This window comes from Gymnogyps californianus, chromosome 2 (assembly GCF_018139145.2).
Source record: "Gymnogyps californianus isolate 813 chromosome 2, ASM1813914v2, whole genome shotgun sequence".
Lineage (NCBI taxonomy): Eukaryota > Metazoa > Chordata > Aves > Accipitriformes > Cathartidae > Gymnogyps > Gymnogyps californianus.
In genome coordinates this window covers 111,889,863-112,011,758 of record NC_059472.1, presented here as the reverse complement: position 1 = coordinate 112,011,758, position 121,896 = coordinate 111,889,863, and the positions used below count along the sequence as shown (strand labels likewise).

The following is a 121,896-nucleotide window of genomic DNA, read 5'->3' as shown; positions in this document are numbered from 1 at the left end:
GGATCAGTGAAAAAACAGTATTTCCCTTGTTAAATTTACCTTAGTTAAAAGCACAAGCACTTTGATAAATAGATTGACATCTTAAATAAGCTCTGGTGAAACTGGCTAAGTGCTATTCTGTACTTTTCTGAAGGGTTATGCAACTTCAAGGCTCCTTCTTAGGCAGAACTGTTCTCCAGAAGAAAAGCTCTTGGGTAGCTGAATATTTTAGGCTCTAACCTCAGACATCTTCTATGATGTGAAGGTTTCTTAGGAAGAAAAGTGAATCAAAGTCAGGACTGTACATTTCTTGCTGAATCTCAATGAGCAAATTTAGAATTCAGGAACATGAAAAGGGTAGCCCCTGAAGCCCAAATGAAAGAAGCTTTGGATTTAGAGAAGATTTTGATTAGATTTTCATGCAGTGATTTAAAATTACTTGCATAATGCAAAGAATATGCCAGGGTATAATGCAATATGATTGCCAGTGATGGCAGGCTAGCAAACTGAGTCACTGAACGCTCAAATGCTTTAGGGAATTTAAGGCCAAGTTGAAGTAAACAATATACCTGCTTTAAATTATCATATAACTCTGAGCTACAGAACACTTTGTGGCATAACTGTATAGGAGTAATTTGACTTTTTCCTCCTGCAAGCTGACAGCTTATGGTATTGCACAGTGCATTTTTAGGGTATAATACAGAAAAGCTGCTTAGAGCTACTGAGGAAGAGGTTTTTTAAAAAGTTTCTGAACTTGTCTACAGGCATGCAATAGCTCAAATATCATGGTGAAACAACCCTTGAGCTCACTGGAGCATTTCGTTTACTAGGCATCAAAGCAGCTTTCCTGATCAGTGTAGTAAAGAATGGATAAATGAACAATATACCTGAGAATGTGTACTAGCCACTGAAAATGAACTGCTACAGAGCCAGGCAGTAATTCTTACGGGTGAAGCTTGACATATGCGGACTATGCTCTGCACTACAAAGCTCCTATGCTTCTGTTGTTTCATCTACTGCATGTCCACAAATAATCTGCATCATTTTTTATTTTTTCCTCAGCTCTCTGTAATATCACAATAGAATATGATTGCTATGTTTTTGAGCGATCTATCCTTTTAATGATAATTTTGTCTCTGTAACCATACAGAGTAAGTCCTAGCATTTCTAATACACTTAAAATTTTATTCCAGTATTATACAGATCTACAGAGTGGACAAGAAAAATCACTCTTCAGATTGCTAGACCAGCTCAGCCAACTGCCCAGAGGATATAAAAAGAGTATAATGAATTTACATAAACTAGAAATCCAGGTTTCTACAATATAAATTATTTTAAGGTGTACCTACATGGGAGTAAGGTACAGAAGAACTTAGAGGTGTTAAATTTTCCAGTTTTACAGATACACTGCAGTATCACAATACTGTTGTTTCAGAACTTATGATGTTAACTACTTGTTTAAACCTCACAATTTGATGGTAAAACAATGTATTTTTACTTTCAAACTCCAGTTATTAAAAAGAGGAAAAATATCTTGAAAATGACTGAAAAATGACTTTCTTAGGGAAAAGATGCTTATATTTAATTTAATCAGAGAACATTATAAAGAGATTACATTACTGTGAAGACATTCTGAAAGATTATCTCCTTTGCATCAACAAAACAGAACACTGTTGAAATTAAAAATAAGTATGTTTTTTGTTAACATCCAAATAGACTTATTTAACTTATCTATTAAATTGCTAAGGCCAATAGAAACTCCTAGAGATCTTACCTTTGAAAGGTTAGATGTTTTTTTTTCCCCCTGTACTTAAATGAAATCATACACTACAACCACACTTATAAAATAAGTGTAAAGACCTACTGCTAACATTTAAAAATAAAGTTTCTGGATGAGTTTAACATGAGAAAAGCCCACCTTAAACTACTGCATTGTGAAGAGCAATTGAGAAAATAACCAGTTTATAACGAACTAGGAATGTGTAACCATACAACCAAGGTAAATTGCCAATGTGTGGAATTAACAGTTAACGAGTTTGTTAATTTAATGTATGAGTCAGCACACAGCCAGCTTCAAGTCCTGAAGCAGTTCCACTGAAAGCAGTCAGACTCATATGGGTCTCAAGTTAAACAGTTCACTAATAGACTAAATCAGGACTAAAGTAGTTTGGTGAGCTGAATTCACAGCAATTCACCTTTCTTTACAATATCTAACCATGAGCCTGATAGGGCTCCAAACTGTAAAGTACATTAACTGATAGCAAGCACAAATCTCCAGACTGCTTTTTTTTTTTCCTCCCATTTTATTTCTCTTTTCTGTTCCAGAGTTAAGTAACAAGCTGAGCAAAGGAACAGTGACATACGAATTGCATAACAAAGACTTACTAGGGAAAGCTTTTCACATTTTCTCTTTCCCGAAAACGTTCAATAAGCTGGATAACTTATAGAAACCAGTTTTAAGTCACAATCAGAATTATATACAGAAATGATGACTAACAGAAACTACAGTGGCTCTTCATGGTCCTAACAGATCTGGTGTCACAGACTAGCATGGAGAACTAGGGGACTGCTATTTCTTCATCTCCAGGATCGCGCCTCCTGGCCCTCGGTGTTTGGCACTGCATATGTTGCAGAACTGGACAGGAGATACCTAGAAATTAAAAAGAAAACAAGAACCTCTTAGAGAAATGTAGTAACATTAGAATGTGGGAAGATGAATGAAAAGTGCTAATGCTTTCTCAACATCACTGTTCACAGTCAGGCTGTTCCCTATCAACGTGTTGATGGATAGGTGTAGGAAGGCAATATAGAAGAACATAATAAAGCAGGCTGTTCTGGAGTCAGAGGGCAGTACACCTCACCACTCACTCCAAGTGCATTACCACCACCCTCCAGGAGAGTAAGGCCAAATTTCCTCCACAACAAAAATGAAAAATACAGAGTCAAAAGTATCACTGATTATCTCCACAGATAAAGAAGAGATATCCAGATATGTCTGGATGTCTTAGTCACAGCTCTGTCTTTGGATAGCGCTCCACAGATTTCCAACAGCTGAGAATATGGCCTGAATACTGTCCATCTGACATCAAATATGTGTTTATTGTTACTCCTGTGTTTAGCTCTGTGCGATGCTTTATGCATGCATTACTTTCCTTTCAGTATGTCACCAGTAAACAAGTATCAGTAACACAACTGATTACCTAAGGCCAGCAAATACTATAGCAGTGGAGAATTTCGCTCAGATATATGCAGATACCCATGTATTCATACGTACTATAGAATATATATCATGTAATATCCATGTCACGTTTAAAAATCCCATCTGACAAGTTACCTGTCCCAGAAAATTGAGAAGGCTAAACAAATTTTAGATTATTTCTCAAATAATAAATAAAATTTGTGGTAAATATTGTTTGAATAAATATTTACTAGTTGTTGGGCTTTCTCGTGCAAATGGTCTAATTCATTAAGATTTTCGTAACATATTTAAGTATACATGCTGTACCATATGGTTACAAGCACTTTGCTTGGTTACTTGCAGATTAAGTGATTCACCAAAGCTGTTTTTTCACTAGATGTTCATTTTCAGAGACAGATACAGAATCAGAAAAGCTTAAATTGCATTTTCTTTGTGATTTTGTTACCAGTCTGACACTTTCATTCCTAAATTCAAAACTGGTTATATCTAGAAGTTACTTTTTTTTGGTTTGGTTTTTTTTGGGGGGGGGGCATGGGGGGGGGGTGGTGGGGGTGGTGGTGCAGGGAGGAATTTCCCTGATGACGAAAAACATGTTCTGAGCATAAAGATGATTACAAAGATATTTAAATATTCACTCTGAAATTAGTGATTTTTTTTTTCTTCCAGGTCAGAATCATTTAATATGGTTCACTTGAGAAAATATCTTTATTCTTGTCTTTAATGAAACATACTTAAAGTGAGAGCTGCAACAGAAAAGAATTAATAAAAAAATCAAACAGGTCGTATTCCCTGTATCTCAAAGCTGCATTGCATATTCAGATTGCAGAAAGTGATAAAATACTTCTCAAACAGCATCAATTTCTTTCTAAATTGTATGAACTTCAGTTGCAGGGGCCCTAAACTCCCTTTCCTTAGTCACATACTACTATGGGGTATCATCACAAATAATTACTGTAATCATATTATAATTCCTGATAGACCCATGCCCTTCTCCACAGTTGACAAAAGGAAATAATTTGTCCTTTTATCTTTGGCAAAGGTGTCAGAGAGATTAAGGTAGTTCCTTACTGTGTTAGATACCGGGAGGCACTCTTTGTGAAACATATGTCTGCAGTGGAACACTACCACGTTGAAGGACTTGGATGCATCTGGGAAAGAGAAGAGTAAATTCATTACAACAGGGCAATGAAACAAATGATTCAGTGGCTACAGCAGTATATGCCTGCATTCTATTATACACATAGAAACATCAAGTAACATCTCTCAAATTAATTTCCAAATTATTCTGGCTCATTTATAGAAACCATGGAGAGTGATGGTTTCAGGTAACGCATCCCAGCGATGGAGTTACAAGACAATTTTATTCTGTGGCTTAAATGCTGTATACCTTTTCACCAGAAATTTTTCATGTCAATATATGCTACATGCTAAATTTGGGGAGGGAGAAGAGTAAACTACCACCAAATAATTCAGCCATTTTAAAGAAAAGTTAGCAAAAAAATTCTTGCACTAGTGTGGGGAGAACCAGAACATTAAGCAGTTCTAGTGCGTACACTGCCCGCCATGATCCTGAAATTTGGCAAGAAGCTGCCTAAGTGCATGATGTGCCTTTTGATTCCCACATGAATATTTAGCCTAATTAGAAGCCTACATACAACATCCACATATCCAAAGAATAACCATCTCGCTCACTGGCATCATCCACATTCGATTCCTTGGCTCCCATTCCCTCAACACACATACCTCAAGGCACTAGCACATTCAGCTCTGCCAGGTTTTCTATCACCACGTGACTGCTGTGGTCTGTACACTGGTGCATGTGATCATAGTATAGTTGTTTTTATTTAAGTGAAAAATGGTAGAAACCAGATTAAAAAACAGTAAGTGATTCTGTTGGGCTACACACACTCGGCAAACAAACAAAAAAAATAGGTCCATACATATACTTTGTCTTACCTATTCTTTTTTGAAGGTGCCATGACAGATATTCTCCTAGTAAAACTATTTCTTCTTGAGATGCCCAACAACTATATTGGTATTTCTGAACTATAGTTGCCTTGCAGAATGTACATCTTCAAAATAATATCCTGAATTTCTAGTTTCAAAACTAACTTTAGAAGATGTTTTAAAACTACAGTCTGTTATAAGTTGTTTCAAATATGACAGCAGTGACTGAAGACAAGAGTTTTCCACCACTTGGGCAAAAAGTATATTCCATAAAACTTTATAATCTAACAAATTCAGTCTAAATTGTTCAACAGAGTTGGACAAGATTTGGTGGCAACAGCTTAGTTTTGTGGTTCTAATAATCTTTGAGAATATATATGTTGATGGAATTAAAAGTTGCCTTGCATTCCATGTATTTCAAAACAGAAAATAAGGAAGTCAAAGATGAATAGGAAAGAAAATCTAGAATTCATAAGCAAGCTTTGCACAGGAGACTGAAATTTATACAGTGATTACCAAGGGAGACTACTACACATTTCTATGAATAAAAGCAAACAGTAGTTCCTTTAAAAATAAAAAAAAAATAGGCAACCTCTTTCTCTTCTAGAAAAGCATCCTACCTGATGGAAGTATTGGAGACAGGCATGATTCGCAGATATTCTCCTCTGGAAAAACAAAACAAAACAAACTTGTAACAGCTTTGTTAGCAAACTCCATGTTTACTTTTTTATAAAGCAGGCATGAACATACTGCTATTACAGAAATGGAGCTTCGTCTTAAAGTATTTACTTAAGATGCCTAACAGACTGTATTAAAAATTGAAGAGCAACACTGAAGCAGCATTTCTATTAGCAGCATGAGAAATGTTTAGATCTTCTGATTCTGATGATGGCAGACCTGCAGGAGTGAGACTGTTTAGAATCAGCGCTGTAGAGGCACAAGGCAAACTGAAAAAAAGGAGCAGAGGATGGGTGCCCAATATCTCTGCAGCATTTTGTAGCAGAAGCTCTGATCCTCTGTCCTTCTATCAGCTATTCCCTCTTGGTATTAACACTCAGCTGGTGTGAATTACAGCACTGCTCACATGCATCATTAGCACCTTGCAAAATATTTTCAACTATTTCTGAAAACTATCTTGTAGCTTTTGCTTTGGTTGCAGGTTATTATCATCCGACTATCCGTGTTGGCACTGAACAGCATTTTTCACCTTTGTAGACAAACTGCAGGACACAACACATTACTGGCTATGCAGAGACTGAGGAAGAGAAAAAGCTGCATGCTGGATCTTGTTGTTTTTGAGATATGAGTATTTCCTTTGCAAAGCGGAAAGCAGCTCCTACTACACACTACAAATAAGGTACGATACTCAGGCTTTTGGGCAGCTTCCAAAGCAGACAGTCATGTGGCTTGGGTCTATAAACCAAGTAAAAGACTTCAAAACCTTGAAAGCCACCTCGCCATGTTTCCTCTGTACCCACCGTCTACTAGAACACCCTTCATCTGAGTTCGATGCATTTTCTTCAATAAAGAAAGAGAATCAGCAACAAGTATCTTTTTGCAACCTTCCCGCAGCAAGATCTGTTGGTGCAAAGAACACAAAATACAGCGGTTGTTGAATAGATGGGCATATCAACTATCTTGGCAAGTCTCCACTGGGTTTCTGCTGCCAAAGAGAGCGCAAGGAATGTTTAAGACTTTTCAAGCTATTATAAAGGAGGGAAAGGAGGAACCTCCTGTTACCACCATCTCTACCTAAATGAAAAACCCACATTATTTAAAAAAAACCAAACAAACCCAACCTCAAAAAAATCAAATCCTTCACAAATATACTATTGTCATGAATTATGATCTTCTTCCTATGAGCTTAACAAAATACAATGGGGAGGGAATTTTTACAGTGCCCCTCACAATTGGTTTCCAAACTATTTCAAAACTTCTTCTACCCATATCTTTCCTGTCTTCTTTAGGAAAGGCATTTGATAATCGTAAAATCTTCGTAAACACAGCAATTCAAAATTTATTTTGTTCAAACATATTTCCTGCTGAGGTGTCATTTAGTAAGCAGTATTAAATGTCCACACAACTAACTAAAGGTCCAGAGTTTGTTCCTCTTTAGCAAAAGTCTCAGCCCCCTTTCTACTTATTTAATATTTCTCATTAGATTGACATGTCATTGCCTGACAATGTTGTGAAACAAAAGAAGGAATCAAGGCGTCAAAATTATAGAGCCTTATTTCACAATACTTAATGAAGCAAGTATGAAAATATGACAAACCCAAATAAGTCTTGTGGAATTTTTCTTCCTCCTCCCGAATTGATGTGTGGAAATTTGTTTTCCAAGACAACAATTCCTCTGAAAAGTGCTTTCAAAAGAGGCTCACAGTCAATTCTAAGCTGAACAACCCTACCAAAAAAGTGGTATAAAGAGGCAAGGTCCATTCCTTTCTCCTGATTATTTGCATTACAGAAGACATTGAGCGTTCTAAAATAGTCCAAGATACAGCTAACGCAAATACCTAAAAAGAAGTATAATAATAGATTTTACAGCCAGGTGAACACTGTCCAAAACCCTATCTTCTCACACATTGTGAAGTAATAAGAACACACTGCCAAGAATGATATGCAGTTAAGACTGCAAATCTGAAATACATTAAAAAAATTAAAATTGAGTAACACTTTAAGCATTTCAAACTGGGTATGTCAGTCGGTAAATTATGTTCTCCAGTATTAAACACATTGAGCTATAAAACATTTCAGAGCACCAGAAACTGAATGCAGCTCTACAAGACAAACACCTAGAAAATTAATCATTTTTATCTGTGATAATCTCAGGAACTATCTGAGTAGGTCTTTCCCCTTCCAACTTTATCCAAGGGCAACAAAGAATATTAAATTTTGTTTTAAATATAAAAAAATGTCACTGGCTTTGAAAAAAATACTAGAGACTTTTTGCAAGGACAATTGAATGAGACTATCTTTCAGAACGTGTGCTTGCCTGATTCAAAATATTCTCAATCAACAAATTATATCACAAAGATTGGTAAATAACTTAGACAGGATGAGGTCTTGGCTATATACTAAGAGTCTTTGCTAGCTGCACTCAGCATAAGCAGATGAAAAATCCCATGTTTAAGTAAAAGGAGCAAAGCAAGCTTGTTAAATGAGAGGGGCGGAACAGAGATACAATGGGAAGAAGGGAGCATGACTTACTATTTTCTACTTAAAATACAGCGTGCCAATAGGAAAACTTCATTTAAAAAAAGAAAAATAGAGGGAAACAGTAGACATCATTAGGTCACTGGAAAACCTCAATACTGTTTGATGCCTTAAAAAATAGAAGTAACAGAAATATAAGACATATCTTATACGACACATCTTATAAGACACATGTACTATCTTTCCCCCATTATTTAAACTCCACTAAGATTTTTCTATACCACATTCAATGACTGTTTGTCAGACATTATTTGCTAGAAATGGGATACAACAGGCAGCTATTGTTATATAAAAGGAAAAGTCACAACGAAGAATGTAAAATGTCAAATCTCAAAGTAATAAATCTCAACACTTCTGCAGAAACGGATTTGAAGAACTCAAAGATGAGATGGGTAATTTAAGAACTACAGAAAGAGAAGCAGGAGAGGGAATTTGGAGGTGAGACAGAGGGAGAAAGAATGTTTGAATTAACTTCTTTACATTAAAAGGAGGGAGAAGTATATAACTGTGCACCCTAAGGTTAGGCTAAACTAGTTAAAACTGACATCAGGCATAAATCTGTAATGAACCACTTTCCGTGGAGAAGAAACAGGACTTGGAGAGGATGAAACTGAAATTTTTTTACCCTTTAAAAGCACATCATTGTAAGCACAAGCAGGACAGCGTGGTACACCTACAGAAAGTTTTAGGCAGATATAATGCTTTCTACCAAATTAATGAAAACTGCTGAAACCAAAACATTTATTGCAAAAAAAAAATCCTAGTTCATTTTCTGACTATATCAGGGAAGATGCTACTGCATAATTGAAATCAGAAGCGATAAAAACTTCTATTTAATGAAAAAAGTCCTGATTTACAAATGCCTAACATTATCTTTAAAGGAAAATACTGCAGTATGCAGTTAATTTGAAAGGGTATACTCAAAGCTCTGGGAATAAATTCAGGCCTTGATTCAGCTTAGCAGTCAAACAAGTCCAAGTTTCTCAAGGCCTATTAACCAAATTCTTCCAAACGGCATCACGACCACAATTAAAATCACATTATTTTTAGTCTCTACAACCAAAAGGCAGATGTCCCTCTGTGCAAGCTGCCACCTGCCCCCTAGTGCCTTCAAGGTATCTGAACAGCAGCTTATTCATATTCAGCAGCAAAATCCAACAATTTTTGCAGGTGCTGTTTCAAGCAGCATTCATCAGATTATCGTCTGGGTCTATTAGTTCATAAACTCTGTTATGAATGGATAGATGTGAATTCTATGAATGGATGAATCTCTGTTATCCATCAGTTACTGCAGGTTCAATCGAAGTGCAAACTAGTAAGTCAACATCTGAGTAAAATGGCTAATCCACAAAATTAGAGCTACTGCAGCTAAACAAATTGCATTTGTATTTTAAAACTAGGGGAAAAAATGTCTTAGAATACCAACACCTTTTGAAGTTTTCTTCTAACAACTGTCATACAAAGGGTGAGAAATTAGGCATTTCTTTCTGAAACGAGGGAGGTATTTAAATCTCTTCCAACACCACAAACATTTCCTAAATTTCACTCAGGTATAGACCGAAGCTGAAAAGACACCTATTTTATACATTTGGAAAGTGTAACAGGCTTCTAACTAACTCACAAGTGCACAAATAAGGGGATATTTCTATCAGCCTTCTCTGTGAGACATAATACAATGCTTTAGAAACCTGGAGCATGATTATATGACTTATTTTAAGAAAGGCTCCTGCATTCCTCATTCATAAGTTAAGACCACTGTGTAATCAGATAGAACAGACCTAAACACATGTGAACCATTTCTTTTTCGATTTAATTTCCAGGGAACTGAATATAAAAGGCAAATACAAAGTTCAACGGTACATTCGAGAAAGAAGGTCTTTGTTAAGATCAAACTGTGGTACAACTGATGAGTTTCAGTCCAAAGAAGCTGTATAAAAACAACATCAGTAGCACTGGTTTCACTGAAAAAAACCAATAGTTTGAATTTATATTTTGCATAGCAATACTAGTAAATGCTGATTTTGCTACAATTTTCAAATAAGACCATCACTGCCCTAACTGTGTTGGCTAAGGGAGTTTTTAAAAATAATTGCACTGGTAAATTCCTAATGGGAACAGAGGTTCTGTATGAGTCTCAGAGAAGAAATGTCTATGAGTGGAAACCAAATTAAAGTTACATTGACAGCAACTTTTCAATTGTATGGAGATAAAGTTGAGTTTTGATTCTGTGTCTTTGAAAACACTTTTAAATGCAAGCAGTAAAGATGCAAATTATTAAACTTTTGTCAGAGTATCAATATGACTTGACTCAATTTGGTTAGCTTGCCATAGATTTGAATGGTATTTAGTTATGTTGAAAATGTTGACAGAAGAATGGTGATTTATTTGCCATTAAATAAAAAAAATGTGCTAGGAATGTGTCATTTTAAAAAATAAGCAGGTTTTTCCTTAAGACAACATATCTTCAGGAGTTTATAAATTCAAAGGAAGTAGCCTGTGGTCTATTTTATCTATAAATTTATGGCACCAAAGACCTAGATTTCAGGAGTTAGATATAAAATAAAATAAAAAAGTTTTAGATTACACTTTACTTGATAAATACTCCTGTTAAAATTCAGACAACTATAACTTTGTCTTTGTTGCCTATGACTTCATAACTTTGTTGTCTATGAATGTCACTGTACATAAACACTAAAACCAGTATTATTTCAGTAGTAAATAAACTTTTATCACTGCAATAAATCAGTGTCACTCGATTATGTACTATGGTTTTAATACATTAACTCAGATGAAATACATTAACAAAGAGAAAACATTATAATAAATGATACTCAGGAGGGAAAAAACAAACAAACAAAAATAATCACTTGGAGTTTTAATCCTAATTCAGAAAACCACTTAAACGAGTATTTAAACCTTTTCCTGCTTAGGATAATGTGAGTGACTGTGCTCAGTTTTAAGTTCATGGCAGAATTGCATTTCCGAACTTGGAAAATAAAAATGGGTATTCTTGAAGAATAATAAGGCAGCTTAATAGATCCCTACTTGTAAAGCAGAGCTGTAACACCAGAGCAAAAGCAAATTAGTAGTACTTAATTGAAGCTGTAGCCTAAGAACAAAGTCTCATGTGATCTACATTTTATTTTTACCCAATAGAATACCTAATTCTATCTTAGTGCCATGCTTGGTTGGTTGGTAGTGAACAGATATTAACTCCTTTTCAAACATACAAGTTAACCACATTAATTTAGAGCTGAGGTGAGCTCAGAGTAGCACATAGAACAGTTGCAGTGGTTCATCTAATGGGTGGTAATTTGTTAAAGTGAAGCAATCAGTCTGTAACATGCCAACATTAATAAAAACTTAAATTATTCAGGGAAGACCCCAGATTAAAAAAAAATTACAACAAATTTTGTTGCATTAGTAGACTTCCTTACTGGATTCTCTAATGCACACTGTAAGCCACATATGGCATGCTTCGGCAGCCACTCAATTTGATTCACTTGGTTTTGCTGGGATGTAAAGAATTGTTTTGAAAAAGACAAAGTCTGTCAAAGGCACTGCTTTTAGCTCCTACCCATATTTCAAATCACATCTAACGTAAAGTTTACTGCTATGCAAATTTAGGAGCATAATAGGAAATTTGCATCTGCATTACTTACATAAGAATAAAACAATCTTATCAGGGCTTGCAAAAGGAGGCCACAATTAAATAATATAACGGCACAGCTGTAATACCTTTTGGGGAGCCAACATTACAAAAAGATCAGCATAGTTTTCGTGTTAGGCAGTGACTTGCAAACCAAGCAACAGGTTCTAACTTCACCTGCACACTTCCTTTGTGGATCTTGGCACAAGATTTTCTTTTTTGCCTTTGAAAATGGGAACAATAAAACTTATGTGCATACAGAGCTCGAGATCCAAAGAGATGAAATTACAGAAAGTCCTAGCCAATGAAATTTGGATTTCTGTATAAGTTCAAAATGTCTGGTACATTAGGTGATACAAATCTGGAAGTTTTTACCAAAATCCAAAGAGTCGTGCCAGGCCAGAATAGAGGACATGGACTTCTCACCATGAACCTACACAACATGATGCGAAGGTGTGACCAGGCATCATGCAAACACACCAAAGGCTAGCTTTAAAACAGCTAATGAGGCAGCAGTAATGATGAAGCGAGGGCAGAATTGCACTCAGCAATGAGAGGCTGCTTAGACATTTACTTGAAGTCTCAACCATGTCCTGAAGCACACACTGAATGCAGAAACAGTCCCGCTACAAAATTTGAGCTTGCCAATCTAAGACTACTTAGGTGAGTGTGCAAGAGCTGCGATCACATGTCTAAATTCCACTGTAGACACACCATCTGTTCATAAATGGTGCACTTTACGTTGCCGGTAACACTTCAGAAACAGTCTTATTTTAAGCTATAGCTTACATTTCTCTAAAGAAAAAGTCCCCCTTTTTTTTGGCTATATTGTTTTGCTATTGTACAAGCAAGCCAAGCACAAATTACATTAAGCTCTCCTAATTTCTATTATTCCTAAGAGATCTAAATTTTAGCTCTAGAGCTATCCACATCTACTTCAAAATGAATTAATCTGAAATCCATGAAGTGTTTCAATGCTAACAGCAAATAATTTTAGATATCACTCTGAAGGTTAAATACATCCTTTTAATCCCAAAGTAATTTTGTTAAAAGGTATTTGAAGACAAAATGATTCTTCCCTCCCCAAAACGTGACCGAACGATGTCATCAGCTTTGTCTGAAGCCACGCAATATACTTTGCATACGTGTAAAGCTGCAGCTATGCACACAGCACTTTCTCAGTCTGCCTGCAGACACACCAAAAATTACATTTTGATTTCAAGAGAATGCAGGAACAGGAGGATCAGCAGTGCAAGCAGCAGGGTACCGACAGCACCAAGATTAACATGCAACTGTTTAAATGCAGCATGCTATTTAGCTAGTATAATTTTGAAAGGATATTACTATCTCATGAAGTCAATTAAAAACTGGAAGTAACGTTACAACATGCATTATATACAAACATGTATCTGTTTATCTGGGGTAGCTTCTTGCACATAATGAGTGTCAGGAGAACAAGACACGTAAAATGCTTCTTTGAAATAGTGAAAGTCATAATCTAAAGCCCATATGATAATAAAATAATGGAAAAGCCTTGGAAAGGCTTAAACTCTGCCTTTTTAAAAGGCCTTCTGACATCATTGAAGGCTCTAGCAGATACAGGCTTTATCTGGCCTAGTCAGAGACCAACCGTGACCTTACTGAAAACCATTAAGCCCATCTATTTGCTAGAGATGTCCGAAGACTAATAGCAGATGGGAAACAAATGCTTATGAGGTTCAGAAAATTGGAGTTTCAGCTGCTTACTGTGCTATGTTTTCTTGGACCCCGCATAGTCACACTGGAGGCATTCGAACTGCTCTATATCTTTACATCTCTCAGTAGAAAGGTGCAGAGCAGCCTCACAGAGAACTCAAGGTTGGGCCTCCTTTGGTAGCAGGGAGATATAAAGTATGCAATGCGACGCTCGCTGTTGTTACTTTCGGGAATGTTGAAGGGTACGCTTCTTGTAAGTTCTTGCAAACACATATCAGAACCAGTCATGTAGGGAACTGCACATATCTGTATAATTATGCTGGGATAAGAACTCCCATAATCCAATGAGCAGTCCTTTTTTTTTAAAATGCATAGACGTCAACACATTCTGCACAACAGACATGAATTTGATTTTAAAAGTTCATCTTCCTTTAGTTAGTATGACACTTAACATACGGCTCTAATACCCAGTGAATGTTTTAGTGAGTGCATGTTGTGTTCTGCCTCCTCATATACAAAACAGAATGAAAAGTAGTGGTCATCAGACTTTCCAATGTTGGACAGTCAGGCAGTATAAAATAGTCTGAATCACCCAAGATCCTTCCAGTTCTACTTACCCACCAGGCTTATGACAGCATGGCAGAGATTTAGAAGTGCTAGAAGCCATCAAGAGAAGAGACTATTCGTCTTGACAAATTTCTACCCTTTTTGTCATAGTTTTGTACCAACCCACAGTGTCAATGACAGATGTCTGAACAAAATGAACAAACCTTCATGACAGCCATTTCTCGTGCTGTTCAGTGGTAAAGTGGTTTTGCTGACTCTCTGAAAATGAGTATCACAGGAAGAATGCAACATTTACCTGCAAGTTGTAGTCCTGAAGAATTTTCACTAGTGAGTCTCTCAAATTAGGAATCTCCATGCCTTCCTTAATGCGGTGGATCAAAAGAATGGGATCAACATGGGTTCCAATATTGTTCAACAAACCAGTAATAAAAGCTGTGAAAACCAAGAGGCAAAGAAATTAAGAAAAAAATCCAGCAAAATACCAGATTAAAGGATGCTCTGGTAACAAGCTACAGCCTTTGGCTGGTTCTATGACAGTTCTCTACTAAGAGATAACACTAAGTCTCTTTTACATAGCCTTCATGTTTCTTGCAGCTGTATTTACTTGAATACAGGCCTTTGGGGAAGAGAGGAAGATACAGTTCGGCAATTCACAGAACTTCTAGGGTATTAAGAAAAGGGGTAACAGAGTATCCAGCACAAACCCACAGGTAAATGATGCATTTCAACTCAATAAAAAGGCCACTCAAGCAAATAGAGTCAGAAAATTAACTACATTATGTGACTACTCCATTCCCAGTGCCAGGGTTTAAAAACAAATTTTCAAGCACTTAACCTAACTCCAATGTGTTTCTAAACATTGGTGAGAGTGACACAAAAGAAGTCTTTTGCTTTTTGAAGTGTACCTGGCTAAACGAAACACTAGAAGGATGAACCTCAAGGCTGTGTTTTTTCTTCAACCCCCAAAACTGAGGAATATCACTGGAATTGCTCTGCATATGGGCAGATGGAACTGAGAGAATTCTATATGCTTTGAATCCCTTTTGCTCTAAAGATGTCACTAACTGTAGCATCACTTTTAGTGATGGACTGCATTTAAGTATGGGTAACTTGGGAATGCCATTCTTCTAAAGGAGTAACAGATTTTGGTTGCTTCTTCCTGTCAGAATTAGCGGCCAAGGGATGAAAAGATATGTACTCTGACACTAAATCTACAAGACATTCAATCCTTTGGAAAAGAGATGCCAGGAGAGACTTTAAAGCCTTGATTTAAAGCTCCAGAAGAGGTTGCAAAACTAATGGAGTAGATAGTTAAAATAATTCTCTATTTTCTCAGTCCTATGAACTCCTCTAAATCTGCCTCCTGAACAAAACTGATGTTGCTTATGAGATTCTGACAGTTTCTGATTCCATCTAAACTTTAAACTTGAGTAGCTATTCATATAATGGATGAAAGGCAAAATGCTCTCATTATTACAGATCCTACCTTTGTGCCACAGAAACAAAACAAATTAGTTATTCTACTGAGGGGCAGAAAGGTGTAGGTTCTTAATTTTCAGAATTTCAAAGAGAAGCAGCTGCAATAAACACACTACATGACATCTTCATCAGCCTGCAGACTGTGTTTTGGGGCTGTCTAAAAATAAAGCCTCATTCTGCCAAATTAAAAGCACCGTTCTCCCCTTGATTTGTCATTAAGGACATAACTATGCAGAGCTTAGTCAAATGTTAAATCCCTAAGTACTCATTCTGTAGCATGCCCACATGCTGCCTTACTGGAAGTTTTTGTGCACAGCAGGACAGCTATGTTGTGCTCCACAAACCAGAACACCTCCCTGGCCGTCCATAAACACCTTCTCTAACATGCATATGGATAATTCAATCCTTTAATTGCAATAGCATTCCACAAAAAAATACACATGCAAGGCTTCTGAGAAACTATCCCGCTTACGTGGTTTGTCAATAGAATATAAAATGAGGTCTTCCCAAAGTTCTCCGTCATCTTGTTCCTTGGCAAATTCAATAGCTTTATCTACATCTTGCAATTCTTCCATTATCATCTTCAAGGCACTGCGGCTATTACCCATTCTGCCTAGAAGGAAAAAATAAGTAAACAGATTATAAATCCGAAATGCTTATCAATGCTCAGTGCTTTAAGAAGCTCTTTCAATATGAATTTTATAAGTGTGAAGTTGCCCCAGACTAATTCAACCAAGACCTAATCTAATCTGATGTAGGAATGCAAAACCCAGAGCAATCAGTACAATCTGAACAAGCACTTGGAGCACTTCGCTGGACTGGGACCTGAAGCCTTTCTTGAGCATGTGTTGGGTTATATTAGGGGTTCTGAATTGCAGTAACATCTAACGTAAGGGGGAGTGTGTGTATGTGTATGGATGTAAACTATGACATAAAATACCACCTTTAAGAGCCTGCATGGGCACTCTTAATTTGCAGTTAAGTATAGTGCAGCTTACACCCATGGAAAATGGGAGGAGGGAAGAGGAACAAGTAGTAGAAACGCTAAACTATTCTTTAAATAAATCCATGAGTAAATCCTACTCTGTTCTCAAATGGTCCACAAAACATTCTTCTTAGTAAAACAAAGATTCATTAAAAAAATGCTTTCCATTCTGTTCATGACTAATACATAAACATACATAAAAATCTTAGTCTTACAATGCCTCCCATTCAGAGATAGATTCCTTGGCCTGCTGGAGGAGTTAATTTACAATTAGTTTTATTAAAAAAAGAAAAAAGGCAACATAAGCAAATATTCTACCTCAGCAAAAGATAATACTAAGCTTCCGAGATGTGTTCAGAATAAAACATTTATTTCTCCCCTCTCTTCAAACTGACAGTATTACTCTTCTCTTGGAGATTGTCTCAAAAATACCTTCCCCCCCAGCCTGTTCCCCATAGCCCCCCCAACACCTCCAAAACTCCAGAAAAATACCAAATCAGAAACACAGTAACACAATATATGGAGTTAAGACATCATATGAATAATCCAGTGCTTTGTTTTATTTTCTAAATCATGTTATTTGGTTGTACTGACTGCATACCAACTTTGTCTCTGGGAAAGCGTCTTAAGTGATATTAGACAATACATCATACATTTTCGCAGCATAAACTTTATGACAAGATTAAAAGCATGTTGTAATTTATCACACTGAGTGTTACTTACTCAGAAGATAGACTGTCTCTTCTACAAAGTTCCTCTGTTGGCAGATCTCAAGAGCCTTGAATTTAAGGGAAGGAAGGAGGGAAAGAGAATACAGGGAACCATGTAACATGATATTTTATTGATCACAAATGCTGCAAGAGGCTTAAAGATATTTTTCCATGAAGTTGCATTACTCATTTTGACAGGAATACAGCTCCCTTAATATGCACTGTCAGATCCTCTGGCATTAATTAAGAGGAGAAACTCCACGGCATTTTTTTTTATTTTTGTCTAAGATTAAATAAATCTGGGGACAGGACAGGTATTTCTGTCTGGATTATGCCAATCTCTACCTTTAAATCTACTGACAACTTCTTTCTTCTGCTTCCAAAAGTTGGTTAATCCAAAAGCATTAAGGTTATCTGCTGTCAAGGCTTGCTTCCTGTGAGTGGACTTACGAGGTCTCTAGTGATGGAGGTCTGCTTGATATTCATTCATAACACAAGACTGTAGATCTCCTCAGGGTAACCAGAATGGTTTTGGGAGGTAGAGTGCCCTCCAAATTATGTACCAGTGACCTCCAAGAAGACAATACAAAAATAATCTAGCGCAAACATGAAAGAATAAGGAGGAAGCATTTCTTGTAAATTTGGTTTAAAGACTTGAGGGCTAAATACCATGAGCAGTTACAGAATCTGTGTGTAGTTGAAAAACACTCAGCACAATTACCAAAACTACCAAACTGATTACCAACAAGTTCTTAGTAACAGAAAATTGGCAGGGCTGGTATGCCATAGAAGATGCCACGTCTGTTTCCAATTCGGAAGCAGAAAGCAAACTCAAGATTCACAGCATTCCTGTGGAGACAACTGTTCACCAATAAAGACTTCCATACTTGGAAATCAAAACTATAAATGCATAAGATACAGCTACAGCTAAAGATGTAGGTAGGAATTAACTTTTCCTTCCATTTTCAAATTATTTCAGATGGGTTACTATGAAGATTAGAGACATGGACAATAAATTTCGGGGTAGGGGGTAAGTGAATTACCAAGCAGATACTTCAGGGGAATGAAGGTATGAATAATACTAATAAGTTATAAACACAGCTGACAGCCTTTTTTCTCTCCACTTAGAAGTTAAACTACAAAGTACCAGGTATTCAGTAGTTCTGGATGCTGCATGTTTCTTGACTGGCATGCTCCCTCTAGAGGAAAACAGGGAACATTCATACTTCTCTTTCAGTTCATTTTATAAAACATTTGCTAAACTGCACTTGAATAAAAGTGGCTTACTTTTAAAGAACAAGAATTATTTCTTCCTGATGGGTTTATAATTTCTTTAAAGCAATAATAAGCGTGAATTTGTTCAAGTGTCATGGCTCTTTGCAATTTATACACTCCACTGGAATCTGCTTAACAGGAACTGAAAATATTGGTAACTGGGAAATTCTTGGTCCCCTTATCTCCTCAGAACAAAGATTTGTATGTGGCAAAGTGTTACTATATGATACGTATGGTAAGAAGGATCATTACAAAATTAGCAGTGACAGTAAATTCAACTAAGTTTTATATAGTGTTGGTATCTTTCCTCTCTTCCACAGCTTCTTACTGAAACACATTAACATTTTAACGTGAGATTAGAATGACATTTTTTCTAACATCCTTTTCTCTCACTTTGGTGATTATTGCACCACACCTTCCAAAGGTTCACGGGTCTCTGACATAGTCTTGCTCACAGCCCATAACTTCAGCAAAGCAGTGCCAGCAGTGTGCTTGCATCATTTACACACAGCACTTTTCTGCACCACCCGTCACTGAAGATATGTGGCTGGATCTGCAGTAACTAAAACTAATTTGCTCCAAAAGGAAAAAAAAAGTGCAGGTAAGGTTTTATACATAAAAACCATGACCACGTAAAAAATACATAAGGCAAAAACGAAGAGAGAATCAGAGAGTTAAAAACAAATAAGCCAACACTGTAGACAAGTCTCTGGCTGGAAACCTCTCAGGCTCATTCCCTAAAAAGATCACTGAGACAACCCAGTTTCGTGCAACAGTTTCAACAAAGACCAAGCCTGCAATCCTAACAAAGTATTTTCCAGTGTTTCCTGCTGTTGCACAGTAAAGTTGACAAAAGCATGCAAAACAAGAGACGTGCCAGGAACAGCACTAGTTCTCTTTGCAATGTCAACCACGTAAAATGCAATATTCAATATTACATTTAAAACTACTCCACTGGTGTCATCATTATAGCCGCATACAGAGAGGCATCTTTTCACAAAGCCTGCTCTGCTCGGCCATTAACAGCAACAAATACAAATAATAAAATACTGACCCAACTAAAGAGGAAACTTAAATTTCCATTCAATTCACTTTAATTTAAGCAGGATTAAAAAACAAAGACTGCCCTTAACTTCACTTATTTTTTAATTTGACAAGAAGGAGCAAGGAAGGAAAATGTAAAAAGGTTAAAGACGGTGGAAACATGGTACTCTATAAAACCCCGAGTCTACTAGCAGAAGTACAAAGACAAAATCCTTTTAGCTCTGCTAGTTCAGTGACTGTTATATTGTGTATATTATTTGAAAGCAACTTAGGACCTTACAATACAAAACTAGAAAAACTCCATTTTTCAAGATCTAACACTGACCAGCCCTAGATTTGGCAAAATGATTGTTGATCTCTTGCAACCACAACCTGCTGTTCAGTCAGGCCAGGTACTGATGAGTAGATACGCTGCAGGTACGCATCAAGTGTGAATTCAGAACTTCTGCTTTAAAAATCCCCACCAATTCCACCCCCGTGAGCTCAGAGAGGAAGGCCTCAGCTGCCAGCCAGCTCTGCAAACCAAACTTCTGCAGGTGATGGTCACAAACTCAAAGGATCCCTCCTTTTGCCAGTAGAGGGCACTACCAGACACAGTTACAAATTCACACCACAAGCTACAGACATAAAAATCGAGGACCTGTGTTTAGATTTTGTGGGCTTACCTTCTCTAGCGGACAGTGTGTGCTGTCTCTGAGAAACGGTAGTAAGTTTGGACGATCGTATTCAGCATAAAGGCTGATCTGTTTCTCATGATATCGTTGGCCTTTATGGTGATCTCTTTTGAAAAGCTTGTGCAAATACTAGGAATCAAAAAAGAGAATCAGAACTCAAAACCACTTATGCAATATTATTCATTCTCAACTAATAAAAAATGCCTCCTAATTTCGTCAGGAATGTGCTAACACATACTAAAAGGCACAGAGATTAAATCCTGATACAAAAGACTAACTTTATATTTTTCTGAAGTACTCTCATCACTCCAATCTCCAAAGCCAGCTCTGTAAAACAGGTTTTCAGCACCACTTAAGTAACTGTCCTTTAACCTTCAAGGAAACTAATGAACCTTGAATTTTATGGAAAATCTTTGAGAAAGATGTCAAATGAAACACTTCGGTTATCTAGATATGCTTGACCATTACAGATAGATACTGTGGCAAAGCTCCTTCCTCCCTAACTGAGCACAGAAAAGCCTTGAGAATAATCATGAGGATCACTTTTGTTCAAAGGGAAGTAGGCTTCACACTTTGAAACTGATGCATCCCTTCCATAAACTGACAGTCAGTCGTCTTTGCAAAGCTCTTGGGCTGCGGGCTGCACACTTCATAGAGCTGCTTCCTATAATCAGATCTCTAACACATAAATCCGCTCTCCACTAGATCAATGCCCTGAGCCCCACCTGTACACAGCAGCAAGTTAAACTTCCCTCCCTAATACAGCCCAAGCCCATGGTTACACGTTACGTATTCCACTGACAGCATGTTCAAACCGAAGAGGTGCTTTTGGAATAGCAATGTGGAGCCACAGCCTTACAGTGATATTGTAATTCTGCACAAACAAGAACAATCCTGCAGTGTATGAAAGTTACAGCTCTAGAAAGACAAGCAGTTCACTGTCTCTATGGATCAGCAAAATGTGCTTCAGAGTTGCATCCACCATCCAACTCCATTTTTGTGTTGGAAAGAGGAGGGATACAAGCAAGAAGTAATTGACCAGACAAGCAAGTGTCTGCAATGCCATAAGGAGTACCTCACCATATGTTAACAAGTAAGCAGTATGTTATCAAGTTCTCACAGGTACACATTCTAAAATTATTTTACTATTGTAAAAATACTATGGCCATGTTAAAAAATGGATTAGCAAAAGTAGCCACTTTGGCTCTGATGATTTATGACATTTCAATGTCATGCACTTTGAGAGGATAACAAAGACATGCCCAGTTAAGAGTTTATTCAGCTCAACTTGAAACCAACAAAATATAGAAATATTTACCACATGCTGTAGTTCAGGCCTGTTTTCTAATTCTTCAACGACTCTGTCAATCTGAAAGAAAACAAATAAAACCCAACAGATTAGCAAACCTGTAATGAACATCACATTTACAGGACTGAAAGAAGGATGGGAAATACAAGTAAGCATTGGACTGCCATGCCATGAACTTGTTATACTCACGGAAATTTTATCTTCGTTATCCAAAAGCATGTCTACTGCTTTCTAAAGTAAAGAAAGAAAACCCAGTTAAGAAACAGGTACACACATTTTCTCACACTCTATATAGTATTATGCTTGTTCACTGATGAGTATTAGATGGGTATTGCAGGCCTACTCTTCTCAGCAACAGTAATTCAGAGAGCAGTTTGCATAACATCAGCATTCCCTGACAGCACAGCATTACAGGAGAACACATCGTGTATTTTATCAGAATACTTCTCCTAAGTTTCCACACTAATAGCCATCAATACTGTGCACTTATATTGCAGGTGAAGTATGCCCATCGAATCATGGGTCACAGAAGGCCACTGCCAAATGATGTAGAAATACTATTTGTCCCATTGCAAAAGGGAACTGCAGGGTAATGGTGGTATAAGAAACACATGACTCAACTTGCCTTACCACTGGATTCCTCCAAACTATCTGTACACCGATACCATAACACAAGCAGACAAGACCATGTAAGCAGAGCGGCCACCAGGATTCCAGCTCTGCTTCCTCTTAGAAAAGCAAACATTGCTTCACATTCAAAAAATACAAAACCAGAGATTTCTGATATGATTTACTCTATTTAATAAAAAAAAATTATACTCTTTTTTTTTTCCCATGTAGTTTAGAACGGGCATACCGAAGATGATCGTCTTTGATACAGGTGGCTGCATATTTTAGCTCCAGTGCTTAAACAACCACTGCACTGAAAAAAGAGCAGATCTACTTGGTTTCCCCCCAAGGATCATACCAAAACTCATTTGCTGAGGTTTTATAGCCAGCTGGGAAGAAAGAAGATTGAATTCAGCAAAAAATGCACACTTCTTGATTTTTGGAATTCAGGTTAATAACCTTGCAAACTTTCAGAAGCAGATTAATTGACTGCAGTGAAAGAAAAGTGGCAAGTACATTTAACATGCCTCAATAAATTCACTGCCTCCTTTCTTTGGCTTATTAATAGCATTATTTGATTATAAATGCAGAAATAATATCATGGTGAAAGTCTACTTGAGAATCCCAACAATGATCTCAGATCTGGCACTGTTCTCACTGTGAGTAATACTCAAATGGAAATACCAAGGAAAAAAAATCATCTTTGGGTCAATTATTTTGCAGTCTAGGCAAACATCATCTTCCTTACCTCAGAATGTATCCAGACACAGCAAACACACTCTCTGCCTCAACAGTATCTTTAGCTCATTTATTTTTAATCTGTTAAATTAGCTCTAGTGAAAAGTGAGTGTAAAATCATTAAGATCACCATACCTCTGAATCAAAATCCATGAGCAGAACAATTTTGTCTCTGATAGAACTGAAAAGATTGTGCTTGTGGATCAACTGGAAGACATCTTTGTGCCTCAGAGTTAGGTAAATTTCTAGGGCTCTGCCATAGCGCTGGTCATAAGTATACCTGATTGAAAAAACAATGTTAGATATGTAACATCACATGTATTATAAGTGGAGGAAAATCACCTATGAGGGAAAATATAAATATACTCTAGGATGTAAAGCTTGTTAGGATGCTACTTGATTTGATAAATATCTAAATAGTTGCTATGATTCATTTTTGTTAAAGGAAAATAAAACACTGGGCAACATTAATTTCAACTCTGTTTATATCAGTCACCGCATTTGTGTTCTGACCTGTGGTTCTTTGTATTTTCATTTTCCCATTTTCAAACCACAGGGGAAGCCACACAAAACGCTAGCTTTTCTGGTTTTGGAAACTAATTGGCAATCTCTTCAGAGCTAAAAAACATTGTTCTCTTAAAACTTTTGGACAGACTGTAACATAGCAATGGACAGTAGCTCTGCTTTCTTCAAAGAAGCACTGTGAAAAGAACTTAACATGGGAATCAGGCTGAGAAAACCAAAGAGCTTTATCCCTGTGTGAAGTAGCCTAGAACCAGATCAGTTTGGGCACATTTTCCAGTCACATATTTCCAGCTACACAGTAAACCTAAATATACTACTTCTGAAATAGTGGGGAAAAAACACCATTTTATTTTCCTGTGGGCAATTCTGAAATGCACACTTCACAAAAGAGGCTTCCTCTGACAGCATAAAGAGGAATGCTAGCTATTTGCTTTGGAAAAAGGAGTAGCAAATCCAATCTTATACTAAACTCTTTGCTTTCACACTCAGCACACACTTTATAAGTAAGGGAAAAGAATTGCTAAGCTGTGCAATCAGCACAGTGGAGAGGAGAGAAAGCCAATACTCTGTAGACTGCAGCAAAGCAGATATTTCTGTTAAGAGAATTAGGCAAATATTTATAAACTATGGTACATTATTCCAAGCTTACTTTTTGTAACAGGAGTTTAAAACTGTACTCACAATTCTGCAAGCGTTTGTAGCAAAGTCCTGTTCTGTGGATCTTTCTTCAGGTGATCCACTACAGCTTGAACTATGATTGTGGTGTTGTAGAGATCTCCAGGCCACTCTTTTATCAGGGTTGCAAACCCCTAAAAGTATAAGAGATTGTAACAGAAATAGAAAGAACTGCCTAAGGAACATTTCAAAACATCAAAGCTTCAGCTAACCCTCTGAGATGATACCTGCTGTGCTTCACCTCTAAGCCACTTTTACATGCCCACAGACGTGCACAGTGCAGAACACAGATTTTCCTTCTTAGGGCAATGTTATTAAGGTTCGTGAAGCTGAGTCTCTTTCAGGTGCTGTAGGCTTTGTGCAGCACCTCAACCACTTATGCTACATTAAACAAACTAAAAATAACAGTATTTGTAATAAATAATCTATCTCACAGTATTTGCATGCTCTGAAGAACATTCTACTTATTCTCTTAAAAACAAAACCAAAATTCATCTTTTTAATCTTTTCATTATTGTGGAACTGTCCATTGATAATCTGTTTGAATACAACAGAGAATTTGCTGTCAGAATTCTACATTGCTGAGGGTGTTTGGCTGGCCATAACTATTACAGGTGGACACGTCAGGCTGCAGTACCTCATAGTCACTCTCCAAAAACTCATGCAGGACCATTTCATAGATTAGAGGTTTCAAAACTGGATCCTGTCTGGGCAAGTAACGACTAATTGCCTATAGGAACAAAGAGAACAAAGTGTCAGAAGGGGAACGACACGTAACATCCTGGTACACTGATGATAGGAAAAAAGAACTGTTTTGAAACAAAAAACCAAAGCTACGTGCAAAACATGGCTCTTGGTAAACACTTGAAGCACTTTATATTCATATTTGTAAGCAGTATCCTGAAGTTATTTACTTTAGGATCGCACACATCGGAATTGTATTACTTATCTGAAAGAATTTTCATTAGAAAGATAGGTGGTAAGATACTAGTTAGAATGGGAGAACCAGCCATTGCACTTAGAGAAGTCTGAATATTTACTGCTAGTCATTTAGAAAATAAAACCCATAAAAGACCCCTCAAAAGAAGAAAGTTTTCAAAATCCATTTTGTCCAGTCTTGGTCTTACATCTTGTAAAAAGGTATAAGCATTCATTAACTGAAAAATGTGTACTTTTGATTTATGACTTACTGTGAGGTCACTACATTTTATGAAGAATTCTGTTTTGCCAGCTATTTTTACATACCCAAATGAAAATTAATTTGAGAATACATCTCTCCATGGAAAGGGTGAAGGTGTGTGATCTGTTGCTCTATAGGAGGTGTTAAGGAACTGCATTCTGGCAGGCAGGAGACGAGAACCTGCCAGAATGAATCAGCTCATACACCCTGGAATTTCAGCACAGCATCTTATTAGCACTATTATTCCATGCAACTAGAGGCCAAGGTTATTACCGCCTACCAAAATAAAACCTACTGCTACCAGCTGTGCTGGGACTTTGGGGTTTGTAGCTGAAGGCCCAACACTGATGAAATTCCTCCAAACACTCAGAGATGTTGCCTCTTGCCCACTAATGGCACATGGTGCAGCAGCATTCTGTTACTGAAGCTGCTTGAACAAAGCAGGAGAAATAACATCTCACTACATTTTTTTTGCAGTTTTACAGACAGCAATGACTATTCACAACAAATTTTCCTAGTATTTAAATCGAAACAATTACCTAAGTTACATATTTCATTAAAGTCTTCCATGCGTAGGTGAAAAAGGAGGTAAAAATAAAAGACCAATAAAAAAAGCATTATAAATGACTTTGCAAAAATTAAAAGTTCATTGCTCACAGGAGACCTCTTCTCTCCCCATGCTGTTCGAGCTTGGCCAGTCTTTGAAACGTAGCATGCTGCCAACATCAGCCCCCACCGTCTGTCACAGAATTTAATAGCTAACTCAGGGCACGGTCTTGCCAGCTGCCCCGGGGAATCATATTCCTGACCCCCTCATAAAAAAGCCTCTTCCGACCATAAAGCAAGCAAGCTGGACATCAGCTGGAGACTCGAAGCCAGAGGACATTCTCCAACGGCTGCTTTCATTCCCACTTTCTACCTTCCTGCCACCTCCTCAATGAACAGCCTCGCCTGACAGGCTTTGCTGCAACTCTTGGCTGCGGTTCGGCCGCGCAGTGAGCTGCGGAGCAGTGCAGCTGCCTCGTTGCATGGGGGCCAGGCTGCCTCAGGAAGGAAACCTCTCCTGCCCCAAGTCCCACTGCTTTGAAGGAAAAGCACAACCACCTCCTGCCGTTTGGCCCCTGTGCTCAGCAAAGACTGAGAAGCATGCAAGTTATTTTTAAGCCTAGGCACAAAGGTGAACTAAGATCCATGCTGGAGGTTACAAACTCTTCCTATTTTATTTTTAAGCAGTAGTTAAGGGAGAAGGTCAGACAAAAAAGCTCCAGAATCTGGATGCCTTTGTATCAATTCCTGAATCATGTGGTAAAAGTGACTTTAAATTAAAAAAGAATACTATACAGAGAAATATTTTCTTCCTTTGTTTCTACTTAAGACCTGCTTTCAGACTTTTGATCAATAGGTATAAGGATGGGGTATACACAAGAAAGCCCATATAAAAGTTGACATGGGATTGCCTAAAACATCTCACCAATAAGCCCAAACCACAATTATTTATTCCTCGGAGGATACCTATGAGATGAAAGAGACTGTCTGGATAATGCTGCTCTATGCTATGCCCACAACAGTCAGGTGAAGTCTTTCATGTGTCCTCTAGCCAACGTTTTGGTCATTAAAGCATTGCTGCCACTAACTGATCATCCTGCACCCCTGCTGAAAGTCACTGCTGTCACAGCAGCGTCAACAGAATGGAGCATATCCCTCATGCCACAACGGCCAGCACTCGCAGAGTTTGGTATCCTCCTTCAAATCCACCTTCCTCAGCTGTTTGAGCTGAGACATTGGATTTTACACTGAAGTGACTTGAGCACAAGCATGTAACTCCACAAGCCACTACTGCTGGAGGAGGAGAGGAACAGATCATTGCAAGGCTCTAAAATCTTGAAACTGCCATAACAAGGTTTGCTAGAGGACATTCACCGAAGACACGAGAGACGTCAAGATACCAAAATGCAGCCTCTGGTAGCCAAACAGGACCTTTTAGTACAGAACACTCAAAAAAACCCTAAACCCACAAACAAGACACTCACCCCACAGGCTTTGACATTGAGGTATCACTAATTAGTCCCTCTGCAGGAAGGAAAGTTTAAACCTTCAGTTTTACTGCCACCTTAGTTATCGGCAAATCACATTAGATTGGAAACGTCTGATTTCAGGCAACCACTTATATGCAGTGCAAAAATTCCCTTTCGAAATACACTTTGTCTCCAAATCTCAAATAGAGTCTCCTCATCAGGGCTTAAAGCCATTACAGCCCAGTTACACTACCGTGTTTAATACCCGCTGGTTGGGTAAACGGATAAAAATTCCAAATAGCATACAAGTGACCCCAAGCATTACCAGAACCACTTCATTTAGATCTGGCTTAACTTAGTTCATCCTTTATGATATTCAGGTATCTTTAGGAACTTGGGAAAAGTTACATGCGATTGAAATAGTAAAATAAGAAAGGCATCTTCTAGAATGGCAGCTTGAAGCTGAATAATGTAATGGACTGCATCTTATGTTTTTCTAAGTCCACTTTCAAGGGGCTGAAAACAACTAACTGTTTAGAAAGGCAGTAATTTAGCAGAGATGTTTTTTGCTGCAAACCTGCAAATATTTTTATATTTTACAGTCTGCTGGATGACATAAGTGGAGACAAGAAAAACATCCATTCCAGGCACTTGTACCTAAAAACCAAAATAAACCCAAAAGCACTAAGAAGCAGTGTATCAAAATTTCACCTGTACCTGCACTCAGGTCCTTTACTGGATTGAAATAAAGAGACACAAACATGAGATTTCATCTTCCAAGGTGGCAAAGAGTGCACCGAACCACTAAGAACTCATACAAAAGGCAAGGCTGTTCTTGCACTGGAGTGGCTCTAAAACAAAAGCCAGACATTTTTGAAAACCGTAATGCTGAAACACTTTCGCTCTTTGAACAGAATTAAACAGCTCAAAACCAGCAAGGGACTGCATGCTGTGAGATCTTAATAATATGTCCTTTTTGGCTCATTGAGTTTGAATAGGAAGACATAAAATTCAGAAATAAACGTACATGTGTTACCAAAGGGAGTGTGCATAATGTTTTCTACTGGTTTGGCAGTGACAGCACTATAGCCTTATGTCCTGGGCAATTTATTAACTGAGAATCTCACATTAAACATGTACTGTTATGGTAGCTGGCTTGCAACCAGGGAAAACACAAGACAGGGCAGACTGCTCCTCTTTCTTGCCACCATTTCTAGCACACAGCATAGGCTTCCCCTGTTGCTTTGCAATTTAACTATTCTTTGAGACTTAAAGCTGTCGTTCTGTTGCAAGGGACTTGGATTTTCAGGAAAGGCTGGCACCCACAGAGGCTATTTTCCTTAAGAGTTGAGGTAGGATTTTTCAGGACATACTGGAAGGGAGTGAAAAGTAAATGGGAAAGATGTATTTAACTGTGAGCATCTTTGCAAGTAAAAGCCTTGGGGGTGGGTCTTTTACTTGGGGGCTGTCAACAAGTTAAAAATAGGTAGCTGAGTACCTGGATGTGCTATGCCTCCCACTCTGTTTTAAGGCATATTAACATATACACACCAATCTGAAAGACAACTGTACGACTAGAGATCTGGGGCACGAATTTCAAGGGCAGCATTGTATCCTGCTACCACACTAGGGCCATTAAATGCGATCCTTTAGATACTTGGTGAAAATATGCGGGAAATACAGCATGCCAATTACTTGAGTGCAGAGACAGAAATTAACTTACCTTAAGCTGACCTATTTCTTTAAACTTGTAAACTTCAAATTCCCAGAGTTCTGTGTTTTTGCCAAGAATTTTCTGGCACTTTCTGGAAGGAAGATGAAAGGGGAGAGAACATAAGTAGGTACATAGAATAATACAAAAGTGAGAGTACTACTGCAAGGATTCCTTTCTTCTTTCTTCTCCCTATCAAGACACTTTCAAAGGTGACGTATTTTGGCAACCACTGCCTCAAGCAGAGTATGCCAGGTACTCCTCCTTTCAGATCTTACAATTCTGTTGCATCCAAGAGGACTTAACTGCTTACTATGCATTCAGCCTTATTGATTAGGGCCATATTAGCTTTATGAGTGAAGTTTTTAGATCTCAGCTGAGAAAAATTGACCACTTAAAAAGATATGCTTATGCTTACACATACATGAAAACACAAATCTTAGGTAATTTCTGATCCTTACTTTAGATACCCGTATTTGACATTTTTGTTTACACCCACGTAACCACAAATTATTTTCTGATGGTCTTACATGTAATGACACACTGATAAACTTAGATTATCAACATCCAAAGAAAACCTCAGTTTTGAAAATCTAGTGTGACTTAGAAAAATCAAGGCTGACTGTCAAAAATATGCATGTCTCAATTCTAGTTAAACTTTAGAAAGTTTACAGTAACTTTTGGGTCACTACAGGCAAGAAAATATAGGGCACAGTAATACATCTGTATGTTTTGAAACTTCGGAAACTCCAGAACACATAGAAAATCAACATCACAAAATACTTCAGAATCAATAATTTGCTTTTGCTTTTTCCCCACACACATAGCCAGCAATGAAAATCTTTAATAATAAGTTACCGAGCAGCCAGGTCATACTCTCCTTTCTCCACTAGGTGATTTATATAGGCTAAGCCAATGTCCTAAAGGGAATAAAAATAAAGAATTAGTTATAAAAATTTGGAAGTCAACTCCTTGACTGCCACAATAACTATCATTCCAGCTGTATGCACTGCTTTTAAATCAAGCACCAGGCCGTAACTGGATACCCTGAGTTCTCCTCTAGATGTAGGGCCCACGGAACAGTCAACACAAAATACTTGCATAGACCGCTCATGGGTTCAAATTAAGATGCTCTTTTAAATAATTCTCATAACCTCATTGATGCTGAGAAGACTGTGCCACCTCTACATATTAAGGATTGTTCAAAACACATAGCTGATCATTCAGTGCTTGCATTAGTTATCTCAAGAAGAAAACCACCAGCCATTGTATGAGACACTTTCTTTGTCAACACAAAGTTTGCAGGGGGGAAAAACGGTGGCTGAGAATATAAATCCTAGCGCTGCTCCATAAAGTAAAGGAATTACCGAGAATTTAGCAAGATTATTACGTATTATTACATACTAAATTCCCCTTCTCAAGAGTTTATCACACAGGTCAGCTGTAAAATTTTTCTGGTAGGTGTTTAATATATTAAAATTTTGGCGAAACAGCCATGCCTTCTGCTGCAATCTCAACACTGGTGTCAAGGTCAACTCAGCTCAGTGTACCCACTGCGTAACTTAAGAATCACATTACTAAAAGCACATTTCCCCCAGCCCCCCAGGAAACAATGAGCACTGAACAAGGAAAAAAAAGTCCTTGTTTCCTACAAAAACAAACATTTGGGTCTTCTGAGGCACAACATAAATTTTTTGATCAGTATCAAGGACAGTACTGAGCAAAGCAGAATATGAACAGAGGTATTCAACAACTTCAATTGGTCAATCTACTACAAAGTTGAAAAAAAAAAAAATCATGCACATACACCAGATTTTAGGATTTCATTCCACTGTAGGAACCACCTTTGTATTTTCAACTTCACCATTCTCAAGAATGAAGATTTCTGGCAGCCTCTTTCTCCTGCGGGCCAGCTCCCCAGTGAGCCGAGAAGACAGTATAAGGAAAGGAGCTGTAGATCTGTGGTTGTTTAGGACCTTTGCATTCTGCTCAAGAGGTGCAGAGGGGCAGTGATCATTACTGCAACCTACAAAATCCCCAAGACCACCAGATTTGTCAGGTGGTGTGAGTGTGGTGGTGGCTGGGCAGTGAGAGCATGAGTTATTTTAAATCCCTGTACCACTAATCCTTCACTTAGGGCTTGATGTCAACATTTTTTCCCTCAACACATTCCGTGGGTTTTGCATTAGAGATCAAACACTCAACAACTCTGCTTGTATATACCCACACTGAATTTCATCCTAGCAGAGCAAAGTTCTGCAAACCAAGAGAAAAGCTTTTTTTTTTTTTTTTTCTCCTCATGTACTGCCAGGACCTCCTTTAAGAATTCTTTACATCTTTTGCAAGGGTCACAGAGCAGCTAAATTATACAAACTCTGTGATAGGTGATGGCATGCCATTAGGTCTTGATTCAACTTCTGGACTACACAACAAGAAAAGAATTTTTAAGACATATTGATATACAGTGTGGATATTATAGCAGTAATCTGGCTAAAAATTAAACACATTTTCTAACACTTTGTACTTAAATACAAACTTCCATTTAAAGAAGCAGCAGTATTAATTAATACCAATGTGTTCACACTGAGGTCAATTTAAACAAAAACAAAAACAAAAAGAGCTAAAATTAGCAATGCTTTTGTGGCTATCACATTATCCCCCTCCCCCCGCTTCTGTCTTAAACATCAATACCCTTTGTTGCTCTGTGAAGGGACTATAAACATGGGAAATAACTATACAGGAGAAAAGGAGCTTAACTATGTAAAATAATGAGAATTGCAAAGCAACATGAGAGCGCTAGATGCGAAACTGCAACTGAATTTCAATAGTATTTAAAAGGTCTTCCAATTGCACCTTTTAAACTCCTGCCAAAACCCTGTCACATGTACAGGGTAAAAGTTAAAGACAAATGTGTCACCCCCCACGCAATCTCTAATATTCCAATACTGTGTGTTACTTGAAACAACAGCAAATTTAATATAAAAGTAAAAGCAAACAAAAACCCCATCAGCAATCAGAGAAGTGGAATTCTCTTCTTTTTAATGTCAATAGCACCTTCATAAAATCCAGATCCTTTCATGTTTCACATACTAACATTCCTGTTCTGCAGCTGAAACCAAGAAATCGAATGCTAGTTGGAGTATGCCTAACAGCTATTGTCTGGTGCGATACAGAACAGGGAATGTATTTGTAGCATCTCACAACATTCTAAAAGAAATCAGATATTTTGTTCTGAATAGAAGTTTTGAGACTTACCAAAATCTTGTGCTTTTTTATGGTTTTCTGACTGATCTCAGCTGCCATCAAAGCTTCCTATATTCAAAAAGTAGAAAACAGAAATACTAGCCAAATACACAAACTTTCAATACAGAAAGCTCTAGAACTGCATAAATCAACTGTTTTTCAGAGCAGGGTGTTTGAAGCACTAGAATTTTTAATGCCATGGTTGGATGAACAGCTTTGAATTCATACTCAAACAAAAGCAGTCAACCAAAGAGAAAAATACTTTTGTTTCCATCTGGGTTCACTCCACATTACTATATTAGGATCAAATGACAAGATTACAATGAAACAGACAATGCAATCGCATTGGATCATTTTCAAAAGAGAACCCTTCACTACCAAAACGTGTGAAAAAAACCATCAGGAAAGGGGGGTGTGGGAAGGCTACCTTTCACTTCCCCAGCCCAAAAGTCTTCTCCAGTCAGACTGATTTATAAAGTGTCATTTGCTGTTATTCTGCTTCTTTCAAATGTACAGAAAGAAAGCTGGCACTTTTACAAACAAAATGAAACCTTTAACATACATCATAACACACAAGCTATCTACTACCTTGAATGGCTTTCATAAAGGCTCATGCACAGCTGTCACTTGCAAATTACTGGAGTCTTCAGGGACCAAATGCTGTGATTTACATAAACTGCAAAACTGCACTCATCATATGAGTTTGCTATTCAGATGCAAAAGCATCCACAAGGATTTAAGCAAATCTGCATGAGGAATATCATGATTGCATTAGCAAAAGGAATACGTGCTGAATGGCTTTCCCACATTTTTTTTTTCCCTTATAATGGGTGTCCAATAAATAACACATAAATAAGAATTTGCAAGTTACTTTATGCATCGTAACAAGTGTTCTAAGTCATTAACTGCAGGATATCAGAATCCAGAACACTGGCTGCATGTTGATATTGTCTGTAAGAATGTATTATTATTGTTTTAGGTGTTTAGATATACATGTTTAAACACACCAATATTTACACAACCAAATATTGAGCTGCTTTTTTCCAAGGGAGCTGTATACTCTTGGTTTTTAATAGTGGTTCTGCTTTTTTGTGAGTAACACTAGTTTCAGCACCAATACCTACAGTTTGAGCCCATATTATTTTACTTTTAAAAGCTTCAACACTGAAGGTAAGTAATGTGGAGCAATGCACAGTACCCTAACACAACCTTTTCGTTCTATAGTGGAAGCAATACAGAATGGGAAAAATCTAATACCATCCACCATGTCCATTTCCCTTCCCTCTTTAGTTGGGATAGATCTAGAAAAATATCCACGTAGCTCCTTAGTTAACTGTTCTGCTGCTTTAAAGCCAAAAAACAGCTTTAATAATTTTCAGTGACAGCTAATACATTTCATATCTGATGCTGAGAGAAGTATTCACAGCATCTAATTCAGCTACCTCACTTGGGCGCAATTCAGATGAGTTGTTTCAGTAGGAAGACTAACTCTCCAGAGAGTTGGAGAGATGTATAGTCAACTCCTACCCTTTACAAGCATTTAGTCAATGACTGTAGGAATAGAAACTATCCAATCCAAATGGCCTAGCAAAGTTCATCATCCCACTCCAATTTCCAAACCAGGAAAGCCTGAAAGAAAGAATGTTGTAAAAATTACTTCGTATTTCTTCTTTTCAAGAAGCCAGTCAATGTGGTCATCTTGGTCCCGCTCTTTAGCCACAACCACATCTCTTGGGCTGATGATATAAAAAAGTGATTCACCTTCCGAATACTCTGCAAATGCATACACAGTTTTATTATTATTATATTTTCCTTAAGTAAAGCCCTGCTTTTTAGTACACCCTTGAGGGGAATTTAAAAAGAGGAGATGCAAAGAAGACAGCAAAGCTACTCCTGCAGAACATGCTTGTTTGGGAAGCTGTATTCTCCAATAAATTAAAACTGGTTTAAATGGCAAAATATCTTGAAAAAAAAAAATCACTACAGCTTATTGCAAATTCTGATTCATCCACTATGTGTAAACTTTATGATGGTTTAGAACACATTATTATACTTTTAGAGGACTATTACACTACATAGCCTGCAATAAACTTATCCTCCCCATCAAGGTCAAGGCCATCAAAAGCATAAATGATAGATGCCATAACCCCTGGGGACACAGCACATCATTACAGCAATGCATTTGCAATGCTGTAAGTTAAGGTTATATGTATAATGCATTTGCTTATACCATAAGCCTTTATTTTTGAGTAAGCTCAACGTAAAAATGTACTTAAAGGTAAAATCAAACACAGAAGATGACTGTTCAGAATAGTTATTATTTCCACAGAACCCATGAAGAAACACCACAAATATTCTGTAGGTACAGGAAAGAAAACCATCCCCCATCCTTTATCTGTATGTATACATGCATACAAATACACTCCTGAACTGATAAGCAACTCACACAATAATGCTTGTTTTAACACCATCCAAAAAATTTAGACTTGTCAGATGAACTAGAATATTCATTAAGCATAAAAGTACAACTGTGGACATCAATGTTCTGCTTCGGGACAGGTAGAAAGAAATCCCAATTCTATTGATAGCAGCAGAGATGTTTTGGAGATCAGGAGGAGGTATACTATATTTCTAGTGGCTTAAGGGCATTGATGTACACAGAGAGGCCCGCCAAGCCTATAATTTGAAGCATGCTGCCAGAGAAGATGCTTAAAAATCAGATTAATGGATTTTAAAAGCCAGAAGGAATGTTTCTGTATAACACAGGCTACATAATCTTCACCAAGGAATTCTGCATCAGCTTTGCCATGCATCTTTCTGAACTACAACACATATGTCAGAAAACCATCCCATCTTATTTAAAAGACTCTGGTATATATTGTGGCAGGGCTTAATCTCCCTGCCTGTTACATAATTAAACCTATCTTCTAGGCTGAACTCGCCAAACTCCAGTTTCCATTCATTACATTTTACCATTCTGGGGTCTGTTATATGCCGAAAGCTTTGTCAGTACAGGAAAGCTAAATATCAGTGTGCCCCTTTTAAGCTGATCCAGGTGCATCTTACTGTTGAAATGACATTTATTCCATCTTTGTCTCTAAAGCAGCTTTTCCAGTCACTGTACCACTCATTTCACTATTCCTGAAGCCCTTTGTGTCCAAAGAGACACAAGAGCTCCAACGGATCACATGTTGAACACACCTCCATCAAAGATATTGCCTTCCACGATACTGGACTTTACATGATATCTTTATTTCTGCCTTCCCCAGTATGTCTGACTTAATAGATGGCATTACAAATCATGATGTTTAAATATGCACATTTGTTTTCTTTCATGTGACTGTTTCTTGTGGATTTCCACTTTACACTTCAGTGTCATAAGCAGTTATAGACAGTTATTCAAGGAGATGACATAAAAATGAACAAGGAGGCTGAGTCCTCCCAAATCAAGTCTTTTTTAACCAAGTTATGAAAATAAAACAATATTAAGAACACCTACCTAAATGATAATCTCTACATTCATTTTCCTGAAATCCTCGTACTGTTAGTGCATCGGAAGAGATCTCTTCACAGGACTCAGGTAGTGGTTGTACAATATCCAGTCTAGGCCTTGCACAACACTCCAATTCCTAGAAAAACGTCGACATCTTAGTTGCATCCTACACAATTTACCTTAGCAATGCCAACTGATGGTCATCTACAAACAAGGCTGAAATTCAACAGCTGCAAACATTCCCAAAGGTCCAGTACTTTGCACTGGGTACTCAGTTGCGAACCATACAGGTTGCGAAGCTGTACTCCACTGAGTAGCTGTAATCACATCTGCAACACAAAGAAAAGTTATTCCTACTCTTGGCTTGCTTGCCTTGAACAGATCAGTGCAGAGAAGGAAGTTTAGACAAGACACAGGTCTAACCCTTCCCCTGAGTTTCCTCACTGTTTTTCTGCTCTTGGTCACAGAATTTTTCAGGGCTATCACAGATGATCATCAACCATTGCATTCAACAAGCAACAGAACAATTTAAGACATGTTCTCAGCTGGGCTCAGGCCTCAAAGGACAGAGCTCTATGAATCAATGATATTCTGGTACCAAGATGAACTTGGGTTTTTTTTAGCTGTTGTTTAAGTTTGCACTTTTAAGCATCCAGCAGCAGTAGGGAAAAAATTAATCTGAAAATAATCTAAAACCCTTGCTGTGCTGATGATCTTAGAGTAACATGAAATTTCAAGTGCAATGTAGGTGGTTATGGCAAGATGACTTCATGGATTTTCATCTTCTATCCAAGGGAAACCTCTGTCTTCAACTAGCTGTATTTTTAATTAAGTCAAGGTCCAAGACAATCCCTTATTTTCTACTTCTGGCTGTGAATTATAACAAAATACAAAATGAAAGAGCCAGGAGACATACAGAGTGGATTTACACAGCTCTAGCCTACCCATTTGGCAGCAGCACCACTCGGGTCTTTTCTCAATTTAACTGTTCCAGTGCAAGTGGGAAAAAAAAAAAAGATATCAAAGCAAGCCATGAGTTCAATTCTGATCCGATCTGTAACAAGTAGGAAGCTGTCATCTGAGAGCTGTGAAATCAAGCGTAGGAAGAACAGTGTTCCTCACAACCCAACAGCATTTGTAGCGAGCAGCACTTCTGCTGCAACCTCAAGCAGCTCGGGCTCCACAGAGCCAAGACACTAACAGAGGGGTTCCCACCACACCAGGGCACAGACTCGGTGTCAGGGAGGAAAGTACTTTTGTTTCCTTGCTAGAGTTACCCAGAGGACTGAGAAGTTATCAAAGTCCAGCACTTGGAGTTTGTTTAAAAGGCTAATTAAAAGCAAATACATGAAAAAAATATCTTTCCTATGTTCTGTTACCATTCTATCACCTGAAATTCTCTTTTCATCTTCTTTCCTGAAGCAGTTAGAATGACTTTAACCTTTATCAGTCACTACCTCCTTTACACTAGGTCTCTTCCCATGCCACTTCTTCATTAACAGCGGCTTCCCAATTTCCTTGTTCCCTAGCATTTCAACCCACCTTTTCCTCCCCCTTCCTTATCCCATTTGTTTGCCTCCTTTTCTTTCACCAACTCTCCTGCACTAGAGGACTACTGTACCAGCTCTCCTGGGAAACACTGCTGTGACATTATTTTTCTCCTTAATATAAATAAAGAAATAATAATCTGACATCCTGCAGCAGAGCTAGAAGCTAACCCTATTGATTTCAGCAGGCTTGAGCATTTGTTTGAACCTACAGCATTTCATTGCCTAGCAACTTGTGCACCCAGTTGCTTAAGGTTACTATGGTGATGGTTGTCTAATGCAGACGTACTATCAAAGAGATGATCAAGAGCATCTGCCATTCTCACACCGCAACTTCAAGGATTTCCTCCACTGCCTCGCCTTTTATTTGGCAATATGAAATAAATGTCGGAGACAGACATGGCACTCGCCCGCGCGCAGTAAAAACGGCTGACATGAATTCTGATTTCTACCTAGCTACACACGTATCTAGGTGTACACAACTAAAGGTCTTGGAAGCAAGGGAGACAATGATGCCACTTGCTTGCAATCACGCATCCCACCCCACCACAGTGACTCTTATTGCTTGAGCTGATCAACTTCACTACTCTCATTTCTTCTTCTAAGATGCAGCGTCAGCAAGCCCCCCTTATGGCTAAAAAAGATTCTTCATTTCTTTTGGTGCAGAAATAGCAGAAAGAAAGAGAGAAAAGGAGAGAGAAAGAGAGTGGGGAAAAAGGAAGGAAAAAGGAGAGAGAAGGACTATATAGAGACCTCTTCTGTCTTCTGCAAAAAAATAATGGAACCCAGACAGGACTTCTGAAAGGTAAGTATGTTAGTCTTCAACACCACCTCCACTGATCTTATTTTATAGGTCAGAGAAGTTTCAAGCACTGTTCACTACCAGCGGACTACAAATTTTTTCACGGATAATCAGATCTGCATGACTAGTTTAAGGCCTCACTCACAGGGCAGTTTAGTGCTGTGAAGAAACTCCAACATAAAAACAATTACCGTTTTTTCAGAGATTTCCTTTACATATGAAAGTATAACAAGCTGGTCGCAGAGAGGTGCAAGTCCACTGATATAGAATTCGGTGTCGAACTGGAAAACTGAAATACAGGAAAAACAACAGACTGTTAAATAAAGGAATGTGTACGAACTACTCCCTAAGAAAAACACATAACTGACTTTCAGCGGCAATCAACAGCATGCAGTAGCACTTCAGAGAAATGAAGACTCAATACATATAACAAACCTACAGACTTCCCAGTTGGATCAGCAAGATGAAAAATTACATTTAACAGATTAAATGCCATTAAAGCTTGCAAGAAGAAATGTTTGTGCTCCAGGACATGCTAGAGATCACATATTTGAAATGAATGGTCAGCCTGATCTTCAGTGATCACACTGCAAAAAGGGAAGCAAAATGAAAACCAAACTCAATAAAACAAGCAATAAATAGAACACCTTCATTGGTTTGCATATTCGCAGCAAGTTCATGTGGCCATAAGAGAATCACACCTGCTACATCTATTGGTACGATATATGAAAACACAAAGATCATTATTTATTTATCATCCCTTTAAACATCACAGGAAGATTTACAGATACGCTCGTTACAAAGAAAACATACAGTTAAATAGTCCCTTTTCTTGTTCATAAAACTGAAAATGTAATTTCCTAAAATTGGCCTTGAAATCGAGACAGTTACGTGATGACTATTTTGAGAAAGAGAAAGAAAAAGAGAGCTGAACTGTATTTACAAAAAGGCTCATTAAAGCAGACCTCTGCCACAGAAACAGCTATTTAGTTTTATTCTGCTGGATTTAGTGCAGCCCTTTTTGTGGGCTCCTCTCTCATGGGGCCCAAAATAGGAATCATCCAAGTGGTCATATTAGAAAAACTTATACCTATAGCTTTTACAAAAATATCAGATGTATCATCATTTTCTCCCAAAACATTGTTTTAGGAGAATCTAAGTGTAAGTAGAAAAAAAAATTTCCTTGCTTACTGCTTAGAACGCTACTAATTACTAATATCTACTGTTTACTAAAATAGTTACTAACTATTTTAGCAAAACAAACAGAAAATGCAGCATAATGACACTAAAAATAAAGCTAATTTTCTTTAGCTAAGGTAATAAGAAGGAACAGGAGAAATAATCGTCCTCCTGCTAAAGGAGAAAAAAATACTGTCAAGTAAAGTACAGATTTGACAGGTGTCTCTCAATGAATAAACAAATACTGTTTTTCTCTTAATGACTGCTGACACTTTGACATCACTGGGGGACCAAAGCACGACACAAGGGTAGAGCACTCAGTCTATTCTAGGAGAGAATAGGTTCACATTTGTAATCCTGTACATAATTATTTTTTTCTAGCCTGCAAGACTGATGAGATTACTTCAACTGTGTCACATGTTGCTCTGAGTGATGATTTTAAACAAATCATGTCAGAAACATCTACATAATATATCTTATTCCCAGTTTAAAATTTAGTATTTGGCATTTTAAAAGAATATGGAAGGCAGGATGAAAAACATGGAAAAGAAAAAACAAAGTCAAATCTATAATGCTGGCTAGAAGAACAAGCAAAGAAACTTTCATTTCAGCTTTAAAAAGTGACAAAAGAAGGCTCTCAAAGGCACATAAAATATTGTGGTTTGAATCTGGAGAGGAAAACAGTGTGGTGAATGGTACATTTATAAAGATTATGGGGACAGTTTTAAAAAACCATGTGTGTTTCTTTAACTTTCACCAGAACTTTAGTTCCTTTGCCAGTGAAAATGTTTGTAACGTCCACATAATGGTGTATTTAGGATCAAGCTGTAGTACTGTTCTGTGAGACAAAAATAAACAAACAAATAAAAATCATCACTTCAAGTTTTGTTTTTAAATAGAGTTTAGTTTCCTTGGTTTCACTTTCAGCTTTCTCTCAGCTCATCCTCCTCAAGAGGCCTTGTTGAAACACAATGCTCTAGCTCTGCTGCTACAGCCTTGAACAAAGAATAGCTGGCATAGACAGTGCTTCTTGACCTGATAAAAACCTTTGATGCAGCTAATCAAAAAAGTCTTACTGAAAAAAATTATAGAAGTTATAGCTGCACAAAACACTAATAGGTTAATTTGACTTACTCTCTGGACACTTTGTTGTGATCAAGGGGGAAAAAAAATCCAACATAGAGGCATTGCAGAAATGCTGTTAATTTGGAAAGGATCCAAAACAATTAAAACAGATGTAGTATTGAAGTAAATGGGAATGACTGAGGTATGGCCATGTGTCATACATGTTTATGCCTGTCATAAGAGAAGATGGAAGATAGCCTGACAGTGGATCTATTCTATGTTCAGCATCTATGTACAGCTGTCAAACAAATTACCAGGAAGCAAAAAGAAGAAACCTGTAAATCTTTTTTTGTTTTTCATTAAACAAAATGTATGAAATACACCACACTACAGATATAAAACAATATATGCTACATTATTTACCCAAACTCTATAAAGCAACTTTCTCTGGAATTTAAAGATCCACACACATGCAGTGGACTGAAACTAAAAGAAGTCTATTTCATTTAATCAAATCTCAAAAAGCAGCCCCTGCTTTTCCACTGCAGATTTATAGACTGAAATCCTGTTTACAGTCAGGGGTTTTTGCCATTGGTTTCAATGGGGCCAAGGTTTCAACATTGTCTTTTGGGAAAGTAAGCAGGAAGCTGAACTAGCATGCAGAGAATTAACATGAAACTTAACGTGTGGAGAAAAAGAAGGATTTTTTTGGTTTTTTTAATTCCATATGATATATGAAAGAAATGGAAAAGCTAACACACAAGCTAATTTTTAGGTAGCCCACTTGTATATCAACAGCAGCAGAGCCACAAAGCACCATGAACTGGCCCAACTTACCTAGAACTCTGGTGCACTGTTAGCTGCTGGGGTGATGCCACTACGCATTCCCAAATTACCTTTTAACCAGCTACTTCAGGTACATCTGCAAAACTTGCAGTTATTGCTGTAGGCCACAGTACAGCATACCCTTAAGTGTTTTCAAGATGGCATCTCCACCACCAGTGCTTTTATTGAGCTAGGTTATTTATGCAAAACAAAATAGAATACAAAATGGCATGTTTTGATTAGCTATGATCACATGCATGCAGTGGCATTTGATATAAAATATAAAAAGACTTTTTTTTCCTGTTTTCCCCCAGTATGTGCATTCAGTTCCAGCTAGAGGACCAGGAAAGGTCCCATCTAAGTATCACTTAAGCTGTCTTTGGATGGATAGAAGCAAATCACAAAGCATAAACATATATACATGGTATATTTTTATTGAAATAAAGAATATTCTTACTTTTAGGTGTACTATCCAACATAATTCTTGAAGAAAATACAGATCTCGTGGTTTTTTAACATTCATATTTTTCCTTGAAAATCTTCATATACAAACACCTGCCCTAGCATTAAGTATTTCCTTACAAATGGTTTCTATCTCCCATAAGACTCCGCAACAGCCTTCATATATTCAAATTTCCAGGGCAGACCTACCTCTGACTAGAAGCCTGAGCAGAAAGCTCAGGATGTGCCCAGTTAAAGAAATGTCAGCTGCGACTCAAAAGGAACTGTAAACTTCTGGAGAGGAGCAGTGAAGTAATCCACATGAAGGTCCTTTATTTGGGCTTGAATATCCTTAGAACTCCCTGTAAATTTTCTACCCATACTACTATATGTGAAATCAAGCAACTGTTTACCTAATCATGTACATATTGCGATGGCATTTTAATGGACTACCTTTTTCCCTGAAATTCAGTAGGAAGAGCAGTAGGGTAAGACTAAAATCGATGGCGGGACCTATACATCAATGATCAGCAAAAACTGATGCTTCCAAACTTGGAATTCAAACCCTCTACTATTTATTTATAATCAAAACAGTTGGAAAAGTCATATTCAAATTTATTTTTGTTTGAATGTTGAAGGTTCAGAAAAGCTTTAGAGAAAATGTAGCAACCATTAATCAATCATTCTATATAGAACTTCAAATGCCACACAACAAAGAGGATGAGCATTCTCATTAAAGCAAAGCAGGACAATGAAAATGATACTGTTAATTGAATATGATCACTGAACAAAAAAACCCCACCTAGGCTTAAAATCAAAACTCTGTAAAGCCTCTGTCACTGAAAGCTATTGCCTTACTACTTGCTACCAGCACAGAATGGAAATGAGCAAGAATTTTGCTACTAAAACAAAAGAATTTCTCTCAATTATAGTATCACACTAATCAGAAACATCAGGAAAAAAGCCCACTACTTCATCATGCCAGTAATCATCCATCTGGTGAGGTCTACTCTTTCAATTAAATTAGAAAAATGTTTTGTCTACTGTAAGCAGTGTTACAATTTGCTGGTTTACCTGCAGTCAGGTTGTGTGTAATAGAAGTGCTACTGTCATGCTGAAATCATCTTACCCCTATTCCATCTTACACAGCAATAAAAATCATCTTTAGAAATATGGCAATTGCCCATACAACTCTAGCTACAGACACACACAACCTTTAAGGAAATCCTGTGGAATCCTTGATGACAACTGGAAAGTCAGGAGCTTAAGTTTCAAAGCTTCAAAGTTGATTTTCTGAAAAATTCTTTTTTCCGTTACACATTGAACTGAGAAAACTTTGTTAACCAACTGGGAAAATATTCACGGGTCTGATAGTCCTGGCTAATTTTATCAAGACATTTATAAATGATTGGTTTGGCTTGTGGCAAAACAGGATGAGCAAAAGTCTAAGTGGAATCAGCTATATAAACAGGTTGGGTTTTTTTCTTTTTGGCAATTTGGCAATTTTTTGGCAATTTGCTTTTCAGAGTGTAGCAGGCTTGCTCCAATGAAATGTTTGCATAAATCAGAATATAAAGTTGATGACATTTAGTCACAGTTAATTTCCTGCTCATCACATTAATTAAGCCTTAAGTTATGTCTGTATAAAGAGAAAAATGCTGGTACGGTAGATCCCAGTATCTCACTTTACAAACCAAAAAATAAATACTCCCATGTTTTCTTTTCAGATAAAAACGTACTATCTCAATGCTTGGTGGTAACTTGCCAGGCAGTTATACAGCTATTCCCTCACAAAACATACAGATGTGTTGTTACAAGCATATCCACAAAACCAAATTTTTAAACCAGAATTCTACTTTGTGGGGAATTTGGGGGAATGCAGAGGGGAGACAAGTGCTCAAGAGGCATTGCTGGCTGGCTGGCACCTGGAATTAAGCTGAGATTCCTCAGATAAAATTTGGGCTAAAATAAATTGAATAGGAAGTCTCTAACCGACTTCAAGTCTTTTATGGACTTCCAGTGTTAATCTCTTATTTTCCACTATCATTAACAATCTGAGCAACTGAGGCAGAGATAAAGTACTTCTCCATAAAAGTATATAAAATCCTGAGCTACTTGACAAGGCCATTGAAGACTAGATGCCTCGTTTCACTCTGAAAAGGCATCGTATTAACTGCAAAGTGCTAATTAGTTCTTTAGCAACCAGCCTTCTCATGGGCTCCAGTTGTGGAAGCGTTCCCTGTTCAGACCAGAAGTTGTCCAGTATTACAGCTTTTGTACACACATCAGGAGCGAGCACAGAGGTCAAGCACTCTTTAAGAAGGATCACAACAGCATTTAGTCTATGTTAAGCCTGTAATTCAATACCAATACTTTCTAATCAATGCACTACTTCACAGCGGTAGCTGACAGAGCTAAACTGATAGGATCTGCTCAGCTAACATACATTTAAACCTAAATAGAAACATTTCACTGGAGTTTATCTTCAACACTGAATGAAGACCCACGGAGGCAATGAACTGTAACATATAACCAGAGACAATGGAAAAGATTATTGAAGAAAAGCACCGTTAATATACTGAAAGATCTAAATAAAATTAGCAATGCCACGCAGATCTCGGTGCATGAGACCTGTATAATTCCTCTGATTTCTCTTACAGGTAATCACAGCATTATCTTCTTTAAAATAAAACAGCTAGAACAGTTCAGTGGTGTTACTTTCCCACATTATGGGCCATCTGGTTTAGCATCACAGTAGACACTGTATTTATTTCCTGCCTCAGAGTAAGTATAGCTATGTGTCAAGACAGAACCAGAAGATGAGGAGGACCTTGATACACAGGATCCTATGTACCTAACTTGCAATGCAGGAAATGCTCTGTTTCCTTATTCACTGGGCTGCAAACCACTGAAGAAACATTCATGATCTACTAATGCCATCACAGTTTACTATTATACTATTGTGGAACTTTGAGGCCCTCAGAATGGCTCTAAAAGAACATAAATCTGAAACTGTTGAGACAGATTCAGCATGACACACAGCTCTCAAGAAGACCTTCTATGTGACTATATCAAAAGCTATTGTAATTTATATTGAGACTTGAACAAATAATGTCTCTTTCTTTTCCCTCCCAATCTAATACCCACATTCCAATGACTGCTGCTGACAGCATTTGGCAGAGCTGTTTCAGTGCTTTGACCTGAAACCAGAAAGAAAAATCTCAAGCATGTTGTTAACAGGTTAAGTGAGATAAAATGCCAGTCCCCAAGAATACAGAGGAGATTTTAGGCTAAAAATTGTAAGATGAAAAAGTTACTTCCACAAAAATCTCTAACTTTCAGGTCTGCACCTAAATAGCCTGATAACAACTTTTTTTTTTTTTTAAATGAAGTTCCAATAGACGGTCACGTAAGACTAGCTCCCTCCACAAAGACACATTATAGCTGAAGTAGAAGTTGCCTCTGTTCACTTGTCACTACGTAAACAACCCCATTTAATTATTTTCTAAAAGTTACTTACAGGTACAGAAAAGATTATATAAATGATCTGAGGCTAAAACTCAAGACTGAACTTCTCCTTGACAAAATTCTCTCAAATATCCTAGAATTCCACAGTTAATTACTCTGTTGGGACTATGTAACCTTAAACAACAAATAGCTTTCAGGTCTCAGTTAATTGTCAGGCATGCCACGGTCTCTCGGTATCCAGAGTTCCTACACAGTTTAACAAGTCTCCTAGTTGATATTCAGAAGCTATTTTAAAACGATTCCTTCCTGAAATCAGAAAGCAGAGTATACACCTATGCCATGCACCATTCTAATCTGACATGAGTCAGGATCTTGCTTGAACACTCTTGTCTACAATCTCATGTCATTACAGTCAAGACAAGGAAGCACTAAAGTTTACAAAGTGTTGTCCACTCCGGTCTGCAGAGTCCCAGAGGGCCTGTTTATCTTCCCAGCACTACCTCTTCACAGGTATTTCCTTTCCCCAAAAGAAGCTTGTGGTGACAGTTGTGACTTTTTGTTCACATCCCCTCTTCCCCTCCAAATTTCCTTTGAATTCCACTTTACGCTTTACTTAATACACACATTTTGTCAAGACCTTTTCCATTAATCAGCAATAATGAAATTTATTCATATTACCTAAGCTAGACAAATAAGAAAGTAAAGGAGAACATAAAAAGCAGAAGCAAAAAAGGCAACAAAATGAAATTCAAATCAATTTTCTAGCACTATATCAGAGATGTTAAAAAAAAAAAAGAAAGAATTATGAGCAGTGTAGTCAAACAACACATAATTGAATAAAGTAGCGTCTATTTTCTCCTTACTACTACACTGATCATCATTTAACCAAGATGAAAAACCAAGTTCTCTGTAGGAATTTGCATGAAGGGAAAGTTAAGACATCCATTGTTCACACAAGGATCTCTGATTTTAGATGGTCACAGAATTTAAGACTCTCTATGAATACAAAAAAACCCAAACTATGCAGGAGGACATTATGACAACCTCATCAACTAAAAATGAGGAGACATTTATGTTATGCTACATGTTGCCTCTGAACTGTAACAGCTTTTTCAGGCTAGAATGTGAAAACAGACCTTTAAAGCTTATGTAATTTTGAAAAAGAGAGCATTCATACAATCATACCTATTTCCACATAGCGGTTTGGAAGGTCACGCATTTCACTGGCATGACGTTCTTTTACTGAGCAAATCTAGGAAACAGAGATTTGGATTATTATGATGAACAAACTGTAATTCCTAAAATGATACTAACTTTTCCCAGAAACTCCTTTTCTTATTAAGGCATTCTCAGACATGCACTTCTGTATTTTGAAAAACACAGGCTGTAAAACAGTGATGATGCATCACTGAAGAAGAAAACCAGACAGGAAAGTTGTAGCCGTAGTCCACAGCCTTATAAATATGCTGGGAGAGGAGAAGGAAGACGGACCACACAAGAGAAATCTGAAAACATCTGCCCACTATGATTTCTTCATAGTAGCATATATGTGAGTTTGGTTTTGGTATCTTCTCACACTTTGCGTCTCATTACCTTACAATTTCAGTAAGAATATGCTATTGCAACTCCCAGTAACAGGAGGAGAGTATGTACATATAAAGAAATGCAAATACCCAAATGCTGTAAAGCAGCACAATACAAGCGGGAAGACAGATGCCAAACTTAGGACAAACATCCTCATTTGTAAAAATGCTCCAAAAGCTTTTTACGCTTCACCTACCTCGCTTTACCCTCCCTTTCCATCTACTCCTACCGAGAACTTTTAATTTCCCACTGTGCAGTGATGTAGCAGTCTGTTACTAGAAAACAGCTAACAGGCTTGTAACAAACTCATGTCAGGTGCTGGTCTGAGCAAATCATAGTCAGTCCGCAGTGTACAAGTTCAAAATGCCAGTTCCCTGCTGAAAGCAGAACAAAACCCCAAGCAGCCTGTCCCCCCACCCCACCCTTTTTTTTTCCATGGTTGACTGAAATCATGTGGCTGTTTTAGCAGTCACAACCTCCTCAGCCCCCAAAACAATCCCCTCCAAAAATACCTCATGGTAAGTTGTTCTTCCTTAATGCTAATCAAAAGAAATGAATTCAACAGCCCACTAAAAGCTTTCAAAAGACGAAATCTCTCCAAGGCACAGAGGAGAGAAGTGTCCGTCCCTGAGGATTACATTCGCTGCGTGCTCACACACAGAGATCTGTCTGACCGCTGGGTGTCTATCACTCCTCCTCCTCATGAGGGTCAGTCCAATGACATTTCTATGGCAGCAGGAGTTCTACACACTGTAGTCAAACCAAATTCTATTTTTTTCGATTGTCTTTGCTTTTCAGAAATAATCCTCTGTTTGTCTGTGATAACAGCAAGCATTTATTACAAAGACAGGTAATTGCACCTTTACTGAATTTCCCCAGCCAATAATCAGCGTTAAATTATCCTTCCAGCAAAGGCTGCAGGGATACATATCTGGGCGAAGGCTTATGTCGTCTCGAGGCACATTGGTAATTCTTTGCTTGGAGATCACGTCAAGTATCTTCACACCCTGAAAGTTTAAATACAAAAGAACTTTATTCAGTATGATAAACTCTTACTCACCACATCCCATATTATTTTGTATGCTAAGGCAGTCATAGCAGTTCATGGTATAAATTTCAGGGTAGGGTTGAGCGTGCCCACAGAAAAAGCTGTTGATATAAAGACCCATCTAACCCAGGAGGTGACAGAAGGAACAAAGGGATAAGAGTAAATTAGATATTTTAAATTCACATGCCAAATAAAAAGGTATAAGTGAACAAGTGGCAGATTAGCAACTCCAGTCATGAACCAGTTCAGCTTGTTGGGCTGGTGCTACTACTGGAGAAATGAAAAAACCCCAGCTTTTCCACAACAGCCCCTGTAGAGAAGCAGAAATTTCCACCTTGGAAAAAGAAAAGATGTGAAGCAACAGCTCATTAAGATAAATGAAGCCAATCTGTACTTCTCCAGAAATGCATTTCTACTCTTACATTAAAACAGGAAAGCAAGCATATTTAAATGATGCTTGGTTTTGTATGCTGTGATTTTTCACTGCCTCCTCAGGGAATCCCCTAAACTAACAGAACAAAAAGTTTAAAGAAAGGAAGATTAAAGTCATTTGAGAGAGAGAGGAAAAAAAAAAAGAGCCATTAATCAGATTTTTCCATGTCATTTAGACAAGGTGAGGTATAACCTTTCCAACAGCAAAAGGGAGATTAATTTCATGTTAAGTAATGACTTCTTCTTAGTGATTTAAAAACAAAATTCCCCAAAACAAAACAAAGTATTTTAGTAGATATTTCTTTTCTGCTCACTGAGCTTAAAGAACAACTCTCATGATCACAGAAAAAGGGATGGAAGAGACCTTGAAAGGTCAGCGTCCAGGATGCCATACCATGTTAGGATTTTTCTAGTGACAAAACTGATTTAAAAGATTCCCCTGCCTGTTTCTGTTCCCCCCTCACACAGCGAGTTTCTATGTCCCCAGCTGTACAGATTCAACTGTTTGTAAGTCAAAGAGTCTAAACATGGGGGTCATGGTCTAAGCCAGGTTTTGCCTTTGTTTCTTTTTTTTGTTTAAATCACAAGGAGCAGTAAGTGGTATGGGGGTGGGCTGAGTTTTTTTTGTCAGTGATCTTTGTCACTGAAGAACTGCGAGCATGGAATACACTCCTATTGGCATCTCTTCAGTTAACAGCCATCAAGGTTTCAGAAAAGAAACTTGCACATAGCATCTGCAACGTACAGAGCCCAGATATCTGGGTAACATAAACAAGGAGCTTATGATTTGTGTTTTCTAAGCTCATCTGATAAAACTTGCAATCTTGCTTGAACTGCATTTTAATAAAGTTGTCTTTTATTAATCTTACCACTTTGTCTTCAAGGATGATTTTCAGATAAAAGTGACCCATATCATACCTTCTGTTTTTCTACAAGGCAGCAAATCCTATATGGGATAGACTAATTTACGTTTAAAGTGCCTTTCAAACCAAGAGCATAGGATCTTCTATAGTTATAAGTATGCCATTTGCATCATGAACTGAAAGGACTTCCAGAGTCAACTTCCTATCAGGAAGGAGCCTAAAACCTGTTCAAATGGGAGTTAGGCAGCCAAATGCCTCTAAGGATTTGGTCCTCAGGTGTCCCAGTTTGTAAAACTCACACTCTTGGCCATGGAGGAAGGAGAAGAGGGCACAGCAGCAAACATGGGTTACCTGAGCATCTGACAAGCAGAATTAAACCTTGCCTAAATAACCTCAGAATATCCAATGTCTAGCAAGCTCACATACAGTGTGCCAAAAAACAAAGGCGTAAGAAAATAAAAACTAGGTAGCCACGCACAGACAGTAAGAAGCAAGGCTATAAAAGATTTCCTCTGACTTTGAAAGAAACAAAATGGAACAAAACCTTGCTAGAGGATGGAGAAATTTTTAAAAAGGTAAAGGGGGAAGGGAAAGGCCAATAACCAAATATATTAATCTTTTGGAGGGCAAGTGCCATTTCATTTTTCATTGAAAGATAGGCCCTGACCATGGCTTTTTGTCTCTGACAGATGGCTCTCAACATTTTATTAGTATTCTGTGTTCTGATGTGGCACATCATCTCTAGGGATAGCTCTCCTCAACTGTCCTATCCATTCCCAGCAGATTCACCTAGAATATATATTTTAATTGTATGGCTCTGAAAAGAACAAAACCTGCAAAAAAGCTAATGTTATGTCAATCAAGCACTCATTGAAGTTTCAGTTCTAATGCAGTTATTAAAGGGGAGCAAATAAATAAAAATCCACCTCTAAAAATTTAATATCAAACTGGTTTTGAAAGAAATAGAAGAACAATGGCTTTAAAATATTTTAATAAATGTTTCCCTTCAGGAGGGAAAAACAATAGAAGGAAAAAAAGCTATTGTTTCAGAAGTACTTTCACCACATTTTAAAACAAGACTTTGGAATTTAGACACGATACACACTTAAAAACATACCCCTCACTGCTGAGCTTTAAAACACAGACCTTGACCCATCAATTAGATATACAGTGATAGGTGAAATGCAACACTCAGCATGAAAGCAGTGGTTCCCTTTAAAATACGAATTACACTTAGAGCAAAAAGGGCCTATTTTTTCCTAAGTCTAGCCTTTTCTATTGGCCTACCAAAATGAGAAATTATTACTATCATTTTTTATAATCTGCAACATTAGAAGTGCATATGATAATGTCACTTCAGTACAAATTAGAAAATTCAGACAGGTTTGGGGTTTTTTTCGGGGGGTGGCGGGGGGTGGAGATGTTCTATTATTTATATAAAGAAGAGTTATATTGGCATTCCTTCCTCAGACAGTTTGCTTCAATAAATTGCACTGGTCAAAACTCTGTTATACAATAGTGTACAGTAGTGACCATCCCCCCAACAGTGGTATGTAAAGCTACTTTTCTTAATTTCTTCAGAAGTGGCAACCATATGGAGAACACTGACTAGCCAGCAGGAGATGCCAGAAGAAATGTCTACGAAGAAATGGGATCTAAAACACTATCCTTCAATGCCTTTTATACTCGATTCTTCAAATGTACCATTTTTCAATGGAATATTTCGGCAATTAACACTGAAACATTTCCAATATCAGTGTAACGCAGCAGTATTTTTGTTCATTTAACAGAGGTGACAAATACTTACCATATTATTGGCCCAAGCAATTAAGTGTCCTCTCCATTTTACGTTTCTTATATTTCCTTCCCCTTCATGTAAAACCGAAGGCTTCCATCTATTCATCCAGCCTCTCTCATATAACAGCAACTATGAAGAAGTGCAACAAGAAATATTTCTGTGACACAGTGCTGTATGTAAACATGGGAGGTATTTTTTGCTTCATTATCCCTTAGTCTGCTTGGATTCAAGGGCAACAAAAAATAAACACCTATCACAAAACAAAAGCAAATGCAATCAAACATTTTCATATAGTACACATATATTGAGAATCTTGTATACTACAGAATTCAAGTTACTTTAGTAATAATATTAATAACAAGGCCTTCCATCAAGTTTCTCCAAAGAACACTGAGTATAATTATTTCCATTTTAAGGATAAACAAATTAAGGCATTTGAGAACCTAAGCCTACAGCACTAATGACAACACTTCAGAAAGCTGGTAAAGAAACCAGTCTGCCTCACACCTATCCACTGATCTCATGATAGGCTCCTTCTTCCCTCCAAAAAACAGGTAGTCAAAGAAAATCATCGAAGATCCGCAAGCCTATGACCTTTTGCTTGGCCCCATGTGGAACAACACGACCTTCCACAGGGCTCTAGAGATGCTGTGTGTTAGTCCCACACGTGCAAACTGCACTGTACCACAAGTGCTCCTGATTGTAAAACTTGTGTGATTGGGAATCCCGGGTTCTGTAAATAAGGAAGGTATTTTAGAATATCTAAATGCACAGGAGATGTTATGAAATGTTTTGCAGCAGCAAAGAAAAACCCAACTACATGCAGACAGTTTGCACGACAGTCCAGCTCTTTTACCGGTTCCTGTATGGTTTCAGGAAATTATTAAATAGGATTATAACATGGAATCACTTTGAGTTATGCAAGTGCAGCGCTTAGAGGGATACCTAAGTAAGAAGCTGAAGCATTTGCAAAGATCATACTCTAAGATACCAGTCCTGCCAACTTTTGTGTGAATACATCCACATACAGACACATGCACACCCTGAACTTGAGCTCACACGAGTGCACAATGACCATTAAGAGGTGTAAAATTGCTACCTGCAAGGACTTTTATCATGCCAAAACCTAAATCGAGTACCTATGTTGCTAATATTTCCTATCTAAGATCCAGCTGTACATGCTTTTTTATACATGGTTTCCCACCACCCATATTTGCATAAATACATCAAACGATGAGACACTAGTTGTTTAAAATAACATCTTTTAACAAAATAAGGGATTTTTAACAGCAATTACACAGGCTGCCTCTCTCTCCTAAAGCCACAAGATGGCACCAGAAGACAAGTATTGTCTCCAAAAGTTTAAAGCAGTCACTAGGATAGTCTATCAGAAACTTTTGCATGAAGCGCACTGCAGACATCAAACTTCTCACTCAGGCTTATCTTGCCACTTTAACCCCACCCAAAATGACTCTGTGGCCTTCACATAGCTCACATGAAGGCCCACCTTTTAGACAGTCTAGGGGTTTTTTTCCACCTATGAAAAGGCTACTCAATAAAACTCTTAGAGAATATGCTATTTTACAGCAACCAAGGCAAGGCACTGAAAGCAGGGGTAACATCTACGCTCATAAGGCAGTGCCATACAGAGGGATTTCCATTAGCAGGCTGGTAGGTGGATGTGAAACACAGGAGCAGCCCTCAGCCCAAACTAATTAGCTCTACTCAGAAGCTGAGGATGTCATTAAAAACTAAGTGCTGTGCTGATCCAGACTTGAAAATTACTTTTTTCCTAGTTCACAAACTCCTAAGGAGAGGCTCGACAGACTGTCACTTAGATACTTCTTTCAATACCGTCCAATAAAGACAGCAGCAAAATACATAGTATTTTCATCTGGACTTACTGGACAAGGCTGCGAAAACTGATGTGGATGAGGTGAAAAGTTAAAACTGGCTGATGTCAATTACATGAACTTTGAATCTTTTCTGCTTGTGACTGAATCGTAATTTAAGTTTATTTATTACACACAAGATCCAGAGTGAGCTTGGAATGACACTTCGCAGCTATTTTGTAACTGTTCATGGTTTGTGAACGTCATGCTTTTTCATGACTCTCTACCTGAGTAAGAAACGGCAAAGAAAATAAATGACCTGAGAAAGAACTGGTGAGGAGGGGAAAAAAAAAACATCCTGCTTCAGTCTATGCTCAACTCTAAGCACATGCTTAATTAAATTCTCAGACCAAGGCAGTAGAAGACAACAGTCTGATATTGCCTGTAATAAAGATGGAAAGTGAATCTAAATCACTGCAGCACCCAGAATTCCCTGTTTCATATCAGCAAGTGCAATAGCTCCAACACTGAAGCCAAAGGACACTCAACATTGTGGCTTCAAAAAAAAAACAAAACTTAATCTCAAAACGTGCTTTACTAATTTATCTGCAATGCAATTATCTGCATTTTATTGATATACATAATGTGATTTATTTACTATTTCTTACAGCAACGACACCTGGAAACTGAGTTACTGAACCCATAACTTTACTATTCGTTTTGGAACTGCTATCCACTGAACGCATCTCTCTCAAAATAAGCAGCCTAATTTATTTCTTAGTCTTCCTTTCTGTCTTCACATTGAAATGTTTATCGCACCAGAAAGCCATTTAAAACTTCAAGAGAAGCTAGACACATAACAAAAATCCACCATTTCTGGAGGGGTTCCTCCTACCACCTCCCTCTCTTTTTGGTAGGGGAAAAATATTTTAGGGCTTTATTTCCCATAAATCCCATATTTTGGCAGTCAGCATTCACAGTACTTATATTTCAACAGCAGCCACAAAAATCACTTTCTTGCATTCTCTGCAATACAGTTTATATTTTCCCCTTTTTGATTTGCTCTGGTAAATCTTTCTAGTCCTTTGTTACAATACAGTAGTGCTTAGAACGCACTTCCAGCATCTCTTGCATGTACCGCAACATGATAATATAGCTAAAATAAAATAAACTTTGACTTCAAGGGTCCCCACCCACACTCCTTCATAGTACATTGCAATCTTCTGATAGTTCACTAATTATTTTGCGAGTCTTCTTAACTGCTTATGCTTGTCCACTAGATCATTAAGAAAAATGACACACTGAAATGCATGAGACAAGAGGACAGTGCAGGACACTTTTTGATTTTAAAACCAAGTGGATATAATTCTCTTGGATTAGTGAATACATCTCTTTGTATCTTTCACTACCAGGAGATTAACCTCCTCCAAAAAGAGCTCAAAACTCTATTTTAGAGTGCATCCGCTAAAGAGAATACACTAGTGCTTGGATTTAATGGAGCCTCTCATGCAATTAGCATTAACACTAATTACATGTAATCCCAGTCTTTAAACTATGTACAGGAATTCTCAATCCTCTGAACAGAGAGGCCAATGACTGCAGCTTTGGTAGTATCAATACGGTGAAGTAATTCAATTCAATTTCATCCCACTACCAAATACCACCTTCAAAACACTGAAATAAAAGATGTCTGTTCTCACACAGTGAAAAGTTTCAGAGGAAACACACTTTTACTGAAGCACTATGCACAGCATTATTACTTTGTTTCAACATAGCACCTTCTCTGTAAAGATCTGGAGGAGTTTTACAGAAGAAAAAGGCTGAGACTTCAATTTGTAACTGAAGAGCCACCCTTCCCTTCCCTACTGCAGCACTGTTGGATTAGCTTTTATTTCACAAAATAAAAATTAGGAAAAAACTCCCTGTATTTTCCTTGTCCTGTTCTTTGTTTGCCTGAGTGTGAAGATGTGCCTACCTGTGGCACTTGTTCTGGTTTTTGGCACCTGTGTCACCAACTCTCCCCTCAGCCAGGCAAGATCATCAAACCCTAAAATGCTACTGCCATGGTTACAAGTGATCACTATAGATATTTATTGTTTTCAGCATAAAAACGTTTACAGGCACAGTCAAGATTAACAGGTATCCGAGAGTAACACAGAACAGCATGCCACATGAAGACTTACTGTTTAATCGTGCATCCCTAAGAAAATATATAGCAACAATAAAAAATTATCACTTCTGTTTGGAACAGTGATGGACTGGATGAGCTCAAACAAGGCAGAGAATAATGTAAGCCTCAAGTTTTCAACTGAAGAGGAGTTTTCAAAATATCATCACAAAATGCTGTTGTCCAAGGAGCTGGGGTGTGGATGGAGGGGAGGGCAGGAGGTGCAGTCAAGGGAAATCAAGCAAGGAGGCAGTGGCAGACAACAGCAGCATCGGGAGGTAAGTGATGGCAATGGTGAGATATGAAACAGGAGCTGCTGCTGTAGTTCATGGACAGAGAAGCTAGAAATTTTGAGATGTTTAATACAAACAAATGCCATAGGACTTTCATTAGGCTGTACTTACTAACTCAACTGCTAGATTCCAGCTGTCGCCTATTCACGGAGAGCTACAGAATTAACACCTTGGAAAGTAAGTCCTGCAGCCTTGCAGGCAGAGACACAAGCTCTCACACATTTCATGTACTTAGAACCTCTTTGCTTCCCACCTCAGGCAACGAAAAAAGTTTTCTACACAGACATTTGCAAAACACACAACCATAGATTACACGCATACAGGACTACAATCCATTCTCTCTTTACACAAACCAAATTTGTTTGTTACAGCACAAGGAGAATGTTTTGTTTTTCGTGATAAAGAAGAAATGCATATCCAAATAATAATAAAGAAGAAATGTAAGCCAAATAATCTGCTTATTAAGCAAACAGCAGATCACTACATATCAAAGTATCATCTGCTCAATAATATGGGATACATACAGGCATGATACATTGTGGCAAGCAAATGGCAGGCCTGTATTGTTGCGGCTTGCTTGTTGCTACAGTTTGTTTCCTGCTTATGGTAAATTATCCAATGCATGGACAGAAATTGCCATAGTATTTAGTGTTTCTTCACTTAAACCAGACCTTTGAGTATTTACTGACTGACATTTTATAGCTTACAAAGCAATCTGCCTTTCTTGTCTGGTACTCTTCTACCCAACATAATGCCAAACAGCTGACTATCTGCTTTCTAAAAATGGACTGTGCTGCAAACAGCATCCTGACAATTTAATAATTTGTCGAAGTAGTCCAACCAGTTATTATGAAGTACATATCATAGGGTTCAGAGGTAAAGGTCATCTACTTACTCACAAAGCAAAGCGCATCTGCTGACACTAAACAGCAGACAATTAAAAAAAAAAAATAATCTGAGACATTCCCTGGCAGACTTGACTTTAACATACAAATTCCACTGCCCATAACAGCAGTTGCAGATCCCCAAGAATGCTATTTCTCTTCCCGCTTGTGCATTGTTCGCAATCACTATCCTTTCTCTGTCTATGACATTGCTCCACCTGGAGTGGAAAGGAATTTAGATCGTCTTGTTTCACATCTCAGGCAGGAGACACTGTGGGTCCAGCCCAGGATTCTAACACTGAAATAATATTTTAGATTTTTTTTTTTAATATAATGAGAAATTTGCCCCAGGTAACACTAAGTTCTCTCTGCTTTTATAACAAAGAAAAGAGAGTCTAATGTTTAAGCATGGGCATTGATATGCTCAGATGCTAATTCTGGGAGGATAAACAGGACAAACATGTTCAGACACATCTGCATTTGAAAACCAGTTCTTATAGTGTATCTTCTCCAGCAAAAGAAATATAGACCCCATTGAAAATATGGTTTTATATCTATTTCCACCATATATATATAATATAAACACGTTATGTAGATATAGACACAGACAGATATAAAGATGTGACTGCTGACAGTCACAGGGTAAATTTTCAGTTTTATCTTGGTTCCCTAGCACTTAAAATGTTTCAGACTGGATACTCAAATCAACACTTACTATACAAAATGCATGTCCTAGGCAAATGAGGAGGCCCAATCCTTTAAGATACTGAATACCCTACTCCCATACTGGCTTCAGAATTCATACCATGCTGGGTAGAGAACCCCCCAAAAACCCTTCATTAGCACACATTCAGCAGAGTGACTCAATCACTCCAGAGGATTCACTCTCCTAGGAATTTTACTACAAAAACCTTTGTGTCTGTTTATTGATATTAATCAAAACATGAAATAGGGAGTCTCATCAATGCCTCTGCCAAGAAAGAAACCTCAAGTTGTCCTGCTCTCCTAAGTTATCTTTACATAAGATGCAGTAGCTGATACCTTGACTTTGGAACTGAAATATCCTTCAGTCTTCTCTCTTTGTTAGTTCTGCCTCTTTAACCCTCTGGATATAATGGATACTTGAACTTTGCAATAACGTTCATTTAGTTGATGTGTTGGGAAAGACCAGCACTCTAACAGTTAAATAAAGAACACCTTGTTTTCAGCTTTACCACCCTCATTTAGTTGGCTTTTACCCTGTTATTTTTTAAGACTAGACCCTTTTTTAAATGGTAGAAGGTTACAGCCTTCAATAGCACATTATTTGTCTTTTCCCTTGCTTTGAAGCTCTACTGTCTGCTCTGGACAGGAATGCCCTGTTATTTACAATATATGGTATTATTATTTCAGGGTTACCGTCATCTGCCAAGTCATCACAATGGTGCTGTAGTTAATTGCAGAGATAAGGGGGAGGGGAGCAGGGAAGCACCTCTATTTAGTATGGTACCGATTGCTTCTCACTGTGATCGTGTCAACGTTTCCACAGTACCTGCCTTGTTTCTAGGCACAGATAACATTCATTCATTGAAAAAAAGGGGGTGAAAAAAAGCTTTTCCAGCCCAAAATAGAAGGCAATGATATTATCCCAAGCTTAATGAAAGTTCTTTACTTTTAAAAACTAGTGCTTTAGTAAGCAATTTAAATTGGTTAATTAGTTCATAATACAATTGAGAGAAAAACCGCTCTTAAAGGACTCTAGTACATGCCTAGTTAAGCAACTGTATAAACATATGCACGGTAGAGTTAAGCTTCCAACAATCTGCAATGATTTAAAGAGTTACCCAGGGAGCACTGCTCTTAAGTCAGCTTTAGGTAAGGCTGAGCTTCTAAGATGTGGCAAATCTCAGCACCACACAATTCACCCAAGTTCCAAACATCGACCTGTGTTGGGAACCAAGGACCTGCACGGCACATCTCTGAAGCACAGCACATCACTTCGCTTTTTTCCCCTCCCTCTCTACATTTTTTTGAGATTGTTGCTCACCTTGAACATCTGCAGAATGCTCTGCAGTGGGTCTTTGAACTGAAAAGTATTTTTTATACATTTTTATATTGTTATGAATAACTATATTTCTCAAAAAATTGAGGTGGTAATTTATAATTATAGCACCCCCACCCCATTCATTAAGGATCCTACTGAGGCAGATGTTTGGCTATAAAATTAATAAATTTAAGCAGATCTTGAAGTGTTTTTTTGAGATGAGACAAAACAGAGTGTTAAGGTTAGGGGGGGCAAGTTCTTGCTTCCTGTGTGTATGTGTGGTTTGGCTTCTTTATTTTGTTTCACTGTAAACCAAAATCAGCATGAAATTCAAGTAGGAAATCAAGAGCATCCTTCTCATATTCTGAGAACAACAATGTTCATAATGCAACTAGAGAGGTTTGAGGAAGTGACCAAATTTCTTTCTGGGTCCTTTTATCTGCTCAAATTACCTTAGCAAACAATTTAAAAAAACCCCCAACATTTAAAACTCTAATATACATTATGTCACCATCTCCCAGAACAACAAAAAACAAAGACAGACCCCGCAACCCTTCGAACGAGTTCACACACCTCACACTATGTTTTTGAATGCAGCTCAGGCAAGGAGCATAGCATGAGGGCTTTAAGCAAAACTTTTCTCTTAAGCTTGATTCAGAATGAGGATAGCCTTACTTCTATCCTTACTGCTATCCCTGCCTTGGTGCGGGTGGGGAAGACAGGCAGCATGCCTCCCACCACTGCCAGCTATCAGCTATGAAGTCGCTGTGTCCGTGCAAAGGCTTAAAAGCACAGAGACCTCAGGAGCCACAGGAGGTCCTGTCCCCCTCCCTGAAGGAGCTCACCCAACTACACAACCTCCAGACACAGGGAGAGAGATGCAAGGTCTGCAGCCTGAGGTGGTATGCTTCAGCCTGCTTCTCCTTGCTCTTGTGGACCAACTCCCCATTGCCTGCTGCCCCCATACAGCTTTTTGGCTTTACACTTAAGGAGAGGTGTAAATAAAAAGCAGGGATACTTTTCAAGGCCTTTTTCTTTTCAGAAAAAGAAAAAAAATCTTCAATAAATAAGTAGGTGGAATTTAACTTCCTGAATTTTCACAGATTGTTTTGTTGTTGCCTTTATACAAGCACATATGCTCCTTTTGGAGGAAAAGGGAAAAGGGGAAGGGTTTCTACCACAAGGCTAAGAGGTTTTATTTGTTGGTTTTATGTATCAATAAAATCAAATTACAGGTATCGAGGGACATTTATTTCAATGCTAAATACCTTATGTTAAGATGTCAATTAAAGTTTTCCTGAAGAGGAAAGTTTCTCAGCAAAAAATGAATGCATTAAGAATGAGTATACCATTCCCCAGAGGACAGAATATAAAACAACCTGTCAAATAATCAAAGATAACCAAAGAGAATGTGTTAACTCCCTGATGTTTTTTTCTGTTCGGCATCAGGTGAATGCAAGCTCTTTTACCACCTGACAGAGCCCTGTTGTATTAATTCCTTGCTTCCCTCTTTCCATACCCCTTTTATCAGCACTAAAAAGCTTCGCAAACTGGTGGCTGACAAAGACATACACTGACTGTGCATTATTTTAATGACAACACCAACTCCAACCAGCCAGCAAAAGCTGTCAAGCATACACGCCACTTAAAAAGCAAAATAAAACACAGCTATGCTTTGAAACATATTGAACTGTTAATGAAAATTAAGTTGTATTCAGCACTAGAAGTCTATATTTCTTACATGCTGGTAAAGGAGAGCCGTGGCATTCGGTTTGATGCATCTATAAGTGAGGATTGTTCATCCTTAATTCATAAGAGAAAGTACAGGAAAATTCCATGAATTCAAGAAACTTTTCCTAATCAAACTTTTCATATTTTGACAGAAAATATGCGATGTGATACAAGATACTTGTAGGAACTGGAAACAGCTGTAATCTGGAAGTCAGAATTGCACCTTACACCAGTAAGACACCTAATGCACATTTAAAATAACAACTGCCCCAAGTAGAAGACTTTAACTACACTGTTACAAGTATTTTAAAAAGTGGGAGCTCTACTCTACCAAGAGCTCCCCTGAACTACTTTAAAAACAAACAAACAAACAAAAAACCCCATACCATGAACAAGAACTGATGAAGATACTTGGGTTCGTTTACTTAAAAAAAAAAAAACACCAAAAAAATCACCCACAGGTAAAGCAAAAGAAAAATCCCAAACACCAAGACCAACATGCATAATAAAAGATCAGTATTAAGGTCTAACTTCTGCTCCCTCTTCAACAAATTAAAATGAATGGAGAAAATCTGGCCAAGGAAATGCAAATGACATTTTTTTCAGACTATGTAGACAGAAGTATTTCTACTCTGAAGCTCAACTTGTTCCAACATGTTTTTAACATAAAAAGTGCACTCCCCCCCCCCCCCCGAATTAGTCTTAAGTAAGAATGTTTTGGAATACAATGCATAAAGAGAAGGAAAAAGCAGAATTCTTTGCTCTAGGTGTTAAAAATCACATACACAGCCTTCTGAGCTATTTTTAAGAGCTGTTTAAAGATAGCCTAAGTTCATTACACTATGACTGCTTACCTTTTTCCCTCCTGTTACAAATTGCTTGAAGTGGGATCTTACAAAATGAGGATGAACAGCAACAATCTGGGGGGGTAGAAGGAAAAAAAAAAAAAAGAGAGGATTGTGGCTTACATAAGAGTTTACAGAGAGCACCACATCACTTTTTAAACTAGATAACCCTTTGCCAAGTATCAAGTATTACAGCTGAGTTCTTTCTCTGCAGTAGAGCCTAGTTGTTTCAGGTATCTCCATTTGTTTTTCCTAGAAAAGAAGAAAATTCTCCATATTATACGGCACGTGACAAGTCACACGCCTGACACTGAGGGCCACGTTACACCGAACAACTATGTTTTTTGCACAGCAGGTAGCAGAATTAGGACCATGCAGCACAGAACTGCTGCGAGCAAGGGTTACTCCGATTATGTCTTGTTTGGGGCCTGCCTAGAGGGCACACACACCTCAGCCCTGTTGCAGGACAACCTCGTGTAGCATCAGCACACCTTAAACAGCCTCTTTGCCTTATGTGTTACGTGTCAAGTGTGAGAGATCCAGCTGTAAGAGCTGTAAGGCCCTAGGAGGCAAGCGAGTCGCATCTGATGTGTATGAAAACTTAATGACCTCATTCCTTTTTCCCCCCTCCCAAGAGCAGCTGCAACACGGAAGACCCCAAGCAGCAAAAGGCAATCTTTTCGCACACCACCTTTCCACCTGTAAGAAACGTTTCTTGTTAAAAAAAGCTATATCTTCCCATACGCCTACTAGAGGTGCTTTTTCAACAGCCAGGCAGCCACATGTCTCTCAAGCAGAGTATAACTGAAGTTTTCCCTTCAGACAGGGTACATCAGCATCACCACCCATTGCCTTATCCCGAGGTAGCTTTAATGGATATGAATTGGTTGCAAAATATTGACCTCACAGTTAGCAGAACCCTCAGAATTTGTATCACAGATCTACAAAGAAAGAAATATGTTGAGACAGGTAACAGCTGAAACAGGACAACTTCTCTTTCACTTTGCCTTTTGTATTTGAAAAACTCAATAATACTTCTTACAAAACCAAGATCGGCTTTCTTCCTGCCTAACCAGATCAAAAGCTTTTATATTGAGATAGATAACTATTTTCTAGTGACTTGAATAACATTACAAGGAAGTGGTATTCTCCTCTCTCATTTAGACTCAATGTGACCTTTCTGTTATTAAAGACGACAACACCACAATTACTAAAGATTAAAACAAGCACTTACTTTAATAGGACAGTCAAACGTTTCATGAAACTCTTCTGCTGAATACAATCCAAACACCTGCACCTAAAAAAATATATACAAAACCCAAAAATATTTAACTAATAACCACTTGACAATTAAAGGTGAATGTAAATCACTAACAACTAGAAGATTAATTTGAATGCTAACAGCTCCATCTTTTTTCCTAAAGAAAAAATGGTCATATTTAACAATTCAGAGTTAACTCAGACATCTTGGGCTTCCATTATGGCGTATCTCTAAATATTTGCAGCAGTACAAAAGTACTTATTTGAATCTTGTTCTTTTCTTTTTTTTGTTACAAACACAGCAAAAACTGCAAGTTCCTTTTGCTTTAGGGTGATCAAATCTGTTTAACAGATACTGATCTAAGTAAGGTAAGAGCAACATAATAACATTCAGGGGAAGATAAATTAAAAACTCTTCCTTTCTGAGAAAGAACTGTAGGATTTTTTCCCCTGCAAGCAATACAGGGTTTACATAAGAAAAAATAAATTTGTGGCAATAAAGTAAAACCAGCTTGAAAACCAACTCCCATATGTTTCTCGGCATCTTCTCCTCCTCCCAAGTGCATTCAGTGCTATTTTGTTTTATTCCATCACCACTGGAAATGTCTTTCTCTGAAGATTCCTCCCTTCTCATTTATGTTGATATCTCAGTACATTTAATAGTCAGCACTGAAGTTGTAATCATAGGCTATCAGAATATCTATCAGAATTAATCCATCTGAAGAAGGTTCAACATTAAAAAAAACCCCATCAACAAAAAGTATGTTTCTACTGTCAAGAGAATTAACAGATTTTTAAATGTTTTATCCCCTTTACCTACATAACAGGCACAGAGGTATCAAGTGTTAAGAAATATTATTAGACTTAGATGCTATGACTACAGAGTAGGATTTCTCAAGCTTTTTGTAAGTCCAGCCCTCTTTTGGGCTCATGTCTCTTCATCCAACATGCAACATTCCCTTCCCCAGTTCTCAGATGAGACAGCTGACAACTCAGTTCCTGCAGAACTTAGAAGTAAAATAGGGCTGAAGACTTACAGCCAGGAATTAGTAGTTGATTTACTAATTATGATTTCCACAAAGAATAATAACTGGTTTGCTTTTTCATTATGATTTTAAGAGGTTTCCACCCACTGCCAGAAGCTGTTGGAACAAAATCACCCCAGCAGGGATGGACACTGGCTGGTGGGAGAAGGGAGAAAAAAGAGCATCCCATGGAGCAATCAGTGAAAAACTGTATCTGACAGCAAATCTGCTTTAGAAGGTTCTCAGACAGGTTTAGTTATTCATCCTTATTTTCTGGAAAAGGTAATCCCTTCAGTAACTTTGCTCTGCATGTTCAACAAGTTGGACTCAAAGATCTAAGAGATCTTTTAACCTTTTTTCTTTCTCTCTCCCCATCCCCATCGTGATTCCTTCAGGGGGAAAACCAAAAAATCATAGTAACAAAAAATAAAAAAACCACTAGACAAAGATCTGTAGAACAAAGCCAGTAAACACCAGTAATGGGCCACAAAAAGGGAGGCTTAATGGCTCTAAAAAGACCAGTTCAGAGGACAAGAACCCCCAAAATTCCTGCAGACAGTCAAAGAGACAGAGTAAAAAAAAATAGACTTCAGGTAAACTACAAGAGGAACTAAGCCATCAGCGAGGAACTAAGCCATCCTCAGAGTGGCTCAAAGTTCAGCAGTCTCAGTGAAGTTAAAAACATCTCAAACCACCTCATCTCCCTTTCAAGCTTGTCTCCTGGATACATCTCCTAAGCAGCATTATCAGCTCTGTCCATTACTCATTAGCGAATATACTGCCTCTAACAACATGCTTTAAAAATACTGCTGCATGCACTGTGTAGGGCTGAGCTACTGCTCCAAAGGATTAGAAAATCAATATTTGGAGACAGTGAGATGTATCGCAAAGCTGTGATTATGTAAGCCAACCAAAGGGTTGTATTTGAGTTGGGCCTGGCTGTAAGCCTAGAAAACCTTCGGGCCGATGTCTAGAGGATTTTGTTTTCTGGTTTTTTGTTTTCATCAGTTGGCACAGCATATCCAATGCAACAGACTAAACAAAATAAGAAACAGAGGAAAGAGAAAATAAGACAGAGAGAAGAAAGGAGGAAGAAAAAGAACAGACATGGTTAAAACACAACACTGCAAATTCCATGGAAGCAGAATCCTCAAAAATGCAAAACACCCCTCCCAAATTAAAACTAATTAATCAAAATTAACATTAGCAACAGTGCCTTCAGCATTTTCATAATACTGCAATGAACATGGCAATATGATATTCCTTTAAGAGTATGAAAGCAAAATGGAGCCAGTTAACTAAAGAGGAAAAAACAACTCAGCATAAAATACATGTTATCATGTTTACTCTAGGGACACCGTGTAACAGTTTATTACTTCTTAATGTCTTTTATTCTTCAGAGAGAAAGTGATTCTTTTGATATTACAAACCTATATTGGATTTATCTATTTCTATACTTTCTATGCCCACTCAGCTCATGATGTTTTTGGGTAGCTGGAAAAAGGATTTCATGATGAAAGTCCACTACATTTTGCCAGCCCTGTCCGATTTTAAATATGCAGAACCCACCACTCCAGTGCATCCAGACTTTGCTGTTTTTTGCTTCCACGTGTGGAAGAAAAGGCACAGTGATCAAAAGGCAGAAAAACAAACACATTTTATCTACATGCCACATTTCCTGAAAAATGATCAATATAATACCTCATGGATATTCTTAACATAAATGTTGTTACAGGCATTAAACATGACACTAAAACATGCAAGCACATGGGTTTTCAATATAATTTATACTTCTTTGTATAAAAAAGTTACAAGCCAATAAGGGTGCAAATTATATCACTGTTATGTAATGACATAAGAGTGCTTTAGCAAAACTGGGAGTCAGATCCAGGTTTTTCAAAACAGCATACAAGTAGGCAAAAATCTAACCTATAAAACCTCCACAATTCTGAAGCTGCAAGCCTGCTTCCCCTTCTATTTATTCCAGCACCAAAATTCTCCTTTTATACCCTAATATTTCAACACCCAGCCATTTTCCCCAGCCAGTGGCCAGACTAGAGTGGTGGTGGTGGTTTTGATTTCTGTTCCTTTCCATGCCAGTGGTGACCAGCTGCAGTTGAGTCCATTGGCAAGGAAGATTTTCAAAGAACCAAACGTGCAGTACAGAAAAGCTGCCAAGGGGCTTCCAAAGCACTTGTTGGCCATGTATGACATATAGGTGCCAGGTTTTGACATTAGGTCTGGATGCCACCTGACAAGAGGGTTAGAGAATTGCACTGTGCTGCTATGCCCCCCTCCCAGTCAACGTAGCTAGTCCAAATCCAGTTTGAGAGTGGGAAAAGAAAGAAAAAAAAGTAGTAAAATAACATACATCAGAACAGATATGAGGAGGGGGTTCTCATCACAAGGTCTTCCTTCAAGAAGACAAATGATTTCCATCTCCCTCATATTGGATCCACTTTGATATGGGAAAATGCACTCCCTGCCTATTGCAAAAATCTTTTGCAGTGGTCTAGAGGATATATCTTCGTTAATTGGTAAGAAATACTTGCATTAATCCAGCTGGCTCAAAATTCACAGGTCTTTTTATTATACCCCTTTTTTTGTTTAAAACTGATTTAAGAAAACTAAGCTGTTCCACTTTTTTGTTTTTTAAAAAAGGAATTCAGTATTTTTAATTATTTATCTGAGTTAATGACGACTTTGCAACCACTTGTACAAGTGTTTAACTTCTTACAATAAGAACACTCCCACTGTAGTAAGGAAAGAGCTATAAGGAGTGTGAAGTTACACTTTTGTTATGACCCAGAACCTAGAAGTGCTACATTATCCGGCCAGGAATTTCTGCCATTTTCTTATACAGTAGCACAAGACACAAGTATATGTTTTCACCGATTTTAGGGGTGGATTCTTTCTGGGTCAAGACACACCCTTCTGGGTCAAGTGGAAAATCTAACTTCTACAACACCCAGATCTTTCAAACCTCCAGATGAGCTTTTCAGTGTAGAATATGGTGAAGCATCTATGTCCCTGGACTGTATGAATGCAAATATGATGAATATTGTACTTGTGATACTCCAGCCCTGCGTCAAAAACATTACCAGAATTAGCCCTGGCTTGGGGACCATCGTTTAGACTGCCTTGTATAGCATGTAGTGTCACCTACTGGATCCACAACAGCTATTTCACTAAATAAAGACAGATTCACCATTTAAAGTATTGGAGTCTTTTCAAATACAGCCACACCAGAGTAGGAATTATGGATTTTTGAACGTTTCTGAAATCAAATATGTATTTTTAATATTAATTTAATATATGAAAAATGTGCGTGGCTTGTAGTCTCACTGCAACACACATATTTCGAGTCAGTAATCCACAGTCACATCTGAGGAGCCCTTACAGCAAGTGCTTCCTTCCCCCCACCATTCAAAACACCCAAACCAACAATGCTAGCTCAACATTTTTATTACCTTGCACAATTACTGACCCTTCCTTTATCTTGTTTAGACAATTAGGACACTCTTGCTGTGTTTCTCACAGGCTGTAAAATTCTACAACCCACTTTGATAGGCACTACTATCCCAATTACTTTGTCAAGATACTGACATCAAGATATCTCCGAGAAACAAAAGGCTTGGATACATAAACTGGCTCCCTGCCTGTTGAGGAAAAAACCCACCTATCTGGAAGGAAAAAACCCAAGCACATACAGTCTAAAGGGGTTGTTTCCCCATTTTGCCTGCTGCAAAATCCAATTTTATTTTTAATTTATAGAACTTTTACTGAATGGGATGCATCCCTTAGGATCACCAACATTCCTCCTCCCCCCAAGTGTACTCTGTAAGAAATGTTCTCCTCAGTAAGTCAGATGGATATTGAGAAATGATTTAAATGATTTTTAATGCGCTGCATTTGTATATGAGCATTATATTAAAAAAGAAGCTTAAACACACCCTGTGCATTAGAATTTTATCATTGCAAACCAACATTAGAAAAGACTGCCATCGACTTAAAAACAAAAAAGACATTCTTATAAGTGGAAAATCAATCACCAAAACCACTAAATGTCACAGCTCAACATTCCAGAGAAGCACTGATAATTGTTACTTATACACTGCACAAATGATATATGTCCTCAGTCAAGGAAGTAGGTGCCAGTTTTTTAGGAAACTGTACATATATTGATTTTACATTTATTTAATGTGGCTGTTGTAAGACACTTTATTCTTCTGATAAACTATGATTGCTTATCAAAAGATTCTATAATTCAAGAGAAACATTCATAACGTGTGTGAAAATGAAAACCACCAGCCCACAGAAATCATGCCCACAAAATCCAATTTTGTGGATTTATAGCAGAAAGGCATTAAACTACTGTCTTGCAGGAACAGCAGAGTAGTCACTGAAGTATAACTGGCACAGCAGTAATGATTAAGGTGACATGTCCTCCTGCCACAGCTGTTAATCAGCTTAATACCAGTTACATTATTGACATTCTTGTAATTACTTTTCCTACGGCACATTTGTGCAAAATATATTTGACTTTAATTTTGGGTATTCAAACGTGAGCTCAGTTCTCAAACTGGATGGTCAAAGTGGTGGTGCTAAATGCAGGAATTAACTCCACAGGTATCACAATTATCTCAAGTGTAATACTGAGGACTACCTGCTACCTCATTAAATATATAAATGGGTTTGTTGTACCTTGCCATCTTCTGAGCAAACACCCATGTGTTCTCCACTTTCATCCAGGCTGATCTGATTTATCTTCACTGGGCTCTAGAGAAAGAAAAGAAAAGAAAAGAAAGAAAAAAGACTTTTAAAGTTGACTTTAAAGTTACATCACCAATCACACGCTTTAACACCCCCCACACTTCCTGAGATTTATGTGTTAATGGTTGTGCAATGTTTAGTTGCATGAATCAAAAAAACCCACAGAATAGGTATTTCTATGACAATGTCAAAAGACAGCCTTCTTTCCAGCCTTTTGCCTAACCCAGAAATTTGACATTTTTTGCAGTTATGCGCCTCAGGGCTCTCGAGCTCACATGAAGTGCCAGGCTCCCTGACCTTGAGCATCTGCGCCTGCACACCACACCTGTTTGTTAAGAACCTCTCCCGCTATCAAAACTCAGCATAAAACACGCTGACCACACAGGCATCAAGGCAACTGAAAATTCTTCTGGTTTGGTCTGATGGCTATACTGGTAATTATTACTTCCTTCAAATCCTTTCTCTTGCTTTTTTTTTTGCCTTTAATTGTGTTCTCAGAAGCAAGTATTAAAAGGTATTGAAGTGCAACATAGGTGTACTCATTCTTAGACAAATACTGAGAAAACCCTGAAGACTGCCCCAATTTAATAAATTTTCCTTTCCCTATCCAGATATACTTTTGGTTCTAATCTACAGGGTTATACAGCATCTGTTACAGTCTACTTTAGCTTAAACATCTATCCTTACCTTAAGTACTAAGGACTAACTTACAACATCATCTGGGTAACGCAATGCATATCCTCTCGTGTACAAAACGCCATCCAATTATATTCAAGTACCAAGAACCTTCTTACATACCATGATCCTGATTTCACCCTCTGTAACAAATATCTCATCATTTCAAGCATCATTGAAGGATCTTCACCCAAGTAAGTCTCTCTTACACATTTAAGAACAACTTTTCTTACTCTCATAAAATTTTGAACAGATTGAACCACAAAACAGATCACTTCTGTGATTCTGAGCATAATAAAAGAAATCCATCGTATGTTTGTGTGCAAAGAAAGTGTCACTGGAACAGCGCTGGAGTCATGGGGTCACATTAGATGTTACGCAACTGTGTCTAAAATATCACAGGTCCTTATATATGCTATGGCAGCTGGAATTACATAAAAAGTACATCATAAAAAGTTATATAAAAACACACTGTCCAGATGGACTATCTACAGGAGACAAACTGAGGTCTTCTCACAGCCTTTGGAAAGCTTTTCCCCATAATCTTTCACACACAAAAAAATTCCAACTCAGGGAAATGAAGTTTTCCTCTCTTTCACCTTGAAAAGAATATATGCCCAAATCACATTTCATTTTCTAGAAGCTTCTTTCTAATCAAGGTTGAACAACAAAGCCCTGCACTGCAACAGTTGCCTGATGAGTTGGGAAAAGGATGCTGCCAGCCCTTTTGCTTTCCTGCTTCCTTGCGTGCAGGAGACACCACTCTTGGTCTCACGTTGTGTCACCGCAAAATGCTACCTGGAAATATTGCAATTACTGCCTATCACAAAGTGGTCTTTCTGCTGTGCATTGTTTGCCAAAAAGTGCACTGCCAAAGAAGAAGTCAAACTAATTTTCCTTGACTTATGTGCTCCAGAAGTATTTTCATTCGCCACACAGCGGTTTCAAAATCAGAAGCGAGTGCATCACTGGCAGTGCAGGCAGCTGGTGCACATTCCCCAGCTGCCTTCCTCCCAACACATTTGCGGGGTGTCAGCTGAGGAGCACAGCTGAAGACCATCAGCCTGCTGGTGTGGTCAACATCCTTGTGAAAGCTCTGATTCTCAGATGTTACACACACAGTTGGCCAATTCCAGGACTGGAGGACGCTGAGTAAGGCGAAACATGTCAGTTGTCAGTCTCACTTTCTAGAAGTTTCATAAAAACTGCTAGTACACACTTTTATTCCTGCCTTACCTTGAAAATGCCTTTCTAAACTTCTGTTTTGCTCATCAAGGTGCAAGAGAAGATTTTTGTCTCTGTCGGGGGTGGGGGGGGGAAATGCCAGCACATCTCCACCATTCTCTCTACAATGAGAAACAACTCTGGCCCTCAGAAAGGACAAACACAGAAAGTTCAACTGAGTTCATCATGGAAGTGGCATGGTTTTTTATTCTGGGCTGCATCTAAGTTGCCATTGCCACAACTTTTTCACAAAGGTTCTTCTCTTCTTTTATTAGTCTGCAATTGGAAAGGCAAAGAGTCCATCTTGAATAGCCCCATCTTGACACAGGGTCATACGCTAAGGTACGGTGTTCAATTGTTCATCTCTCCAGCACCTACATCTGCCATGAGGGCTGACATGACAGCAACAGCAGATCTAGCAGCACTCCTGTGTGATGGGCCTTCTTGGAGACACTCTACTGCAACAAAGCCCAAGACAAAAAGAAACAAAACAGGACACACCAGAAGAGTCGACAGTTCAATCCTACAGTCCACACTGTTCCCATTTTGCTGCCAAATGGCTTTGAGAAAGTTTGATGCTGAAAAACTGAAGTGCAGGAAGTAGGCAAGGTAGACTATGTAAGTTATCTTCACATGAAAGTTGGAGATAAGGAGCAGGATGATGGAATTTATCTGTCATGCTGCAGTTTGAAAGCCACGTGACATGCTTTGGAGATTAAATGTGTGATTGCACTCGGTAACCAAACAGTGCCTAGCAAGGCAAAACCTCTCCTTATATACACACAGAATGTTGTCGGTTGAGGAAAAGGTGATTCCACAGTATTTGCATTTTTCCCACATTCAAAATTGCGCACAATACTTCAGAACTGTTTGGTGAGTAGAAATTTGATGATACAGTATTTCATAACACTGTATATAACTGGCAACTTGTTACAAGCCTTCTGCATGCCCAACACCTCTATCAGTTGCTTTTAACTTTTCCTTTCTCCAATTCTTTTTTTTCTGTTGTCTACACTATACACAGATGACAATCAGGGAAGACAACTTCAACTAAAAGCAGACCTGCTCACTTACACAAACCTCCAGCTAAGTTCCAACAGGAGACGCTATTCTAGATGATGTACACAAGGCAAAGCAAGCACAGAGTAATTTTTTTTTTCAGCACTCAAGTTGAATTGGCACTATTGGCTACTAGCCTGCTCACTGACTTTACCAGTCAGAACTTTCTATGGAGCTCAGAAAGTGATGATAGACCATGAACTTAAAAACAGTCAAGGCTGAATATTAAAAGAATTTTAAAATAAAGTTCCAGCAAGAATAGCTAATGCCAGGATCTTCTTGTTCAGCGCTAAGTAACAGTCAAGCCTACCATTTCCAGAACTACATTCCACTGGAAAGCTGTTTAAGACTTGTATGTAAAACTATCCAGGAAATCAGAAATAAAAGGCCACAGATAAAATTGGTACATGTGTTATCTAAACTAAGGTGTTTCTCCTAGAATCAGCTCCAATTCATCTTTTCATATCAATTATTTTTAGAAATATACTGCTGTGCCAGTCAGCAAAGTTACTTACCATTTCAAATTTAGTTGTATTTATACCCTGTGGATAATTTCGATATTTCAGAAAAGAGGAGCACTGATAATTTTGTGGGTTACCCTCCCTCACCCTGCTTTTATTTTTTATTTTTATTCAATGTTATCAACTCAGCCATGGAGTTACAACTGTCTTTCCCTGGTGGTTTTTTTAAACCTTATTCCAGCTAAACCACTGAAGAGTTTAATTTGCCTAGCAAAAGAAAATAGGTTTTGTTTTTTACAGTACAGAGAATAAATGCCCTTCCTGCAACATCCACCTTTACAGGTCAACAAAAGATGAAGAATCACTCAAGGTTAGAGAGGACACAGGTAGTCACTAACTCATCACAATCTGGAGAACTGATCATTTGATACAGTCGGAACCAGGATATGCTCTGGGGTTTGGTCAGTTGACTGTTTTAAAGGCATTTTAAATGCACGGGGAAAAAAGCCTGTCCTAATTTACAGGCATCATATTAAAAAAAAAAAAAAAATTAAGAATTACAACAGCAATCTGAGGTCAAAGTGTCAATCTAAAAATTAGGAACATATAATCCATGTAAATATTACTCAATTAAGAGATGATCTAATCTTAAACCTCATGCCATAAAACCACAAGCAGCTGCATATAAAATGTTGGGGAAATTACTAATAATTATTTAATTAGCACTATATTGGGTAATCTTTTTTTAACCTAATCAGGACCCCTAGCTTTAGGCCAAACAAGTAAAAACATACAACTTCTTTATGGTCACAACGATACTTCCAGTACTGTACAAATCCAGTAGTGTACAAATACTGTACATACATAGTATTTCTAAAGCAACATAATTCAAATCTGGCAATAAGGAGGATCCTGTTAGTTAGGAAGGGAAATATACTGAAATGATTAACCTGGGAACAGCTTCAGAATTTCATACAGTGTGGAAGCGCTGGCAAAGAAGGAAGAAATGCCTTCAGCTGAATTTCCATTAGCTGCAGTTTTCTTTCTGATGGAGACATGTTTGGAATTCTGGACAACATAAGTAAGTTTGACTGTTCAAAATCAATAATGTCAAGCTGACACTATAGAACAAAAAAATGTTACCTTAATGGAAAAAAGAAAAGTTTAGGGAGAGGGAGAAAAAGCTAGCAGGCACCTTGTACATAAAGATCTAAATGCAGACTTTTGCAAAATCCTAAATTTAAAGGAAAGGAAAACCAAGTATCTACCAACAAATGTACGTCATGTGATAATCAATTACCTAATGTAAAATGCTTGAAATAAACACACTTAGTATGGATTATGTCAGCTCTTCAATTAGGAGTAAATTCACAGCCACTCAGAAAGCTTCTTTTAATTGTTCTTTGTGGCAACTCCTCCCCTGACACTCATCATCAACCCACCTTATACTATCAGTCCCCTCTCCAATGGTGAACCTGAGAAATCAATCTGCTAATGTATAATTTGTAAAACTCCTCTGACTAACAAATGGATAATTGATTCTTTCAAAAATGCTGCATCCCAATGGATATGAAGTGGATGAACAAGAAACATAAGACTGGATTTCACTCCAATTCTGTGAGAAATGCAATATTTACAAGCTAGGAATCTAAATGTTTTAATAGTCGCCTGTGACTTCATGCCTTTTAGCCACAGTTAGCAGGCAAGCAACAGACACATTAGGAGTGTGAAAAGCAAAGCAGTGTCGAATCATACTTACAGCAAAGCTCATTTTACTTCAAGAGGTTCCCATCGCTAATACAACCCCCTTAAGCAGCGTTTTCATCCACTCTTTAAAAAGAATTTTCAGAAACTTTTCCTAAATTAACCCAAACATTTTTATTTATCTATCTCTACACACACACACATACATACCCAAAGAAGAAAAACACCCACAGGTCTTTTCTGCTACATTAATATCAATCTGGATCTACATAACCACTGTGTAGCTGCTCTCCATACTAAGGCAACTTGTATGTACACAGAGTCTGAACTGTAATAAAAAAAATAATTGTCTCCTACAAGTGCCTATTTTTCATTTATGCATATGTTTCTATCTGCATGACATTCACATAAACAAGCATGTAAAACTCCAATGTACAGCAGTATGACCAATCAATCACTGCTTAAAATGGTAGCCCACTGAGGTAAGGTTTACCATTTTTATGTTTGTATTATTTCCACCATGGTGGAGGTATCCAACTGCAAAATACTGATTTGTAAACAGAAACTGCCTCAGTTATTGTCATAACTAAGCTAAGATCCTCTCAAAATACAAGTCTTGCTCTAGGTAGGATGAGGAACTTGCTTTAAATAGAGCCCCAACTCTTCAGCTTTTACATCCGTAAATTAGATATTCTGTACACATCGACACCAATGAACTGAGAAACAGACAATGCCTTTAAGACTATTGGGGAAAAAAAAAACCAACTAGGCAAGTACTGAATATTCTCTTTCTCCAAGGGTGCCTTTCCAATCCAAAATGATACCCTCAGCCCACCTAGAGGGGTGAAAAGGAGTTCTACTTTTCAGGGCCTTTTCATTTTGGGAAGTGATAGGAGGTGACAGCAAATAAACCAGATACTGAGATAGTCTTCAACAACTTAAAAAAAAAAAAAAAAAAAAAAAAAAAAAAGGTGTGCAGCAGCTAAGCACAAGTGTATTACATGTTGTTTGTCCCGTCTGTTTTGACTTCAGAACACTGATGCCCAGAGATCTCTTGTACTGAGGAACTACCTTTAAAAAGAAATTGAACCCATGTACTTTTCTTGCCCCAGATGCTGCAGTGCTGCGCTGACTTATGCATATTTCACGTATTTGTAGAGTTTTACTGATACAATAGATGGAAAAGCAACTCAGAAAAGCAAATTCTGATGCTGTATCATGGTTTACCTATAACAAGGTAAAAGTACACACATACCTATGTGTTTATACACAACTGAGAAACGTAACGTAGTAACACAAAGGTTTAAATTGAAAAGGCAGCTTTAAAAGTTACAGAATAAGCTGTTCACCACTGCCTGCAATAGAAGCAGCGTACTCTGAATTTACAACATTTAAATTTTCATTTGATGAACATTTATTAATATCCACACCAAAAAGGTTTTGTTTAACAATACTGACAGCCAAATACTGATAAGTAAATGAGGATTCCTGCTCCAGTGCTTTTCCTATAACACTCTTGAATCTGTCATTCTCCAAATGAAAAATGGGAGATTATATTGGTTAGAAGAAAAGGGAGGGGGGAAAGCTGGGGAGAGTGACAAGGTCTGGGACACAGAACAATAACAACATTAAGTTTTATTTTGTCTGCGGGAAGGCAGACCTTGCCTACAAAAAAGAAAGATCTCACAAGCTTGTCTAAAACTAAGGGAATATGAGGACATGGAATCTCTCATATATAGCCTGAGAAAGTGAGAAAGACCAAAAAGCCTACAGTGGTTTCAATATTTTCCACATCAGTGAATCCCTTAATCTTGTTTGTCAACTACAGGGACCAAGAAAAAAGAAAAAAACATCCAAGGAAAAAAAAATTAACAAGGGATCTCCCTAAATCTGTAGTATTTGCTAGATAATCAGAATGCTTGTCTAGGAATGATGGAACTATTACTGAAAAAAAAATCTATATTGAGAGTCTACACTGCTTCCTAGCACAGTTTAACCGTTAGCTAATTCCTGACGGATCCAAAGTAGAATCTCTTTTCTATTAAAACACTGGTGTGTAAGGAGATAGTCTCCTGGGAGCTCTGTGCCAAAGTAAACAAATTACTTCTGTTTCCTCCTCTCTCCAGGTCCTCTTCACCATCCACTGTGTAACTGTAGGGCTTCAATGATGGTATGTCCTAAGCCGGCCTCTACTTCTTTGTTGCTACCTGTGTATTAAAGTCATCTGGGAATATGAAGCAATATTCCCCATCACACACCCACGTAGAGGGCTGAAGTACAGGTGGAGGGCTGAGGAAGAGCTGCAGGCGATGACTACATACACCTTCCTCAGAAGACCCAACACAGTGTGGGAGAAGACTATCTCAGGCAATCTGGAGGTTCACCTCACTGATTTCTCTAACTGCTTTCTTTTCAGAACAGTTCCCCAAGCACAATGAACTCTGAGAATTCATCATTAAGCATTAACTTTCCACACAGGCTACTGAATTATAAATTGGGCTTTGAAGAACAATCCAAAAAACATATCTAAACCTCTGAGGATAAAACTTACTGGGGTGCTTTCACAGTTTGTTTCTAACAGAATACCACCACCACTGTCATTAATGTATTTAACAGGATTTTGTAGAATTCTACCCCCTCAAAGTAGAAAGTATGAGATTTCTCTCCATTTCTTGATAAGTCACATTTCAGAGACGTGACTGATGAGAAAGGCCAACCAGGTCATACAGTGCAAGTTCTTGTCAGGAGAGGTGTTCTTCTTAGAGATTATTTTATTGGTGCTTTGACCAAACAACTTTTAAAGAAGTAAAGAGGCTCCTGACTATTTTTCTCAGGGGTCATGCACTGTTGTGCCAACATCATTTCCAGGAAGGTTTTCACAACAGCCATGATGCTTAGCCCCCTCCCTGACCTGACACAGGACAGAGGACATAACCACATGGAGCCTAGCATCCCTGCTTCTCCATACATTCCACTACATAGCCATTATTTTCTCCACAACTACATAGTTTTCTTCCTTCTATCAGCTCCTGCAATGAAAAACTGCACTAAGTATTTTTTCCAGTTATTTTAGCCTGTCAACCATTCCACTACAGACAATGATCCCAACCCAATGGCTACTGAAATCACTGAAAAGATCTCTCACTGATGAAATCAGACAGAAGCAGAAATATTACAAGGGAATGAGTTCCCTTTCCTGACTGAAAATGACATAACTAGTCATATTCCTGGCATAGTTAAATATTACACTGGGTGATCAATGCTGAAGTTCAGCCAATAGCTAGAGCTAAAGTGCCATCTTCCGTGTAAACATTCAGCTATCAACACTGGTATAGATTGGCATAAGTCAGAGCTATATGCAACAATAAACACGTTTCCTGCTTACTGAAAGCATTGTATTCTCTTTGGACACCAACTCTGGAACTTCCTTTATTTGAAATTATATCATCTGGGAAAGTCTCACAAACCCATCAGAGATACTCAACAATGATCAACGCTGGGTGTCTGATTCTTGACAGGATCCTAAAAACATGTGCAAATCAAAAAGATGGGGGGAGAGGGAGGAGAGTACTCACACAAGTAGAAACTATGGATCATGAAGTGCACTGTAACTTACTGTAAGCAGCATACTGTATGCCATATCCTCACTGTGACAGTAAGATAAAGCTAAATGTGAAGATGAATTGATCCTGTGCAAATTCCTCAATGCATTTACACACAAAGAGGCTCTATTTCAATATCAGTGAAGTATAGACATGATTGCTTATAATAAACTTTATTTAAAGTAGATCAAAAAAGCAAATAAACAGATTCATTCATTCCTCCATCTTTACACTGCTCACATTTCACAGCTCGTATCTTCAAAACTGCCAAGACCTGCAGCAACTACAGACTTCCATTAGCAGCCAGTTTAGGGTTACAGTGGTGAACCTTCCAATACCAAAATACTGATTTCTGAAATTTCTCATACTTTTATTTCTCTGTGTCACAGGACACTGAGTGGAACAAGCTTCCTCATCAGCATCACAGTGGAGATGGCCAGCTTGAAAGAAGCTACTTTTGTCAGCAGCTGCTCTGAGGGTATTAACACCCAAGACTGGTCAAATCTGGACTGTCCACATTTAGCATTCCATCAGGAGTGCAATAAACAACTGCTATACACACTGTCATGTCTTTTAAAACAAATAAGTCTCATCCTTCAAAAACGAATCTTTATCAGATTTACAAAGTTCATTATCAGTAATATCTTACCCCCATGGGAAAAAATACTTAGTTTTGCCTTCATGTTTTGTTCATCATATTATGCCCCTGTTATGTCATTCTGTATTTTTAATAGTGCTGCATTTTTATTGTTAATGGAAACAAAGGGCTGTAGCTCTATCATTAATGTCAACTTGTATAAAAAACATTGTCCTCCAGAACTCAGTTGCTTTGGACTTTCTAACTAGGAAAACATTTTCTAATGCAAATAATATTTTATTAATGCCAGAACTCTGAATAATTCTGACAAGCAAACTGCTATTATTTTGTATATGTGCACATAAGTGCCTGCCTTCTGTATAGAGGAAAATGCCATCCAGGTATAATATGCCATTTGAAAAGAAAACAACTCTAGGAATCAGCAGTATACTAGCTTCTTAGGAATCAAACCTTTCCAAATCCTCCCTATGCTTTTAAAGGTTGTTAGGGTTTAGAAAATGCATGTCTGTGTTATCACTCTTTTATGAAAAGACTTCATCAGTGCTACCTGAAACTAGCTGTTTCATTGCTGCTAATAAAAACCCTAGAGCAACTTGGCCCAGTGGTCCAGCTATATATCAGCAAAGAGCATTTGGGGGGCGGGGGTATGATACAGATGTGGCACAATATGCTTCTGAGATGACTGGAAAAAGGAAACAGCGAATCACTGAACATATATGTCTTGTGCCAGTCAACATCACCCAGTCAAACCAGGAAGTTCCCAGTAGGGCAGCGACATCCCTGATAGTGAGAATCTGTGGTTCTTCGAATACGAACAAGTAGTAGAAGACAGAACAACCTAGAAGCATCTAGTCTTTCTTGTCAGGGACTAAGCCTCTGGAAGGCACAGAAAAGTATGTTCCTTATTTAACAGCTGTTTGACATTTGTTGGGAGTCTTTTGAGGCTTTCTTTTAAGAGCCAATTACACTCCAGAAAAGTAATCTTTTGCTTAAATCAGAGTTGAAAAAATATTATTGTGCATTGTTTAGTACATCTTTGAAATTAGAAACTGTTTCTGTATTTTTCTTAAAAGCAAATAAACTTTGTTCCCTAATATTGTTGTCAAATTATGATGCAATTTTTTAGAGAAAAGGTCAGTAAGAGTTGCAAACACAAATTACATTTTCTAAATAATCACAAGATGTAGTATGCATTCAAACAGTAACCTGGATGGTGAGTTAGAAGAAAAAAAAAAAAAAAAAGAATTGTTTTGATGATTTTGATGTTTCTGCATAATGTCACAAATAATTTTGTTCAAAAATGTTTGAAAATGCCACATATAAATTCACTTAGGATTACAGTAAGGTCCTCTACGTGCTCTTTCACAAAAATAGACTCGGAGTTCCTACAAGGTCCGGTGAAAAAAAAATCAAAAATACATTGGAAATTTTGCCCTTTCATTGACCAACAATACTGTATTAAATACTACAGTAGTAATGTCCTTCATGTTTAGCATTCACCCATAATGAGATATTTTTCCCCCTAGAATTTTCCAGATTTCGATTTTTTTTGAGAAAACACGCAGAGTATGATAGGACCCCACCAAGTCAAGAGAAACTGAACTATTTGCAATGTCTAGATGATTGTGACAAAACAGTATTTAGTCACAGCCCTTTACCTCATTAAGAGGTGACATTAACAAACTCCTACTGAAATCAGTGACATTAAAGAGGGCTGCTAAGGTATTAATACCTTTAGAGTTGATCATGAAATGCAACTGACAGACAACAGGATACCCACTCTGTGGAACAGTGATTGATACCAGAGAACAAAAAGGAAACTTCTTCCTATCCTTCTATGTCAAAAAATAGAGGAAAAACAATATGCATTTGGAGAGTAATGAAGTTGTAGACAGATCATTGAGTCTAAGGATGGGGCTGACATCCTTCTCAAAAGAAGGTACATTGGCAACATAGCTGCTAGTGAAAAGTTCAAAAGAGAAAGCAGGAACAACTGCAGTCCCAGAAATAGCTTATAAAGTACATAGGCTTCACACTTCAACTGAAGTAAATTTAATCTACAGCATACAGGTTACTGTTTGTGACTGCACAAGCATGCATTTGACTCGTATGAGTGTGCTCATACAAGTTTGGCTGGGATAGAGTTAATTGTCTTCATAGTAGCTAGTATGGGGCTATGTTTTGGATTTGTGCTGAAAACAGTGTTGATAACACAGGGATGTTTTCATTATTGCTGAGCAGCGCTTACACAGCGTCAAGGCCTTTTCTGTTTCTCACATCACCCCACCAGCGAGTAGGCTGGGGGTGCACAAGAAGTTGGGATGGGACACAGCCGGGACAGCTGACCCCAGCTGACCAAAGGGATATTCCATACCATATGATGTCATGCTCAGCATATAAAGCTGGGGGAAGGAGGAGGAAGGGGGGGATGTTCAGAGTGATGGCGTTTGTATTCCCAAGTAACTGTTACGCATGATGGAGCCCTGCTTTCCTGGAGATGGCTGAACACCTGCCTGCCGATGGGAAGTGGTGAATGAATGCCTTGTTTTGCTTGTGCGTGCAGCTTTTGCTTTACCTATTAAACTGTCTTTATCTCAACCCATGAGTTTTCTCACTTTTACTCTTCTGATTCTCTCCCCCATCCCAGCAGGGGGGAGTGAGTGAGCAGCTGTGTGGTGCTTAGTTGCCAGCTGGGGTTAAACGACTACAATGAGCTAACAGCAGTCAAGAAATAAATGGCTGGACCACACAAGACCTTCTGTAGCTGAACCCACACTTCCAACTAAACCTTCTACATTATTCTGCAGTAAGCAACAGAGTTATTGCAAGCTACAAGCTTGAAAGAATAATTGAATGAAATGGTCATGCTTTCCTCAGTTTTGAGCTTACAATACATGATACTACAATTGTTTAAAACTCCCATATTTCTTCCATACTCCAAGCAATATTTCTAGTAATAACGAATGCCTTCCACATCCATCTGATCTCTTTGTTTAAGTAAAAATTTAAGCAACACTCCCTTCAAAGGAAATTTAGATACAGTGGATACAAAGATGATATGCAAAACATCTATGAGGTTTTTTTTGGTTTCAGTTGTGTCAAACAAGAAACTTTTCTAGACCTATGGAATAACGGTCCTGACACCACAATTTTTGCTGGTCTAGGCAAGCCACCTCACTTCTCATCCAGTGACAGAGAGACCCAGGTACACCATGATTCCCGCCAAGGAAGGGTCCTAATCTTCAATAGCTCCACAGTGCCCATTAGAAACACTCCAGGTCACAAACAACCCAATAAGCACAGCACCAGAACAAACATCGTACGACATTGTGGTGGGTTGAACCTGGCTGGACACCAGGTGCCCACCAAAGCCGCTCTATCACTCCCCTTCCTCAACTGGACAGGGGAGAGAAAACATAACAAAAGGCTCGTGGGTCGAGATAAGGGCAGTTTAATAAAGCAAAAGCAAAGGTCGTGCGTGAAAGCAAAGGAAAACAAAAGATTTTACTCTCTCCTTCCCATCAGCAGGCAATGTCCGGCCACTTCCTGGGAAGCAGGCCTTCAGTACGCATAGCGGTTGCTCCAGAAGACAAACATAAATCATGAATGCCCCCCCTTCCTCCCCCTTCTCCTAGTTTTTATTGCTGAGCAGACGTCATATGGTATGGAATATCCCTTTGGTCAGTTTGGGTCAGCTGTCCTGGCTATGTCCCCTCCCAAGATCTTGCCCATCCCCAGCCTACTGGTGAGGGGGAGCAATGTTGGAGAGACAGCCTTGATGCTGTGTGAGCACTGGTCAGCAGTAGCCAAAGCACTGGTGTGTTATCAACACCCTTCTAGCTACCAGTACAGAGCACAGCACTATGAGGGCTGCTATGGGGAAAATTAACTCCATCTCAGCCAGACCCAATACAGACATACTTTCCAAGCCTTTATAACATCCAAAAAGCCAGACTCAAAAGGCCATCTGAGTTACTCCCACAACTACTGTAAAAACCTCTGGATTTCCAAATCATCTGCAGTTAAAATGAAAAGACCGGTAGACAGAAGCAGAAGAAGGGCTCTTAAATTGGGTGTAGACATCCAAGTCTTAAGAGCAAAATCCCAAAGGATGTCACTTTTCTCCAGTTTTTCCATTGGGCAGAGCTAGGGGTTAACTTAAAGCATTTAAGCAATAGGACTGCACCACCCATTTGGGAGAGAGGTCCCATGGAGTGGAAGGAAACCTGTCCCCCGCATAGACACTCACTCCTATCAAAACCTTAATTTTTACTTTGGTTTTTGGAGCCTACATTTATAGCAGCCTGCTTGGTTTTGTACAAAACACAGAATTTCAGCTTTAAATTTAACAGGCGCAGTGACACCCTGCAAATACTAACACACAACTACCCAGATCTTTATTCTAAATTCTGTTGCTTCACTTCATTTCCCGACTAAGTCTTCTTTCATAGTCTGACAGTGACAACTAAAATGATGTAGTTAAAGTAATAAACAGGGAATTTTAAGTAGCCTGTCAAAATAAGTGACATTTATATCATCTTAGTCTAAAACTCTCATGTAAAGTTCCATTCAAAGTAACTTCTTCATTATACAATCAAATGCAAAAAGTTACCTTCCCCATTGAAAGATGCTGCATTATCTCTCACAGCAGTTAGTGGGCTCCACATCATTTCCAGCAACAGCATTTAGTGCTTAACAACAGCTGTTTCTTCATTAGGAAAATGCTTTTCTTGTTAGCAATTAAACTCTTTCAAAAGCACATCAAGTCAACAGAAACCTCTGACATTTTGTTTGCAACCTGCTGAGTTATCAGCAAAACCAACAGGCCACTGACTGACCTTCAAGAAAGCAACACGCTTGCTCCAGAGGCTAGCAAGTGCTGTAACTTTAATACACCCAAGGGCAACAATACCACCACAGAAGGAACTTCCTTTTAATTTTTCGAGGTAGCAGAGATGACCTAGTGATTTTGGATTTCTGCCACTCCAATTAAAAAAATGTAAAGAAATGTTTAGTGCTACACAATGTGAGACAATTAGAAAAAAAAATGGTGAGGCCAGGAAAGAAATACATCGTAAAAAGAAATGCTGCGAGAAGGGGTGTCTACTTAAAGTTTCATTCTTTCTGAAAATCCAGCAGTTTTGAATAGCTGACAAATGTTGCATGCTAAAAGGACTTCAATTTCTTTGCACTAACAGAAGCTTTAAAACACTATTTACATTGTTTTCTAGGCTCATGCATCACCTCTGAAACACCTCCAATGCATTAAACATTTAGATGCCCCCTACTTGTAAAATTGGCGACGTTTTCCCTTCTCACAGAGTATCACTGGCACCAGCCAAGACTTCTTACCATTTTTGCTTTAAGCTTGATGTTTATTAGAAGACCAGAATGGGGGCAGGTTTTCTTGCCCTTTGAAAGGTTTTTGATTTGTTACTTAACTAAACGTGTTTGTACAGCTTTCTTCATATCTACAAGTCCTTAATCCACAAGATGTCAGTTGAGGCAATAATTATATTAATAAATTGTAGACAGTCTAAGAAGAAAAGAAAGATGGAGAGGCATTTGGAATTAACATGCTGTGAATCAGTCCTGCATCATCCTTTGTCAGTGGCATTAGCAGGCTTTTTTTCCCCCTTCTTGTTGCCTTTTAGTAATAATTTTCAGTGCATTTGACACATTTCATCTCACTCAATGCACTGAACCCTAATACAAGGGAACACCAGTTTGTCAAACATACGTTATTTGAGAATGCATATCAGTTAATCTTAGGCGGCTGACATTGTCAAAGACAGCCACACTGGCAAGAGCTAAAAATACGCTAGGCAAGGAGGAAAGAGGGATCATGCGAGAGCATCAGCGTGGCTGCTGAAATACCAGCACCACCCAAGGCCAAAGCCCCCAAATTTCTGTGTCTCATTTCTCCCCAAACCAAAAGTCTCCCACATCAGTTTCAAAGCACACATTTCCACTGCTGTTCACAAGAGGAGTTGCAAACATGAAAAGACTAGTCGTCCTCCTGGCACAGGATCCAGCACGAGATATTTTAAGAGCAGGATGAGAGCAAGACTCTCTTCTGAAAAGACTTTTTAGTTGTCTACATTAGTTTCAAAGAAGCCTCTGTGAATATTTATGCATTAAAGTAGAGCACATGATTAAGTCTTTGCAGCACTAGGGCCAGTATTTGCAATTCAGGATACCCACATTGTTCTGCTGCTATGGACATTACAGAGTGAAGTCCTAAAAGGTTTTTTTTAAACAACAAACAAAAAAGTGTGTTACAATAGCAGAACTTCTAGGGATGCCAGGCTTTACATTTTAGTGTTTCTTACAGCTGTTTTTAGCAATTTAAACTGCTAAATGCATTCAGTCTTCAGCAGGAGGGCCATCATTCAAAAATTGGCCATTTTGGAGATCATGCAACATACCTGTGAGTCTTCTCCCTCAAAGTTCACAGGAGCTGGAGACATGATAAAGTAATTATGCTGCAAATCTTCTGAGATCAGCCTCTATTTCTGTTTTACAATTTGGTTCAAATCCAGATGTGAGTCAATATGGAAAATAAATGATTTATTATAAAAACAAAATTCTTATTTCTTCAATTTCCAAGCCCATTTATATTATTTAACATGGTTACCTGAGATTAGGAAAGAAAAATGGAAATCAAGAGGACTACGGTAGCAGTAATGGCATTTTCTACATATATTTAATATGAACTTGCCGCTAAAAGAAATTTTAAAAAAAGGTTAAAATAAACCCCCCTCTCTCCATTCTGGTTTATTTCACATACCAACACTATTTGGGATTTAGTGACTTTTAAAGTTTCCTCTGTATGGTTTGTTTTTTCTATTTACACATTTAACAGACTTAGATGTATAGAAAAGTAATTAATTTTTTTATTCCCCACTTGGCCTTAAAAAAAAAAAAAAAAACACAAAACCCTGAAAAATACAGATGAAGACTCAAATGCAGAACAATTCCTTGAATTACGTAACTGATTTCTTCCAGACAAAGAGCTTCACGTTGCTATCCTTACTATTCATTTCTGCTATCTCACAAGACAGAAAACATCTGCTGAAAAGATTCTTTCAAAAAGAAAAATATGTAAAAGTCACACCCCAGGTACACTGTTTACTGCAAACAATTAAAAGATTTCAGTGGTAATATTGCTTGCTCTTTAGTCAGAGACTATTTTATTTATTTGGAACAATATTTATACACTAATTTCCAGAAATTAGTAACAACAGATACTTCTCCTATTTACAACTTCGAGGTAAAACCGTATCTGCCATTCCACCAATGGAAACTCTTCTCAGGAGGAGCTTGCTCATTTTGGACTCAGCAAAGAATCAGAGAAAATACCACTAGAGAAAATACTCTTTGCCCCAGCACATTTACAAGGAATGCTTTGCATCTATAGGACTTCAGGAAGTGACTCCCTTTCTTCTCAAGAAAGGGTTAGGTTTTACTTGGGATTTACAACGTGGCAATGCTCTAATGCAAATCCCCCAGGAGGAGAGACAGTAAACAGGCATTGTAGGAGAGAACAGAAGTAAGACCACACCAAACGTTTTGATAGCGATGCCTCTAGTCTGCAGTCCAAGACCTTGAAAAGTTCAGGTTAGAAGGAAAATATTGTGACGTACAGCAGCCAGTTCAGAATAAACTGTCTACGGGTTCAACAGCCGACAACATTCATTCAGAAAACTTCTCTGTTTAAGCAGCCAAGGATGTCACAGAGCTGCTTTGTTTCTCACATAGGCAGCCCATTCTGTTCTACAACACTTAGCAGTTCCTTGGAAAACTTTGTTTTAAAGACATGTGGTCCTAGATCAAAATAATTTTTCTTCAAACTATAAAAAAAAGAGGTACCCTTTCCACCTGATGCATGATATAATTTATCTGTTGCACTGGAGACACGTACATTACAAAAATAGACAGAAACATGAAGAATAGAATCCAAGAAACATTTCTTTTTCCTATTCTCCATCTCAAAAAGCAGTTTGTACTCAAACAATAGTTTAAAAAGAAATCATTACCATCTCTATAAGAAGACACGGCACAAAAATGTTCATCCTGAAGCAGGCTAAGTTTGGAAAAGCGACAACCAAGTAAGCACTGTAGAGCACAAAGTGGTTTATATAGCCCAACCTTAACTTCATCATAAGAAAACAGCCTCCCAGCAGGCACTGGTAGGACTTTTTATTAAGGAAAAGCAAAGAAAAGAATAGCAGATTTGGGTGGGTATGTATAAAGAGGATGCAGGGATTTTGTTTTATAGTCTTTAGTAGACAACTGGTCCCCTTGTTCCTTGCTCTACACCTAGGCAGTGCCCTAAGTCTTTACAGAAAGAGGATTTCACCTTTCAGAATCAGTGTGAGAGAACAGGGCGTTGGTGATGCACTTAGGAAAAAAAATGCCAGTTCTACAAACGAACTCTTCCAAGCACCTGACACAGAGTGGAACGAATACAAGTCTAAGACATTTAATGCCTGACTCAGTAGAAAATCTCCGCTTCATTTGAGTGAGTTTTTCAGTCAGTCTTTTACTGCAGAGATGGAAGAGAAGAATTCAGGCACACTTTAATCCAGCCTCCCCCAAATACTACTACTTTGGAGAGAACGAAACTGTATCTTTAGCAAGTAGCATACATGTAAAGTAATCAGAACTGTAAGGGAGACACCAAAAGCTTTTCCTCTTTTGAAATGCAGTCAGCATCTCCTCTGTGGGGCTGATGAACATACAAAGTTAAAAAGAAATAGAAGAACATAATTAGCTTGACTTTCATTAATACCCAGTAAGGTCATTGTCAATCTGACCAATGCTATATATAAAATTTCCTCCAAAGGTTGTGCCTAGGAGTCTAGGTTTTGGCTGTGACTTTTCCCCCTCCCCCTTGCACAATTGCATAATTGGATTTTTCAAAAATATAAAACAAAACCTTTCACCCTTCCCATGCAGCTAGCTGTGTCAGCTTTAGAACATATGTTCTCTTTGCAAACATGCCAACATCTTGTGATGGATACTCTGACAAGTGCTGACACTGCTATGAAAAACCAATGCTTGGCTACTAGATTTTGTGACAATGCCAGGAGAAAAAAAAAAATTTCTAATTCTCTTCCTCCCACCTCCTGTGGAAAACAGGGAATTTGAAAATGAGATATTAAAAAACAAAACAAAACAAAAAAATCAACAAACATCCACAATTAAAAGGAACATTTAATACTCTAGAACAGAGCTTTAAATTTAGCATTTCATTCATCCTCTAATATCAGGAACCACAATAAGGAAAAAGCCTGCTTCTCCTTCAATCAATACAATCCCTTAAGAGTCCAAGCTTCAAAACATTCACATAAAATATTAGCGTTATATATTTGCAGTAGATAAACTGAACCAGCAAGGCAATCAATCAATTTTCAATTACTTGTGGCAACTAGATAAGATGATAGTGCACACACTAACAACTGACAATAGTCACTTAATGAGCAGGCTCATGCCTTATGGAAGTCACAAGCCTCTGGGTTACATAATTAATAATAGCCACTTACAATCATAAATATGTATTTCCCCTTCTGTCTTCACGCAGAAAGTTTATTATATGTAAACTGAGATGTCCTCATCACAAAACCATCCAGTGTAACTTCTTTTTGCATACACTGCCTCTTATGTTATGGGGAGGGAGTTCACGAAATGCATTAGTAAAATTTCAGGTGTAACAAGAGTGTTAACTTATTTATTACTCAGTACCTCACAGCATTTTTACATCCCAGTAGATGTGTTTTGAATAATGCCATACTTACAACATCAAACTTCTGTGTGATGTTCCCCTGGACATCAAGTAAATAAACTTTGCCATAATGTGTTCCCAGTGCCAAAAACTGTAAAAGAAAGAGACTGATTACATAAACACAAAGACACTCCAACCAAAACTACAGCAATGCTAAACGAACTCCAGGATGTTTAGCAGATTAATGATTAGCAGCACCGGGGAAAAAAAAAACAAACACCACCTTCTATAGACAAAGGTTATTTTAACTGCACCTAAAGAATAAAACAGGGCTTCAAGCCCATATTACTGTGATAGTGCAAGTTACCTGTCAGAATGAGTCATGAGGACCCTCATCCACTGACAACTAATGGTGTGTCTGCAGTCCATACACACTGCCTGATGGACTGTGGCAGCAAATTAAAAATGCAGCGTGAAAGCAAGGACCAACACAGACCTGAAATACTTCCTAGATCCTTTCCGCAGCTTTGTTTCAATCACAATGGTTTTCTTTGGGCTTTATTTTTAATTCTCCTCCACCGTTAACATAAAAACAAAACATTCAAACGCAGCAAAAGGCCACCGGTAAGCCACTGGTAAAATACTGCTGAATTATGGAAGGTCTCTGACAGTGCATTTAAGCACACAGATAACCACTGGACTTGCTTTCCTTCACGTAGTAACACTCCTACATTGAACACTCTCAAGACAAATACACTTTTCCTCGGAAATCTCAGGAGTTTCATTCTAAAAAATAGTAGCAAAATAAAGAAATCTCCACACAAATGCATGCTATCACAAACTTATTTTGATACAAACAAGAAGGAATTGATTCTGAGAGATCTGCTGTTAATTGAACCATGTGAACTACACCTAAACAGAAAAGGAAGAACTTAGGTACTACTTGATTTATGACAGAGGTTCCTTTTATTCCCCCCCTCCTTTCAGCATTACTCAAATAGTCTAGGCTCCTCAATTCTCTGTATTTCACTGCATGTGAGCATGCTTCATTGCAACCTATAATGAAATGCTCAAATTTACAGGCACTGCTAAGCGTGTCAGTCAGGCAGCACAATCTTTAAAAAATAACCTTACAGAAAGTCAAGGTTTAAAAGGATTTATCAAAATGGAATTGCTTAAAATGAAATTTCAGTTCAGGCACTTAAAATATGAAGCTACATTAAAAGGAGTCAAGAAAGGGAAAGAAGGGGTTCATTAGAAATTCATCCCCTGCAATGCCTTTCACTCCTGCAAGGTTGCCTTTTTTCAGGAAGAAAAAAGTCCCCCGGGTGAAAAAATCAATACTGGTTAATAAAACATCAGGTGTGCAGACATAACTAGGTATGACTATTCCACTGCACAGGCCTGCTTGAATGCACCAGGTGCCATGACGATTAGTCATCCAGTGCAGACAGCAAGCCTGGTGAAAATATGATGCTTTAGCAGTGAAAAGAAAAAAAATAATTCTGGGGGGAAATTAGTCTGAATACAGAAGCCAGATTGTCAGGATTCCCAGCAAAGTTAAACTGCTTTAATCAGAGGCATATTTTACATAGTACTGTATAATTTTGCTAATGATGACTCTTTAGCAGGGCTTTTCCTGCTCTTGCAGGGGAAAAAAAAAAAACAAACAAAAACGAAACAAAAAAACCAGAACAAAACAGAAAACACCCTCGCAAAACCTATAACCCAGCTTCATTTTTAAGCTCTCTGTTGTAAGAGACCTATTCCTAAAAGACTCCAGTACCTGGCTTCTAACAATATTGATCCTTCTCATAAATAGTGTATCTAGTTTGCTGGAAAACTAAAAGTGCTGGGATACTTAAACAGCTTTCCTGTATTGTCACTCTTTGTGACACTATAGTTAAAGCTGTATCTGTGCACATCCATATAGAAAAATCCTGTTCAACTCTTGGCTTTCAAAATTTACCTGAGGCTCAGGAAAAAAAGGTAACACAAACAGGCCACAGACTAGGAAGAAATGCTTGCCAATTTTCCAAATATCGGTGTAATTCTAAGTTGTCAAAAACATTTTAAAAAGACTTATTGTTTTCATTCACACAGTTAAAATACAAGCTTCATCTTAAGAGCCTCTTGAGCCATGGCAACAGTCCTCTGAGTAACAGAAACACAGCACAAGTCAATCTAAAAATATAGCCAAATAATAGAGACAGATCCCTCAACAATAACTGTTAAGGAGCTATTACTGGCTGTGAAAAATTATACATTCAGATAATAGCTATTATGTTTCACATACTAATAGTTACTTGACAGATCATTAACTCATACTTTCAGATGCTCTTCAGCATTCCTCAATATTTTAAGTGTTTTTCAGTATCTATAAAAGAGAAGAAAACTCAGAAAATAAAAAAAGCAATTGCTTAAATCACTAAAGAAACATATGAAGTTTCTTCCTTGTAAGAACAAAGGAATGATTCTTTGAAAAATTTCTTTACTTTGCATTGTCCATCACTTTCTCCCTTTCATTCTCTTGCATGTCTCAAACCTTACCAGTATTAGAGCACGTGCATTCCCTCTCCTTGTTTTTAACATACTGAATCAGGGAAGGGGAACAGGGAAGTGTTAGTATGACACCACCAAAAAACACCCAAACAAACAAACAAGGGATATTGTAATTACTTTCTTCTACACTGTATTAACAGAAACTCAGCTGTCTTCCACAGCTGAATATATGCTAAGCTGGCTCCTTGCATGATCAAGTCTGTCTTCAGTGATTCAGGCTGTACAAATAAGCACAGGATATGCCAACTTCTTTTCTGAATAAAGGAAAGTTGGGACTGTATCCCAATTCGAGTTCATAATACTGTCGATAATTAAAATCAAGTGAGCATTTTCCCAGTAGCTTATGTAAACACCCATCTAACAAATCACTGCACCTTGAATTCTCACCTCATTTTCTCACTGAGAAAGTGTGGATTGTTCAACACAGGTTTACCATGAATTTTGTTTATATTAGTGTTGGCTTGTACTGCACCTCTAGATTTGGCAGCACTTCTACACAGAAATATACCGATGCATTATAAGCACAGATAAATACATAAAACCAAGCAGAAGTTCTATCTCTGCCACAAAGTCACATAATACCTTTTCATGCACCGTCATGCAGCTTGCTGCATCCTTCTGGAGAATTTCAGTCACTCCATTAGAAAGCCGTTCATACTTCAGCTTAGGTTCTTCTTCACTCTCATCTTCCTAAATTTTTAAGAGTGTAAGGAAAAGGGAGCAAGAGAAAAAACAAACTTTTAGAAGTTTATTTTAAATAAAAACAAATTAAAAGATACCCCAAAACTATCACACAGCAACAGGTGAAGATGGATCACTGCTATCTCTTAACAACAGCCATTACAATCAAAAGCCAAACTTTCACATTTTTATCATTGGAGGGGGCTTGGGTTGCGCTTTTTTGTTATTGGTTTCTCTTTTTACTCCAAAGTTCTGGGTGTAAACAAAGACTGTACAGCAGCATATCAATTCAGCTGTAAGAGGCACTTAGTCAATATCTAAAAAGCAGGAAAAAACGTACATGTGTACTTTGTTACATAAAGTTAGTCATTCACAATTTTGAAGAAAAATATAAAAGGAGTGGATATGGAAAAACAGATGATGATACAATAAAGTGTGTCACTGTAGCCACAATTAACCCTAAGTTGAAACATGCAGGTTACAAGAAAGTTCAAGACCTTTACAAGATGCAACACCTCTGTAGGAAGAATAGAGGCAAAATGCTGTGAACAAAAAGAATCCACTAGGAATAAGTTAATTGTATAAAACGCACCAATGGGTTTATGTTCAAAAAAAGAAAAGAGTATAAATATGTTGTTGCAAAACTGTCTGGGAAAAGGATCCGGACACAGCATATTCCTATGGATCACCTATATCATCTGCATGTTAGGAACTTTTTCTGGTAAACACTGAAGCTTTTCTCTCTTTTTCTTTTCAAGCATGTTAGATATTATCACCCAATCACTACTTAGATGCAAAGAAAGATGATGCATCAAGTGGCACAGAGCGAAGAGAAAGGAGATTGAGCTAAAAAACACAAGCAGCAAATTCATTGATCAAAGAACACCCAACACATTTATCTCTTAGGAAAAGAAAATCCAAGGTGCAAAATAGCTCTCTGGTCATAGGCATCTATCTGTAACAGATGGTATACCGAAGTAAAATGCCAGAGAGAGATTTCATAAGCTTCAGTAAGCCTCAGTTAATATTATACATGCATAGACATACACAAACCCATATATATCCCTTGGTCCTCACTGGGAAACAGTATACCTGCAATAATAGTCTCCTACACTCACTATTAGTTCTAATAAACACATCAACGTTGAGTGCGTTTCCCACATAAAATATGTCTTTCATTCCTAAGCAACCAGAATATACCAGTGCAGCACTCTAGTAAAGGAGCGCCTTTACTTCCCACCAACCACTGCTTTCCAATCCCTAGAATAGAAAATAAAAATGCACAGTGTCAGCCTATGGCAGAAGAACTATATTTGTGCAAAATTTTCTTGTAGCTAATGATGTGAAAAATAAATTTGGAAGAGAGACATGTTAACTTGTTAATAAAACATATTTTGTTTAAATTGCCTTTGGATTACTAAAGCCAGTCTTTCCCAAGTTAAATATTACAGCCATTTACCATGCGTGCTACCATCACACACGGTCATACGTACATACCCTCATACAAAACACATAAAAGCCATACGGACCTATGGAAACACTCACTATTTAGCCCCATGCTTATATAAATATGCTGCAAAGAGAGGCCCTTTTAAAATGTTATTTGAGAGTTTCATGACAGAATACAAATGAGATTAATATAGGGATGTCAGCAGTCCATGACGTAGCAGTCTGAAGTGAGGTGTCAAAATGTCCACCAAGAAACAATTTTATTCAGTAAATCTAACACTGAACAAAGTTGTTACTAGACAGAACGACAATGTCAAATTACAGGGCTGTATATAAATCAGCCAAATTCTTTCTGCCTACAGATCCTTAATAAATGACTACAGGGTAGAGGGAGGAGGTAAAGTCAAAGAAAAAAGTGTACATGTGATGGAAGGAGGGCATAAGGAAGTATGTGTCCATTTTACAGCAATTAATACATTACTGCATTTTATATATTGCTTACAAAGATTACACTTGAAACGCATGGGTAATCATTGAATAAATTCATAAAAGCAAAAACTGAACTCCAGTCATCTAGCGTTTATAAAATCCTCCATGTTGCTGGAGTCTCGACATCCAATGTGCAACCAATGTGAAAAGTTAATTCTAGTCTCTTGAGTAGTTTGCATAAAAGCATTCATCCATGGACCATTAGATAAAGTTACTGTAAATAAGTTTTGCCTGTCTTATTTATGAGTGAAAACTAAGCAATTTTTCCTCCACATGCATATACAAAAAATACATACTTTCAAAAGTCAGTGCACCGGAGCATTCTGCCAGGCTTCAAAAAAAGTAAACAAAATGAAAACTTCAAATATTAGGCATGATGGTGTACCCATTTCACGCTTTCTTGACAGGTATCTTATGTTAAGTAAAAGTCAAGGTAAAAGGTGAATTGAAATGGGGTGGGGGTGCTTCGCTGTAACCAAAATGAAACGAAAAAGGTGATTTGCAAAAATGCAAGATTTCTCTATTGCTTCAGACTCTACCTGATATATTAAAAGCATTTGATGATCTCTTATTCAGAGTATCAGGGTTTAATAATTTTAAAGGTATTTTTCTATCAGGAAAAGCTTTTATGCAGTCTAAACTTCTAAAGTAAACACAAGCCAGTGTTAATAAAAAGCAAATCAATAATTTTTCTTAAATTTTAATAATCCTGAAAACCTACAAATAAAACCATCAGCAGCCTGAGTTGAGATGACAGTTAGCTGCGTTTCTATGACAACCTAGAGGAATAGTACAAGTCCTGACTTGCAGCAAAGCTAAGATATAAACAGAGTGACATTTACCCCATACAAGAAAAGTCACAGCTTTCCTTTTTTAAGGGGAAAAAAAAAAAAAGAAAAAAATCAATTGCTCAACTAACATGGATTTTTACTAAGTGTATGGCACTTTTAATTAAAAAGAAGTCCTTTAAACCATCCTAGAGGATTCTAAACATTTTAAAATAAATTTTATAGCACTGCTTCTTGTACCACCACTTAACACTTCTTCCATATTTTCTGCCTAAAAAAACCCAAAACAAAACAAGCCCAACACTGAATTTTGAAATTCTTCATAAATGTATCAAAAGAAATATATACTGCACAAACTATGTAAAGTGCTCCACACATGGCAGCCTTAAATTCTGAAAGGGAAGGAGACCCATAGAGCTGACAGGAGGAAGCTACCTTCATGGTGGTGTAAAATAAATAATGACTATTTTTCAACCACAGGAATGCTAATTTGAAACTCATATTCCATTTTGTTTTCTACTTGCCTTTTACTACTGAAGCTAGCAGTGAAATTGCTAAAATTATGCTGTAAAGAACAGGTATCCATAAACATTTCCCATTGAAAGCACATTTCCAATTGAATGAAATACTCTAATTAACCACTAAGACTAATACAAATCCCTTCCTACTAAGAGCTCTTCCATTTGTCACTGCTGAACTCCTGAAATGAAAACAAATTCCTCTTCCCACATCTAACATCTAGTAGGTCTGAAACTCACTGAAAAATCTTCTTCAGGAACACATTTACAAAACTGAGGAGAGCTGCAAATGTGCAGTAAACTCTCAAAAGGCCAGTGCCACTGTGAGGGATCCTCATCTGCCTTTCTGAATGCAGGTTCGCAACCTTCTTCAGATATTCTGCCCCATCTTTCCTAGCTTTGCCTACAGAAACAACTACGGTGGAATCGTGAGTAAGGGAAAAAAAAAAAAATCTGAAATCAGTCCTCACGAAGAAAATTTCCAGAAGGAACCTGTGGGCAGTTCCCGGAGTTATTCCATTAGCCCACATTTGCTCCTGCAGCAGAGGATCTGCCCACAGGACAGTCTGTCACATGAACTACATGCTCTACTGATTGCAGATACTCTAATTATGTTACGGGCACTGACAGCAAAGTGTCATCCTTCCTGCACGATTTGCCCTCGAAGTTTTTCAAAGCCTTTATGGAAATAAACGGTGCATACATTATAAGGCAAGTGCCCTTCCTCTTTGCTGCACATCTTCTGTCCAGTCCCAGCTAGAATTCCAATTACTGTAGGTGGCCATTCCAGCCTTGTTTATGCCTGCAAGTTTTGACCCTGCAAAGCATTCAAACTCAAATACAAAGATACTTGAGGTCCATCACTCAAGCAATTTCAAAGGAGGTACACTCACACCCTACTGCAACAAGACCCCAGCGTCACAGGCCTTCCTAAAAGGCTATGTCTTGAAAAAAACTGGCAAAACAAACAAACAAACCAACCAACCACAGCTCATTTTCATTTTTTTCATGCTTTCTTTCAGGTTCATGTCGATTTCAGAGTTTATAAGAAGAATGTTAAATTAGCTTGTTTCCTCCTAGCTTAAAGGCCATTAAAAGTGCTCTGCCTCTGTGTATCTGAATAGTTAGTGTTTAGGACACATTATAAAGTGTCATTAAAAAAAAAAAAAACCACAAAAAAGAAAAAAAAAAACACTCTGCTGCCAAAGTGCAAATCCAACATTACTGCTTAAAAGTGGGAAGAGGCTACTTAGCAATTTGTGAGAGTAACTTTTCTTGACATTTAACACAGGCCAGATCTTTGGAAACCCACGTAGAATCTACTAAGAAATCAGCATTTTTATTTATTTAAACACTCATCACTATCACACAGAAGAAAAAATTAAACAAACTAGCTAGAGCTCCAGAATTTACAAACCATATGAAAATCTCCAGTAGAACCAAAGAAATCAACTCCACTTATTTTTGAGTTAAAATAAAGGTTCACAGAACATACTCCGTTATGCAAAAATGAATAAACACACCCTTAGTGCTCTGCTGGGGGCTGCTTCACTTATTACAGAAATTCAACAACAAATAAAATAAAAAAAAAAAACAAAAACAAAAAGACCTCCAGCCCCAGAATGCAGTCTCCAGGGGGAATTACTTCTATTCTATATTTACAGAAGCACAAAGCGCAGCAAAATACCAAGCAGAACTCTGTTGCGAAGATCATTTTTGGTCTTGACTTGATCCAAAGCATAACCATCTCCAACTGTTAATTTTTTTATGGAAACAATGTCTTAATCAGGGGCTCGGATTGGTTGTCTCAATTTTGTCTTTGAGGGCCTGTGGGACGGTGGGCTGGGAAGAATCTTTCCTCTACAAATCCCCTAATTGACATGGGAGCAATGAGTACTATCCCAGTGGCTGGTACCCTGCTGAGAAGCATGACTTCTAATCACACTGCTACGAAAGGCACATCAGTGGGGATTTACACCACCGCCCGACCCCCAGGCCATCTGCAAACCCTTCCTATCACCAGCATTGCCTAGGAGGGCAGGACTGCACCAGGGAGGCTGCGCAAACCTCAGTTTGGACAAGGGGGCCCAACAAGCACCTTACAAACTTTAGGATAATTGTCGCAAGATTTCCATGAGGAAGCAAGTACTACCCAACCAAAGATACAGCTAAAATTTTTTATTTAACCTTCATCTCATTACCACAACTGGGAATTGTACCACATGGGTCGTAATGCCTCCTTTGGTCTGGTAAAGAAATGATGATTATTTTCAGTTTTTATCCTCTCCAGTTCAGATCCCAGACCTTTGTTAGGACCTGACTATCTCCGTTCATTCAGGGTCAAGAGATACTGAAGTACTGATTTCTAAATCAACCTGACTTTAGGTTTGCTAAAGCCCGCTCCCCAAATTCTTCAGAGAAAATACTCACCTAACACTGAGTCCCTCAGACAAGCAGGCTCACTATTCCATTAATCTGTCATCTCTAGCTCTCTCTACCCAGATTGTATTTAGGCTAAATGTGGCCCAGATAATCTGATAATCCAGATGACCAGACACAAGTCTCCATATTCCCAGTACCACCCCAGGAATATCCGTGTGCATCATTTCTCACTTCCTGCTTTACCATATTTCACACAAAGATATTTACTTTTTCTAATAGCTGTATGCTAAAACACTGCGACTTCCCATATTTTTTGTACCTAAAGGCAGTAATTAGGCCTGACAAACTGTATAGTTTCTCCATCCTGGAAATAATGCTTCAGTTTAGACACCCTTGCTCAGCTAGGGCAATGAGCAGTTTCTTCAGCCTGGTCTGGAGGGCAAGGTAAGATGCAGGCACAGCAATTCTTTACTGCAGCTCTGCAGGGCTGAGTCTGCTGAGTGGGCTACTCCGGATTTTGGGATGCCAATGGAAAAGGAAACAAGTGATTCTGCTCGCCACAATGTTACATCACACGGAGGTTGAAGGGGTGGCCTGCCTTCAAAGCACCAGTCAATCCCACCTACAATCCAACTATCCAAAGCCAACAGGTTAAGGGTGCTGGCTCCCAGTGTAACACTTAATCTCCACTTTTAAGACTGCAAAGTCCTGAACCCTCAGGAGCAGGAGGAAATATAACATAGCCTTCCCCTAGCCTCCCCCTTCCAAACCTGCTCTGCTTTGTCCCCAGGCAACCCTCAGACGGACTTTTGCTGATACCCTAACTCCCCCCAAACACTTCACCAAACCCTCCCCGCCTGGACTCCCATCCCAATTTCAACACCTTCCAGTGTGCCTGCCAGGACCCCCATTTTCTTATTCTTCAAAGCCACCATGTCCTCAGTTGGAAGCTCATTTCCAGCCAGGAAACCGTCATGGCAGAGCAGCTTTCCTATATGGAGTTTTTAATGACTGCTTGCAGCCTGGCACGAAACAGCTGTTCACAAGACACCAGAACCCAGCATGAACAGCTCAGCAAAAACACTAAATTTGGATCTCAGGAAAAGTAGAGTGCAGCTCCCATCCCAGCAGCACACCCACACCAACTCACAGACACTCAGGGGGAGAGAGATCAAGACTGTCCACTGAGCAAGAGGATTCAGAAATGCAGACAATTACCATCCTGTATTTCCATGTCCTCTTTCCATGCCTTAACAGCATGGATGTTCTTCAAACACATGGAAGGAAAAAGCAATTTTATTTTACTAATTCAGGGTTCACATATGCAAGTGAAGACACCGCCCATTTGCAATACATGGGAATATGGCTAGTGAATTAAAAAATTAAGCAAAAAATCTGCTACAACTGAAAACATCACACAGGAGCAACACATGACATAACACATGCAGGAGGATTAATTCTTAAAGCAGTTTTAGAAAATATTAAAAAGGCAAGTTGTAACAAATTGCTGATGTCTGTTGATGAATTTAAGGAAGTAACATCATAATGTTGCAACACAGTTTGGAGATCCCTTCAATTTCCATCCCAGATCATGTTTTAAAGTCCCTGTATTACTTGGTAATAACACTGAATAGGTTTTTTGTTTGTGAGAACACAAAAATGAAGAAAAACTCCTAATCTTTATCTACTAAATGGCTTATCATGCTCTTAAGTATGGTAACACCTAGGTTATACCTGTGATGGGGTAAATGGGCCTTCTCCCCCTCTTCCTTGTTATATTCCCATTTAACAGTCACAAAACACTCAGTCTTCATAAATCCTACTCTTGCCTTATGATTGCAGGCATCAGATTATCATTTGTACTTTAAAGATGAGAGGTAAAAGCTTTGAACCCCACATATTAAATTGGAATTAGTGTACCATCTATTTGATATAAGAAGGCATCCAAGAATATTTTTGGACATTTGTCTACTTCCCTCTACCCCAAAAGCAAACATGCTTTTTGTTTCCTTACAGCAAATTTGAATAATCGGACCTGCTATTAACTGCTCCTGAGCATGCATGCCAGCAGAGTCTTACTCTTACTCAGCACCATTTGGAAATCTCACCTTATTTGAAGATGATGACCAGTTCTGGTCAGAAATGGTGGGAGGAGGGAGGTTTGCCTTTGGAGAGTTTTAGAAGCCAAATTTGTCAAAAGATGCAAATTACTGAGGTGGGCAAAGAGGACATCACTATCTTTGTAAAAGACATAGTTATTTACTCAAATTTCTTCCATTGTAACATCTGACTTCTTCAGTGTTTGCTACCAACGCTGCCATTTTTGAAGGAAACCGCCCAGAGGACAACCTATTGCCTGCCATTCTGACACGGGAGTCAGAAAAACCCCTAGCCCAACTCAGGCTTCTTCTCACAACAACTGGAACCTAAACACTGGTTTTGAAAAACAATTTAAAGAATCATTATTTCTGATAAAAATAGCTGGAAATTCACAACACAAAGATTTGCCAAAACTTATGTTTTCATTGTTGCAAAAAAAGTAGTGGATTGTTACTTTGTATAATCAAGAAACACATAAAGCACAATTTAAAAGCCCGTTCAGTCCTTAAAAAAGGTAACACCTCAAAGTTATCTATTAAAGATCTTCACGTAGACCTGGCCATATTTGCTTTTTAATAAGATTCCTGTGTTCTAAAATGATGCAAACACTACACCTTCCCTGCTGCCCATTTCTAGGTCTTACCCGCCTTCTTTTGAAAGAAAAAACAAATCCAAAAGCAAACCAGAAGAAAGCACTCCATCCTCTGCTGTTTTGGCAGATATATCCACTTGTCCTGAAGAAACAAGTGACACAGAGCAAACAAAGAGAATTATAGTAGAAGAATACATAACTATTACAAAGTGCAGCTTCATCACTACTGTTTCTCCATCCCTAGGATACTGTTTCCAGACCTGTGTTCCTGTCTCAATGATAAAGGGACTACCTATGCTATTTCCAGGATTAGGATCCTGACTCAATTTCTCTCAATGCAATCAAATCTCTAACACTAAAGGGATGCCAAGAAAAACTCAGACTAAGGCCTTTAACCTTCAAAAGCCCAGTTTGCTAGACAGTGCAAATTGGAACCCAATTTTATTGCAAGTTGTTGTTTTATTTACTGTGCTGAATTTAAATATTGAGCACTTTACCAGACTCTCTGGAGACTGAAACTTATTGAGAGAACAAAAACCTCTTTTCCTCTGTTACTTTCATACTAAAAAGTTTGTTCCTACAAGAAAATTTTAACAAAGCAGAAAAAATAAATTAGTTGGTTTAAGAATAAGAATAGCAAAGAGCATTTCATCTTGAAGTCAGTGGTTCAAAAGCAGGTAAAGCAATAGTGGATAAAAGCTAGAAACATCCACAGTCTTGTTTATTAGTCTGCTTAGCCAAAATTTGGAAAGAAAAAAAAAATCCCCCCAACAATTTCCTGTAAAAAGAGCGCCATATTATAAAATTACTGATCTCAAATGACAATCTTGGTAGTAACTTCAACAAAGATGCAAATTACTGAGGCAGGCATGGAGGACATATTATCTTTGTAAAAGACCTGATTATTTACTCAAGTTTTGTTGAACATTTACAGGACAGCGCGAAAGAGCACAGGCTGTACTTTGAACCCTATATAAACATAGGTTTTGTGAGAATTAATATAGTTTGGAATAAATGTTACAATCATTTGGAATAAATACTAAAAACCTATTCAAGTTTCCAACTTGCACAAGAATTAGTTTCAATTCTGCAACTATTGCTACACAGGACAACAAAAGGCACAAAGACTGAAATTTCTAAACCATGAAAACACATTTGTGACTTATGCTGCTAAAAATATTTTCCCCTAATTCTATGGTGAAAATACAGTAATGTTAGTTCAGTGAAGGAAGTGAAGTGAATAACCTCTCATGCAGTTCCTTTATGATTCCTCATAAGGCAAATCACCAATACTTTCCCAGTACTTGGCTGTAAAATTGGTAAATGTGGATTAGGATGGTAAAATTTCACACAGCAGTTTTCTGTTCTCCCCATGCATTTTCTGCAGGGATTTATTTAATACCTTGACCTCTTTTGGAAAATGCAGACATACACCAGGAGCAAGGAATTAAGATGATATGGCTGCCTGTGAATATGTATCAAAATGGGCTGCATTCACAGTATGAAATGACACACAGATGAAAGGCAAAGCAGAGAGCATTTTATTTCTTTGCAAAACTGTTGTGGTATACAGAATGTCACACTGTATTTGCGGAACACGAATTGAAGATTCACTCCTACAGGTTTGAAGGGGCTGGGCACCAGCCAAGTTCTGAAGCAGAAGTAACGCATAGATGACATACTGCACACGAGCGATGATCATAAATGGCATGTTAAAAAAAAAAAAAGTAGTAAGAAGTCCATATAGCACAATTTGGTTTCATTTCAACTCCCATCAATTTGTTTTACTTTACTGGTAGTTTTGTGCATGGCACAACACCTGAAAACTTTCAAATCCACTTCAGTGTTCAAAAGCACAGGATCAGTCCATCCACAATCAAGTGCAGGCTACAGAGGCAGCACAAGATAGGCTGTTTTATCTTCCATGTCCAAATCCAATTCCAACACTGAAAAATCCAAACACAGTTCAAATCTCAATGAAACTACGCATTTCTACTTGTGTTTTCCTTTTGCTGAGTAAGGAACTTGGGCAAACATTTGTTTCCCCCGTGAACACTACTCAAGCAGCCCGCTTGCCACCTTGTGATGTACTGCATATGAAAACTCTACAGTGCAATTTTGGGAACAGCATATGAAAACCCTACAGTGCAGTTTTGGGAACAGCAGTTTTTAAAGTTCATCCACTCACCACAGTGGAAGAGCTAGATGGTAAATAGCTGAATTTCCCCACTACTTTCCTTTTCCCAGCCCAGAGTGTTACTCCACCCAGATGAATACATTTAGTATTTTGGAAAAGCCACATCTGCATACTCTGTTAACACACTAGCTTTGCAATTGCATTTATGTAGCACGCACAGCAGCATTTTTACTTTTTATGTATTCCACAACACACAGATAGAACAGGCACTTCTGGTTAATATTAATAGCTCATTAAATGAAGTATCTAATTTTCACTCAAAACCAGAAGATATTAAAAGAATATAGCAATAATCCATTTTTCCTGCAAGTCAATCCTCTAACGATGTATATTATAATGTTAGTTACTAGTCACTGCAAACTTGTTTTTTAAATTAATGTATGAAAAGATTCCATTTAAACTTCAATAAATAATTTACTATGCTCATCCTACTGACTCAAATTGATAAATTATTTGCATGATACATTTTTTCATTAATAAGGAGGAGAACTTTCTATTTGGAATTTATATATCTTTTCCTTCCATTCTCCCCATTTAAAAGGCCAATTTCCCTTAATGCCATGCAAGGAGAAGCAATCTCTCTTCAGATTGCTCAGGTATGTGAAACAGAATATGCTTTTTGTGCATTTTTCTCCCATTTTGTATTTTTAAAACAACTGGAAGAGAAAAATGGCAACCTAGTGTAGAGCTATTCAATAACAAGGAAAAGAGGCATGATGAAAAGGAGTACTTTACCAAAGGTCAGACAAGAAACAAAAAAAGGCAACTTGGACTGAGGTACAGTAGCCAAATCTACTTTTCAGCCATCCATTTTTGTTGCAATGGTGATGCCCCTTCAAAAGCTACTAGCCACAGAAGAGCTCACCTCTTCCAACCCAATGCTCCACACTCCATGTTAAGAGAACATTTTGATGGAAACAGAGTATGACAAGGAGCCTTTTTTACCAGATGCTTTATTTACTTGAAATTACTTAATTGCTTTGACCTAATCCAGACCGAACCTGCAAGACTAAGATATGGAATGCACTGAAAAGGAAAAGAAAAGGCTTTTTAGTTGCCTCTTTTTAAGGCTTACATGTTTCCTAATTGTGTTCCTGCTCTGATCAGTTTTCAAAACCTTAAAGAACAAAACCACTATCAATTTCAGTGGTAAAAGTGTATCAGTGAGGGATATTTCTAAACCACCATAAATTGTTTGAGCACTGAGTTAACCAAGAATTTCTACAATACTTCCTCTCTACAAACTCTCGTAGATTTTGTTAATATAGTGTTTAAATAACTAAAAGAATAAACTAAATGAACAAACATATCCCTTTCACAGGGTACCAGTGATCAAAGATCAGAAAACAGGCCAAAAAAAATTAAGATCAGGAGATATAAAAATGGAAGTGCTAGAATAGAAACATATGCAACACTAATGACTAACACACACAAGTACCTAGTAAAAAAACAGCAATGCACATATTAATGCAACTACCTTTTAAAAAATTATTATTTTTAATAACTTTTTGCAGAAAGTTAACATCTGCACCCACCTGCCCTTTTTTTTTTTTGGTGGTTTCCTTTAACAGGCAAACAATATAAAACAAAAAATTTACCCTGTAGTGCAGCACCTAAAAAAAAAAAACAACAGTGAAACGACTTCCATAATCACAGGATCATTTTGTGGGACACAGCACTAATTTTATGATTCCAGTGACACTTGTTCTTGAAAAGGTGTTCCCTGTAAAGAAGATATGTACTGGACCAGGGCAATCCACTCATAGCCCGAGCAGTAAATTAGAAAGGAGCAGAAAACTTTAACAAATAACTAACCAAATTCCAGGATGATAACTTGATTACCTCATCAAGTAGGAAGGTTCTGGTTTTTGATACATCACGACTTTAATAAGTACCTCACACTCACAAATGGGGTTTGAAACCCTCTCTATTTCTCAGAGGCAGGAAACTATTGTTCCATTTTATTGGGGGGGCGGGAGGGATGCAGGCAAGAAAGAGGCAGAGCATAATTAATCTGTACATGAAGTCTGAACACAATTAGCCTGTACTTGAAGTCTGAGGTTGAGACAGAAGCTGTAGGTCCTGGGACGCCGAGGCATGGTTCCAAACGTATTTCTGCTACATGCAAGTTACCTAAAATAACTGTTACTAATTTATGCAGACCAGTAATTTTCCAGGGTGCAATATATGCTTTTATCAGTACAAATTAAGTCTCAATGGGAATATTTTTGTGCACTACATATACAGTGAAAACAAAAATAACATTCACCTGACCTCACAAGATTTCAGTATAACATAATGAATGGTGACTCTGCCATACTGTGCAACAACACACTGTAAATAAACACACTCTATAGCAATACAGTGCAGAGCAGCATGGAGGTTCAGGGAGACTCAAGTTGGTTCTTTAATAAGCTTTCTTTTGAATTAAGAGATACAAAACCAGTTCCTGTCTTCACAGAATGCAAGTGATTCATGGGTGCATTTCACAATACATGCTGCTGTGTGCACTACTGCAGTCTAATTATTCCTTGTTTTATATTAAAGAATATCACTTGTTTTAAATTAAAATAAAAATTTGTTTAAATCACTCCACAACAGTCCATTCTGTAATAGACCAGGATTCTCTCATTAAAAGCAAAACTTTCAAAGACAAAATTATAAGCTGAGCAGCAGCATCAACTTAAATGTAAGAAAAATACCATTGTGCATCTCACCTTACCACCACGTTGCACTGCTACTGAAGAAAGCTTAACTATTTACTTACACATTAGCGTCATCTTTTGCTAAAGTACCTGACTGACAGAAAACAGCTCAACTGAGAAAATTAAGATTTTACAGAAACAGACACATTGCAAAGAAGAAAACTAATTTGAAAACAGAAATTCAGATTCAGGCTGTACATAATTTACGCAGACTTTTTTCCTCCACAGTTTACAAACAGCCAAAATTAGATTACTTTGTTGTCTATTTTTAAGATCTCATCAAATGTGACAGTCCAAACATGTAGCTCAAGGTGCTGTAAAATACAATTAAATAAACCAATGAAACCACACTGTACTAGAACTTTTCAGCCAAACAAACCTGCTCAGGCTCAGCCCCAAATGTAGCATATTTGATGATTAGGGTTGGGAGAAATAAAGTAAATATACTTCACAAGCACAATTAAAAAAAACAAAACCAGAAGCAAAACCAGAAGATACAAAAAGAAAATAATTGTGCTTCAAGACTGCAGTAGAACTACTTAGCAAACCAAGTAAGTTTTTCTCTTGACAATTAAAAGACTGTGTTAGATATACTGCTTCCTCATCATAACATGGTATAATATATAGCAGTCTGTCTATAGGAAAAGAAGCAGCTTATAATACCCTGTATCATATATAAGGATATGAAATAAAATTGTAAGTTGTAATGTAGTTATCAGGAAAGATCTATTACATTTCTACAAGTGCTGACACAAGTAACTACCACTATCTCCACACTGAAAGGTCTGCTTAACATCTGAACATATGCACCATCTCTGCTAATTAACACCTTGGAATTTTACACATTCTGATTTAAACAGCTGAAAGTATTAAACACTTAAGCAGCCTTAGGAACTCAATTTCCTGGGAAGCAAGAGTTGGAACCAAACTTACAATGAAGGGCTCTTAGCGGACGTACATTCAAGACAGTCAATTTTTGCAGACTCCCACATTTGAGGCCTACTATAAAGCTCTACCACCAAGTCTGTGCGAATAAGCACCCTGGCATTTGTTAAAGAGCCTGTCATCCAAAACAAACCAAGCAGGCAGCAAGTTAGAATTAGCATCTTATTTACTAGGAGCTACTAAAGGAATGATACTAAAAGAGTTGCTGCATAAAACAGAATCATTGTATGTTTGATCCTTTACTAAGATAATGGCACAGCAGTGTAAAAAAATACGGAAAAAATAATCCATATTTTGTTTACACATCCAGTTCAGACAGGGACATCATTTACTCAAAACCAGGAATTTAAAACCTACATTCCTCCATAACAAAGAAGACTTCTATAGTATAACTTGAATGTGCTCTCTGAAACCAATAGTAATAATTTTCAATTTTATGGGAAGAATTTAAGTGCAAGACCAATTGTATATGCAAAAATCTTTATTACTATGATAAGATGTCTACAAAGTCCACACCATAAATATTATATTTTTTAATGGGTAAAACTGGACATAGGCCGCATGGATTAGAGTCTCAGATTCTAGCACTGCCACTGTAAAATCCATCCCTGATTATTCAAACTATGGGCCATCCAAAAGAAATAATACAATTTTATGACCACAGGAGCTAAGAGTGAAGCCATCAGTTCAATCTTATCTCTGACCATACTTCAAATAATATAAGCATGCACTGACAACATTTAGGCTTTGTGATTCTACCACTATTTTTGGCTTCTATCTGAATGATCATTAGAAATAGTCTAACAAGTGATGTAAACACCAAGACTGCGAAAATTGTTCACTACTTCCTTTAAGTACTTTCTAAACATGGTTTCAAAGTTTCATTTCATCAGCTACCTGCGTAGCGTCAAGGCACTACAGACTGGGCTTACTATTCAAAGACAACTCATGAAAAGCATTTTCACAGGCATTACAATGACGATTGGATTGTTCTTCAGATCCAACATCTACATTCTAAATATGAAAATTTCCTTTTCACTTCTCTACGCATGTGAAACTAACATTAAAAATAGACATCAACTTTAACAAAGGTCTTGTTGAAATTTTATGACTTTCAATTTTGTGAAAGCTGCATGATGCCTATTTTTACTTAAGGTAAGAACAAATAAAACCCCGGCAACCTGGCAACCCATTTATGATTAATTCTGCTGTAAATACTTATTTACTATGGGCTGAAATGTTGAAAGGCCATTAAAAAGGCCACTAAAGCAAGTTCTCACTTGCAATAGGCTTTAGAGAAAAAAACCACCTCAGCAAGCAAGTATTTGTGTTCACTATCCTGTGAATGTCAACCCTTGAGAGGATTACTATTCTACTAAATACTGAGTCGTTGCCCAGTCATTGCCTATGTGCACGTCACATCACAAAGCAACATCCAGAATGAAACCATTTCACATCGGTCAAAAAAAAGTTTGGTCTAGGCGGCTGTTCCACACAGCAACTTAAAGGGCCAAAGAAATCCCTGCTTCTCACCAGGAATGCCTTATGGTGCCACTGCAGACAGCCACTCATGAAAAGCAGAGGGAAAAAAATTATCCCACAAGAAACAAAGCCACCATCTTCTGCAAAAAGATTTTTTCAGAATCCACCACTGCAGTCTCTGCAGTACCCACTGTCTTGGAAATTACGATTTTTGCCTGCTTAATGCTTAAACCCAGATCCCAAGCATGAAGATTTGTCCCTAGGTAAAGAACAGAAAATCTTCCTAACAGCAAGTCCATTAAAGTTTTGGAAGTCTAGGAGCCACTTTCAATTAGATACACAGTGGGTAAAAACACTCTATCAAGGTAATACCCTGCCCTGTGTCATCTGTCCTTGCTGGTGGCCACAACAGAAGCTGCTCAACCACCCTTATTTCTTCCTTCCTGTAGCCATCCTAGACCATACTGAAGTCAAGTATCTCTTTCCAGATCTCTCATGGTTTCTTCAATGATGGCAGGTTTGGAGTTAGTACACTGCTGTTCAAGGACAAATTCTTGAACCCTCTGTAGCTCCCTTCCTCTCCTCACGCCCAGCCCACTTCTTCTAGCACCTACAGCAGGTTAGGCAGACCTCTCCAGAACATGAGACAATTTTTGACAAAAATGTCATCTCAAGATCAGAGACTCTACAGAACATGATTAAATCTAGACTGTGAAGCTATTAAAATAACACAGTAATTACCTGAATGTAGTATTACTGCATATATAATTGTACTGACAATTAAATTTTCATTTGATCAAAACAGAAGTGCATGCACTTGAATTTGTCTCTCAACATAATTAATTCTACTATAATGGGGCGACTGTGTTTTTTTAAAAATATAAAGAAGCTCCTATAGCAAATCACAGCTCCTTTTTAATAATTTAAGCCCAGATTAACATTCCCTGCTACACAGTACTGGCAAAACTTCTAAAAACAACCAATGAGGCAGTATTTTTCCCTCTGTACTGACAAAGAACTAGCACTGACACAGATTGAAGTGTGAAGCATTTTAAGCAGGCTTACCTCAGATTCATCTGTTGATTCTTCATTAGACCTCGTTTCCTGAAAATGACACAAAGAAAAAAGGGGAAAATAGCTAAGTACATATATAACTGAGCAGTATTTCCCTTCTTAAAGTACTTTTTAAACCTTTATTAAGAAACAGGAGACAAAGCGGAAGCAACTCAAAGTTCAGTTTCCATCCTTTTCATTCATACCCAATTTGTGCTTGCACTTGCAACCTAGTGCCACACTGACACTCAGTGGCACCAGTTGACTGTGGTACTATTGTCAGTTACCCTGAAAGAGAGAGTGATTGGATCATTTGAGAATCTGTCCCTGTGAAAGCTTCCCTCCTTCCAGAAGTGGTAGCAAGTTTTGCCCATGTCTTGACTTGCAAGGCAGAATAGCATTCTCAAGTTATCCACAAACTAGCTTTGGTATTCAACTCTTCAGCTGTTAATAGGCTTATTTTAAACTTAAATAATTTCAAACCATTTTCCACAGAAATCCAGCATTTAATGACTTTCTCCTTCCCATCCCATGTGGCTTTCTCTTGCCTTTGAAGCAACTGTACCTTTAAAACATCTCTCTCTGGCAAGACAATGATTCTTACTGTCCTACAAAAAAAATTTTGTAAGTCAACTCCTGCTAATCTCTCACCTGTCCACTGAGAAAATCTGCTGATGCAATGCGTCCTCAAAGAGGTCAGCAAAATGAAGATTTACTTAACGTATTTATCGTTATCAATAGCAATAAAAGGTTACAACTAATATGCTGACAGTGAATGTAAGCATTTCAACAACAAAATATGATATAAACAAAGAACGAGCAAGAGAGAAGGCAGCATTTCAAATCTTATGAAGTAGTATTTGGACAGCAAGATAAATAGGTACAGAATTTCACCAGAGAAGGCAAAAAAAAAAGAGACAGTTACCAACAGTTTAAAGAGAAATGGAAAGGGAAGAAAATTTAATGCACTGACAACCAGTGTAATTTTTAGTTTGTCACATTTATTTATTTTCCGTGTTTATAAAATGCACTGATTGTGACCTCTAGGCAAAAAGCAAATACCTCCTTTGCCTTAGTGGAGGTTCACCTTTAGTGACCACAGTGACCGTCACAACAGATGGGGGAGAAGAAAAGCAGCATTTCTACTTGCTACTTGAAACTCAGTGCAAGGTGTTACCATGATTATTGGCATCTGTTTCCTCCATTTTACTCACTACAGCCAGATCCAACTCTAAAACACACATCCCATAGAAGGGTTATCTGTGTAGTCTATACTCATGACATGAGTTGAGAAATTGCAAGTAGAAAGAACATGGGAGTCAAGGGAAGATGGAGAGGGAGTAAAATCCTGGCATCCTTTCAAGCTTAGGTTTGACTTTGCAAGTACAACTGTTTGTCTGTCAGTCTCACAGTCTCTACTCACAAGATACAGTTACCTTTCAGCAAATAACAATTTTGTTACATATAATCTTTGTGCATCTTAAATTCTACTTAACAATAACCAAATGAGCACAGAACTAAAATATTGTGGTGTAACACTGCCAGCCTGTTGGACAAGCTAGAGCAACACACAAAGTCCAATGCAAAATATCACCAGATTCCTAATAAAAAAAACCCACCAGATTCCTAATAAAAAACCCTGCCTTTCTCTCCTAAATACCAAGAGTTGCCTACTCAACTCCTTAATAAATCAAAACTATTAGCACAACCATTTTGACATTTTGATACAATTCACATAGTTTGTAACAACAGGAGAATTTGTTTAAAAAAAAAATAACCTGTTCTCCCAAATAAAATAAGCAATTACAGCAAGTGACATTTTTACTGGTACACATGAGATTTTCTAGTGTAGCTACACCACTTACATTTTTTTCCCCCTCATCGTTTTAATTGCTTTGGCTATTCAGAACACAAATGCAGGGAAAGCCAGTGACGATAATTTTCAGGATGAGCTCGCTACCTAACACCACACAGACAGACTCACACACGTGCAGGGTGGAGTAACAGCCCACTTGCTGTTACAGCAGCTGATCCTTACATCCACCTGAGTCACTTAATAAAGATTAAAGTGAGTTGCAAGTTGTTACATGCAAGGGCATCCTTGGAAAACATTGGCCTACAAAATCAGGGCACGCCAGAAGTTGATTCAAATCATCAATCTGTGTGAACCAAAAAAGTATCAATCTGTTTTGATTTAGGACATGTACCCTGGTATCCCTACTGTATTCACAAGCCACTGCAACTGCAGCTACTAAATTTCATAAATGGCATACAAATTCAGGCAAATGCTTCATGGCCTTTATGTTTTACTGCAGAAAATAACATGCAAAAATTCAGAGGGAGTCTCGGCTTAGGAAAGAAATGCAGAAATTGTATTTGTTCCCTGACAAGAACTTAGCTGAAGGTGCTTAGAACTGACACTTACGTACTAACTCACTTTGCTAGCAACTTACTATGAAAAGCTTTTTGCCCGAGTTCTCCCACTCATGCAGGCAAACTGGAAGAGTAAACTGCAGTTACAACTGCCCTGGGGTTTTGTTAGATTCCTCTCCCCTCCCTCCAAATGCATGAACTGAGAGGATTATCCCCCACTTCTACTTTTTAGTAGCCTTGTAACTGTGAAAAGGAAATCCCTCAACAGGGATTTGTAGACAACCAGAATCCCAAATCACGTAGGAATAGCTGTCATTGGTAGGTCTCAGACTCTAGGGGAAAATCAGCAGTACACTTCAGCCAGCTGGCAAATGCTGTCGCTCAAGTAGCCTAAGAACGGAGAAAGTGAACATGGATGAGGAAACCACAGAAATGTGAAGTAATCTCTCACCATTATAATCTCTCGCTTAGCAGATCCAACATAACTTCTCAATAAATTCTTAAGCTGGCTTTCCAATATGATGGATATAGGGTTTTCCCTTCCTTGCCTTTACAAACATCAGATGCTACCCACTGTATGTTTAGGCCCATAACTTAAAGCTGCTGGGAGAGGAAAACCATGAAACTTGGGTTTCAAAGAAACCTACATGCACAACATACACATCCCTTTCAGTCAGGGGTGTGCATGCTCCCCATAGGAAATAAACAGAAACAAATAAGGTGACTTTCCTACCATAGTCTAAAGAGAGCAAAACACATGCTGTTTTAATCTCTTATATTATTAGAGAAGATAAGAAGTCTTGTTGGAGTTGGTTTTATCCTGAGAATTCTTTCAAATGCTGCCACAGTTAAAAACTCACCAAACCAGAGGATGAAGCCTCCCCCAAAGAAGCCAACCCCTCCCAACAAAACCTCTGACAGTAGGGAAGGTGGAAAACGGATGCCAATCTCCAATTAAGGCCAATTCCCTTGAGGTAATTCTAAGACTCTCCCACCTTCAGGCATTCAAGAGAGACAAACATCACACAGCTTAGCTGTGGGTCAAAGTCCTGGCTCAGCAAAGAAACATTGAGAAAGTATCTGAAAGGACTGGGAACTTCACTTCGTGCTTTTACTTTATTTTTCTCTTGGGAAGGAGCGCTCTAGGCAGGGGGAGCTTTTGGAGGACACCCCCTTTAGAGAACCACGGGTCACAAGCACCAAACTCCTCAAATTTTGTCTCAGAAGAAAACTCCCCTGTTGAGATGAACCTGCTCATGTCTCCTGTGCCACTTGGTAAACGACAGCTTCTCAACCACTTTAGACGGACCCTTCAGCTCTTTAATCCTGGCTCTACAGCGGTGCCAGCTGCGTTTCTAAACCCCTCCCTCCCGCCCAGCCCCAGGTTCCTGCATCGAGCGTTATCTAAAAAGCAGAGCCCTCAGGGCTTGCGCCGCCTCCCCTGGCCGTCTGTCAGGTTTTTTAGACAAAACCCGACAGGCAGCCTCCGGCAGCCCCATCCGCGCAGCGCGGCGGGGGAGAGGAGGCCTCGCCCCGCCGCCTCCATCTTTTCTCCTCCGCCCCGGCGCAGCGAGGCTCCAACCGCCGCTGCCGCCCCGCCGCCGGCCCTCGCACCCCCCGCAGGGCTGGCTGACGCCCTCTGCCCCCTCACACCCGCGCTGTCCCTTCGCCCCTCTGCTCCCCAGGGCCGCCCCGGCCCCGCGCTCCCGCCGCCCCGCTCCCCGCCGCGCTCCTCGCCCCCTCCGGCGGGACAGTGCCCTCACGGCCTCTACCTTCTCCTCGGCTTCCGCCATGGCGCGGCCAGGGAGCTGTCATGTGAGGGGCAGGAAGCCGGCGAGGGCGGAGGCACCCTGGGAAATGTAGTTTCGGAGAGGGGTGTGTTTTCCTCCCCCCTTTTTATTTTCTTTTTCCTTCTTTTTTGTTGTTGGTGTGGTTGGTTATTTGGGGGGTGGGGGGTGGCTCTTGCCCAGCTGTGGGTATGGTGGCGCTGCCTTACAACCCACACCAAGGGCAGAGGCAAGGCTGGGCCCAACAGGGACAACGCATCCCAGTCAGGTTTTCCTACTGCCCTCCTTAGCTGCAAGTGAGACGCTTTTTTAAGCTGAATTCCTTCAGTTCCCTGAGGGAGACCTTTGTACACTCAGCTGTGATGAGACTGAAGGCAGCCACCATGGTGAATGATGAGATGGCCTCTGGTTAGCAAGGGTTTGGGTGTAGTTGAAGCTGAGAGCCACTTGCAGCATATCCGTCCCTGCCGCCATGTTGCGCACTGAACTGCCAGTTCTCCAGGACAAGGCCCATTTATTGGTGCCCATCTGAGCAGCACTTGGTCGAGCACAGCTCCTGTTTCCATTAGATCCTCTGGTGAGACGTGTAGCACCCTCTGTCCTCTCTGTACTTTTTACTTCATTTGTCAATATTGAAATTGCCAACATGCTTTAGTGTCAGGAGAAGGATTTTAGAAAGCCTAAATAACTTTCTACAATTCTAGGAGCTGCTGCATTTTCTCTTTTAAAACTTTAAAACAGGACTTGAATGCCTTGCTTGCACCCAAATTACTTTCTTTATATGTTAAAATTATAACCAAAGCTAAAGAGCAATAGGCAGTACTTTTTATCACTTGGGTTTTGCCATTGGAGCTATTCCAAATCTAAGGTGGAGCTACAGTGTTAATGTACCCAGTCTCTACCCTTGGGATCAAAGCCAAGAATTTAAAAATGTGCAGGTCAACTTTGGCAATAAAAGAGAAATCTTAGAATATTGTACTGGAAGACCATAAGGCCATACAATTAAAGTTAATTGCAGAGACTATTACCTTGGATATGAAAATCATGTATATCGTTGCCATACCTTTAGAAACTAAGTGCCAGAATTTCAACTGAGAAGAGATAGAACTGTCCTTTAAAATCACACTGAGAGGTTGACAGTGGGGTGAGAGAGTTAACTGTGTCAGTACAAGAACATATGAATATAACTATCATGAATACATTTCATATGCAAGTGACATAATATAAGAAAACCTCCTTTTTTGGTCTATTACCAGATGTCTATGGACTATCAGGGTACCATGGCGAAGGAGCGTGTAAATGTCATCCTGGCCGTATAAGCCAAGGGATATCTACAGAGAAGGAGATGTTTGGCTGCCATTGTACAAAATATTGTTGAGACCTCACCTGGATATAACGGTAAATTTCAAGTCACCTTTGTCGCAAAAAAGATGAATTCAAACTGGAAGGGGGCAAAGGACCACTAAAAGGATCACAGAAATTTAGGGTCTGTTCTGTTGGAGAAGACTGAAAAAAAGAAGGGCTTGGCTTCTTCAGTCTAGAAATAAAAAAGAGCTGAAGAGGAAGAAGAGCTATTAAAGGTATGAGATCAAATAGGCATCAGCTATTTTCAGTGCATTTAGGCTGGAAATGAGAAGTAGATTCCCACGTGTCAGACACGTGTGGTCCTCAGAAGAACCTTGCTGGCAAGAAATTTAACTGATTTCAAGATGAGACTTAATAAACTTATATAAGAGACTGTAAGAGATGTTTGCTGACAGCTGTGTTGCTTACCCAGAGAACTCATTCCAGTTCCATTCTGACCTTCTTGAATCCTAGTCCTGTTCAAATCAATGAAAAAAAATATCATTGCTGTCAATGGAGCCGGGATTTGTCCTGTAATATGTAATGCACAAGCTATCTTATCTGGTACTTGAAGACTGTGTATATCTAGCGAAAGGAAACTTTGTCCGATATGGGTTTTTTTCCCACTTTCAGGGGAAAAAAAACTGCATAGGGGTTTTGGGTTTCAGGGTTGGTTTTCTTTTTCTTTTTTTTTTTTTTTTGTCCTCAACAGAGACATTTTGTGGCACGTTTTAAACTGGAATGAACATTAATAACTGACTTTATAAATGCCAAGAAAAACAGAGTGTAAGGGAAACGATGGCAGATCTTGTAAACTTTGCTATTATAACAGCTAACAGTGCACATTTGTTACAAACAGAGCAGTCAAGGAACAGCTGTTCTTGTTTTCATTGCACATAGAGTAAGTGGTATAAACAATGTGATTTACTTACAGTGTGCTACTTATTTCTGGCAGAAACGTGCAAAACTAATTTTTTACTTGTTTAGGCTTAAGGTATGAATTCACTCTGCCATGATTATAGGTTTTTATTGTGTCAGGAAAATTTAACATGTTGGCATTTGATTCTGCCACCCCCACCCTCCAAAAGTGCTGAAAGCCATCAAGAAGCAATGACGTCAATGGGTTTTAAAATCTTTCAGCACCTCCTGCGAAGCACTCAGCATCCTATAGACTCGGGCCTGAGAACATCCCAGTCAAACTTTGGAGATAAAAAGGTTAAGTGTAGTTCAGCATAAGTGGAAAATATAGCACTGCCTAAGGGAAGTAAATGTTCTGTCCTAACCTTAAAAACTAGTCTCTCTCACTGTCTGCCAGCACGTAGATCTGAAGTTTGGGTTAAGTCGGTTGTACAAGAGGGAGAGGTTTGGGATCCCTGGTGAGATTACGAATGCTTTGAAGTTTAGGTAGAGCATTTTGGCTCAGATCCGTCTCAAGTGATAGGCTGGCTCTACCTTATCATTTAGTTTTAACTTGGTTCACCAAAAATAGCACTCTTCATAAGTCTTTTTAAATAAAGATTTTAGCCATATCATGATGCTTTTAATGTTCATAGTGCCTACTTTAATGCAGAGCTTCCAGTTGATGGGAATTCTGCAGGACACTTCTAACAGGATGCTGACACCCCCATCCAGCTTTCCAAAATTCAAGTTTGTCAGGAGTTTCTGATTTATCTTTTGCCACAGAGATCAGAATTATCATTGAAACTTGGACCTTGACCAACATTCAGATTCCAAATACTGCTAGAATTTTTATCTTTTGCTTTAACACACTTTCTCCCTGACTACTGTGAAACATAACAAGTAGCAAGTATCCATGCCATTTGGTAGAGATTATTGTATTTCAGTCTCCAAGAGCCCTCAGTTGCTTTCAAGTAGGACTGATTCATCCAACAAAATATTCAGCTGGGTTATCTCTCACCACTCTCGCCACCACTTATTCAGTAAAAAAAAAAAGCAGTGTTGTCTGTAAGTTAATAGCATTTAAAAACACTATACTGGATAAAACATAGCTAATATTGTTGTCAGAACAATAGAATTTCAAAGGCTTTCCTCTTTCTGTTTGTTTGTAGAAATAAACTTGCAAAGGCTTTTCTTTTTTTTCCCCTTGCTATCAAAGAATTTTTTCTGTGAAGACACTTTCAATTTGTACCATAGCTTCCATAAATGTAATTTTGAATATGTTCAGGAACTTCATACTTTAAAAAAGATCCTATTTCACCTGCTGGCATCATATTGTTTTGCAGTTGTTTACATTTTTCTTCTTAATCCACCTCTAAAACTTATTTATCACATTTCTTCCTGAAATAAGTGTCAGAACAATGACTATAAAAACCATTTCAATTATAAATTAAAAAAAAAATCAAATAACACACTTTAATGACTTGAAGCTAGATAAACCATGCTCATAAAGCTAAGCTCATATGCAAATCTTCATAGGATAATCATTAACAAGGATAAATAAATATCTTTATTTTAAACATAGTAGTACCATATGAGCATCATAGTAACTGCCTTCTTCAATTCGCACTAAAGATCACCCCTGTGTACTTTGCGATATCACCAAAAAGGCAAGATAAGAAATGGAAGTATACATTACCAGTATGTCCCACCACTGCAGCATATTTAAATTAAATCTAAATGATCAGCTATTTTTATAAAAATGAGAGTGGTAATAATATCAGAAAGATTATTACAAATTCTTTAAAATAGTTGATCTGTGTTCTCTGACATTTAAAGACTTTTCCAAATTATAGTGAATTATTTTCAAATCCTTCAGCAATAACATTTCCCTTGGTCTTTTCTTTCTTCCTCTGACCCTCACTCCCTGCCTGTGTTTCTTCTGTTCCCTTTCTTCATCTTCACTCTCAGGCAGTCTTTATTGAAAGATACCTTCTTGTGCTGGGTAGAGCACACAGAGAAGATGAAAAAATGTGAAGAACAGTAAACAACATAAAGCCAGTACAATTATCCATTTATTAAAGATAAACAAGGGCTATATATAAAGGGAGAGGTAGTAAGGGACCCTCTTAAAAACCTTATAGTTCAAAATATAAAGGTCCTAGTAAAGAAGGAGCAAGTCTGAAATTGAGAAATTATTATACTATGAGAAAATTTCATAGATCTATAAATTATGAAGCCAGACAGGAATAGCACTGTGATTTAATCTGAACTCCTCCCTAACATGGGCCGTGAGATTTACCTAAATTAGTTCCTCTTTGTACCAATTTTTTGAAAGAAAACATACCTTGACATAACATTTCCAATTACACAGAACTCCCTGCACTTCTGATAAGTCATTTCAAGGGCAGTCATACTCACTACTAGAAAAATAAAGAACACAAAAGAAATGTCTTACCAGGTCAGAACAGTGGTCCATTTAGCCCAGTGCTTGGTCCTCGACAGTTGGTGATAAAAGATGCTATTTGGGGAGAGCACGTACCTCTGAGCTTCACTCCCCTTGTCTTACCCCAGCACCTACTGGCATGGAATTAGGGATGTTAGAAGGCACATCCCTGCCTGCTCCTTCTAGTATCTGTTAATGAACCTACTGTTGATGAATTTGTCTCTTTTGGACCTGCTGATACTGCTTGCCTCCACAATCTCTTGAGGCAACGAAGCCCAGAAGTTCTCTGCCTGCCGCTTAAAGAAGTTCTTTCTTTTTTTCCTGTTTTAAACTGCTCTGGTATGGCTCTCCTACCAGTTTTGATAAGCATGCTTTAGTTCTAATATTGTAGCACTTGGTACGTAATGGCTTTTCCTTTTCCCTATGGCAAATTTAAATTTGTCTTACTTCAGCTTTGAACCACTCCATTATGTCCACTATGGCATCATCTGTCAGCAACTTTTGAAAGTTCTGTATTAAAAGATTTCTGTTCACCATGTGAGTACTCGTAGCCTAACATGAAATCACTTCTTAGTTATTTGTTAAGTTAAATAGAAAGATGCCACTGATTCTTTCACGTAAGATGTTTTACATTCTACAAGTAATTTTTGTGACTGTTGTCTGCCATACCTCCAATCTGTTACCATCTTTCTTAATTTGCGCCTAGTAGGACATGACTCTGTTAATGTTAAACTAATGCAAGATACTCACCCCTCTTGCATTTATTTTATTAATGTGAATAACTCTACCGTTCCCAGCTGTCATTCTGTTTTTAGGATTCCTTCTCCTTCCTAATAGAATTAAAATACTCCTTGTCTTTATTTCTTCTAACATTGACTTTTTTTCCTGTTTCTTATAATATGTATCTTTATGATTCCTAGGTTTTAATTTACAGTTACTGCCATTGATTTTTTTCTCCTTGAAACAAAATATAAAAATGAAAGTCTATAGATATAAACCTATAATGGATGCTTTCACGTCTTCCTCAAGGATGTTTTGTGTTTTGTTGTCTTGTAGAGTCCTCACTACTCTTTCAAGAGTTCCCACTTCCCATTTATATGTTCCTCCTAGCTGGTTATTCATTAGTTTCATCTTTTTAAAGCAGCATTAGTGTTTGTTTTTAGTAAGAGCCATATTCCATTGTCAAACATAAATGTAATTTGAGTAATGAGCGTTTTCATCAAAGAAAGCACTCAGATTTGATCTAATTTAAAATTAACACATAATGGTTAGAACAGTCTTAAGATATTGTTTGGTCCAAGAGTCTCAAGAACAAGCTTAAATTTAATCCCCATGTTCATATTTAGGTTTTGTTAGCTTTTAGCAATTGGACTTCCTTCCTGTGTATCAAGAACTGCTGTCTGTAAGTGAGACCAATTCTTAAAAGAAAATACATATTTCAGTAGGACCCCAAATCTTGACTCTAGGATTTTATAGTTTTATTAACTTGTCTGGAATTTGAAATTGAAAATCCAGAATCCCAATTTCTAAAACTTCAGTCTAGGTTAAGATAAATTTTACAAATTATCTGTCTTACAATGTGACTTTAACAGAACTGTTTATCATGTTCATAATGATCAACGGTTTATCGTGTACGTTACTGGCATAATGAAGTCCTTGTCATTACTGAATTATCAAGACACTTCTGTCTATATTCTTGTTATAGGTTGCACCAGCAAGAGAATCCTGGTTCCCAAGGTGATTGGTGCAGACTGTCTTGAGGCATTGCTTTCTTGTGAGTTTCCAATTTTAAGTACCTGAAATGATGTGAAGATAGTTTTTCTGTCTGTCAGGTCGGTGTCTTGCAGTATGCTGAGTTTTTTCATGTCCAGGAAGGAGACACAAAGGAACATGCAAAGGCACAAAGCCTTCTGGGGTAGCGCTGGAGGACTGTCTCAAGAGGAAGGAGCCACACTTGATGGGGTCTGCAGCGGTATTATCAGTTTATAGCAGACCCTGGAGCAAACTATCACAGAGGGCACTAGTTTCCTCACTACAGAGGGCAGCCTGGATGTGAACAGCCACATGCACAGTTTTGGTGATCAGGGCAACGAGGCACTGGAGATAGAGTGAGCCAAGCTGGCAGTATGGACCCATACACAGAACAATTTTGTGCTCCTGTAGTCTTTCTATATACAGGTGATGTCACGCAGGTATTTTGCTATTATTTTCCTTAAGCTGTTACAAATCTGCATGAATCTCAGTAATATACTGCTGCTTTCACTCATACCCGCCACAGCTGCTTCCAGATATTGATCATGGGTAACCAGAAGATGATGTAGTAGTAAGCTTCCCAACAGCTCTGTGGTGTGTGTTTCCTTTTAAAGACCTCCTATTTGAAAAGCATCTAAACTGCAGTTACCTAAACTGACACATCACAAAAATGTCTCTTTTCCAAATCTTAGTCGACATTCTTCTATATAAACTGTATTACAGTGATACACAGACATACCTTGGATATAATTGGTCTACTTGTATTTTAATCTGAAGAAAAAGGAAGTTTCAGGATACAATGGAACAAAATTAATAGAACATAAGCCATTCTTCTTTTAATCTTAAATTTCATGCCTGATGAAGGTTTTTCCATTGTTAGTTAAGATGCATTAATTAAAAGGGTCAGCAGTAGCAACATTTGTTCAAGTACCTTAGAGAAGAATTTTGCAAAACCAGTGAAGGAACAGATTACTACCTAAATAGCGACATTTTCATCAAATACAATCCTGAAGAAAATGTAGTATGGTATATTTATATATATAGTGGATAGATGAGTTGTCACTGGAATATGAAGCTTCTCTATATTTGGCTTGGGCTGCCTCACTTGCTGTGTTGTGAAGACACAGTGAATCAGTTTGTTTATGCCACATCTTCTCACTGTTAAAGATTTGGAGTTCTTTTGGAAGTCTTTTCCGCCTGAAACAAAAGTGATATTCTTTTTGAACTTGTAATATTTTGTATGATTTCAAGGTGAAAAAAATATAGATTACATGTATTTTCAAAATAACCCTCTCCTTCCACACACCAAAAAAAGCCCCTATAAAGTAATATTTTCAGAAGCAGCTGCTTATCCCTGCTGCCAGTGAGGCTGATATGAGTTTTATTACTGATTTCAGTAGGAAAAGATTTAGACCAACAGTTTATGCTTTTGAAAATATCAACAATTATTCTTCAAATAATTAATATATAAGAAATAACTATTTAAAATATTGGCATATAGATACAGAAAATTCCATTTTCTTTACAGCTGTGTTGTATCTTGCCTTTGACTCTCAGGAGTCAAATCACCAAAGCCTATTAAAGCTCTCTCCTATTCCTTTTCTTCACAAGTGTTATTTCTGATAATTATTTTCCCTCACTTCTTCTGATCTGCTCTGTTACTGAAGGTTTTTAATGGAGTCAATGTTAAATAGATCGTTGGAAAATCTATTTTGTATTTACAGTGAAAAACACTTTTCTTCTTCTTCTTCTTCTTCTTCTTGACATACACTTAACCTCAAGGAAAAATACTTAGCTTTCCACTTACTTAAATAGTGTACATAAAGTACAGGAAATGATTGATGAGGTTATCAGAGTTCCTACCTCAGGAATACTGTATGCTTTCCATGCATAATATTGTGGTTATAAACATAGAGCATATTACACTAACATTCTGAAGTGAATTTTCAACTTTGCCATCTTTGTATATATATTTTGTAATACTGCTTAACTGAGATCTGGAGAGTAGAAGGAAGGAAAGAACTAAAAATGTGAAAAGGGAGGAGAAGCAACAAAATAAATTAAGCCACAATTAGACCCTTGCCAAGCAGATAGCTTCTGATACTGCCATTTGACGGATGTGACATAAAATTCTGGTTCCACTAAATTGAATAAGGGTTTTGCTGTTCATCAAAAAGGGGTTAAGACTTCACCCAAATATTCCATATTCCCTGTTAAACAGAGGATTGAAACATTCAATATGTGTGAACACATGAAATTAGAGAGACATAGGTGGTTGCAACAGAAAAAAAGTCCATGTATTTTCTGATAATGTAAAGCCTGCATTCCCAGTTATTACAGCATAACTGAACCATCTTACTTTGGGTACAGATCCTGCAATTTCATTCATGAGAGAAGTCCAATTAACTTTCCTGCGGCCCAAAACATTAAATGTGTCACAAGCCTGTACAGCCCCTCTAACTGGTGCTACCAACACACCAAGATGCAACACTGTTTGAGGAGAGGTGCAGAATGGATCCTGGCCAGCAGAATAAACCCTTGATTGTCTCAATGAACTCCCCTTTCTTTCCAGTTGTGTATGACATTCACACAAATAATCATTTACATTTCAGACCCTTTTTACACTCACAGGAAACTTAAAAAAAAAAGGCCTCAGTGTAGCTGAGGATCAGCCATCAGTTTATTGCCACCGGTCCTTTTAATCACAAATTCCTGTACCTATGAGAGAACCTCTCCACTTACTGAAAGCACAGTCCTCCCTGTGTGTTCAGTTTTCTGATGCTCTAATCATAACCTAGCTTAGAAAAAAACTCTTAAAACCAGTTCTTTCTTTCGTTATATCTTCAGCTGTGTGTATCAACCCGCTTCTTTGCACGGCTATGTTTTCCTTGCCATCTCTTCCCATCCTTTTACATCCCCTCAGGATTTGACCCTAGACCACGTAGCTGAAGTCTGACAGTTCACCCTGGGACAATCCTTGATTATGAAGCAATGTCAGAGTCAAAATGCAGGTCCCTGGGGTGCAGGGTAGTGCCTGTAAGTGGTGCCTGAGGTAATACACAGACTATTTAAGTATCTCCTCTTACCTCCCTCCACCTTGGAGTGGAATACCTTTTTAGTCAAATACATTCTCAGTGAGTTTTATTTTGATGTGGGAAACATACCTAGCTCTGGTAATGTATCAGCAGATTCAAATGTGAGGCTGCTGAAGTTATGTTATCCAAAGGCTGCGGATTTAAAAAATGCTGTACAATCCACCAACCCCTGACAAGGAAACAAAACCAATGAAACGTTAACAGTCCTGCTGAAGTCAATGGTCCCTACTAAGGAAGTGCTTCACCTCCAAAGGTTTTAAAAGATATGAGTATTTCATGGGAAAAAAGGCCACACAGCTTTTATACATAGCATTCCTACACAGCATTCCTACAGCATGTGGTTATAGTATAAAAATGTTAATGAGATGATCACTCTTGACAATGGATGTGGATAAATACAGCTGCCACATGGCAACAATAGGATGATATCCTCCCCAAAAGCCATTTTTTGAATTTGAAATAAATTCTTTCCATTCTTCTCATTCTTTAGGCTCCAAGAAGGTATTTTGTGGATAATAACACTTTTATGAGCTGTTGGGTCGGATATTGAAGGGCTCTACCCATTGCATGCTAAGTGTGCATAGCAGCAGCAGAATGCCAGTCCTCACCTTCCCACTTCATTTAAGTAGATTTTTAGTACAGTGCTAAGAAACAGCCTCAGTTTTATCTGTGCCTGGATTGCTGTCAGCAGTGATAGTGACAGGTCACCAGCAACACTTCTCCACAGTGTTCACTGCCAAGCCAGAAAATATCCATAGTGCTTGAAAATTGTTATCTGTTTGCTTCATGGAGCATCCACGAGGAGCAACTTCCCATTTTTCAAGTGGGAAAAGTGAGGCAAAGAGCAATACTAACTCATTTTAAGCAATTCAAAAGGAAAATCTCTGTCTCCTGATTCCCAGCCTTATGCTTTGACTACAGGACAGCTCTTCCGCCCTTGATGGCCTGCCTCAAGTATTGCCTTTTTCCATTAAGCAAATATTGATTTTGTTCTCCTGCTTGAAAACAGAATAGAAATTAACATGGCTCTTTTTGGTTACTTCATTTTTTGTGAATCACTTGGGAATAGTATTTATTAGTTAACTGCTGTTGCTCATCCAATGGGCACTCACAACCTTTTTTTCCCATGGTATGTGTTAAACAGCAGCTATTAAGAATGCTCCTCTGTGACAAAGTGCCAGGCTTTCCCTTTAACTATTTAACATCATGCAGACAGTCCAGCCCCCAACATATAAAACAGATGATATGATTTAGAAGAAACAGGACAGGGGCACTCAAAGATCTTGTTGTTTATTTTATGAGCATCCGGCTCCTTATTATAATTAGCCATTTATATTGTGGTGGTGACGATAGCATGCTACTTATTTTTGAACATGGATGAGAGGATACAATGTCTATCTGAAATAA

At 38.1% G+C, this 121,896-nt stretch overlaps 1 protein-coding gene across 1 annotated transcript; it reads right to left on the bottom strand.

Annotated features, from left to right (window-relative positions):
* Positions 1-1,529: 1,529 nt before the first annotated feature.
* Positions 1,530-110,957, bottom strand: VPS41 (VPS41 subunit of HOPS complex). The gene is made up of 29 exons (XM_050892324.1): positions 110,941-110,957; positions 106,808-106,846; positions 89,997-90,104; positions 86,926-87,003; positions 67,734-67,808; positions 61,979-62,041; positions 60,754-60,819; positions 50,979-51,098; positions 47,689-47,835; positions 46,430-46,496; positions 38,458-38,555; positions 35,924-36,053; positions 34,082-34,197; positions 32,437-32,493; positions 30,040-30,101; positions 29,194-29,275; positions 24,913-25,005; positions 24,282-24,409; positions 23,211-23,355; positions 21,918-21,959; positions 21,738-21,788; positions 20,411-20,548; positions 17,440-17,494; positions 16,204-16,344; positions 14,548-14,684; positions 6,604-6,703; positions 5,746-5,790; positions 4,247-4,326; positions 1,530-2,629 (listed from the first exon to the last, which is right to left on the bottom strand). Exons 3-29 carry the CDS (start codon positions 90,012-90,014, stop codon positions 2,549-2,551), a joined length of 2,415 nt encoding a protein of 804 aa, XP_050748281.1. The 5' UTR covers positions 90,015-90,104; positions 106,808-106,846; positions 110,941-110,957; the 3' UTR covers positions 1,530-2,548.
* Positions 110,958-121,896: the final 10,939 nt, after the last annotated feature.

What these genes read in the sequence shown, in the direction of transcription:
- VPS41 (XM_050892324.1), bottom strand. An exon ending in TAAAAAAGCACAAGATTTTG is followed by an intron (nt 30,102 to 32,436) that starts GTAAGTCTCAAA and finishes TATTCCCTTTAG; the next exon opens with GACATTGGCTTAGCCTATAT. An exon ending in GAGTATGACCTGGCTGCTCG is followed by an intron (nt 29,276 to 30,039) that starts GTAACTTATTAT and finishes TCTTCCTTCCAG; the next exon opens with AAAGTGCCAGAAAATTCTTG.